This window comes from Monodon monoceros, unplaced genomic scaffold, assembly GCF_005190385.1.
Source record: "Monodon monoceros isolate NGI ecotype Baffin Bay Population unplaced genomic scaffold, NGI_Narwhal_1 Super_Scaffold_20, whole genome shotgun sequence".
Lineage (NCBI taxonomy): Eukaryota > Metazoa > Chordata > Mammalia > Artiodactyla > Monodontidae > Monodon > Monodon monoceros.
Genome location: NW_021703777.1, coordinates 20,350,206 through 20,494,384, shown reverse-complemented (window position 1 = coordinate 20,494,384; position 144,179 = coordinate 20,350,206). Strand labels below are relative to the sequence as shown.

The window sequence follows — 144,179 nt, the reverse complement described above, 5'->3', positions numbered from 1 at the left end:
GCTGACCCCTGCTTTAGACCATTGGACTAGAGGATCAGGACAGCAGCTTGTGGCCTGAGGGAGCAACTTCTCTGCCATGTAACCACAGGAGGGCTGCCCTCTAAGCCAGCTCTATGATGAGGGACCTACAGATTCAGTCCTCTTTAGAAACACAACTGCAATTAACCACGAAAAACCTGAAAAATACACAGAGCATTAGAAGAAAATCTAAATTTCCAAATCTATGTTTCCAAAATTCCAAGAAAGAAGGATCTTTTCTTGGCTATGTGGTACTTTTTTTTTTTTTGACTCTGACACCTATTTTTTCTCCCTGACTCCCATTCTTTCTTACCAATGGAACCTCAATTTTTAACCAGGAAGCAATGTACCCAGTTAAAAATATCCATCGCTCCAGCCTCCCGTGCAACTAGAGATTACCCTGTGACTCATTTTGATCAATGAGATAAAAGCAGAAATCTGCTGAATGGAGCTTCTTGGGAATACTACTGTTTTCACAACTAAAAAAGAAAAAAAAAAGAAAGAAAAAAGAAAAAGCACAGACTCACCTAGTTCATCCTTATAGCCCTTCACTATTTTCTTCTATGTCCAGCATAGAACATAGATGTGGTCATGGAGGTGGAACAGCCATTCAATGAAGAAGACGAACACCAGGTCTGATGATGGTAGAGTAGGAAGCTGGAAGGGTCCTGGGTCCTTGGCAACATCCATGAGCAGCTACATAAGCCCCGGACTGACCACCTCCAGACGGTTACATCAGAAAAATGAGCCACTCTTTGGCTTAGCCACTGTGGTCAGTATTCTTTTTTACATGCAAAGACAATCCTGGCAATTATAACATGATATGATGTATATCAAAGCTCCAGCAACATGATGCCTATCTGTGTGCTGTTCCGTCACTCTGCTCTAACGAGAGTGGATCTACTTCATATATGGGGTGGGGAAATGATGGATAGAACACAGGTCTTTTTCATGTAGTTAATTCTAACATCCCTTCGTGATAAAAAAAAAGAAAAAAAACCCCACAAAACCTCAAACTAAAAATAGAAGGGAACTTCCTCAAACTAATAAAAGGAATCTATGGAAAACCCACAGCTAACATTATACTTAGTGGTGAAAAGCTAAATGCTTTCCCTCTAAGATCAGGAACAAGGCAAGGATGTTTGTTCTTGCCACTCCTATTCAACATTGTACTGTGGGTTCTAGCCAGGGCAATTAGGCAAGAAAATGAGATAAAAGTTGGAAAAGAAGTAGAACTATCTCTCTTTGCAGATGACATAATCTTTTATATAGTAAATCCTAAATAATCCATTAAAAAACTATTAAGAGTTAATAAACAAATTCAGTAAGATGTCAGGATACAATATCAATATACAAAAATCAATTGTATTTCTATATACTAACAATGAACAATCCAAAAGTGAAATTAAGAAAACAATTCCATTTACAATAGCTTTAAAAAGAAGAAAATATTAAGGAATAAATTTAATAAAAGAAACGTAAGCACTGCAAGCTACAAAGCAGCACTGAAAGACATTTTAAAAGACCTAAATAAATGGAAAAACTTCCTGAGTTCATGGATTGGAAGATAACGTCATTAAGATGGAAACACTCCCCAAATTGATCTATGGACTAAATACAATTATTATCAAAATCTCAGCTGCCTTCTTGTACAGAAATGAATGGACAAGCTGGTCCTAAAATTCATATGGAAATGCAAGGGACCCAGAATAACCAAAGCAATCCTGAAAAATAAGAACAAAGTTGGATGAGTCAGAGTTCTCAATTTTAAAACTTATTACAAAGAAACAATAATCAAGACTGTGGTACTGGCATAAGGAAAGACATATAGATCAAGGAAACGGAATTGAGAGTCCAGATTTAAAATCAAAGTCTAAATAGCAACCACAGGGTTGGAAAATTCTGATGAGGACCAACCACTGGGATGAGATGGTGCAACTAAGAGTCAAGTTCCAAAGTGAGATGAACATGTGACTCTCGTAACTGGAGTCACCTGTCTGCTCCCAGGCTAAAGGAAGGCCGGGCTTCCAATTATAGTCCTCCCACCCAAGAAGAAAAGATGATAACAGATAAGGTCAGAATACTGTTAAGAAAATTTATTCTAGGCTGACCCTAGATTCTAGGCTGTGCCTATTGATTTCCACAGAGTAAAAGAGTGAAAAAGCATATTCTTGAAGGGGTGAGGGTTTCCCACACACCTCATTTTGGAGTTTCACCATTAAATATACACCTGTGCTTCTTTACATTTTTTCTCAGTTCTGGCGCTTCTCTGCTTCACTTGTTCCCAAACCTTTTGCCACGCTCTTTATTCTATATGCCTGTCCCTGTCCCTCCACCAACATCTTTACTACTGCCAAGCTCTCTCTCTCTCTCTTTCACACACACACACACATATACACACACACCAAACTCTCTCTCTCTCACACACACACACACACACACGCATGCACATTCATCCTGCATTCTTATCACAGCAGCAAACAGTACATTAACTGCATGGATTTTAGATTTAGACTGATCTGTTTTGAATTCAAGTTTTGCTATTTATTGACTTGTGCCCATCAGGCATATACCTAAACTCTAAGCCCGTTTCCTTGTCCATAAAATAGGGATAATACAAGGGGCTCATAGGGGCTTTGTGACATTAAAATGTGGTGTACTGGGAGTTCCCAGTGGTTAGGATTCCAGGCTTTCACTGCCATAGCCCAGGTTCAGTCCCTGGTCAGGGAACTTAAATCCCACAAGCCCCATGGGGCGGCCAAAAAAAAAAGAAAATTGGGGTGCATATAAGATATTTAGCCCAGAACCTGGCACACTGTAAATTCTCACTTAATGGCATACAATAGCTGTACCTATGGCAGCTTCCTAACCAGTAGAGATGTTTGTAAGAAGAAACTCCTCTGGGGCTGGTTTCATTCTGCTGAAGATCAGACAGAGACCCTGGCTTACCCACAGGATGGCAAAAATTATATCTGCAAAAAACTAATCCCTTCTTATGGTAGAAATTTTCCTAGACATAATTTCTCCAATGTCCATGTACTGACCTGTCTTCAGATGCTCTTAATAAAAATACATGGTTCTATCAAATCTGTTGCTTTTTAAAAGGGGGATTTTTAGGCTTACATATAAAATTATTAAGGGGTAGAGAAAGGTACACTGTGAAAGAGATAACAGATGCAGGATTTAACTTGGAATAAAGGAAGGCAGAGTGTGTGAAATTAATAGCTGTCTTCAGTAAGGATATTAAAAGCTATTATGATGAGTATAGTGGTCAGCTCCGTTCCATTGCCACTAAGACAGAAACGAATTATGAGGCTTAACTGTGGCTTTTAAAGTAGAGATTTACCCAACTCTGGATTAAACACACTTAGAAAAAGGAATCAAGGAATGGATAATGCAAACCAGTTTATAATGGAAAAAAAATGTCTATGAAGTGAAGTCATCGACACGTATTAAGGGAATGTCTTTATGAAGACAACCATTGACTGTTTTGAGGATTTTTTTTCCCCTGCTGCATTCATTTATTGCACAATTGACTGGACCAGTTGATAGATTATTTTTGGCATTTTTTTTCACTAAGGCATCTTAATTAGCTTTTATCACAGTTTGAAAAAAAAAAAACCAGGCCATCCTTGGACTGGTCTGTTGACCTTTGTCAGCCAGAGGAACACCGTTTCTAAAGTCCTGGCTCCAGGATTTCTCACCTTCAAAACCCTACTCCACTCAGGCTCCTGTCTTCCAGTGAAGATTCTGGCCCCTGATCTAAGCTCCTCTCTCCACTCTGAAACCTGTCAGCATCTTGGGTGACCTCAAGATCCACCATGATAACCAGCACTCTTCACTTCATGGTTATACTCTTGACCTTGGAACACCAGATCCACGCCTCCTAGGAAATCATACCTAAAACAGTAATTTCTTACTCTTCCAACTAGCTTCCTTAATTACTGCCCAGGTAACATCTATTTGATCTCTGCAGCCCCGCCGTGTTTCTTATCTTCTTTTTATCCCCCCATCCTTCTTGACTCAACTCTCCTGATCTCCAGGGTGACTGCTGCAAACCTCCACCTGCAATCCTGTCTCTTCCACTGCATCCTCGGCAGATCACCACACATTGCTTCCTCCAGAAAACAAAGTAGATGCTGTCAGAAAAGAGCACCCGTAACATGTGCCACCAAACTGTCACACCCGCCTTCTTCCACCTTCCCCCTTTCCTCTGGTGACAGTGGACGGGTTACCCTCATCCATCCTATCCTCCTGGACCCTGAATCCCTCCTCTACCACCTTCTCAGGAACAGATTGGCTCAGCTTTCAATATTCAGTCTCTCCTTTTGTACAGACTCTTCCCATCCGCATTTAAATACACTCATTATCTCTCATCTTAAAAAATAAAATCAGGGATTCCCTGGTGGCGCAGTGGTTGGGAGTCCGCCTGCCGATGCAGGGGACACGGGTTCTTGCCCCGGTCCAGGAAGATCCACGTGCCGCGGAGCGGCTGGGCCCGTGAGCCATGGCCGCTGAGCCTGCGCGTCCGGAGCCTGTGCTCCGCAACGGGAGAGGCCACAACAGTGAGAGGTCCGCGTACCGCAAAAATAAATAAATAAATAAATAAAATCAAAACTCTCCCTCAGTCGGCACTTCTAACCTGTCTCCTTAGTCTCCGTGAAAGACCTGTCTGCTTTCTGTATCCACACGCCTTGCTCATCTCACTCCAGTTGTTCTCAGGCTCCCATGGCACCAAAATAGCTTTCAACCCCACTGACCAGATCAAACTCTTTTGCAGTAAACTTTGGTTCTTTCTTGACCTCCAGGCAACGTCTGCCCCTGCAGACGACGCCCTGCTCTCTCACTTCCTGTGATACCTGTGCTCTGTTGGTCTCCTATCTTCCCTGTCTCTCTCCCCTCCTTTCCAGCCTCCTTTCGAGACCCCTCCACACATGATGTGTTTTGTTTTGTGTTTACTCCTAGGGTTCTTCTGTCCGAGGCCCTCTTCTCTTTTCATTCTTCAAGCTCTCCCTGCATAAGCTTGTTTACTCTCAAGACGTCACTTACTATCTAAAGTCTAGAGGCTTCCGGGAAGATGGCGGAAGAGAAAGACGCGGATCACCTTCCTCCCCACACATACACCAGAAATACATATACACTTGGAACAACCCCTACAGAACACCTACTGAACGCTGGCAGAAGACCTCAGACCTCCCAAAAGGCAATAAACTCCCCACGTACCTGGGTAGGGCAAAAGAATAAACAGAGACAAAAGGATAGGGACGGGACCGGCACCAACGGGAGGGAGCTGTGAAGGAGGAAACGTTTCCACACACTAAGAGCCCCTTCGCGGGCGGAGACTGCGGGTGGCGGAGGGGGAAAGCTTCGGAGCCACGGAGGAGAGCACAACAACAGGGCTGCGGAGGGCAAAGCGGGGAGATTCCCGCACAGAGGATCAGGGCCGACCGGCACTCACCAGCCCCCGGGGGGTGTCTGCTCCCCCCCCCCCCCCCCCCGGCGCGGGCGGGGCTGGGAGCTGAGGCTCGGGTTTCTGTCAGAGCGCAGGGAGAGGACTGGGGTTGGCGGCATGAACACAGCCTGCAGGGGGTTAGTGCGCCACGGCTAGCCGGGAGGGAGTCCGGGGAAAAGTCTGGACCTGCCGAAGAGGCAAGAAACTTTTTCTTACCTCTTTGTTTCCTGGTGCGCGAGGAGAGGGATTAAGAGCGCGGCTTAAAGGAGCTCCAGAGACGTGCGCGAGGTGCGGCTAAAAGCGCGGACCCCAGAGACGGGCCTGAGACGCTAAGGCTGCTGCTGCCGCCACCAAGAAGCCTGCGTGCGAGAACAGGTAACTATCCACACCCCCCTTCCGGGGAGCCTGTGCAGTCCGCCACTGCCAGGGTCCCGGGATCCAGGGTCAACTCCTCCGAGAGAACGCACGGCGCGCCTCAGGCCGGTGCAACGTCACGCCAGCCGCCGCCTCACGCTGGTGCAACGTCACGCCGGCCTCTGCCGACGCAGGCCCGCCCCGCACTCCGTGCCCCTCCCTACGACCGGCCTGAGTGAGCCAGAGTCCCCGAATCAGCGGCTCCTTTAACCCAGTCGTGTCTAAGCGAAGAACAGACGCCCTCCGGCGACCTATACACAGAGGCGGGGCCAAATCCAAAGCTGAACCCCGGGAGCTGTGAGAACAAAGAAGAGAAAGGGAAATCTCTCCCAGCAGCCTCAGAAGCAGCGGATTAAAGCTCCACAATCAACTTGATGTACCCTGCATCTGTGGAATACCTGAATAGACAACGAGTCATCCCAGATTAAGGAGGTAGACTTTGAGAGCAAGATTTATGATTTTTTTCCCCCTTTTCCTCTTTTTGTGAGTATGTATGTGTATGCTTCTGTGTGAGATTTTGTCTGTATAGCTTTGCTTCCACGATTTGTCCTAAGGTTCTATCCGTCCGTTTTTTAAATATTTTTTCTTTTTTTTCTCTTAATAATTATTTTTTTATTTTAATAAATTTATTATATTTTATCTTACTTTATTTTATTTTATCTCCTTTCTTTTTTTCCTTCCTTCCCGCCTTCCTTCCTTCCTCCCTCCCTCCCTCCTTTCTTTCTGTCTTTCTTTCTTTCTCTCTTTCTACTTCTACTAATTCTTTCTTTCTACTTTTTCTTCCTTTTATTCTGAGCCGTGTGGATGAAAGGCTCTTGGTGAAGCAGCCAGGAGTCAGTGTTGTGCCTCTGAGGAGGGAGAGCCAACTTCAGGACACTGGTCCACAAGAGACCTCCCAGCTCCACATAATATCAAACGGCGAAAATCTCCCAGAGATCTCCATCTCAACACCAGCACCCAGCTTCACTCAACGACCAGCAAGCTACAGTGCTGGACATCCTATGCCAAACAACTAGCAAGACAGGAACACAACCCCACCCAGTAGCAGAGAGGCTGCCTAAAATCATAATAAGTCCACAGACACCCCAAAACACACCACCAGATGTGGACCTGCCCACCAGAAAGACAAGATCCAGCCTCATCCACCAGAACACAGGCATTAGTCCCCTCCACCAGGAAGCCTACACAACCCACTGAACCAACCTTAGCTACTGGGGACAGACACCAAAAACAACAGGAACTACGAACCTGCAGCCTGCAAAAAGGAGACCCCAAACACAGTGAGATAAGCAAAATGAGAAGACAGAAAAACACACAGCAGATGAAGGAGCAAGATAAAAACCCACCAGACATAACAAATGAAGAGGAAATAGGCAATCTACCTGAAAAAGAATTCAGAATAATGATAGTAAAGATGATCCAAAATCTTGGAAATAGAATAGACAAAATGCAAGAAACATTTAACAAGGACCTAGAAGAACTAAAGAAGAAACAAACAACGATGAACAACACAATAAATGAAATTAAAAATACTCTAGATGGGATCAATAGCAGAATAACTGAGGCCGAAGAACGGATAAGTGACCTGGAAGATAAAATAGTGGAAATAACTACTGCAGAGCAGAATAAAGAAAAAAGAATGAAAAGAACTGAAGACAGTCTCAGAGACCTCTGGGACAACATCAAACGAACCAACATTCGAATTATAGGGATTCCAGAAGAAGAAGAGAAAAAGAAAGTGACTGAGAAAATATTTGAAGAGATTATAGTTGAAAACTTCCCTAATATGGGAAAGGAAATAGTGAATCAAGTCCAGGAAGCACAGAGAGTCCCATACAGGATAAATCCAAGGAGAAATACGCCAAGACACGTATTAATCAAACTGTCAAAAATTAAATACAAAGAAAACATATTAAAAGCAGCAAGGGAAAAACAACAAATAACACACAAGGGAATCCCCATAAGGTTAACAGCTGATCTTTCAGCAGAAACTCTGCAAGCCAGAAGGGACTGGCAGGACATATTTAAAGTGATGAAGGAGAAAAACCTGCAACCAAGATTACTCTACCCAGCAAGGACCTCATTCAGATTTGATGGAGAAATTAAAACCTTTACAAACAAGCAAAAGCTGAGAGAGTTCAGCACCACAAAACCAGCTTTACAACAACTGCTACAGGAACTTCTTTAGGCAAGAAACATAAGAGAAGGAAAAGACCTACAATAACGAACCCAAAACAATTAAGAAAATGGGAATAGGAACATACATATCGATAATTACCTTAAATGTAAATGGACTAAATGCTCCCACCAAAAGACACAGATTGGCTGAATGGATACAAAAACAGACCCATATATTTGCTGTCTCCAAGAGACCCACTTCAGACCTAGAGACACATACAGACTGAAAATGAGGGGTTGGAAAAAGATATTTCATGCAAATGGAAACCAAAAGAAAGCTGGAGTAGCAATTCTCATATCAGACAAAATAGACTTTAAAATAAAGACTATTAGAAGAGACAAAGAAGGACACTACATAATGATCAAGGGGTCGATCCAAGAAGAAGATATAACAATTGTAAATATTTATTCACCCAACATAGAAGCACCTCAATACATAAGGCAAATACTAACAGCCATAAAAGGGGAAATCCACAGTAACACATTCATAGTAGGGGACTTTAACACCCCACTTTCACCCATGGACAGATCATCCAAAATGAAAATAAATAAGGAAACACAAGCTTTAAATGATACATTAAACAAGATGGACTTAATTGATATTTATAGGACACTCCATCCAAAAACAACAGAATACACATTCTTCTCAAGTGCTCATGGAACATTCTCCAGGATAGATCATATCTTGGGTCACAAATCAAGCCTTGGTAAATTTAAGAAAATTGAAATTGTATCAAGTATCTTTTCCGACCGCAACGCTATGAGACTAGATATCAATTACCGGAAAAGATCTGTAAAAAATACAAACACATGGAGGCTAAACAATACACTACTTAATAACGAAGTGATCACTGAAGAAATCAAAGAGGAAATAAAAAAATACCTAGAAACAAATGACAATGGATACATGATGACCCAAAATCTATGGGCTGCAGCAAAAGCAGTTCTAAGAGGGACGTTTATAGCAATACAATCCTACCTTACAAAACAGGAAACATCTCGAATAAACAACCTAACCTTACACCTAAAGCAATTAGAGAAAGAAGAACAAAAAAAACCCAAAGTTAGCAGAAGGAAAGAAATCATAAAAATCAGATCAGAAATAAATGAAAAAGAAATGAAGGAAACAATAGCAAAGATCAATAAAACTAAAAGCTGGTTCTTTGAGAAGATAAACAAAATTGATAAACCATTAGCCAGACTCATCAAGAAAAAAAGGGAGAAGACTCAAATCAATAGAATTAGAAATGAAAAAGGAGAAGTAACAACAGACACTGCAGAAATACAAAAGATCATGAGAGATTACTACAAGCAACTCTATGCCAATAAAAATGGACAACCTGGAAGAAATGGACAAATTCTTAGAAATGCACAACCTGCCAAGACTGAATCAGGAAGAAATAGAAAATATGAACAGACCAATCACAAGCACTGAAATTGAAACTGTGATTAAAAATCTTCCAACAAACAAAAGCCCAGGACCAGATGGCTTCACAGGCGAATTCTATCAAACATTTAGAGAAGAGCTAACACCTATCCTTCTCAAACTCTTCCAAAATATAGCAGAGGGAGGAACACTCCCAAACTCATTCTACGAGGCCACCATCACCCTGATACCAAAACCAGACAAGGATGTCACAAAGAAAGAAAACTACAGGCCAATATCACTGATGAACATAGATGCAAAAATCTTCAACAACATACTAGCAAACAGAATCCAACAGCACATTAAACGGATCATACACCATGATCAAGTGGAGTTTATTCCAGGAATGCAAGGATTCTTCAATATACGCAAATCAATCAATGTGATACACCATATTAACAAATTGAAGGAGAAAAACCATATGATCATCTCAATAGATGCAGAGAAAGCTTTTGACAAAATTCAACACCCATTTATGATAAAAACACTGCAGAAAGTAGGCATAGAGGGAACTTTCCTCAACATAATAAAGGCCGTATATGACAAACCCACAGCCAACATTGTCCTCAATGGTGAAAAACTGAAAGCATTTCCACTAAGATCAGGAACAAGACAAGGTTGCCCACTCTCACCACTCTTATTCAACATAGTTTTGGAAGTTTTAGCCACAGCAATCAGAGAAGAAAAGGAAGTAAAAGGAATCCAAATCGGAAAAGAAGAAGTAAAGCTGTCACTGTTTGCAGATGACATGATACTATACATAGAGAATCCTGAAGATGCTACCAGAAAACTACTAGAGCTAATCAATGAATTTGGTAAAGTAGCAGGACACAAAATTAATGCACAGAAATCTCTGGCATTCCTATACACTAATGATGAAAAATCTGAAAGTTAAAACAAGAAAGCACTCCCCTACCTAAGGAGACAAAAGACCTGTATGCAGAAAATTATAAGACACTGATGAAAGAAATTAAAGATGATACAGATAGATGGAGAGATATACCGTGTTCTTGGATTGGAAGAATCAACATTGTGAAAATGACTCTACTACCCAAAGCAATCTATAGATTCAATGCAATCCCTATCAAACTACCACTGGCATTTTTCACAGAACTAGAACAAAAAATTTCACAATATGTATGGAAACACAAAAGACCCCGAATAGCCAAAGCAATCTTAAGAACGGAAAATGGAGCTGGAGGAATCAGGCTCCCTGACTTCAGACTATACTACAAAGCTACAGTAATCAAGACAGTATGGTACTGGCACAAAAAGAGAAAGATAGATCAATGGAACAGGATAGAAAGCCCAGAGATAAACCCACGCACATATGGTCACCTTATCTTTGATAAAGGAGGCAGGAATGTACACTGGAGAAAGGACAGCCTCTTCAATAAGTGGTGCTGGGAAAACTGGACAGGTACATGTAAAAGTATGAGATTAGATCACTCCCTAACACCATACACAAAAATAAGCTCAAAATGGATTAAAGACCTAAATGTAAGGCCAGAAACTATCAAACTCTTAGAGGAAAACATAGGCAGAACACTCTATGACATAAACCACAGCAAGATCCTTTTTGACCCACCTCCTAGTGAAATGGAAATAAAAACAAAAATAAACAAATGGGACCTAATGAAACTTAAAAGCTTTTGCACAGCAAAGGAAACCATAAACAAGATGAAAAGACAACCCTCAGAATGGGAGAAAATATTTGCAAATGAAGCAACTGACAAAGGATTAATTTCCAAAATTTACAAGCAGCTCATGCAGCTCAATAACAATAAAACAAACAACCCAATCCAAAAATGGGCAGAAGACCTAAATAGACATTTCTCCAAGGAAGATATACAGACTGCCAACAAACACATGAAAGAATGCTCAACATCATTAATCATTAGAGAAATGCAAATCAAAACTACAGTGAGATATCATCTCACACCAGTCAGAATGGCCATCATCAAAAAATCTAGAAACAATAAATGCTGGAGAGGGTGTGGAGAAAAGGGGACACTCTTGCACTGCTGGTGGGAATGTGAATTGGTTCAGCCACTATGGAGAACAGTATGGAGGTTCCTTAAAAAACTACAAATAGAACTACCATATGACTCAGCAATCCCACTACTGGGCATATACCCTGAGAAAACCATAATTCAAAAAGAGTCATGTACCACAGTGTTCATTGCAGCTCTATTTACAATAGCCAGGACATGGAAACAACCTAAGTGTCCATCATCGGATGAATGGATAAAGAAGATGTGGCACATATATACAATGGAATATTACTCAGCCATAAAAAGAAATGAAATTGAGCTATTTGTAATGAGGTGGACAGACCTAGAGTCTGTCATACAGAGTGAAGTAAGTCAGAAAGAGAAAGACAAATACCATATGCTAACACATATATATGGAATTTAAGGAAAAAAATGTCATGAAGAACCTAGGGGTAAGACAGGAATAGAGACACAGACCTACTAGAGAATGGACTTGAGGATATGGGGAGGGGGAAGGGTAAGCTGTGACAAAGCGAGAGAGAGGCATGGACATATATACACTACCAAACGTAAGGTAGATAGCTAGTGGGAAGCAGCCACATAGCACAGGGAGATCAGCTCGGTGCTTTGTGACCGCCTGGAGGGGTAGGATAGGGAGGGTGGGAGGGAGGGAGACGCAAGAGGGAAGAGATATGGGAACATATGTATATGTATAACTGATTCACTTTGTTATAAAGCAGAAACTAACACACCATTGTAAAGCAATTATACTCCAATAAAGATGTAAAAAAAAATTTTTTTTTAATTAGAAAAAATAAAGTCTAAAGATGCTCAAGATTTTTCATCTAGTCTAGATCTTTCTTCTGAGCTCCGGGTAGCCGACTGACCAGTGGACTCCTCCCCTCAGATCTATCTCTTACAAATCCCTCAAGCGCATCATGTCCCAAGCTGGACTCATTATTATCCCCCCTTCCTCCCAGCTCACGGCTCTGGCAGGTTCCCCTGCTCACAGTAATGCTCCCACTCTTTACCCTGGTGCTCTGCCAGGAACTCAGGTGTTATTCTTGAAGTCTCCCTCTCTTGACTCCTGACATCCAATCAGTAGTCAAGTCTTACAATTGTCCATTCCAAAAAGCTGTCCATCTGGCTCCGTCTCTCCATCCTCACTGCTATTTGTGGTCCAGGCACCAGCCCTTACTTGGGGTGGTATAGCAAAACCCTCCTGACTGGTCCCCCAGGTTCCTGTCTTCACTCTTGCAAACAGCTTTGACTGACCTACGATGTTCATCAGATTGTGTCCTGCACCTTCTCCCCTTCCTCTGAATTTCTCTAAGATTTCCCACGGCCCCTGAGATAAAAAGCAGACCCTCAGACACGGCTCCCAGGGCCCTCACTTCTCTTCCTGTTCCCTTGCTTCCCACAGCTCACCCCATAGACAGTCCTCCAGCACTCCTCTCCTTCCCCCAACGAGTCTAGCTCTTCCTGAGCCTCGAGTGTCAGCTTCAACGTCACTTTCTCAGGAGGTGATGAGACCTTCAGTGATGGGTTGAAGAGTGCCTTCCCTCCCCACTCCAAACATAAAAAAAGCTATTCCCCATCCTAATTCCTGGAACCTGTAACTCTTACCCTATATGGCAAAAGATGTGGTTAAGCTAAGGATCTCCAGATTTTCCTCGATCATTTGGGGTGGGGCGGGGCATTGGGCTACCATAACAGGATTCCACAGACTGGGGGGCTTAAACAACAGAAATTTATTTTCTCCTAGTCCTGGAGGCTAGAAGCCCAAGATCAAGATGCTGGCAGGGTTGGTTTCTGGTGAGACCTCTCTACCTGGCTTGCAGATGGCTGAATTCTCACTGTCATCACATGGTCTTTCCTCGGGGGGTTGGGGTTGGGGGAGAGAGAGAGATATCTGATGTCTCCTTCTCTTCTTTTAAGGCTGCCAGTCCTATTGAATTGGCCTCACCATTATGACCTCATTTAACCTTGTTCCCTTAAAGGCTCTATCTCCATATATGGAAATATGGTCACATTGGGGTTAGGGCTTCAACACATGGATTTGAGGGGCACACCATTCAGTCCACAACAGGCCCTAAATGCAATCACAGGGATCCTTATAATGTAGACACACAGAGGAGAAGATACACAGAGAAGAGGAGATGGCAATGTGCCCCAAGAGGCAGAGATTGGGGTGATGCAGCCACAAACCAAGGATGCCTGGAGCCCCAAGAAGAGGGACGGACAGAAGCAGATTCTCCCCAAGAGCCCTGGGAGGGAGTGCGGCCCTACCAGCCCCTAGTTTCTGCTTCTGGCTTCCTGAACTGCCAGAGAATAACTTCTTGTTGTTTTCAGCCACTCAGTTTGTGACAATCTGTTACAGAAGCAACAGGAAAGGAGTACACTTCCGTGACCTCAGAGACAAGGTGAGGCCACGTGTTCACTGCTCCCACAGCTCCTGTCTGCCCTTTTCATCACCCACATCACACTGAATTGTAAGAGTTTGTTTAGAGTCAGTCTTCTCTTCTAGGCTACGGGTTCAAGAGGGCAGAGATTGCCTATCTAGTCCACTACTGCTCCCCAGGGCATAGTACATAGTATGTGCTCAATAAATATCTATGAGATGGATGAGTCAATGAGCTGGTATTGAGAATTTCTTGGCTTGGAGAGTTGATAAATAACAGACTGAGCTATGAAAACAAGCTAGGGAAATGGCTCCTTATAGGAGATATTCTCAGTCCTCTGAAATAATTAGGTAACGTCTTGTCTAGAGACCCCAGAATGACCTTTCAGGAGTTTCTAGCCCCTCGACAGCTGTGACCCAGTGGTTTGCAAATTTCCTAGCAACTTGAGCTTTGGTGCCCTCTGGTGACAGAAGTGAATTGTCTCATTGTAAGTCTGTCAAGATTGACACAAATCTAGTTACCTGCTGCTGTATGCGATTTTCTCATGAAGGAATTGAATTTTCTCCTTACCGCTAAAAGAAATCAACTGGAATGATGTATTTAACCATGAAGTCGATAAAAGTTACATAAACCACATAACCTCCAAAGCCTTTACAGGTGTCACCTTGAGTTTGTTTTGAATATTAAGATTTCCTTGTGAAATACGAAATTTCAGATTGCGTTTACACTTTCTCCTCAAATAGCCATGTTGTTCATGGTAGCATTTAATATCATTTGGAAAACTAACACCGTATTGTAAGTGGCTGCTGATGATAACTAAGAGTTAAGTGCTTTCCAAAGCCCTTAAACCTTTATTGAGATTGAAAATCAAGTTGCTATATATATTTTTTAATGTATTTATTTGGCTGTGCCGGGTCTTAGTTGCGGCATGCGAACTCTTAGTTGCAGCATGTGGGATCTAGTTCCCTGACCAGGGATCGAACCCAGGCCCCCTGCATTGGGAGCACAGAGTCTTAGCCACTGGACCACCAGGGAAGTCCCAAGTTGCTAATTTTTTTACAAACCACATACATAAAAAGATGCCTGTGTGCTGTTTGTAAATGAGAAGTTATGGGTCTGGCTGCCTGTCTGTAAACAGACTTACTTTTCATCTCCTGATCTTGTAAAAATGCTGACAGCTACACAGTCTTCCAATTTTAAATTCTGTGTGAGTTGCAATGCCAGACAGTTCCACATAGCAACCGCGTGTATGACTATGCTTAGCTTCACGTCAAAGATGTGTTTTCCAAAGTGCCATTTGAAGATAATTTGGGAGGACAAAGTAAATACATTTTTTCTCACCGATTACATCATCATTTTAGCGATAACTTACCATCATTTCTGATGATTTTCCAAGGATCATGCTGACCTGTTAACATTTGAGTTTGAAGTGTTTCTGACCTCAACCATTTGGTCAAATAAACAAGCACTGATTTGCACAAGGGAGCTGCTATTTATAGGCACTCAACACTGGTTTCCTTTCTAAATTAAAGAGTCCTTTGGTAATGTAAACAACCACCCTCTGACTTTGTTTTGAATATTCCTAGTTTCACTTTCCTATTTGCTTAAAGCACTGTATATCTGTATAAACCCACCAGAGGAGAAACTGATGTCCCCAAGGTTCTTCTTAAAAAGAAGGAGAACCCAAGCATTATGATGCAAATGCTTTCTGGAAGATGCAACTGCTTGCAAGATGACTCTTCAAATGGTGAGATTTTACAGTTTGTTTTTTTTTCTAGAGAGAAATGGGGTATGTGTGTATATATATATATATATGTGTGTGAATATATAGGAGATATAGATAGATAGATAGATAGATATATGAATAGGGTAGAGAGGTGAAGATTGTTTTAAAGACTTGGGAGGCAATAGACTATAATAGTTGAGTATAAATCCTAGAATCAGACTGCCTGTATTTGAAAACAAGCATTGCCATTTATGAGTTCTGTGCCCTTGGAAAAGTCATTTTATCTCCTGTGCCTCATATTCCTTATTTATAAAATGGTGGTGAAGATAGTAACTCTCTAAGTTGTTATGAACCCCCAATAGCCAAAACAATCTTGAAAAAGAAGAATAAAGCTGGAGGCATTCTCGCTGAACTTGGCCTCTCTACACTGACACCGAAGTAAATCTCAGAGACAGAGCTGTTGGGTGAAGTAGAAAAGAATAGCTTTATTGCTTTGCCAGGCAAAGGGGGACACAGCAGGTTAGTGGCCCCAAAACTGTGTCCTCCCTTGGGGAGGGTAGCACGGAATCTTATAATAGTGGTCAAAGAAGCAGGGCTGTAGATAAGAAGCAGGGTACACCATCTGGCTGTGAGAGCTGTCTACGGTCTGTGGGCTGGCAGTGTGCTGATCTTTGAAAGTTTCTTTCTCTACCCAATCCCCTCTTTTTGGTGAGGTTTCAGTGAGGTCTGTTAGGTGGGCATCCTACAGCTTACTTGGCTTGAATATACTCTCCTTTGGTGTGGTCTCTTTAGGGGCCGATTGGGAGAAAGAAAAACCAATACTGTAACTGTTTTGATACTGAAAACTGATAATGTCTTTTTGAAATAAAGAACCAGTCCCTCCAAAAAAAAAACAAACAAAAAAGAATCAGGGTGCATGCAATGCTTGCATTCTTGTCATCCCTGGATCATCTCAGAACTTTCAAGGCTGGTTTCAGGCAGTCCCATGACGGGCTTCTGTGGTTCTCGAGGTTATGGAACTGTGACCTTCTCTCTGGAATGCAAGATGAAAAGAGTTCTGGAGACGGATGACGGAGATGGTTGTACAACAATGTGTATGTACTTAAAACCCCTCAACTGTATACTTAAAATGGTTAAGAGGGTAACTTGTGTATTTTCCCACAATTAAAATTTTTAAGTAAATATATTTCTTAAGAGTGCAGCTTTTGATGGCATAGAATTCCCTCCCTCTTCTTGGTCTCCAGAAGATGAGAGGGAGCATAAAATAGGGAGGATGTGCCATCTTGTGGCATTTATTCCTGTAGACCACTGCATCGAGGTGGTCTGATTTTCAATTATTCATTAAACAAATATCTACTGACCATTTACTATGTACTAGGCCTTGTTCTAGAGGCTGACAGCAAACAAAAAAGGTCCTCCAAATTTCCTATCCATAGGGATCTTACCTTCCAGCAGGTGGAGAAAAACCATAAGTAAAATAAACAAGTAAGATACATAGTATTTAACAACAAAGTAGTGAATAAAACAAAAAAGAAGCAGACTCACAGATATAGAGAACAAACGTGATTATCAGTGGGGAGAGGGAAGGGGCGGGGCAATTTAGGGGTAGGGGGAATGGTCATTATGGGATTATATGAAATCGTGTGTGAAAGTTTTGAAAATTGTAAAGCACTATAGAATTTAAAGAATCTTTCATTCAGTTTAAAAGAAGAAAAAACTAAATAAAAGAAAAAAGATATACAGTATTTAGATGGCAATATGAGTATGGAGAGGGTGGATAAAACACGTATATGGGGTGTTATTTTAAATAGAATTGTCAGAGGAGACTTCACTGAGGAAATATATGAGTAAGACTTGAATTAAGGAAGTTAGCCATGGAAGTATCTGGGGGAAGAACGTTCCAGACAAAAGGAAAAGTCAGTGCAAAGGCCCTGAGGCAGATGCATGACTGGTACATACAGGGAAGAGCAAAGGGGCCATAATGGCTGAAGCAGAGTAAGCAAGGGGGAAGTGGTCTAAGATGAGGTTAGAGACATCAAAGAGGTCATCCCAGCTCATGAAGGCCATGGTAGACCTCTGTTAGTAAGACTTTGGCTCTTACTCTGAGATGGCAGCTAGAGGAATGACATGATCTGACTTCTGTGTTAAAAGGATCTCGGGTTAGGGCAGAACCAGGGAGACTAGTAGGATTGCCATATTCCAGGTAAGAGATGTTAAGAGCTCAAACCAGGTAGACAGCAATGGAGGTGGTAAGAAGTGGTCAGATTCTGGGTGTATTTTGGGGAAAGGGCCGACAGGATTTTCTGGGAGGCTGGCTCAAGAGGAAGAAGGAAGTGAAAGGTTAAAGAACACTCCACTAGTTTCCTGTGCCTGCTGGAACACAACACCACAAACTTGGCAGCTTAAAACGACACACGTTTATTCTGTCACAATTCTAAAGGCCAGAAGGCTGAAACAAAGGAGTTGCCAGGGCTGCCCTGAGTCCAGAAGCTCTGGGGCTATTCTGCTCCTTGCCTCTCCCAGTTTCTGGGGATCCAGGCATTCCCTAGGTGGAGGCTGCAGGACTCCAGTCTCTGCTTCCACCCTCACACGGCCTTCTCCTCTGTCTATGTCATCTCTTTTGTCTCTCATAAGAACAATTGTCATTGGATTTAGGACCCACCCAGATAATTCAGCATGATCTCATCTCAAGATCCTTAACTACCTCTGCCAAGACCTCTCCCCCAGATAAGGTCACATTCACAGGTACTGGGAGTTAGAACGTGGCTGTATCTTTTTGGGAGACACCATTGAATTCACTGCAATGACCACGCTTTTAACCCGAGCAACCATGAGGATGTAATCGCCATTAAGTGAGATGGTGAAGATATGGGTTGAAGAGAGTTGGGAGAGGAGTCTAGGACCTCAGTGTTGGACACGTCAGGTCTGAGAGGCTTACTTGATATTCAGTGGAGATGTTGGGCGGGCAGCTGGATGAGCAAACCTGGAGCTGAGGGCAGTGCAGGGCTTGAGCCATAAGTACAGAGGTACCAGGATGTGGCAGCATGGCAAGCCATGGGGCCTGTGATGTAACCCCGGGAGGGATGGAGACAGAAGAGGGAAGCTATGGGACTTCCCTGGCGGTCCAGTGGTTAAGACTCTGCCCTTCCAAGGCAGGGTGTGTGGGTTCGATCCCTGGCTGGGGATGGGGAACTAAGATTCTGCATGCTGCATAGCACGGCCAAAGAAAAAGAAAGAAAAACGAGGGAAGCCATGCCAGTGTTCGGAGGATGCAGCTGAGAGCTGAGAAGAGAAGTCGGGCAGGTTGAGGAGAAACAGAAATGTGTAAGGTTCTAGAAGCTGAGTGGAGAAATTGCTGGAAGGAGGAAGGAGTGATCAACTCCATATTCTGACCATGGCATCATAGTTGCAAATTCTCAGACCTAGGGCTTCAGGTGAAAGGTGAAATTTCCTCTGCAGTTTCCTATAATAAAATTGTGCAATTTTCATGTAACTCCTCTTTTATGGTGTGGGAAAGCCAGTGGCATCTGACTGAAATCATAACAGATACCCTGAAGTTCCTCATAATGAAGTATGTTTTCAAAGCGTTGGCGTTATTAGTTTGATCAGCAAAGCCTTCTCACCGGGTCAGTGTTTACTGCATTTGACCCAGAAGGGAAAGAAAGGCGTCTGTCTCAACCCCACACAAGGTAGGAGAAACCGTCAAGAGCTATCACTGCCTGGAATCACAGCATTTTCCTCATTTGGAGCTCCTGAGGTGAAGGCCTTATTATATCCTTCATAGGACTGCAAGGGAAATCAGTCGGAGAAACTGTTTTAAAAGGTTCTAAACCAGTGCTAGAGAACAGTGTAGTCACCGGGAACCAAGACAGCAATTAGACGAGTGAAAAAATGCCACCATTTTGACTGAATTCTGTTACACGATGGCAAACATCTGGTCAAATCAATCAATGGAGTTAAGCAAGTTGTTTGTCATTCATGGGGGGTGGAAAGGGGAGAAGTACCATGAAGCGATGGGTTAGATTTTCCACCAAGTGGTCATCCCAAAGACGCAGCTTAAAACCTTAAGCAGTTTTTGGCTTTTTTGTGAATGATAATAAATGGTTTAATTAGAGAATCGAGTGCTAAATCCTGAAAAATACATCTTGTGGAAATTGTTTCTGTGTCCCTGTAGCCGGAATATCTCAGGCTTCACTGGTCTGTGACCGCAAATGGGATTTCATCAATATTAATATCAAAATCTCCATGACTCACAGCCTCCACCAGCTTGACATCCAAATTCCCCTCCCTTGAGTGTATTAGGAAATCCCCAGGGTGTGTATTTATAGTGTCCCTAAAGTTCTAAGCTTCTCTGAGAGGGGATCTCAGCCCTGACCCCAGAAGAGCCCCTCCATGCTAGAGGCTGTGCAGAGCCACTGCCCCACTGGGCGTCCTTGGGGCTGGAACAGCTCTGAAACTCCGAGCAGAAGACTAGCTCCTCTCGCTGGTGAAGTCAGAACATTCCCTGGTTACATTCAGTTACGGGGTTGACAACACAAGGGTCCTTGAGCCTCAGAATGTCATAAGCCTCAGTCACAAGCCCTTTCAATTCAGGCACAAAGCCCTTTTCTCCCCCAGGGGATGAAGTCGTGCTGCCTGGGTGGGAAGCAGTTCTGGAAAGGCAGTTCAGCCCTTTACAGTGAGTGGTCCTCAAGGTCAGTAAGGACGTGTGTTCCCCAGAAGGCTCCTCAGCCCTCAGGGAGTCAGAAATTGTGAACAGTCTGATGGGAGAAAAGGCTATTGCCTCACCGTCCTCACCAGGACCATCTGAGTCTCCACTCTGTCCCCAGCTGAGACACTTCTTTAGAAAGATTTTTTTTAAGGATTGGAAATGTTCTGTCCTCTAAAATGATTAGCCTGGTAGACTGTTTCCAATTCCAGCAAAAGACAGAAATTGTTGGGGAAGTAGGAACAGTTAGAGCCCTTTGGAAGAGAGATCTATCCCATGGCTACTCTGCAGACCTACGTACCCTTGTACCTGACAGAAAATCCTCAGTTTGCTCAGGGTGGGGCTGGGGACACCACGGAATTGTCCCAGCCTGGACCCAGTCTCCCAGAACCAAGGAAAGAGAGGGACTCCTTAAGAGGAGATCAGAAATACTTCTTTCAGACTACCCTGGTGGTGCAGTGGTTAAGAATCCGCCTGCCCATGCAGGGGACAGGGGTTTGAGCCCTGGTCTGGGAAGATCCCACATGCCACGGAGCAACTAAGTCCATGCGCCACAACTACTGAGCCCGTGTGCTGCAACTACTGAAGCCTGCACACCTAGAGCCCGTGCTCCGCAACCGCAACAAGAAACCCACGCACAGCAACGAAGAGTAGCCCCTGCTCGCAGAAACTAGAGAAAGCCCGCAGCGCAGCAATGGAGACCCAACACAGCCAAAAATAAATAATAAAAATAAATAAATTTATTGAAAAAAGAAAAGAAAAAAAAAGTACTTCTTTCTCTACCCCAGTTCGCTCAGAGTTTGTTGGGTTATCTTGCATAGAGAAAGGGATTCAGCATCTGGAACTTGTGAACAAAGGATCAGATTTATAATAGTAGTGGTAATAGGAAGAAATCGAATTACTTTGAGTGTTTACTATGTGCTAGGCATTGTGCTAAGCATTATATATTTGTACTATAAAATATTATTTATATGTATACACACACATATAATCTTATTTAATCCATACCCCAAGTTTCTGATGTAGATTTTGTATCCCCATTTTACAGAGAAGTAAATTGAGGCTCAAAAAGTTTCCATTAACAAGACCACAGAATCCAGGAGCCCAACCCAGTATAACTCCAAAGCCTGAGCTTTGAACACAATACTCTATTGGTTCTTAACATTCAGATGTAAAAAATCACCCCAAACACCCTCTGAAATCAGAAAAGCCCTTCACAAAACACAATTTTATTGAAGGTTTCCTTTGGACATCATTACAGTGAATTTGATTTGTGTTCCAGAAAGACTACTGTGAGAAAGGGGAAAAAAAAACAACAACAAAAAAGCACATCCTGGGTCAGATCCTCCTGAGTTGTGTGATGCTGAGAGGCTTCAGGAGATCTGGCTCCCCTGCAGCCTCCCTACTCTGGAACCATGAAGTTGCTGGGTGTGTAACTCTGGAAGAGCTATACGTATATGGGCAGGCTCTTCCCAGGAGTCCCCAGGCCTCAGTTTCACTTGATCAGGGACTGTGGATCCTCAGAAAAGGTATGGCACCTCCCAGGGTTTCCTCACCATCACGTCTGGAAGACCAGGAGAAATGTGGCTGGTGCAGTACTATTCTCCACCTCCAGCCCCTCCAGGCCCTCTAGCCCAGAGGGAATGATTGTGCCTGGGATGGGGCAAGCCTGTTTCGAGGGAGCTGTAAGTTCCTGAGAAAGAGTCTTAAGCCACCAGAGGATGCTACTTGTTATTATTTCAGAAACCAAGGAGTTTTGTCTCCCAGGCCATCACTCTGGTTCTATTCACCACCAATCAATTTCACTAAAGATGAGCACAGAAATGAAAAATAAAATGGCCATTAAAAGTTTTATTACAGTACATGTCCAGTGGCTATTTTTAAATAGAATCCCTTTGAAATTTTATTCTTGACATTTTTTTTTTCCTCAACTGGTTAGGACTGTGTGATAGATTAAGTGAAATTTCACTTTAGAATTATGTTGCTTTTTAACTGCCCCCCAAAATGAGGTATTCGTTTTAACTCTTCTCATCCAAAAGGAACATCAAATTCAGGTCTGGATAAAAGAAATTGTGACAATTTCCTCCTTTTCTTCAACATAATTATATGTGACTTTTAAAAAACTCGGTTCAATTGTTAATCTGCAAAAAATGAGACAGATAATGAAAACTGAGATGGCACCTGAAACTCATCAGCCCAGGGACAGCAATCCTTGTCGGAACTGCAGATCGAAGCTTTGGGATACAATGCACCGACAGATCCAATTCATTTACATCCCATTTTGTAAGACACTAAGTAGAAGAGCTAGTGTCACAATTTCATTATCCCCATCCCTCATGCATATTGCATTATGAATTAATGTAGCGATGCAAAGTCGAAAGCAACCTTAAAGGGGAAAACATGAGGCTCAGAGCAGCTTACTCTAAGGTGCATCACACTGTCAACTAAAATTTACCATCATTGTGTTATCTCACTCTCTTGCCATAACCTAATGACATCAGAGGCATTGAATCTGGAAACTGAAGTGACAGGACACGCATATAATACTTAGGAGAACTAAGCAACTGGAAAGAGAACCTGCCCCTTGGGGAATGGGCAGCCAATGAGAGAGTGCTTTGATGATGTAATATCTTTTCTCCCTGGTGAGTCCTTGGTTAAATGGAAACAAAGATAACAATAATGTACTCCAGGGGTTTGTAAATTCCTTCTGCCTGAACAACTCCTGGCACTCTGCACACATCTCACTGATCTCAGGAGGTGGGCTCCCGACTTAGGGAACGGCCAAGATTTCAAATGAGCCCAAAGCAACAGATGGGCATAGCTGCCTCAGAACAACATGACTCTCTCTGTCCCTAGGGTTTGCTAGTCTCGCTGGGTTGGGTGAACATTGTCCTGCGTTGGGTGGTCTGGAGTGTCTTCCAGCACCACCAAGCCACTCTCCAGTTCTCAGTGGACACTAATTGACTGTCCTACAAATTAACTCAGTGCTGACACTCTTTACCTGGAGGTGGCCTCATATCCCACGGGGCTCAGGGCTGAAGTCCCACAGTCCCCATTTCAGACACCAGTCACAAGTCCAGGTTGTCACCTGTGCTTCTGACCAACTCGCTGTAAACAGGAAGTTCCCACGACTCCCTCCTCAGGTTCGAGTAATTTGCTAGCGCTGCTGGCAGAACTCAGAAAACATTAACTTACATTTGTCAGTTTACTGTAGTGGATATTTATAAAGGATACAGATGAACAGCCACATGAAGAGGTACATAGGGTGAGGTCCAGAAGGGTTCTGAATATAGAAACTTCTGTCCCTGGGGACCAGGGTGCACCACCTTCCTGGCACATGGATGCATTCACCAATCCATAAACTCATCAAATTTCATTGTTTGAGAGTTTTAATAGGGCTTATCTGTGGCACCGCCCCCCCGTCCCCTTCCCAGCCTGTGAGTGGGGCTGAAAGTTCCAACCTTCTAATCACTTGGTCTTTCTGGTGACCAGCCCCATCTGAGGGGATCTAGGGGTCCCACCTTAAGACAGCTCATTAACGTAAACTCAGATGTGTTCAAAAGGGGGCTCCTTATGAAGAACAAAAGACACTCCTGTCACTCAGGAAATTCCAAGGGTTTGAGGAGTTCTGTGCCAGGAACCAGGGAGAAAGTCCAGATATACTTATTATACCCCAGTGGGCATCATCTACACTTTTCAGTGATGGCAGACAAGGACTGTTCCAGCTAAGAGAGGGTAGTGACCATCCTGGGGTGCGGACGGGCTCCAAGGTGGCGCCCTAGCATCTGATCTCACTGCCTCCAGTCTCTCCCACCTGATTTATGCAAGACTCATTCCATAAAAGCACATCTCTGACCGTATCTTTCTCCTGTTCAAAATAAAGTCCTGGCATCACTGCAATCTTGTCTTTCCAGGTTTATTTCCAACTGCTCTCTCCCCACACCCCATGCTCCAGCCTAGCCCAACTCTTCCCTCACCCACGCCTGTGCTCGACCACCTCTGAGCCTTTTCCATACCTCTGCCTGCCATGCTGTCCTTTCTTGTGCCTGTCCAAATCCTATCCAGTTTCTATGCGAAACCATCCTCAGTACTTGTCCAAGCCACTAATTCCTCTTCAGGAGAAAACTTTCTTTAGCTGAAAGATACAAGAGGTTCAGGGTCTGGTGTAGTAGTCCTCAAACATTTTTGCTTGGGTATGCGTCAAATAATTTTTTATAAGTCAGTGTGTCCCCTCACAGATTTTTTTTTTAATTTTTAAAAATATTTATTTATTTTGGCTGCTCTGGATTATATTTGTGGCACACAGGATCTTTTAGTTGCAGCATGCGGGCTCTTAGCTGTGGCATGCAGACTTCTTTTTTTTTTAATTAATTTTTATTGGAGTACAATGTTGTGTTAGCTTCTACTACACAGCAAAATGAATCAGCCACACATATACATATATCCCCTCCCTTTTGGATTTCTCTCCCATTTAGGATACCACAGTGCATTAGTTACGGCATGCAGACTCTTAGTTGTGGCACACTGACTTCTTAGTTGCAGCATGTGAACTCGTAGTTGCAGCAGGAATGTGGGATCTAGTTCCCCGACCAGGGATCGAACCCGGGACCCCTGCATTGGGAGTGTGGAGTCTTACCCACTGGACCACCAGGGAAGTACCTCACACAGTTTAAATTGACATTAAAATTTTTCTATTATAAGTTTAAGTAACTGCAAAGGCAGCAACTGATGGCACAGTGGTCCTCACACTTGTGTGGGCATCAGAATCACCTGGAGGGCAGGTGAAAACACAGATTGCTGGGGCCCGTCCTCAGAGTTCCTGATTCAATAAGTTTCAGGTGGGGCTTGGGAATTTGCATTTCTGTAAAGTTACCAGGTGATCCCAGTGCTAAGGCTCAGGAACCACACTTTGAGAACTGCTGTTCTGCTGTATTGTAAATATTGACATGTTAAAATAAAACCATCATATCACTCCTTTAAATACATCCAGTGGAATCTAAAAGTGGCACAATTTGAGAGCCAACATCATCCAGTTTTTAAAAATACAAGAATAAGCTCTTCTTGACAATTGGAAATTTCATGTTGCTCCTTTTTCTCCTTGAGCTTTTATTTCCATCCTATTTCCTCCATTGAATTTTATGCTAATGTAATATATTTTATTCTTAAAAGTATTTTATTGATCACTCTTTTGCATATCTGTCATAAATGTATGTACAGAAGTTGAAATTGAAATTTATTTAAATTTCCTGTAACTACTAGGCTCTGAGTTTTAAAAATTTTTATTTTGGATTAAGTTAGTATTACAATTATTAGTAATATACAATTGAACAAAACAACATATATATATTTATTAAAGGTGAAAAGTGAAATTTTATTGGAAATGTAGCTCTTAATAAGATGGGACTTTTCAAAATTAGTCCTTTTTTTAAAAATTAACATTACTTATTGCTAGAATGACACAGGCTTCTATATGAATTCTATTCCAATTTTTATTTTTTATAGACACAGCACCAAAGAATATTGTTGACATGAAAATGGAATGAATTATGTAACTGCAATTTTACTTAATTCTCTGAATGCCTTCCAAGTTATAGACCAACAATCTCATAGTGATCTAACATCTAGAATTATTTTTTATGACCTACCAGCTAAAAATGTGATTAGGTCTCCTTCAATACAGTTGAAAGCAAAAAATTAGAAACCACCTGGCTTGCAAAAGTGTTTGTTACCAAATATTTGAGACATTCTCTTTTTCAGTATTGACACCATTATTTCAAATTGTCCCTTTCTTTGCTGCACTGGAGGTTTTGTTTTATTTGTTTGTGATTTTTTTGCTTTTTTAATGATCTAGGACAGGGGTTGACAAACTAAGGCCAGCTGGTGCTGACCAGATTCTGCCCATCTTGTTTCTGTACAGCCCTCAAGCTAAGAATGGTTTTTACATTTTTAAAGGATTGTAAAACACACACACACACACACACACACACACACACACACACACAGAGACGAACATTCAAAGAGACAGTGTGTGGCCCACAAATTCTGAAATATCTGCTATATGACCCTTTACAGGTAAATCTAGGACAAAGCAGCCTGGTAAGAGTCAGGAGGGTGACTACACACCTTAATTGTACAGTGCAGACTGGCCTTTGTGGAAGGATATATTGTGATGCTGGATTCTTAAGATGATCAATTTTAGAAGAGGACAAATGGCGCATTCGAATCTGCAAAGGATTCCCTATCTATTGCTGCATAACAAACTACCCAAAACTTGGTAGCTTAAACCAAGAGCAGTCATTTACTTTGCTCACAGATCTGTAACTTGGGTAGGGCTGACAGGGGAAAGCTCGCCTCTGCTCCACGTGACTTAGCTAAGGGCTGGGGGATGGGTTTCCAAGACAACACATGGATGTCAAGTTGTCCATGGCTGTCAGCTGGGAGCTCAGGCGGGGCTGAGGCTGCAGGCTTCATATCCTGTGCAGTGGGCCTGACTGCTCTCCTTAGAAAGGCCTACTGGCAAGGCTGGTCCTTGACTAGTATTGGGGAATTTGGATTTGGGGAGGGTGCTCACCTCCCTAACTGATAAGAGTGGCTCTCTGTGCTTAAATTGTTTATACAAACAATGTGGTTTATGCTAAATACCAGCCTCCTTCTGGGGGTCTAGAATCTTGGGACATGCTAGGCAGAGGGTGCCTACATGACCAGCCAACCATAAAAACCTTGGGCACTTTGTCTCTTAGCCCTCCTGTGTAGATGCCATTTCACACGCGTGGTCACAGCTCATTGCTGGAGGAATTCAGCATGCCCTGTGTGACTCCACAGGGAGAGGACTCCAGAGACTTGTGCCTGTTTCTCCTGACTTTGCCCCGCACACCTTTTCCCTTTGCTGATTTGGCACTGTATCTGCTCATATAATAAATCTTAGTCGTGAGCACAACCATATGCTGAGTTCTGTGAGACCTCATAGTGAATCATCAAACCCGGGGGCGGCCTTGGGACCCCCGACACAGTTCCTCTTCATGTGGGCCCCTCCATGAGGTCTGGACCTCTCATAGCACGGTGGCTAGGTTCCAAAAACAAGTATCCCGAGAGAAGGGTCCAGGTGGACCTCACCTCAGAAGTCACGTGGCATCACTTCTGCCCATTCTATTAGTTGAGATGTTCATAAGGGCCCACCCAGGTTCAAGGGGAAGATACACAGACTCCTCCTTCTGATGAGGGTGTGGCAAGGTTCCAGAAAAGGATGTGGATGGAAATACTGTTTAAGCCATTTTTGGAAAATAAAATCAACCATACCCTTAAGAGCTCCTGCACCTACATTCCCTTTGATATGTCTCTGAATACCTTTGGGATAGGTTTCTCAGTTTAAGACCACTGGTACAGTGAATAAAAACATCGGCTTTTGAGTCAGAAAGACTGGATTCGAATCCTGGCTCTGTCACTTCCTGCCAAGAGAGCAATGCCCATTAGCCATTACCAAGCATGCATACTCCTTAAAGTTCTAAGGGTTTAGGAACGGTTGCTTGAGGCCCAGAGTCCAGCTGTGAAACTTTGAGAATTTACTAATTTACTCATTCAACAAATATTTACTGAGTGTCTTTTACGAGTTGGCACTGTGTGCGTGCTAGATGTTCAATGCTCAGCAAAATTGACCCAGTCCTCATGGACCTTACAGAAGAGGAAAAAAATGAATCAAATGATCACACAAATGAGTAACAACGCGCTGTGTGAAGCTCCATAAAAGGACAGCCCAAAGCACTAACTCCACCAGAATATAAGCTCCACGAGAGTTTTGAGTATTTTGTTCTCTGATGTATCCCTACCGCCTAGAAGGTGGCCTGGCATATATAAAGTGTTAAATAAATATTTGTCAAATGAGTGAGTGAATGAATGAATGGATGAATGAAAGCTATGAGATTACTTCTTGAAGGGTTAGTGTAAATTCTTTTAGGAAGTGCTATACTGGCTGATGTTAAAGATAAACTCCACTTTCTTAGCTCAAATTCTAGTGAATGAATTTGTATTACCCCAACTCTCAAGAGACTAATTTATGCAACAGGATATACTTTTTATTTTTGTAGTGGGAGACATACCTGATTTAGTATTTCTCTAGGAAGCACCCAAAAAAACTCCAAGGGAAACTATCTTTGGTGTTACTACAATTCTGCTGAGTTGAGCGGTAGTTAGAGACCTCTCGGAGAGCCAAAGTAGTTATCAGAAGGCTAATATAGAAGAACCTGGGATCAGTAAAAAGGAAACGACATAGGTTTAAAGGACATTGACACAAGTCACCCATACAACTTACATAAAACCACTTTCCTACTAGGCACACCCCTGTGTAGATCAGATTCTCCCCTCTCTTGGTGGTGCTGAAGAATCACAGCAAGTCACATTGTTAGAATTATTCCTTTTCCTAGATTCCAAGCTAGGAACTAGACCTACATGAAATTCCAGGGCCCTATTTTTTTGCTTTGAGCCGTCTGTGAACCTATTCTCATCAAGGCAGCTGTCTTCTTGAGTTTGTGCCAATTTTACCTGCCTCCCAGTTCCTAGCATCCTTTGAAATCAAAAGTCTATTGAAGGGGCTTCCCTGGTGGCGCAGTGGTTGAGAGTCCGCCTGCCGATGCAGGGGACACGGGTTCGTGCCCCGGTCCGGGAAGATCCCACATGCCGTGGAGCGGCTGGGCCCGTGAGCCATGGCCACTGAGCCTGCACGACCAGAGCCTGTGCTCCACAACGGGAGAGGCCACAGCAGTGAGAGGCCCGCGTAACGCCAAAAAAAAAAAAAAAAGTCTATTGAAGGTATTTGTTGGTGTAGGGGAGCAAAATTCACCACCCCAAAAATTTCTCTTTGGCATTATTTTGAGCTGAACACAATCAAGGCCCAAAAGACTCAGGAAGAACCTTTGATCTTCCCCCTAACTGCCTAAAGGATGGAGATAGAGGACCAGTTCCTGGAAGGGAGCCTTCACCATAGGTAACTATTGTATGAACTAGGTGTGCAGACAGGGAGGAACCTGGCAAGGTCTGTTTGTTAAAATTCCTCTCCATGTCTTGTTATCTCTGCATGGCCCAGCAAACATTTGTTCACCAAACATTTGCTTTTCCATCTCCATGTCAATTTCCTTCCTTCCCCCTTTGAGATCCCAAACCACCACTCCCAACATCCTCTTTTGTCTTTAACTGAGGATGGTCTTTAAGGTGAAGGTTTCGGTCGTTTTGGCAAGTTACTCACTTCTGGGTCTCTCCCTTGTATGCATGTTATTAAACTTTTGTTTGATTTTCTCCTGTTCATCCATCTCATGTCAAATTAATTCTTAGACCAGCCAAAAGAACCTAGAAGGGTAGAGGAAAATTTCTTCCTCCCTGACATATACCTCTTATAGGAAGTCCCCCGAGCCTCCATCTGCTGTCTCTGGGTAATGTATCTATTTCTGTATGGACGTGCATGTGTTTCTGTGTGGCTCTCCGTGCATCTGCGTTTAGGTATACCAGCAAAGTCTTGTGCTTTACTTCACAAGCCCAGTGAGGCCATTCACCTCACTGTTTTAGCACATCGCCCAGCGAGGATGCATACTTATACATATCTGGGTGTTGAGAGTATATACACATATTTGCTATCACAAGTCCTCCGGGGACACTTGGAGGACTGCTGGCTCCCCTGAAGTGAGAATCTACTTAAACCAGATGACAGGCGAGTCAAGGGGGAATCTAGAAGACTAGGCCCTGCTCGGACCCCGGAGAATCTGTTATTTGCTGAGCCAGGAGAAAAGAAAGGAATGAGTTAATGTGAGTGCTGGCAAGTCTCAGAAGAGTATTTTGCTCATAAAAACTGAAAATAGCATGTCAAAGTAGGACATTTGAGCCTTATGGAAAAGAATTAAAGAGTATTTTGTAACAAAATGCTGTTAGGAAGGTAGGGAATCTCTACAGACCCATGTGGGTCTGTAGCACTATGGATCCAAAGGGTCATTTTTAGCTCATGAAACATAATAAAGTTAATTTCCTAAAAATGAAGATTTCCCCCACCTGCCTTTGTAATACGGGTGTTCTTAGTCACAGTCTACCATGTCACCAGTAGGACAACAAATTATTTGCTTTAAGCAGCGGTGCTGTGGAACTCTCACAGACACTAGAGCTCCCAATAATTTTCCTGTGAGTTCTGGGAAATCGTGTCAACAGAGCAGCAGGGAAAGAATGAGAAGCTGCGGTTACCTTGAATGTTCTGGACTTAGGACTTCAGAGGTCAAGGTATTGGGCTTCCTGAAACACCACCGCCAGTCCTGCCCTTCCTTCCCTCCTCCCTCTGAGACTGGGCTTTGCATTCTCAAGAGTGCTGAATGCATCTTGAATTGAACCTTTCCTTAAAAAAAAAACAACCCTAAAAACATTTTCATCACCATGTATGAATTGCCTCTCACGACATAGTCATGTTATATCAGAGCTACTGCTTATCCACACGGTGCTTTCAGACACATTGGAAAAGGCATCCCTTACACTTTATCTTCATCTATTAAAAAAGTTGTCTTAACATACTGATTTTTTTTTAAAATAAGACCCTTTTGCGCCAGCTGCAGGAAAATTATCTGTGATGTCTAGGATGTGAATGGAGCCCTTTTAGAGTTAAAACCACAGGCCCGAAAACCAAACAATTTGATTCAAACTCTAGCTCTGCCTCTTCCAGCAAATTGCTGAACTTTTCTGAGCACTAGGTTTCTCCTGTTTGTAAAATGGGGATAATATACCTGACAGTCAAGCTCGTTATGGGGATTAAATGAAATGCTGTGTGTAAAGCACTTAGTATGATGCTCACCAAACAGTATGGGTTGGGTACTTCCCTGGTGGTGCAGTGGTTAAGAATCCGCCTGCCAGTGCAGGGGACACGGGTTCCGGCCCTGGTCCGGGAAGATCCCACATGCCGCAGATCAACTAACCCCGGGCGCCACAACTACTGAGCCTGAGCTCTAGAGCCCGTGAGCCACAACTACCGAGCCCACGCGCCTAGAGCCCCTGCTCCGCAACAAGAAAAGCCACCGCAATGAGAAGCCCGCACGCCGCAAGGAAGAGTAACCCTCGCTCACCGCAACTAGAGAAAGCCCACGCAGCAGCGAAGACCCAATGCAGCCAAAAATAAATAAATAAATAAATAAATTTATTTTAAAAATAACAAAACAGTATGGGTTGTACGAAAAGGACAGGAACACACATATTAACAGCACACATGGTGTTAATTAAAAATAGGTTATCAGGGGGAAACTTAAAAGCATAGAAGTAACGAGTGTTGGTGGGTCTCTGAGGTCCCATCGTGCCCCAGAGAGGTGTGTGGGACTCAGCATAGGAGGCAGACACATCATGGAAAGATCCCAGGAGAGGTGTTCCATGCCTTTAGTGCTCTACACACATTTAGAGAAAGAAGCACGGGAACATCTAGGTAATTCTGTAGTAATGGAGCTTCCTGAGCCATGAAACAGACAGCCATGTTAGAACGGGGAAGCTCCCAGGCTCAGCCTCCAGCATCAGGCTATTCCTCCCTTTTTAAAAAAAATTTATTTATTTTATTTATTTATTTTTGTCTGTGTTCGGTCTTCGTTGCTGCACGCGGGCTTTCTCTAGTTGCAGCGAGCAGGGGCTACTCTTCCTGGCAGTGTGCGGGCTTCTCACTGTGGTGGCTTCTCTTGTTATGGAGCATGGGCTCTAGGCATGCAGGCTTCAGTAGTTGTGGCACGCGGGCTCAGTAGTTGCAGCTCGCGGGCTCTAGAGCGCAGGCTCAGTAGTTGTGGCTCACAGGCTTAGTTGCTCCACGGCACGTGGGATCTTCCCGGACCAGGGCTCGAACCCATATCCCCTGCATTGGCAGGCAGATTGTTAACCACCGTGCCACCAGGGAAGTCCCAGGCTCTTTCTTCCTTAGTTAACTCTGACCAACTGAGCTGGCTTCTTGCTACAAAAAGGGGAGGAAATGAGCTGCCACGGCCATGTGATTTTCTTTCCTCTGAAAGCATCACACAAGAAAACATGTGAGGAATCAAGCATTTGCTGCCCATGGCAAGGGTTGAACTCAGTTTTTCCAGTTTCTAAGGCCAGAGAGCTTTCCACTTGGCCGTGTTGCTTCCACTAACAAGTCAGCCTAGAAATCATTCAGAGTGTAACTGAAACTAATTCCAAATCTCTTAGAGTCGTAAATTGAAAAGGACATGAGAGATAATATAATTCAATCCGACATTTGCAGACAAAAGTGAGACTCAAAATGGGCATTTATTAGGTTACCAGTATGAAGTGGCAGAGTCAGGCCTGAACCTTCATCTTCCAAATCCCATTTCCTCTTAAACTGCAATAAAGTGCAGTGTAAACTTGTTTAGCACACAAGTCACATAGATCCTATTAAAAAGGGCTTTGTGGCTTTAATCTACAAAGTTTGAGGAAAAGACAACAGCTTCCAGAGTAAACTGAGAGAGTAGCAGAGCCAAAGATGATTGATTCATTTTGTTCAAACCCTTGGAACCTCCTAAATAAGAAAGGAAAGCTAGATAATTTAGCAAATAATGATCAAGAGAATGCTACTTATTAACATCTATGAGATGTAGTCAAAGATTTATTCAGAGGAAAAGTCATAATCTTAAAACCTTTTTAGCTTAAGAATGAATATGAAGGAAGCGACTATTCAAGAAGACTAAAAAAAGAATAACTTTTAAAATCTAAGGAAAATAGAATTTAAAACGAAAGCAGAATATGACGATGTTGAAAACAAAGTCAGTGGAATTGATTGTTGGGAGACAGTGCTCCCATGGGTGGCTTGCATTTCTGCACATCTCAGGAGCAGACACACTGACTACTTTTGTCCTAGGCTTATCTTTTCAAGGAGGTTTGTGTAGCAAACAGCTTGGGAAGCTAGAGGGAATGCCCCTACCTGGAGCCAAGGGCAGGCGCTCTTACATTCCTTATGAAAGAGTTGAGTCTGCTAAGCTCAGGATTTGGATTCCTCTCCTCCGACCTACCACGTGAGAAAGCATCACGCGGCCTCCATGGCAAGGACCTGTGGGAAGTGGCAAAAATGCTGATACTCTAGCTGTCTTGGACCTGGGAGACTCGCATGCTCTACCAACAGACTAACTAACCTGATAGCTTGCAAATAGGATAAAATCTCAGACCCTTTGAAGGTCTTCATATTGATAAAGAAATCTAGAGCTGGTTCATCACAGAAAAGAGAAAACAGCTACAATAATAAATAATCCACTAAGTTAGACTAATCAAGGAAAAAGAGGAAAAATACAAATAAAGTTAGGAATTAGAAACTGGATTGACACACATATATAGGAAACTATAATCCTCTTTTTTTTAACTTTATTTATTGAGATGTATTTGACATAAAACATCATATTAGTTTCAGGTGTAAAATAATGATAATGACTTGATATTTGTATGTAAGAAATTAAAATTCTTGTAAAAGAATCATTTGTACAAATATGTATTCCTATTTCCAAAGTCTGAGTGAAATGGATCGTTTTTGAGGAAAATATAAAATATCAAAATTCATTCAAAAAGAAGCAGGAAACTTAAACAGGCCCATCTCATACCAGAAATTGAGAGGCCAAAGCCAAAGTCTTGGTCTACTTAACAGATTAGCCATGTTCTCCCAGGACTTGTCTGCTTGCTTTTTCCTGGCCATCGATCAAAGGTGGATACCTCAGCCGGCAAGGCCGGTGTGTGTCTCTGGCTGGAGTTGAAAGTGGAGGTGAAATCTGCCAGTCTTGACTCCAAACATTATGATGTGATAAAATGACCTAACAAGTCACACTTTTTTCACTGGAGAAAGGGGTGGGGGGGGGAGGGAATAATTTTTATTAAATAATATACACACATATTTCTTATGAACCCTATCCTTTCAATCTTATGCCATTTTCTTTGTTTATAAAATAATACCTTTGCCCTGGAAATGCCGGCTCAGAAGTGACTGATTTTGATTGGACAAGGACAGTAAGATCACCAGAAAGAGTCTTTTGGTGCATGTCAGTGCCTTTCTTGGGTTCAATCTGCTACCATGTACGATGGCCCTTGCCCGGACACTCCACCCACTACAATAAAGCAGTGGTTCTCCAACCCGCAGCATCAGCATTACCCAAAAGCTTGTTAGAAGTGCACTTTCTCAAGCCCCATCCTGGATCTACTGGTTCACAAACTCTGGGGGTGGTACCCAGGAGTCTGTGTTTCAGCAAGCCCCTCCCCTCTGGGTGATTCTGATGCACAGACAAGTTTGAGAAGTGCTGTAATAGACCGCATTCAAGTCATCAAATTTAGCATCTATCAGAGCCCACTTCCTGCTGGTTGCATCAAAACGACTCAGAAGGAGAAAATTCCACTCTTTTGCAGCCCCCCTCTCGCTATAAATAGTGAACACTTGCTTACCAGCAGCTGGAGTGCCGGCCCGTCCTTGTCGGAGCTCTCCATCTCCGTCAGACAGCTGCTGCAGAATACCAATAGCCAAAAGAACAAGGATATTCAGCTGTGCTGGGGGAAAATACGACCATCTTTTAGGTCTTGCCCAATAAAGTCACAAAGCAGATTTGCAGTAGAAGTTTAGGAAAGGAAGGGTTGCCCCACTTTTTTTTTTCAATGAACAAAGTTAAGATGGAACCAATACACGGCTACAGACCCTACTCCTAACTACATGTGAGATTTAAAGAGACAGCAAGATCTAATGCTGAGGCAACAAAACTGAAAGGACCAGAAACCTGAATCCTTTCCCTGTCTCGGTTACTAATTCACCACATGACCTTGGGAACATTACTTAAGCTTTTAATTCTTTACTATTCCTGTCTGTGAAATATGAGAGATAATAATCCCTCCTCCCCCCATCACAGATTGATGGGGAGATTCATTTCAACCTCCAGAAAAGAAGTTTTTAAGAGAAAAGAGCCACAGGCAGAGATGGCCCTAAGGTACCTCAGGCCAGTCTCACCCACTTCCTCCCAAACTCAGGGAGAAATTGGGGAAAAGCTAGGATTTTAAAGATTCCCTAGCTCATGCACATGAATAACCTGAGCTTCTAACCCAGCACTGACACCCGCAAGCAGGCAGCCGGGGCCACTTCAGCCCTTGGCTTGTCCCTCTGATTGGGAGGGTGGGGAGAGGTGTAGGGTGTCTTTTTTTTTTTTTTTTTTTTTTTTGGTTTTCAAAGCACCTTTATGGGAAAGGATCTGATTTGATTCTAACTACAACCTCATGTGGCAGGCAGAACAGGTAGTATTATTTGCATTTGGTTGATGAAGAAACATACTTGTTCAGAAGTAACTTCAAGATTACATGGATAGTGGATTGTAGAGTTGATATCAGAACCCAGGGCTCCTGACTCGAAGCTTCTCTGTTGGTAATAAGGTCCCAACTATCACTCCTACGTAGTCATTTTCTTCCATTCCTACCTCTTGGCTTTTTTAACTGGCTCCTGTACACTCTACCTAATTTTGCCTGTCATGCTTTTTTCTTCAGCAATTTCTATCTTAGGGCACTTTTCCTTAGTCTACTCCAGACCTTCCTACACCTTATCCCTCTTCTTCTAGGCCTTCATCCTGTCAAGTCATACTTGCTCATTTCGGAGAATCTCAACATACTAGGGTCTAAGCAGTGGTTCTCAACAGGGGGCTTTTTCTTTTTTTTTAATATTTATTTATTTATTTGGCTGCACCGGGTCTTAGTTGCGGCTCTCAGTATCTTAAATTGTGGCATGCAGGATCTAGTTCCCTGACCAGGGATCGAACGTGGGCCCCGTGCATTGGGAGCAAGGGGTCTTAGCCACTGGACCACCGGGGCAGTCCCTCAACAGGGGCTTTTGTCTCTCAGAGACATTTGGAGATATGTCTGGAGATATTTTTGATTGTCACCACTGGGGGACGCTACTGACATCTAGTAAGAAGCCAGGGATGGCGCATCGTACAAGGCATAGGACAGCGTCACAACAAAGAATTATCCAGCCCCAAATTTCATTAGTGCTGAGGGTGAAACCCTGCTCTAATCCAATGCCTGGGGAAGCCTTGTCTGACTCCTGGCTTGCTCTTTGTAGGTGGAACGGCTGCGCCAGGCCATAAAGGAACTATACTATTTTGAATTTGTGGTGGACAACTTGCCAATCTGTGGCTTTGTGGGCTACATGGAGGAGAGAGGCTTCCTGCCTCACAGCCACAAGTCAGGACTCTGGACCCATTTAGACTTCCACCTAGAATTCCACAGAGACTGGATTATATGTGCCAGAGTCTCAGTGCGGGACGTCAAGCCCCCCAGTTTAGATGGGTTACGACCTCATAAGTTCCTAGGCCTCACCCACACCTACAGCGTGCGCTGGTCTGAGACGTCAGGTGAGCATTGGAGTGACAGGTGCGTGGTGATGATGGCGGTTTCTTTCCCCAAACACTGGAAATCCATTGGTAGTCCATCATCAATTCCATGGTGCTTGTGCTTTTACTGGTGGGTTTTGTGGCTGTCATTCTCATGCATGTGCTTCGAAAGGACCTGGCTCGGTACAACTTGGATGAAGAGCCAACCTCTGGAGGTTCTGGTGATGACTTTGACCAAGGTGACAATGGCGAGGAAATTATCTATACAGATGTCTTCCACGTCCCTCCGTATCGTGGTCTGCTCTGTGCTGTGCTTGGTGTGGGTGCCCAGTTCCTGGCCCTTGGCACTGGTGAGGTGATAAAAAATTAATCAGGGATTTCTGTCAAGGGGTAGAACTAAGTAGGTGGCCTGTTCAGAAAAAGATTTGCAGATCTTCTCTCCTGTCCAAGGTGAGGGGCAGACCTAAGGGGTGGATGGCTCTAGCAAGGATGTGTATATTCTATTGTTATCCTATTGTGGGTTTTCTAGACAACAGAACTGGGGGATATTGTTTGGATGGAAGCCCTGGGTCTGGGAGAAAGCGGGCTAGCTGATTCCTCTGAAATTGCCAGAAGAGGGTTGGGTGAAACCTGACACAGGCTTTCCACTACCACCCTGCAGGCATTATTGTCATGGCACTGCTGGGCATGTTCAGTGTGCACCATCCTGGGGCCATTAACTCAGCAGCCATCTTGTATGCCCTGACTTGCTGCATCTCTAGCTACATGTCCAGCCACTTCTACTGGCAGATCAGAGGCCAGTGTTGGGTGTGGAAGATCATTCTCACCACCAGTCTCTTCTCCGGTGAGGATAGCCCTTTCCCTGGTGGGCCAATTTAGGAACTTAGAACACATCATGGAACCTGCTTCCTCATCCTGGATCTGCCAGTTTGAGGCTGTGCTGACCCGCAGACGACTGAGCACCGGTTGCGAAGGTGCCTTTTCTTAATTGAAGTATAGTTGATTTACAATGTTGTGTTTGTTTCAGGTGTACAGCAAAGGGATTCAGATCTATATATATATAATATTCTTTATAATATTTTTATAATATATATATTTATAATTTATATATATATTCTTTTTCAGATTCTTTTCCACTCCAAGATATTGAATACAGTTCCCTGTGCTATACAGTAGGTCCTTGTTGTTTATCGATTTTATGCATATAGTAGTTTGTATCTGCTAATACCAAACTCCTAACTTATCCCTCCCCACCCTTTCCCCTTTGGTAACCATAAGTTTGTTTTCTATGTCTGTGAGTCTATTTCTGTTTTGTAAGTTCATCTGTATCATTATTTTAGATTCCACATATAAGTGATATCAGATGGTGTTTGTGGAGGGTGATTTTCATGATTCTCTCTTATCCCATGGCCACCCTGATCAAATGTCTAGAGTCCAAAATAGGGTTAACTGCCTCACAAATGAAAGGTACCTATAGAGAAACTAGGTGGGTTTTTCTAAATCAGAGGGTAAAGATTACATCCCATGTCACCGCCTGGACAATCTCTCCCCCAGCACAAGCCCTTCTAAGAGGTCTGTGCTCCGCCCCACCTCCTTCCATCGGGAGCTTCCTCAGAACCTGTCTTTTCTGCACTCTTTCTTTATGCATTCTTTTTTTAAAAAATAAATAAATATTTATTTATTTATTGTTGTCTGTGTTGGGTCTTCGTTGCTGCACGCGGACGTCCTCTAGTTGCGGCGAGCAGGGGCTACTCTTCGTTGCGGTGCGCGGGTTTCTCATTGAGGTGGCTTCTCTTGTTGCGGCGCACGGGCTTCAGTAGTTCTGGCTCACGGGCTCTAGAGTGCAGGCTCAGTAGTTGTGGCGCCTGGGGTTAGTTACTCCACGACATGTGGGGTTTTCCTGGACCAGGGCTTGAACCCATGTCCCCTGCATTGGCAGGCGGATTCTTAACCACTGCACCACCAGGGAAGTCCCCCTTTATGCATTCTGACTGCTCAGTACATGTTTATTAAACGAAAGGTAAAAGAAGAGCGAATGGCTTAATTCTTCCCCTTTGAGAGAACGCTCGACACACATTTTATCCTACTTTCGCTTGCTTGGTACAGTCAACCACGTGCCCTGCCTTATCCCCACCGAGGACTGCCTGGGGCCATTGCTTCTCGAGATGTAGGACTTTATCACAATAAGGAGCCTTAGTTGTTGTTCAGACGACCTTCTTTTACGTATTAAACTGAGGCTCAGAGAGAAGATATGACCTGGATAGCTGTTTTGTCTAGAAACTTTGTTGTTAAGGTATTAAGTGATAATCACTATATCAAAGGGCTTAGAAACCTTCAGAAGCCAAGAATAGATCTGGGATAAAAATAACATCTGGGCATTGTCTTTGAGGCATGAAGAGCGGACTCACGCAGAATTCAGCATTTACCCCGTGTTAATACAACCCAACAAATTCAGCCACAGTCAAAGAGAGTGAAAGTTTAGAAATAGGGTTGATGCATTTTGGCTCCTACAGACCTGCCTGAGTCCTTTCAAGGGCTAGGGGCTGCCCCTTCCAAAGCCCTAGGGGAGAGGGAATGTGCCCTCAAGGATCTCTTTTTTTTAAATTGAAGTATAGTTGATGTACAGTGTTGTGTTAATTTTGGAGGTACAGCAAAGTGATTCAGATATATTATATATATATATATATTCTTTTTCATATTCTTTTCCATTATGGTTTATTATAAGATACTGAATATAATTCCCTGTGCTATACAGTAGGTCCTTGTTGTTTATCTATTTTATATATAGTAGTTTGTATCTGCTAACCCCAAACTCCTAATGTATCCTTCCTCCACCCCCTTTCCCCTTTGGTAACCATAAGTTTGTTCTCTATGTCTCTGAATCTGTTTCTGTTTTATAAATAAGTTAACTTGTGTCATATTTTAGATTCCACATATAAGTGATATGATATGGTGTTTGTCTCTGTCCGACTTAACTTCACTTAGTATGATAATCTCTAGGTCCATCCATGTTGTTGCGAATGGCATTTTTTCATTCTTTTTTATGGCTGAGTAGTATTCCATTATATATACACCATATCTTCTTTATCCATTCATCTGTCGATGGACACTTAGGTTGCTTCTGTGTCTTGGCTATTGTAAATAGTACTACTGTGAACATTGGGGTGCATGTTTCTTTTCACATTAGAGTTTTCTCTGGATATATGCCCAAGAGTGGGATTGCTGGATCATATGGCAATTCTATTTTTAGTTGTTTTTTTAAAATAAATTTATTTTATTTATTTTTGGCTACGTTGGGTCTTCATTGCTGTGTTCAGGTTTTCTCTAGTTGCAGCGAGCGGGGGGCTACTCTTCATTGCAGTGCACGGGCTTCTCATTGCAGTAGTTTCTCTTGCTGTGGAGCATGGGCTCTAGGTGCACGGGCTTCAGTCGTTGTGACACATGGGCTTCAGCAGCTGTGGCTCACGGGCTCTAGAACACAGGCTCAGTAGTTGTGGCACGTGGGCTTAGCTGCTCCGCGGCATGTGGGATCTTCCCGGACCAGGGATCGAACCCGTGTCCCCTGCATTGGCAGGTGGATTCTGAACCACTGTGACACCAGGGAAGCCCTATTTTTAGTTTTCTAAGGAACCTCCACACTGTTTTCCATAGTGGCTGCACCAACTTACATTTCCACCAACAGTGTAGGAGGGTCCCTTAATGTATCCCTCAAGGAATACAATCAAGAATTTGATAGCTGTTCTGATCTCTCCTCACTTGTTCTAATCAATGTATGAGGAAGGCCTTGGGTTTTGTCCATCTTAGAGATGAAAAACTTGGGTCTTGGGGAGAAGCATCCTGCTCAGGTGGACGAGTCATCATCCAGAAAGGAATTCAAAGCTTAAAATGGAGTCCAGGGCTTCCCTGGTGGCGCAGTGGCTGAGAGTCCGCCTGCCGATGCAGGGGACACGGGTTCGTGCCCCGGTCCGGGAAGATCCCACATGCCGCAGAGCGGCTGGGCCCGTGAGCCATGGCTGCTGAGCCTGCGCGTCCGGAGCCTGTGCTCCGCAATGGGAGAGGCCATGACAGTGAGAGGCCCGTGTACCGCAAAAAAAAAATGAAGTTCACCCAGCAAGGGAGGCCTAGGTGGAGTTCTAAGGTTCAGAAGCCTGTCCTTTGTCGTCCCCGCTTTCTCTGCTCCTACATTTTGTCTTACTTTCTTTGTAGATGTTGTGTCCTCAACCTCATGTCTGCCCAACACCCTAATGTCTGGGGCTTACCCTCTCTGGCCTCACCTCAGGTCCTCTCCAAAGCCAGCTACACTTTTCTACTCGAGACCTCCCCCTCGATCTCCCCTCCCAACATAACTTGCTTCTCCTGCATTGACACATTTTTGCAAAGTAAAATGTTGCTACTTCAGATACAGCAACAAGAGACCAGAAAGGGGAACAGATGGCCAGAGACAGGGCCTCCTCCCTCTGATAACAAAGTCGGGCCATGTTCAATTCATACCACATGATTTGCTAAAGTGGTATGCTCTCTCTTGGAAGTATATATACAGAAGGCCTCAAGCAAGACAGAAAAATGTCCCCACAAGTCCCCCAAACATAACTCTTCCATGATCATAGCACCGCCATTTGTATACTGTCTACCAGGTATCAGACACCCCAAGTCTCACCCCCATCCTATGAGGTGCTACTACCCCCATGTTACAGATGAGAAAACTGAGGCTCAGAGACATTAGTATGTGGCTAATTGGTGAGAGAGCTTGAATGTGAACCCAGGTCTGCTTGACTCCAACACCTGTGTTCCTAACTTTCCTCTACATTCAGCTTAACTCTGAGACGGCTGACTCATTCCAAGCTGCACCGAGAGCCAGACAGTGTCCTAACATGTGGAGCTGCATCATACTCCTCTCCCTCCTCTTCTATATCCCAAACTCTCACCTCTGTGGGAACCTGATTTCCTGCCGTTTTTCTTTCTGCCCTTCCCCCGCTCTCTTCGACCTCTCTACCTCTCATGGGTGGTTTCTGATGGAAAGGTGTTGACAGCTCTTTATAACTATCCTTTTAGTTCTCCTTTAAAAAAAAAAAACAAAACTACATTCATATTTTAAAACGTGGAAGCATGGCTCAGTGATGTAAAAAATTATGTCAGAACAAAGAACATAAAAGACAGAACCCTTAGAAGGCGACGTATCAACCTGCACAACCCACTGCAAAGCTACACGACAAATAAATAAATCACAAACGCCTCCAACACCTGCTGTGCCCTGGAAAGGCTCTCTGGAACAAGCAGCAGTGAGAGTCTTTGTGCTTACCTTGCAAACCTCACCAGGGTTAAAGCCCTGGCACCATCGGAGAAGAAAGTTGGAGCATGGAGCCAGCCCTTAACTAGGAGTCAGTCAACTACTAAATATTGAGCAAGCATGAAGCGTCAGTCAGCCTCTCTGGGCCTCATCTGGAGAGCTGTTTGTTTGTTTGTTTTTGTTTTTCTGGAGAGCGTTTTTAAGGTCCAGCTCTCCCCTGCCACTCTGAGTGAATATCTCTCAGATGAAGCCTAGGAATTGCCATATTTTAAAATTTCCCTGAGTGATCCCTACCCACGGCCAGATTTGGGAACCACTGAATGAGATGATATCTAAGATATCTTCCAACTCTAAGAACTTATGATAGTTTCCCTTACCCCACTAAGGGCAACTTGATAGCATCACCACATAGCTGGTATTGCCAAGTACATCCCAAATGTCACAGAAAGCAGGGACACTGGTTTCTGTTGCAGAACAGAGACCATGAGGATGGATTTGAATGACCATTTGAAATCAAGACCCAGGGAGGGGCTTGGCTGCCACCCAGAAGAGAATGGGGTTTGGCTCTCATCTGTCTGGATGGAAGGGAGTGGATAGGGCACTGGTAACAAGTACTTGACAGAATCCTGCTGGAAAGGGTGACTCCTTTAAACAAAGCAAATTCCTTGCTTTCAAGTTTATTGACAAACACAGCCAACTTAAGAGTTTATGTTTTGTATCTAAATATCCTTGATGAGCAAAATTTCAGTGATAATAACATCTGGTGGGGAAGAGATTTTAGACAGCAAAACGAGAGATGCTAGTTCTTACTTTAGAGAATTTTTTTTTTTTTTTAATATATTTGGCTACACAGAGTCTTATTTGTGGCATGCGGGAGCCTGTTCCTTGACCAGGAATCGAACCCAGGCCCCCTGCATTGGGAGCACGGAGACTTAACCGCTGGGCCACCACAGAAGTCCCTGGAGGCTTTTTTTTTAAACTTCTATTACTGTTATGAGTGGAATTGTGTCTCCAACCCCCCGCCCCACACACACACAAAAAAAAGATATGCTGGAGTCTGAATTCCAGGACCTTAGAATATGACATCATTTGGAAAGAGGATCTTTGCAGAAGTCAAGTTAAAATGAGGTCATGAGTGTGGGCCGTAATCCAGTGTGGCTGGGTCCTTATAAAAGGAGGAAAATAATACACAGAGATAGACATGCACTCCGGGAAGACCATGTAAAGACACACATGGAGAAAATGCCATGTGCCTGGAGTGATACCACTATAAGCCAAGGACTGCCGGCAAACACGAGAAGCTGGGAAAAGACAAAGGATTCCCCTACTGGTTTCAGAGGGAGCGTGGGCCCTGCTGGCACCCTGATTTTGGACTTAGCCTCTAGAATTGTGAGACAATACATTTCCGTCGTTTTAAGCCACTCAGCTTATGGTACTTTGTTACAGAAACCCTAGGAAACGAATACAGTTACCAACCTAGACTTTAAAATAATAATAATAATAACAACAACAATAATGGCCACCATCTATTGCTTGGTTTTACATGCATGGTCTCATTTAGTCCTCTCGATAACCATGAAATGGGTTTATTTATCACCCCTACTTTTATTTTATTGTCCTCTCCATTTTTTTAAAAAAGGCGGGTGTGACCAAGTAAGGTTAAGAAATTTGCTGAAGACTACACAGCTCTAAAAAGGAATGGGACGTGAACTTGATCTCGGGCTATCTGACCCCAAAGCCTTACTGCTGCTGACCCTAGAGTAGCCGCCGTGGAAGAACTAAACCTAAGCAATTCCTCAACTACCGATGCCAATATTTATGGCCTAGTGTCATTATTTTGTTTAAAATTGCAGGCCAGATACCTACGATTAGGTAAATACCAAAGCACATTAAGTAAAATGCAAAACGGTTTTAAGTTAAGTCATCTGAGATTTAAATCAAATAAGCGGGGAGAAGACCCTGCTTCTATTAATATAAGCTAATCAATGATTGAGTCTACGTATTTATAACAGAGGTGACAAAAACAGTGATATAAGAAGTGTGACTGTTTTTATTTTACAGTCGACGAAACTGAGCCACTTCAGAGAGTGAAGTTTTCATCTTAGAGGTGCTCTGTACAAACTTCCAGAATTAGGGTTGATTGGAGTTGTTTCAGGATAATGGGTCTTTCCCAAACGGAACACTTTCTTATGCAACATAATACAAGAAATTTTAGAAGCTCCCATCAAAGGAGCTCCCCTGCTTTCTGAAGCTTAACTTTTAAGCAATAAAAGCTTTGACCTCAAAGTGGCAGCACAAAGATCAGATACAGGGAAAACATGACTGAAATTACCTTGTGGTATTTTCAATGATGAAATGATGATTTTCAATGATGAAACCAAAACGGAACCTATTCTTTTTTAAGCTGTGTTGTCATGTTTATACGTAGGTAACTCAAGCAGAAATTTCCTGAGAAAGCTCATGGGTCACCAGTATGACATACTTGGAGCTTGATCTTATGGAAGAATTCTCACATGTTGATTCTAGCCTCTAGAATTAAGCGTGTGAAAAGTTGGTGTCAGCCCTGCCTGCCCTCTGTTGGCACACAGATCTGCAGGAATGCTCCCTCAGACAGGCTCAGACATGCCCGCGCCTAGGAGATGTGGCTTTTGTCAACGGCCTCGGTCCATCAGATAGATGCAGGAGTGAGGCATGGCCATGACAGCTGGGCATCCCTCTGAATCGTCCACACCCTTCACCCTACTGCCCCATCCTCCTTTGTTGGGGGCTGCTTTTCCTCAAGCACTAGTATTCAAGATAAACATTTCAATTGTATTTCTTATTCATTTTCCCAGTTTTGTTTCCTAGATTTCCAAGGTTTGTTTTTTTTTTTTTCCTACTGAGCGTGGTAGGTTAAATAGACTTTTGTGGGCTAGTCTGGGAACATTGTTTCCAGTAAAAAATGCATTCTGTGTTGGAAACAAACAACATACACAGAGAAATGTGGTGAACACCACCTCTTTGTAGAGTGGGGACTGCCTGTCCAGCCTCATGTATCTGAGTGAAAGCCTCCAAGGGTTCTCTTTTGAAACCTAGTCAGCCCTTTTTTTTTTTTTTTTAATGCCTCAATCTGGGTTGGAAAGCTATGAGTCTGGCCACATGTGGGAGATCCTAAGAAATAAACGGTTTTGATGTTTGTATCATCCGTTTTCTAACTGGCAGAGAGGGTTAGAAATAAAGCGATATGACTCCTTCTTCCTCTTTAGGAAAACACCAGCCCTCGGAGGAGAAGGTGGTGGGAAGTGATTGAACTGTTCATTCACTTGACAAAGATAATTTACATAATTAATTAAATCATCCAGCAACTATATACTGAGTGTTACAACCAGCTGGTCACTGTTCTAGGTATTCCAGCGGAAATTCTGACTGAACAAACAAGGTCTGTGGGGTGACTGACACTAGGTTACAGAATAATACAAATAAACAACAACATGTCGCAAATGCTATGATGAAAATGAAACAGAGGAAGAATTAAACCGGAGAGGTGTGCCCAGGTAGCTCCTTTTGATTGGGTGGCCAGGAAGGCCTCCCTGAGGAGGGACTTCTACACTAACACAAAAACCCAGCTATGAGGGAAGCCCCATACCACATTGTTGATAGAGGTTACTATTGCTTGCTAGGATTTCGAGTTTTACTTTCTTCTTTTCGATATTCTACTTTTCTAATATCTCTACAAGTAGTGTTTTTCTTCTAAAAGTAATAAAGTAAATGGTGATTTAAAATTATAGATTAAGAGTGGATTGTTGGGGGGCTTCCCTGGTGGCGCAGTGGTTGAGAATCTGCCTGCCAATGCAGGGGACAAGGGTTCGAGCCCTGGTCTGGGAAGAGCCCACATGCCGTGGAGCAACTGGGCCCGTGAGCCACAATTACTGAGCCTGCGCATGCAATGAAGAGTGGCCCCCGCTTGCCACAACTAGAGAAAGCCCTTGCACAGAAACGAAGACCCAACACAGCCATAAATAAATAAATTAATTAATTTTAAAAAAAAAAGAGTGGATTGTTGGGACTTCCCTGGTGGCGCAGTGGTTAAGAATCTGCCTGCCAATGCAGGGGACGTGGGTTCAAGCCCTGGTCCGGGAAGATCCCACATGCCACCGAGCAACTAAGCCCATGTGCCACAACTACTGAGCCTGTACTCTAGAGCCCGTGAGCCACAACTGCTGAGCAACCTCCGCTTGCCATAACTAGAGAAAGCCTGCACACAGCAATGAAGACCCAATGCAGCCAAAAATAAATAAAGTAAAATAAATTTTTAAAAAATGACTGGATTCTTTTGGGGCATTCCCTGGCAGTCCAGTGGTTAGGACTCGGTGCTTTCACTTCCAGGGCCCCAGGTTCCATCCCTGGTCAGGGAATTAAGGTCCCGCAAGCCATGCGGCACTGCCCTCCCCCCCCCCCCCCCAAAAAAAAGACTGGATTGTTTTTAATTTAATGAAGTTCTTCATAAAACATTTTTCTGTCCTATTCTATGTCCATAGCTCAAAAATCATCTGTCAGACATAAATTGCTCCCAAGATGGCTATTCTCAGCAACCTGTTCCTGATGGGCTTGTTTGGATTGGTCCTTCAATGACAGAGAACACCTCCTGGCAACAAGCTCCCACACATCTCCTAGACACCTACGTGTCCAGACTGCACTAGGCACCCCGAGTGCCTAGTGCAGCAGCAAACGTAACTTCTGCCCTCTACCTCAGCCACCATCACCAGAAAAACAAACCAAACAATGTGCGCCAAGTAGTATGTCATCTCAAACATGAGAAGGTCACCCGGGACGCCCCCATAAAAGCGTACCTTCAAAGGTGGTCAAAAGGTACAAACTTCTGGGCTTCCCTGGTGGCGCAGTGGTTGAGGGTCCGCCTGCCGATGCAGGGGACACGGGTTCGTGCCCCGGTCCGGGGGGATCCCACATGCCGCGGAGCAGCTGGGCCCGTGAGCCATGGCCGCTGAGCCTGCGCGTCCGGAGCCTGTGCTCCGCAACGGGAGAGGCCACAACAGTGAGAGGCCCGCGTACCGCAAAAAAAAAAAAAAAAAAAAAAAGGTACAAACTTCCAATTACCATGTAAATAAGTACTAAGGATGTCATGTACACCGTGGTGACTACAGTTAACACTGCTGTATGATCTATAGGAATATAGATAAGAGAGTAAATCCTAAGGGTTCTCATCACAAGAACAAAAAATTGGTTTTGCTTTTTCTTTTTATTGTATCTATATGAGATGATGGATGCCAACTAACCATATTGTGGTAATCATTTCACAGTATATCTAAGTCAAACCACTATCCTGTACACCTTAAACTTATAGAGTGATGTATGTCAATTATATCTCAATAAAACTGGGAGGGGGAGGGGGTGAGCATACCTTCAGAGATAAAGTCAAAGTTTCCTCTGCAGTCTGAGGCCAGCCATGTATATATATGCTCTTGTGGTTTCATCCCCCATAATTCCATTTTGCCTGACACCATGGAAATTGATGTAGGGCTTCCTCAAGTACTTTTCCTTTACCCAGCCAGCTTCTAGAATTGTTTCTCCACCACTGTCCTGTCATTCCCCTTTCCTCTGTATGTGGCTTTTCATGGTCTGGACAGCTATGGCTCCAATCCCAATACCACTACTGATACGACCACAGATGGGTTATTTAAATTTATTGTCTCAGGTTTCCTCATCTGTAAGTGGAGATAATACTCTATAAGGTCATTTTCAGGATTAAATGAAATCACATAGATCAAAGTCCTGGGATACAGTAGACTGTCTCTGAGCACCATTTTCTTCTCACTTGTCTCCTGCCTGCCTATGCCCACCATCTAAAGGATCTCATCACTCTGCATGAGATGTGTGGTATGTGAAGGCCCAAATGGCCTTGATTTGAGCTCCATTCAGCCATGTTTTTGATGTGGGATCCTGGGCAAGTCTTTAAATCATCATGGTCTTGAGGATTACTTTGAGATACTAATGAGATAATAGACACCAAGTTGCTTTCCACTCAAGATAGAGCTCTCCAAATACTAGAAGAGTATGGTAACAAGAGAAATAGGCCCTTGGAAAAAAATGAATCTATAAATGAGATACATCCACTGCATAACCCCAAATTTTTCAGTAAGCATTTTGAAATAGGAAAGTTAATTGCAAAATACCCAAATCTTATACAGGATTGGTGGGGGTAAGAGAAAATTGACTTGCCCCTCTTTCTTATATACAACTTAGAATGAACCTAGCCTGCTTCAAATCACAATCTTTTGTCACACCTGAATGGGTAGGGAATCCCAGGGGAGGCCAGTCCAGAGAGGGGGAGCATAGTCAGCATGGAGAACGTGCCCTGTCTTCCCAGCTGAGCAATAACTAGGCTGCCCACACCCATAGAAAACCCATGCTCAGCCCATGCTTGAGGAACTGCCCAGATGCCAGGTTGGGAAAGGATGCTCAGGGCTTGTAGAAGACCTGCCCGCATAACACGGCTGCTCAACTAGCATTGTTCTCCAAGGCCCTGCACTGTCCTGCCACGGGGCTTCTTCTTTGTGTTCCTCTATCTTGAGCACAGGAGCATCTGAGCTGGGTTCTTTAAATTGGGCTGAAAGATATTCCAAAGTTGGCCACAGCACTTTTTCCTGGGAACTGATCTATGGACTCAGCAAGGAGGATCGATAGGACTTTAAATGACCTGAAAGGACACTCTACATTTAAAAAGGCTGCAGGTCCCCAACAAAGTCCATCTGGGGAAGGGGTGGCTTAGCAACAAGCCCCTCTGGGTGGGGGCTACCTATGTGTCAAGGATGTCATTTCAATGTCAGGGGTTCCAGAAACGCTCTGTCAATCTGTCCTTGTTGGTAACTTGAGTTAACAAGGCCATGTGAATATTTTCATTTCTGGATTGAGTTCAAAATCAGAGTCCTGTTTGCTCTCCATCTATGTTGGAGTAGAGAGTACCTGCATCCTCAAGGTGAAATTTCACAACTTAAGTCATCATAGCGAAAGGCCAGCCTCTCTTCTCACGCAGAGAAGAGGAAAGATATCTTTGAGCTGGGTGCCCAGGAAAAGATGGACAACTCTATCACATCACAGGACCTATGGACCTTAATAAGCCTGATCTCTTTATTCAAAGTGCATGGTGGCCAAAGGAAGGTTAGGTCACTGTTGGTAGCCCACGAAGCAAAATGAGCTGCTTCTCCAAGAATTTGGGAACCAGGTCACCCTCAGAAAGTTAGACTAAAATCTGCGCGTATCATGGATCGGACTAGAATTCAGCGGGAGTAGACCAAGACAGTGACAGAATTTGTGACCGAAGAATTTGGAAATACCCCAAATTCCCATCAAAGTGACTTGACTGCAATATCAGGAAGGTAGGTATGGAATGTGATTATGACTTTAAAAGTGTAAGTCTGCCTAGTTAGGTGTATAGGATGCTGTGTGGAGAAACTGGTTTGAAGAGACTAGTGCATACGGAAAGGAAGCCCAAACTCTCAGAAGGTGGCAGGGCCATCTAAGCAAGGATGGATGGGGGTGGGGTGGGTGCCTCATTCTTTCAGGGCATTGTGTCAGGGGCATTTCTCTGTGGACCATACAACAAATTTCATTTATTCTAACTCCAGGCTAAGCAAACATCTGGATGGAACTTGTCTTCTCAAGTACATTTATCTATAGAGACTGATCTTGCATGGCAACGTGAGTATTCTGGTCTGCTGGTCATAATTTGGGTATGTCCATCAGTCTCTGGGGTCTGGTTAATGCGAGTTTATTTGAGGAAGGTCAGGATCTCGGCCGTGATGAATGTTGTGACATTTGTGATAAATAAGACAGCTGCAAATGCCCTTCCATTCACTCTGTGGACAGTAATGTTAAAAGATACACAATGTACCCACCCCTGCAATGTGAGCATTTGCACACGACTGATTACAGGGCCCAAGAACTTTAATTATAGCCCAGTAAAATAATTTTTTTAAAAAGCAATAAAATAAACTGATACTTAAGAAAACACATTTGGTTTTGATGGTAATTGTAGTTTTCAAATTCCTGCATCCTATTGATTTTTCTGAAGTACTTTCTAAAGCAATCACCTCTTTGAAATCGTTTCCAATTTTTCTTTCTTCTTTTTTTATTTCAAATCGTGTCATTCAGCAGCTTCACCAGACCCAAGCCTGACAAGGGTTTTCATATCCCATAGTGGAAAGACCAAAAGAAGCAGGCACACTGCGGAGGAAGAATATTTGTCCAGAGTGGACCCAAATAGGGAGACCTGGGCTGTGTCTTCCTTTCCTCCATGCCCCCAAAGGGCTAAATTTAGTTTACAGGATATACTGCAATGACATTAACATGTTGCAAGAACAAGAATCAAGCCAAAGAGAGAAAAATAAGCTTAATGTGGTGCAAGATATTTAAATGCCATGGCAACTAGGATGTCTTCTCTCTTATTTAATTCACTTCCTCAGGTCAGGTCATCCTGCCCTCTCTCCCCTGCACTTCCTGTTGCTGTAATCAAATCAGGTCACCCTGAATTTGTGAGTCCTCTTCATGACTGCAGTCGTGTCTATTTCCAGCAGAATGAATTTTCTCCATCTCTTCCTTTGCTCCCGGACCTTTATTTGGTGCCCTTGATGTTGCCAGTTGCTCTTTGCTCCACATGCTGTAAATGCTTCCCTTTCATCCACATCTCTTCCCCCACACCCTTCTCCTCAGTGCTGCTCTCCCCGCCCCTCCCTCCAGCTTCGGCAGTTGTCACTAACACAGTTAGCCACTTGATTAGTAACTCAGTGATTCAGAAGCCAAGAACCTTGGTTCTTCTGAAAGGTCCATGCTTCTCTTCCTAGAGCAAGATAAAGTTCCTCCCTCACTCTCAGATCTCAGCGCCCTTACGCTGAGATGACACGGGGGCTTGAATATTCCATTTGCCAGGGTTGCCCCTGCTTCTTCCCTTTTCTTTTTCTGTGCATGTCCCCGGAGCTCTTCATGCTCTATTTAGCTTTTCCCCAGGAAAGGTGGACAGAGAAGGTTTGAGCTTAGCATTTTGGTAGCCCAACCTCCTCATTTACAGATGGGAAAACTAAGGTCCAGAGGGCTTAATTGACCAGTTGCATGGCTAGCCCTTGGAGGAACCAAAACAAACAGGGTGAAAACTCAATCACATTGGCAGATTTGGTGGGAAAAAGTCTTGTTAAGGGGTGAGCAGTGCCAATAAGAGTATTGATGATTATTTAAGAGTTCCTTCACTCATTCTGCCCTCATCTCCCTGCCATCAGTGTAAGCAAAAGATCAAAGCAGAGCGGGCACGCCAGTCATAGATCCACCAGGACACCTGACGAGGCTCTGCCTCGTAGGAGCATGAAGACCCTGAAGACCGCCTGGGCCCCTCCAGCCCCTACCAGCAGGACAGGATGAGGGCTCAGTGACAGCCAGACTAATGAATTCCACACAAGTCCCACATCCACTAGGCTTTTCGCTATTTGCCAGCACACACAGTGGTGAATTGACAGAATTTTTCCCCCTCAGTGTAAAAAGATGCATAAAATACATGATGCCTATGAAAATACATTTATTGCAAAAGTTATATCAGTCTTGTAAGTAAGCACCAGCCTTCTCTGTGGAAAGACATGGGTGGTAAAATGAATAAAATAACTCAGTATTTTGACTGCTTCCTGCAGTGGAAGAGGGACTTCTGTTTCCCAAGCTGAGTGGGAAGAGAGGGATTTATCCTTGGATGCAGAGGAAGAAAGGCAGGGCAGCTTAGAAGAGCCACTCCTTGGTGTGAGCGTGGAAGCAAGTCCCACCCCAGAGCCTGGCTGTTGGGTGTCCTGAGCCACCCCTTTCGTCCCTGGTAGGGCTTGTTCTGGTGCATTGGGATCTGCTGAGTTAGGAGCTGAGCTCTGCTGCCGCCGCCCCACACTGTGATTAAGAGCTCAATGATTGATTTTCTAGCCCATGACCACACTGGTGGGGACAGAGTATGACAGAGGAGACTGGCGGGAAGCCAAGTGGAAAGAGGGTTTATGAAATGAGCTCTCAATGAAGAAAACTGTGGGAAAGAATGCAATGGAAGCAGATTTGGGGCCAGTAGATGTGGGAAAATAGAACTCAAAAACGCTCTTCAGACTCGAACTGAAACAAAGCATTTTGTCAAACACAGGAAGAGGATGCAGTGTGTGAGAAAGACTCAGCGCTGCTTATATAAAGCAGAATATTCCTCTCTGCACAATCATCACTGACAAAGCTTCACCTTCCTTCTGTACCAGGCACTGTGCTGGGTTCTGGGGCTATAAAGAAGAATCAGTCAGTCAGTCTAGAGAAGGGGATTGAACACACACAAAATGATGTATCAAAATGCAAATGGCTCTTAAGGGAGTCATCAAAACATTTTGCCTAAACTTTGGGCCCAGAGCCAGCAGGCACGAGTGGTGGGGGGAGGGGGCTGGGACTGTGTCCCAGGTGTTGCCTGCCTCGTGTGCAAACCTTTTTTTTTAAAATTTTACTTTATTTATTTATTTATTTTTGGCTGCGTTGGGTCTTCGTTACTGCGCGCGGGCTTTCTCTAGTTGCGGCGAGCGGGAGCTACTCTTTGTTGCGGTGCGCGGGCTTCTCATTGCGGTGGCTTCTCTGTTGCGGAGAACGGGCTCCAGGCGCGGGGGCTTCAGTAGTTGTGGCATGTGGGTTCAGTAGTTGTGGTTCACAGGCTCTAGAGCACAGTTGTGATGCACGGGCTCAGTTGCTCTGCGGCATGTGGGATCTTCCCGGACCAGGGCTCGAACCTGTGTCCCCTGCATTGGCAGGCGGACTCTTAACCACTGCGTCACCAGGGAAGTCCCTTGGCATCTTTTTCTTGCCCTGGAAACTGGAGAAGATGATTATCTGGCGGGTTTTTGTGCATCAGTGTAACATGTAAGACAGGAGATGATATGTTTAAAAGGCGAAAATGACAAAAAATATCATATAACTCAAAACCAGTGAGTGACCAAGCTCAGTACATGATGGCTGGTTTTTGTTTGTTTTTCTTTTTAATCATAAATAAAATCCTGTTTCTGTGGGTCATGTTTGAAAATGATGTAATCCAAAGTGGGGCTTTCATCTTCCACTGCAGGAACCTCTTCTCTTTGCAGATCTGGAGCCCAGGTATCTGCTCTGGAGGACTTTAAGGAGGTTCAATTTAAGCCAGAAGACTTCAGAAAGGTATCGACTAAGCCGGAAGGACCTCTGATCAATTTAGCCTAAGCTGGGGGGACCTCAGAGCCTCTAGTCTAAGCTGGAGGGCCTGATACCAGTGTAGCCGAAGCCTGTGATCTCCTAGGGGAGGAATTCAGGCTGGGAGGAGTGTCTTCCCAGGGCCCTTAGGCAGGTGAGCAGCACGAGGACCCAAGTTTCCTAACGCCTGGTCCAGGGCCCTTCCCTCTCTTTCTGAAAGAGTCAAAAGGGGTTGAAATTTCTGGCAGTGTATGGGACAAATGTCCCTAGCATTGTTCTCTTTTTTCGCAGAGGAAAAACTGAATTTAATAAGCAACTCACAATACTCGATAAAAATACCTGGCATTTAAGCACAAAGCCAAAAGCAAGGCGTGGTCTCCCGGGTACTGGAAGTACTTTGAAATCCACAAAGTCTCATTCGCGGTTCGGAAAACAAAATGGAACAACTTTCTCGGCTCCCTCCTATCCTCCCCCCGCCCCCTCCGTGCAGTAGCTGTTCTTGGCAGACACCCAAAGCGGCACCCGGTAATTCCACGGCACATTGTGTACATTTGCATCCATTTAACCAGCTATTTACAGCCGCCCTTTGCCGCCACCTGTAAGAGGCAACGCCATAATGACGCTAAGTGGCGGGGCTGCGAAGCGGGTGCCCCGTGATGTTCTCCGCTTAAAGAGCCCGAATCTGTGAAAGGTTGGCACTTGGAGAAACAGGGAGACGGCTGGGGACATCACACGTACAGGGGGGGAGGCGTGCCAGACGGAGGGTCCCTCCTCAGTAGCTCCGCTCGGTGGCTCCTTTTCTTTCACCACAAGCGCGAGGAGGGAACTGCCAGGCCTTCCGCGCCGCTTGTTTCCTGCCTGATAAAGAGCCCGCTGCCATTTGGATCTGAATTTCTGAATCACCCGAGACGCCTGACGGTCCCGAGGAGGGTGGGGACGCAGCGCGCACGGGTGGGAGCCGCAGACCCGCATCTGGGCTGGATGTCACCCCCTTGAGTTTGGGAAACCTGCTCGCGGATGTGATGCGGCAACGCGGAGACACCTGCTCTCCAGTGCGTGCCGCACTCGTGCAGCTCCGGGTGGCAAACGGGGTGAAGTGGGGGCGAGGGCGAGAGGAAGTTGAGGCGCTGGAGCTTTAGGAACGCTGCCTTAGCTTGCCTTGCTCTTTGGAGGCTGTCCCGAGGGGGGACTGGCGGGCACTGCACGCGGACTTCCAAGTGGTCCCCGGCACAGTTGGAGGTCGGAGTTCTGCGCCCCAGAGGGCGGATACCCGGAGGTCCCAAGTGCCCGCGAGGAGCCCGCGGCGCCCAGGACCAGGCTTGGCGCTCGGAGCGCACCAAGCCTCGCAGAAGCAGAAGATAAACCCTGATGGGCCCGGGGGCTGGTGGGCTGGGGCGTAGCGTCAGCGCGGACCCCGAGCGTCTTTCGTTTTAAGGAGCCTCACTTCTGGGAAGGGACGGGGAACTGTCAATCAGCGAGGGAGGGAGCGCACCGGCGCTGGGTGATGTCAGCGGATCAGCTGCTCGATAACAAAGAGGGGGTATTACAGGAGAAAGTTGCAGCGGCGGCGGCGGCCACGGCGGCACCCCGGAGCCTCGGAAGCGAGGGGCAAGTGGGCGAAGGAGGAGGGACGGCTGCTGCGGGAGCGGCTTAAGGCCAAGGAATTGAAAGGGCTGTAGGGGGAGGCAGTGCGAGCCAGCCCCGACTGCTCCTCCTCTTCCTCCTCCTCCAAACTCGCAGGGTTCAGCCCCAGCGCTCGCTCAGCCGCCGGGAGCACCCGGAGGGACGGGAGGCAGCCGCGCGGCCCCGAGCTGGGCAGGGTCCCCAGCCGCCATGGATAGCGACGACGAGATGGTGGAGGAGGCTGTGGAAGGTACAAGCATTTCTCTGGGGCCCGGGGAGGAGGCGCCGAGGGCACGGAACGCGGAAGGAGTGGCGGGCTGCGACCTGCGCGGCGCCGGGCCCCGCGGCCGCCACTGTCCCCTACGCGGGTGGCCCGCTGCTTGGGCAGGGGCCGGACCGCCACGGCCACGCCACTGGGAGCGCGCACTGCGCGGCGGGGCGCAGGCCGGGAACGGGTCTCGGCTGGGCCGGGGTCTCCGGGAGAGCGCTGCTGCTCCATCCCGCCCGGTCACCGCCTGCATCCGCCTTCGGAGTTGCGAAACCTGCCGGGCACTCCGGCCTTCCCCCTTTCGGGTATGGGAGGTGGCGGTGCGCAGGAGTTCAGCCCCCCGCGGCCGGCCGTCTCCGTGGAGCAATCCCCCCGCCCGTTTTTGGCAAGCCCGAGCCCCTCTCCGGGCGGCAGCCCTTTCCTTCCGCTCGCCGCTGCGACCCGCGGTGACCGCGGCCGCGTCCGGGTCCGTCCCCCGGCGCAGCGCACGGGGCCGGACCAGGCACGTGGCAGCCGCGGTCCGGGTGGTCGCTTCTCCGAAACGATGAAATCATTGCAGAGCCATGGACAACGCTCCCGACCCGGGGCTTGAACGCACGCCGGCGGGGAGGCGGGTGGCCCTGGCCTCTGCTGCCCCCGAACGAACTCAGTCAAACCGCCCTTCCCCCTTCCTGCTTCCCAGGCGGGTGCCGCCGCCGCCACGCTGTGCAGGCGCGCCGCAAGCCCGGACTGAAATTGCTGGGTGACACTTAACTTTCTGAATTCCATGCAGTTGGCTGTGGGTGATATCACCGCCTTGGTGTCGTGTTTCTCCGCCCCTTCGCTTCCAGCGCCCCTCCCCCGACTTTTCTCGCCACTTTGTTTTGCTGAGTTTCTCCACCTTTTTTTTTTTTTGCTGGTTCTAAAAAGCGAGGTGGGGACGTTATACAATCTAGTTGTTTGTATCAGGAGATGTTATGATTTTGTAACAGTGAATACTGGAAAATACTCTTTAGCGTATTTATTTATTTGATTCTGCCGTACACAGTACGTCGTCATGTTTTGCAGTGTTGCGTGATATTATTCCGGAATATTTTAACCAGATATCTAGGTAAATATTTTTTAAGCTTTTGGTTGAATATGGTTTCTATCTAATTTGTATAAGCAAGCTCTCAGAAACGGTAAAGGAAGACAAAGTGGCGACCCTTACAGATGCATGAGGATGCATACTTATTGCTACTTTGGGAGAAAAAATAATTAGTTTTTATGTCAACATAATTGACTCCTTTTGTAGTCCCAAGGTCTTAAGGAGAGACTAAGTAGAATAATATTTCTGAATTCTATAAAAGCTAACTGTCTTAATGTAACTATTGAAACTTCTTATTTCTTTAACCAGCTTCAAGGAGTGTTGATGGTGGTGTTTTAATTTCATAGTGTCCTGAACTGTTTATCTCCATTGAGTAAAGCCAATGCTGGGACTTACTGGGGCCCAAAGATGTTAGTTGGAAGCCTTCTTTAAATGTAAATTATTGACTACGTGTGCCTTCATATTACGAAAGATAATTGAAAAGTGCTCATCTCAAATTGTTAGGACTGGCTCTCATTCTTCAAAGTTTACTTTTACTCATAAAAATTTAATGCAAACCCTTGATCACAGGCAGTGCTCCCGAGGTTAACCCATCTTCCCCTTTGAAGCTGTTTGGAAACACAAGGCCCAGTTGTCCACGGTCCCAGGCTCCTTGCAGAATGTGAACAAGCAGCTTTAGAAATGCACCGATGTTGTTTTTGAGATTGCTCAATGGGTGAAAGCAGAGAAATTTCTTCATGTAAGCAAGGAAGTTTCTGTTATATAGGGTGACCATATGCATTATTGTCCAAAATCAGAACATACTTGAGAAAGGTCACTGTTTAATACTTATGCTGGGACAACTGGCTTAAACCTTGAATGTCTGGGGCAATCCGGGACACATGGTGACTCAGTTGTACCTAACAGTAAACAGAGTAACACAGAAATTTTAAAAATCCTTAGATGCACCCAAGGCTCAAACTCACACAGTGTCTAGAGCATGCTTGTGTAAAAGTAGGCTTTTCTTTAGCCATTCTTGGACTCTTAAGTGCTGTCTGTAATAGTCTTTACTAACATCTAACACATGCATGGTGGACTGGTAAAAGGCCAGTCTGAATATCTTGGTGTTGAAGTACCAACTAACCTACCTCTCTCCACTTACAGAGCCTGTGCTCTCGGTAGTTTATTTGTCTTAGCTGAAATTATCATTGCTGTAATTGTTTAGTCCTTACATGTGCAGGCTCCATGCTAAGTGTTTCACACACATATTATCCATTCAGTCTTATCACGTGCCTAGTAATATCCTAATTTTACAAAGGAGGGAACTGAGGCTTAGAGAAGTTAAGAACTAATCTGAGGACATTCAGCCAGGTGGGAGACAGGCTTGGACCTCCAGAACCCCACTGTGCCATACCAAACTGTCTCTCTACATCTTTCCTTTTTTTTAATGAGTCAGTCAAGTATATGAAGTAGTTGGTAACTGAGTTTGGAAGCCACAGTTAAATGTTGCATCAGTGTCGTTCTTTATTAATGTCACTCCTTAGAGGTTGGTTCTGAAAGAGTTTGGTGACTTTCAGAAAAATGTATTTGGGGAAAGAGAATTTAACTTACAGCCTCTGCAACAGATACCCTTTTTCTTCTTTTTCTTCCTCCTTAGAAACATACTCTGGGGAAGAAATTGGTCTCTTCAGGACTTGAGTCTTTTGTCACCTCACGTACATTTTGATTCTCTGTCGGGTGGAACTGTGGCTTGGGTGGAGTTCTAAGCTCAGGGTGGATGAATCCGTGAGGGCAGGTGGGTGGAGGGAGTGTCTGTGTACAGTGCTGGCTGTGCTCCCTTGGGAAGGTAGCCCTGGGCCTCAGCAGGCCTGCAGACATCACCTGAGCTCCTGCTGTGGTTTTTAAAAAACTCTTTGAGGCTCATTGGTTCTTCAGGGAGTGATGTTTAGCTTTGGGAATAGAAATTGTCATTACGTCTATTTCTTCGTCTACCCGTAGACACAGAGATGAATACAACGTGGTCCCTAATATAATTTGAAATAAATATATCACATCTAAACCGATGAATGATGGTGGTTGAGAGGAAGTAAAAATTGCATCTAGCTTGGGGAAATAGATGGGGGAGGATTTCCTGGAAGAGGTGGAGTGGACATGAGTCCAGTCCAGAGGGGAACTTTGGGAGTAAAGAGAGGTGTGGAATGAAACTATAATTCACAAGAAAAACGCAGGTGACCAATAAGCATTTGAAAAGACACAATTTCATTAAATAAATACAAATGAAAATGTTGAGATAAAAGTTTTCTCTAATTAGATTGACAAAATTCAATGAGACGGATATCATCCTACAAGGAAAGGGACACCCTTAACGTGTGATTCATTAATATCATCAAGGAATTTCAGCTAATTGAATACTAACCCAGGAGCACAAAGACATTAAAAAGAAAGGGAAAAAAAAAAAGAGAGAGAGGAGTGGAATTATGCAGGCACATTCAGAGACGAATCCTGTGTTCGGCTGTAACAGAGGGCCCAGGAGGAGAAAAGTGGAAGGTGAGACAGGGAAAGGCGGCTCGTCACGGGCCGAGATTGTGGACTCTGTCCTGGAGGCCATGGGCCATGTGAGGGGCTCTTTAGAGCTGGGAATGGAGGATGAAGGCTCTGCTCTGGGAGGGCGGGAGCATGGGATGAACAGGCAGTGGGGAGCGGGTGAGGCGATCACCTAAAAGGCTCTTTGCGGTAGCAGTGACGAGGGTAGGAAAAAACAGAAAGGCCTCGAAACATAAAGGAGACATCGAGGAAGAATCCTCAAAAATGGGAAATAGCAGAGTCTCCAGAACTAAGGAGCCAGAATGAAAACAAGCATCTCCATGTTTCACTGTCCCAACCCCTCAAATATTAAGAGCATTTCTAACAGTCCCCCTAGTATCTCATCCTGCCTGTTTCTAATAAGACTGCTCATGCAATGTACTTAGGAAAAATACAGGCTAGGTGTCCTGGTAGCACCTCTACGTGTAGGCCTCATATTAAAATTAAGACCCTCACAACCAATAATTGAGTTCTTGTAAGGGATTACTCTCAAAACTCAAATCATGTTGTTTTTGTTTTTTTTTTTTGCGGTACGCGGGCCTCTCACTGCTGTGGCCTCTCCCGTTGCGGAGCACAGGCTCCAGACGCGCAGGCTCAGCGGCCATGGCTCACGGGCCCAGCCGCTCCACGGCATGCGGGATCCTCCCGGACCGGGGCACGAACCTGTGTCCCCTGTATCGGCAGGTGGACTCTCAACCACTGCGCCACCAGGGAAGCCCTCAAATTATGTTTTTAACCACCAGCGTAAGTGTATCATCATGAGGGCACATTCTTTGCACTAAACAGAATAAGTTTGCCTTTTTATTATTATTACTTTTTTTTAAAAGTAGTTCTATTATACAAAACCAACAATGCATGTAAGGGCCTCTGGTTCTGAGGGAAACACACACATATATACACACACACTCAGATGTCCTGTGAATAAGTCTGAGGCAGTAAGCAGCCAGATGTCCGATCCAGAGGGAATTTCCTGTGCTGAGAGGTACCGTCACTGCATAGAATACAGGCCTGGCTCTCGTCAGGTTCAGGAAAAAGCTCCGGGGGAACCCGTGGGGAAAAAAATTGAACTTTCTCTCTGTTCAGTAGATAATGATCTTTAGAACAGAGTGAAAAACTAGACTTGTGAGACGATTATGTTTTATTCCCTCTTCCTCTAACTTCAGTCAATATTTAAAACCGTGCTGCAGACAGATATATGGCACACGAACTGGGACCGCATTCCCAACACAGAGCAGTCATTCAAGTGGGTTTTCCCTGTTGTTTGGGTTGGCATTCAATCTCTGTTGAGTGGGAATTGGCCCGGAAGGCTGTTGGCTGACTTGGCGCATCGCACAGATTGATCTCAATCAGAGCAAGCTGGACTAGCGTTTCTCTTTGCATTGGGTAACACTTGGAAGAGACAGGCGTTTGCCACCAGGATGTGCTGGTGAAGATCCTGGTGGTTCTGTGAGAACTATCTTAACTACAAAGGCGTCTTCCACTTCTCTGCCTGGGACCTGAGAACACCTCCCTCTTTAGAGGTCGCTTCTTCCACCACGGGCAGGGAAGAAAGGGTGTTCGGCCAGTTTGCCCTTGACCAGAGAGAAGAGGGATTGGAGGATTGGGGGAAGGGGCCTTCAGCATCCATGAGCGCGTTCAGGGTAGCAGTTAATGTGTTTCTTGGGCACATAGCAGTGGCTTCCTCATCTATAAGACTGGAATTTGAGGGATGGTTGTAAGGTTTAATTTAGACGACAGGAAATTGCGTAACCCAGTGCCTGATGCATAGTAGGTATACAGAGTTTTTTCTTCTCTGTACATCAGTCTCCCTCTCCATTAAATTGACTGTTGCTGGCAAGACAGATATTACATGATCTTATTGTCCAAATGGCAGCGGAACAAGAGTTGTACCAGAAGCTCCTCTCGCACTAACATTGATAGGAGATATGAAGTCTCAGCAACCTAATCGCTTCTCTTTTTTTTTTCTTTATTTTCTTTTTAAAATTAATTAATTTATTTTTGGCTGCATTGGTTCTTCGTTGCTGCGCGGGGGCTTTCTCTAGCTGCAGCGAGCAGGGGCTACTTTTCGTTGCGGTGCGCGGGCTTCTCATTGTGGTGGCTTCTCTTGTTGCGGAGCACGGGTTCTAGGCGCGCAGGCTTCAGTAGTTGTGGCCCACGGGCTCAGTAGTTGTGGCTCGCAGGCTCTAGAGCACAGGTTCAGTAGTTGTGGCCCACGGGCTTAGTCGCTCCGCGGCATGTGGGATCTTCCCGGACCAGGGCTCAAACCCGTATCCCCTTTATTGGCAGGCAGATTCTTAACCACTGCTCCACCAGGGAAGTCCCAGCCTAATGTCTTTTCTTCCTGACATTTCTTTCCTTGGAAGGTCCCTTAGTTGTTGTTATTGTTTTGGTTGTGGCTGTTGTTTTAAACATAAAGTTCTACTGCTAGGAACACCACCCCCGGCTGTTACATATTCAGGGTGGAAGTCTTGAATTATCACAAGCCTTAACTTTTAGCTCCTTTTCATTGATCACATCCTGGTCATTGATCACATCATCCTCCTTTTGGAAGGATGAGAAGAAAACAAAACAAATGAGCCAACCAGAGGATTCTGCTGTGATCTGATAGAGGGAGATTTCTCACAACAAGCAGCCTAAACACCTTTAGAAAGGCAGGGAACCGTCACAAGTCTGAGCCTTCTTTCTAAACACACAGTGTCACCAGAGAAACAGCCATCATTCAGCAGCTTCTCTGTTCTCCCTCCCTAGAGCCAAACAAGGTGATGGGACTTCTGTTCACTGGCCTGTGGAAGGAGGCATGGGCATAAGCACCCTTCATGGAGCAGGGTTGATTTTTTTTGCTTTCGTCTCAGTGGGGTTCAGTACTGTCCTTCAGGTGCTTTTAGTATGTTCTGTGATGCTTCCAAGTTTCTCTAACATCTAAATGCCATCGCTGAGGGTACGTGCACCTGCAGTGTTCGGTTCAGAAATAGGATCGGACTATTGCAACTGAGCAAAGGTGGAAATGAATTAACATTGGATTTTTTTTTCCCCTTAGTGTTCATGTTTATCATAATATTTCTCTTGATCTAAAGTAGAATAACTAATTTTATCAAACATTAACTTTATAAAGTCTGAACTATGTGAACTGTTTTCTATGGGGAAAGCGTTTTCAGTAAATTAGTAAGTACCTCAATATAAGGTTAAAATGATTATTCTGACAGTTATACCTAAATCAGAAGTGGAATACTAAATTTGTAGGAAAGCAAATAGCTAAATTTAATTTGATCTGAGCAACATTTCATAAAAGAAAGCTTTTAACTATACACTGAGTGGTCTTTTTTTAATGAAAGGAGAAAAGTAGATATAATTTATTTCAATGAGAGAAACGCCATCAGTAGATATTTAGAAAATAATTGTCCAAATCACTTCATATGACTCAAGTGTCATTGAATTATGTCAGGTACAGTTTTTGGTTTTTAAGCAAGAAGGAAGCAATTGTGGCCTACTTCCCTCCTAACCATTAATTTCCTGGCCCTTGTTAGAAAAAAATTTGGGTTAAGAGGAAAGGAACCTTATTGATTGTGACTTATTTAAGTAGCCATGTTTTTATGTAATATATTCCAGGTAGTTCATTCTATGCAGAATCAGATGTAGCAAGAAAACAGTGCATTTGTTCATTTTTATTTTATGTTTGTGTAATCAATAATACAAATAAAGAGCTTTTTCGTTCTTTGTAAGAGAGCTTACTTCCTCTCTCTTCTAAGGGATGACATTCGTTTATCACTTTAGAAGAAGTTCTTTTAGGAGAGTAAAGCATTCGTTGTGGTGAAATGGTTTGTGTTTTCTTTTATGTCTGTGAGCCATCTGGAAGCCACATTTAAGTGTTTAATGTCCCTGCATTGCACACAGTATTTAATGCTTTTATACCTTTTTCATCCATGACTCAGGTCATTAACCCGGGAGAAAGCCAGTAGATTTAACTGCTGCCTTCATTTTCACCCGCCTCTGCAAAATTAGTTCACCAGAATGACTGGGGAGGCACCAGTGAGGTGACTCTTGGGTTTTGTGAAATATGTAGATAATAATAAAAAACCTAAGCATTGACTGTAAACGTAAATATAAGAGTACACCAATCGGTGACCCAAGAAGAACCAGCAGTTTAAAGATCACAGTGTAATCATTGCTGTTGATGTTCAAAATCACGACTTAAATGGTCATGTGGATACTTCTAACTACATTTAAAGCACAAACCCTCTGAACACAGTGGGTAGAGGGTGTATGACAGGGTGATTACCGAACATTCAAAGCTGAACGATTTTGTAAAGTAAAGCAGTAAGTTCAATGTTAAGCTTAAGTTTAAGCTTAGAGGGACTCTGAGTTCGTGTGTTCGTACCGTGAGGTGTAGATACTCGGGCAGTCTTCAAGACGTGGCTCTATCCTTTTCAGAGGGCGCCTGGCTAGCAGTGCTCCACATACTATATAATGATGTATGAAGTCGTATTGTATACTTAGTTCTAGAACCAGATAACTTATTGCCAAGACAGTGTGCCATCTCAGCTATGTTTCCGTTAAGCATGAGAGTTCGGGGGCGTTAATTCCACAGGTGAGCAGTACCCTGTGGGGAAGTACTGGGTCAACTGAAACTCACACTGCAGGTGTTATTATTGAGAATAACTCTCAGTCCCCGGTGAAATATGAGCGTGGTTCTGGCTCATAACCGTACACGTGTCTAAGGCCCTCTACTGTGGACCCGTCCTTTCTAAAGTGTACCTAAGAGCGGAGTTGACGGTGCTGATGCGGGCAGGGAAACCTTGGTGTTCGCTCTCCCCTCAGGCAGGGAAGGGACCCTTGAGCTGCACGGGGCACTTGCTGGCAGCATGTGAGCACAGATGATGGTGGGTGAGCGTGGAAGATGTTAAGGTTTGCCTTGTGGTTCCCTTTCTCCAGGGCACCTGGACGATGATGGATTACCGCACGGCTTCTGCACAGTCACCTACTCCTCCACAGACAGATTTGAGGGCAACTTCATTCACGGAGAAAAGAACGGACGGGGGAAGTTCTTCTTCTTTGATGGCAGGTAGCACTCACGGTTTTGTTTTATTTTGTTTTTTGCGGGGGTGGGGAGTAGGTACCAAATTACTTTATTTGGAGGAATGATATGAATGAAAGAATTTAAGTGAATATTTTAGTATAATTTATAGAAAAAGTCAAAGTAACCCCAACATGCATGTACTGCTTTGGGGACCAGGGATGTCAGCCACCCCCCGTTACTGAACCAAACTTGGGTCTGCTCAGCCGTGTGCAGTAAAGCCAGTCTGACATCTGGCTGTGGTGAAGGCAAGTGCAGTGTTTAGTGCAGGCGCCAAGCAATGAACCCAGGGTAATTAGTGCTCAAAACACCCGAACTCCCAGATGGGTTTCGGGAAAGCATTTTTAAACACCAGGTGAGGGAGGGGAGTCCCAGAGTATGTGATCAACTTGCACACATGTCTCTGCTTGGTTGATGGTGAGGGAACAGGGCGGTGTCACAGGGGTTAACATAAGCAGTAGGTCTGTGGGCTACATAGTCATGACCAAGTAGTTAATTTCTTCCATTTGGTGGTGTCTGGAAAACAGCTCCGGAAATGTGCGTCAGCTCCTGTTATCTGAGTACTTCCGAGAGGAGCTCCAGCAGAGGATGTGGGCGAGGGGTCCGTCCCGGGAAGGTCCCATAGCATCCTGCTTAGTTACACCCCCGTGGCTATGGCCTAAGACTCAGCTCTGCCATCATTGCCTCTAAGGGTGTGCTTGTCAAAGAGAGCCTCTGCTGTGCCAGATTCAGGGACCCCCATCTTGCACAGGTTGGTTAGGTGGTCACGCGGGTCTTTGATGGATTTCACCTCCTCATTCAGATAATGAGTCTCCATAAAGTCACACAGGTGGGGATCGTTTTTGTCAGGGACCACTGTGTGTAGTTCCAGTAGTGGCTGATTGACGCTCTTTTCCAAGCGTAATGCACGCTCGCTCTGTGTTCAGCACACTCCCAGACATCATGGTCCAGTTTCTTGATCTCCTTTTGAAAGAAGGTTCAGCCACCTCATTGGTTCTGCAGCTTCATAATTTTCTCGGCATATTCTCTTTCCTCCTGAGATTAGTCAAGAGACTATTTAGCAAAGTTCTTCAAAGCCACGTCATCACGGTCCAAGCAGTAAGATGGGTAGATATAGGAGGGGTACAGCTGCAGACTCACAGTGTTCTAAATGCTTGTCTTTGGGATGACTGGACATTGTGTGTGATACCTTAACGCTGATGTCGTAACTAGCATTTCCTGTGTTCTACCACTAGTTAAAATACTTTTCACAGCAGGGTTCTTTTACCTTGCTTTTACCCCCCCCCCCCCATGAGAACGCTGTGAGGCAGAAGCTTCTCACCCTCTTGAGACAGGTGGAAATAACTAGGACTTTTCTCTTTCAAGAAGAGATGGGGTTGCATGGGCCAACAGTGACTTTTAAGCCGTGTCCGCTTCAGAAATGAAAAGTGGTCGTGTGAATTTCTCCAGCATTTAGAGGAATTCAGAGCCATGGAAGGACTAGCTCTTTTCATACCACTTGACTGGGTAATTCAGAAATGGATTTAGCTAAAGCAGGTTATAGGATTCTGTGGGCCACAGCACCGCTTACTGTAAACTCTTGACATTGGTGATAAGCTGAAGCTTCCTTATTCCTTGGAATTCCTTCAGGAAAGAAAACGTCCAAGCTGATAGTTGAAGGGTGATCGCAGGGACTGGCTTGTAACACACAATCCCTTTTCTGTAGGTGGAATGAGTCGCTTTTAAAAAATATTAACAGGTCCTCAGGCTCTCAATTATCTGATATAAGGAGGGGTAAGGAAAACAATAAAAACCTATCAGAGAACTTTTGTAAATTTTTATTTTAATTCCAGCCTTCTCTTTCCCACTGTCCTCAACCCCACACCCCACCTCTTTTTAGCAGAAATTGGTTTCCAAACTATTCATGTTAAATGGTCGAATATTCTGCTTCCTTTCTTCTGCCCTGGTGGATAACTGAGTCCCATAGCAGCCTCTTACTCGATGTGGTATCAGTGCTTTCTTCTCTCACGATTCCTTTAACCTGTCCAGAAGGAAACTTTTCCTGCGTCACTTCCATAGAAGTTTATTTATAACTCTTTTCTGGAAAGTGTCACTGTTTACCTCATGCAATTATTCTTTTATTCATTCAGCAAATATATATTTATATAAATGTCTTCTTTACCCTACAGGAGAGAGGTTTCCTTGAGGGCACAGTCTATATCTGTTCCATCTTCTATGCTTCATAGCACTTTCTGTTAATTTGGTATTAAAAAAAAAAATTCTTGCTGAATGAGGATGGGAGACGAAAAAGAGGGTAGAATTCACACACACACACACACACATACACACACGCACACGCTGCTGTTTTAAATCTCATAGTTTGAAGGTCATACCCAGTAACTGACTGACTCTGGGAAAACAGTCCAGCAGGCTTCGTTGAGTTTAGTATTGGTTACTGGCTCACTTCACAGACCTGAGACTCAGCGAGCTGAAGGGCTAGGCTGAGCTTCCCAACCAGTGTGTCAGGAATGAGCCCTGCGGGGCTGAGTGGGGCCTGAGACTTCCCAAGCGCCTCCCTCCCTCCCTGTGTCAAGCCAGTCACGTCTGGCTCTGACCAGCTTCATCCAGTTCCCCCAGTGTGCTGTACAAATGCAGTGATCTGCATGGGAGTCATGACCAGGGAAAGCTGGAGCAGTGGCTGAGGCTGAAGCACTAGGCCAGTAACTATCTATGGAATAGAAAGAAATTCATTGCCTTTCTTTTTTCTTTTAGAGGCACGAATTCACTGGTTTTTATACCTACCACTCAAACACCTGGAGAGACTTGGGTCCAGTGGTAGACTCAAAGAGTGGTGGTATTAGCAAGGACCTGAAAAGTTTACCCTTGTTAATACCTTGAGGGGAGAAGGTCAGTATCACTGCTTTTATGACATGGGATGAAGCAGTGTGGTGACAGTTTCTCAAAAGGTCCTCGTCACCTTCATTCGTAAGCCCAATGATGATCATGTCATGAGACATCTGCTAAAAGGGTTAGCAGAAAAGTTAGTGAGTCTTATGACTGAAATAAAGGCTGTGGAATCTATTAGATCTTTCTAAGGGGGATGCAGGAAGTGGTCATGGAGCAGTCAGTCACCTCTAATGAAGCAGCAGCTTAGTTTACACTGCTCTATTAATTTTTCTCCCTATTACTGCTCCCCATTTTTAGGGTCTGATGTATCGGGTAAAACAAAGTGGGGGCTTCCCTGGTGGCGCAGTGGTTGGGAGTCCGCCTGCCGATGCAGGGGACACGGGTTCGTGCCCCGGTCCGGGAAGATCCCACATGCCGCAGAGCGGCTGGGCCTGTGAGCCATGGCCACTGAGCCTGCGCGTCCGGAGCCTGTGCTCCGCAACGGGAGAGGCCACAACAGTGAGAGGCCCATGTACCGCAAAAAAAAACAAAAACAAAAACAAAGTGGGCACTCAGTGCTTTTACTGCCAGTCAGGAGGCTTTAGTCTGGAAAAATTCCTCCCAAAAGGGTGACATCAAGCTTTTGAAATAACAGTTGAGGAAACAAAAGGCTTACGGTAGAGTTTTTAAAAGTTGTTCAAACCTGTAGTACTCGCTTATGTTCCCATCAGAGGCTTTATTTGCAGTTACAGGAAGCTGTGTTTGGAAAATTCTAGTGTAGTGACAGAAGATTTGGCCTGATGCATTCTAATCTTATATAAAACCTGATTGCGATTTTTTTTTTAAACTAGAGACATGATTCATATACAAAAGGCTGTACATATTTAACATATACAACTTCATCAATTTGGAGTTAAGTATACGTTCATGAAACTGTCACCACAATCTATGCCATAGACTGGGTGTGTGGTTTGTGAGAACGTTTCAAACAAATAAAAATTTATATCAAGAAAGTTCTGGAATCAGTTTTCCCCTTTACATAGAATATGATAAACCTGAATAAGAATTTTAAATATTCAGATCACCAGGAAAGATGGCCTGGAAAAACAGAAGCAGAATATTTTATTTTTTTTTAATTACATAGGTAGCAAATACTTGGTAGAAAAAAGAACTTCAAGAAATACAGAAATGTATAAAGTGAACATGCTCCCCCCTTTTTTCTTTACCTCCGTCCTCAGGTCACAGAGGTAAACCACTGTTGGCAGAGAATTTAAGCATCTTATTCTCTGCCACCACTGTTGGCAGAGAATACTCGAGGTAAAATAAGGAACTAGCTATCTATTTCTAAACCAGTTTAAATAGCCAAAATGTACATTTTTACCTTTTTACTACTGTGTCAGCTTCAGAAGCTTCAGAATGTTCGCTAGTTTTGAGATTTTTTTTGTTTGTCTTTTATAAATTTACTTATTTATCTATTTGTGGCTGTGTTGGGTCTTCGTTGCTGCACGCGGGCTTTCTCTAGTTGCGGCGAGCGGGGGCTGCTCTTGGTTGCGGTGCGTGGGCTTCTCATGGCGGTGGCTTCTCTTGCTGCGGAGCACGGGCTTCAGTAGTTGTGGCTCACGGGCTTAGTTGCTCCGCGGCACGTGGGATCTTCCTGGACAACGGCTCAAACCCATGTCCCATGCATTGACAGGTGGATTCTTAACCACTGCGCCACCAGGGAAGCCCTACACGTCTCTACTTTTTATACTAATCCCAGATTCTGGATGTTCATGTTAACGTATTTTTTTTCCTGAATTGTTCTCATCTCAAACAAGATTGGTGGATGTAAAGACAATTTAGCAGGACTTCTCGAAATCTCAGAATGGTAACAAGGAAGAGCTATTTCAATGCAGATTGGCTTTGGGCTGTGAGATATTAGGGCATCATGTGGTTTTTAGCCTGATTATGAGATAGAGATAAGTGAATTCATTCAGGTTTTTTTTTTTTTTTTTACATTATTGATGCTTCCTCCGGACATGCCAATTAGATTTCAAGATATTATTTGCTACTCCATGACTTGTCCTCCTCTGCCCAAGTCATCTTCTGATGTTGATTTGCTCCACTAACAAATCCAGCTAAGCGGGCTCCTTGTAGTTGATCATTGACCAGGTAACCTAAGAGAAGCTGCCCATCCGATGAGCCACTGAGAAGGCTGATGTTTTCCAGGTGACAGGTCCATGCAGGAGTTCTTTTGTCTGGTTTTTAGAAAGTGCTTGGTCACATTTTAGAGAAATTGGAGCTGGAACTCATGTATCCCAACCTCCCACACAAGGCAAAAGTCCCTTCTGTATCGCTTTTGTTGGAACCAGGCTCAACAAATACATTCATCTGTATTCTGAGGAACAGTTCTGGTCAAGGCAAAGATTTTTGTGATGTATAAGAAAGGGAGAGGGAATGAGGTGGATAACTTTGAATACCTACCATCTGCTCAAACGCTGGACATGTAGCCTTCACAACAGTCTGTGAAGTAGATTTTATAATCCTTTTTTGTTGTACTTATGAAGAAACTAAGGCATAGAGAGATGAATTAACTTGCCCCAGGTGACCTCGTTGGTAAGAGCTGGAGCTGAGATTCAAGCCAAGTTGAACTGGAAGTTTGTACCCTTTGACCAGCATCTCCCCATTTCCCCATCCTCCAGCCCCTGGCAGCCACTGCTCTACTCTCTTTCTATGAGTTAGGCTTTTTTAGATTCCACATATTAGTGGGGACATACAGTATTTGTCTTTGCCTGACATTTCACTTAGCATAAGGTCCTCAAGATCAAGGATGGATTATTATTGTTATCATTATTACTATTATATTTTATTACTGCTGTTACTATTATTATCCGTTGATAACAATGGCCAGCAGGGTTTTCTCAGGGTTTATTTTTAGAGAACAAAACTAAATTTCACTAATTGCCCTTCAAATATTTTACTGTTATCTTGAGGCTTTATAACAAGAAGAACCTACGGACTCATAGATCTTCTATTAAAGGATAAGAAACTTTGAAGGTAGTGCACTGGATTACATGGAAGCATTACAGAGCTCCATTCAGTTTGCTCGTCACATCTTGGAAGAAGCTGAAGTTTCTCGTTGCATATAGCCCCAGCAGATGACTTGGGTTTGTTATTGATGTTCTTCTTTGCTTAGTTTTCAAGATTTTAAGAGATAATGTGTAGTATAATGTTATATGTCAGTACTATCTCAATTAAAAAAAAAGAGATAATATATATTGTCATATAACTGGTTCTTAAGACAATGTTTTAATACTAAGAGTCACAATTTAATTTGGTTAGAGACAGGAATTTAAAGTAAAATTATCATTCATTTAAAATTTCCCTCTTGATTCTATACCAGACAAAAGAAAGGCGACACAGTGGGGGAGGGAACAGAGTTTATGCCTCAGGAGCTGGAAAGCCCCAAACCTTCTAGAGGCCAAAATATGAAGGAAAAGCCAAAGCTGTTTAGTCTCCTAAGAACACTTTTGTGTATTCAGATATTAAAGAGAATTTTAAAATGAAAATAGTTGAATAGATTGCAGCTGTATCAGTCTAGGTAAACAATTATAAAAATTTTTCATTTCTTCGTAAGTTAGATTTTCTCATTTAATTTAATACTGGAAATTTAAGTACAAGAGCTTTGATAAAACAGATGGAAATGGTCTGTGTATATGGAAAGAAAGAAATCTAATTAAAATTGATTTTTAAATTTTCTCCATGTTTTCGAGTTATTTGATTCAGATGCTGGTACCAGAAAAATCAAACCAGTTTTGCAGCTTCTTAACATACTAAAAAATCTGCCAACATGTTGAAAGAAATTTTAAGAAAATACAAGTCAAGAACATTGTGTATGATATGATCCCCTTTTTTGTTAAAAAAAAAAAAACCACACAGGTGGGAAAATGCTTAATATATAAATGGAAAAAAGTCTTAAATGGTAAATTGCCAAATTGGGTAAGAGTACTGGGAGTTTCTACATCTTTGTAGTATTTGATTTATTTGTTCACTTTACAATGAATACATATTACTTTTTTCACTTAAAGAAGCATTTATTCCATCCTTCCCTCAGACAGAGAGGGATCTTTCTTACTTGTGTGTTTTTTTTTTAAAGTAATATATATAATTTATTTATTTTTGGCTACGTTGGGTCTTTGTTGCTGTGCGCAGGCTTTCTCTGGTTGCAGCAAGCAGGGACTACTCTTCATTGCGGTGCGTGGCCTTCTCATTGGGGTGGCTTCTCTTGTTGCGGAGCATGGGCTCTACGCGCATGGGCTTCAGTAGTTTGTGGCACAAGGGCTCGGTAGTTGTGGCTCACGGGCTGTAGAGCGCAGGCTCAGTAGTTGTGGCGCACGGGCTTAGTTGCTCTGCGGCATGTGGGATCTTCCCGGGCCAGGGCTCGAACCCGTGTCCCCTGCATTGGCAGGTGGATTCTTAACCACTGCGCCACTACGGAAGGCCTTACTTGTTTTTTTTTTTTAAAGTAGATTTAGAGCAGTGTTGTCAGTTTCTTTGACTATCTATTCCAGTGTCTCATAACTATTTCCCTGCTGCTGCTGTTTTAGGCCAAGTTTCTCAGTAGAAAGCTCACCATCATGTACATGAAAGTGCATGCTTAATAACAATAGCTGTTATTTATTCGAGCAATCATTATGTCCCAGATCATCTTCTAAGCATTTAATATGTATTAACCCATGTAATTTTTAATAACCCTATTAGCATCTGCAGTTTACAAATGGAGAAATAAAGCAGAGCGTTTAAGAAACTTTCCTAACTTGCAGACTGTATGCACATACTCTTCATATAAAGAATCCTCCCTGCACTTGAGAAATACTCTTAACATCCTTATGTTCCCTCTCAATTTTCTCTTCTCAAAGCAAGATTATCCCAGTTCCACTCTTTCATTTAGGAAGTATCACCTGAAGATACGCTGTGTTTATATGTTAGGGAGGAATACATAATGCCTAATTTGTTCCTGTAAAGGGCTTACAATCTATTTAGAGAAATAGGACCCGTAAGCTGATCATGGATAAAGACGTGGCACATCCTGTACTAGTCCATGACTAGGCTTCAGTGACTGTGGTTGCAGAGGTCAAGGTAGACTCTGTGGGAAGCAGGGCTCCATATGGAGGATGGGGAGGCTCTGGGGAGGCCAGTGATGAGAGCACCTTCCTCCACAACACAGCTCCCAGTCCGGTTTCAGCAAGGAAGATGAGAAAGTTATTCCTCCATAGCTACTTCTCAGATATAACCAGATATTAATGATTGAGTTGCTACAAAATAGTGCCATTTTCTCATAGTCGATTTCTTTCTGAAATAGAAAAAGACCAGAGGTTGGAGAATATTCATTCTTTTCCCAAAGTCATTTTTGTTTTGAATTTAAAAAAAGGAAAATGTGACCCGTAACTTTTTTTTCCTGAATGTGTCCTCAGGGATTTTAAAAGTTTGGTTACATATGTTTTAAGGGAAGAGGCAGGGAAAACATAGTATAGGAGCTAAGATACATAGATGTGTGCTTGGGGCCAGTGAATAAACTAATGTGAGCAGAGGATTCTAGAGCGGGAATCGGCAAACTTTTTCTGCCTGGGGTGAGATAGTAAATATTTTAGGCTTCTTGGGCCACATTCGGCCTCTGTTGCAACTATTCAACTCTGCTGTTGTCATATGAAAGCAGCCACAGAGGATACGGAAAGGAATGTTCATGGCTGTGTTCCAGTAAAACTGTATTTACAAAAACAGGCAGCCGGCCATGGTTTGCCAGCCTCCTCTGGAGGAAAAAGTTAGAAAGAAAGGTGGTGCCTTTAACGCCAGACTAAGAAGCTTTTATTTCCTTTGAAATAAAAGGATTTCAGAGCCTTATCACTTTTTATTGCCCTGGAGACCCCAGTTCATGTGATAACATGCCCCCTTTTTGTTATCAGATTCCATCCAAGCTACCAAAAAAATGTACCAAGGAAGCTAAGCTGTTTCCTCAGGCAGGGGCTGGAAAACAATGCAGTAAGTTTTGCTCTCCAATACCTAAGAATTTGCATTTGGGAATCTTAACGTTCGTTGAGCTACGGGAAAGAGCAGCTTGTTCTCAGGATTATGTTACTAATAAGGGAAGGTTCTGCTCTGAGGGAGGGTGGGACAAACTACGGGACATGACCTGGGGGAAATATGTGCAAACCCACACGACTGGTTAACTGATTCGTGAGACCCATGCCTTGCGGATCTCATCACAAACCTAAGAAACATTGGCAGACTAGTCTGTCAGGGGATAATTCTGCCCAAACATACACAGCAACGTTTTGAATGCTGCTGAGAATTCAAAGTCAATAGGGTCACCAGGTTTAGCAAATAAAAATCCAGGGCACCCAGTTAAAATGGTTCAGATAAGCAACGAGAAATATTCTAGTAAAACTATATCCAGTTCAATATCTGGGACATACTTATGCTAAAAAATTATTTGTTGTTTATCTGAAATTCAAACCTAACTGAGCATATTCTGTTTTATCTGGCAATCCCCAAACTGAAGATAGATGATTAAGTAGTTTTTTGCCCTGTCTATTGCATCATTATGTCAGTTAATTAGTAATCCTTCACCAAGGTTCTTTTTTTTCATGGCAGGAGTCTAATGACAGCCGAATCTCCTTAATTCCGACCTCACTGACATAGAATTTTGATTATTGATGCAAGGGCTGTGCTAAAGTGCACTTTTTCTCTTCATGAATTTACTAGGCCTGTTTATCATTGATAGTACAAACAAAACTGAAAGAGAACGATTTATCTCCTTGGGAGACTACAAATAGTATAATTACAACGTAATCAGAGGCTATCGTTATTTAGACTGTGCTTTTCATTTAATAATTACAGATCATTCTGTCATTCATTAGAGCAAGACAGCACTTTTCCAGGCAGACTCAGGTGCAGCCACCTCGGTCCCCATGGCCCCCTTTGGGTCCCACCTGTCCCCAGTACCTGTCTCCTGGTTCTGTGTTTGTCTTGTTCATCATGCTTTCTAGATCCTCACACGACGCTCACTACTTGAAGGCACCCTGTAAATGTCTGTTAGTTGAATTAATGAATGAGTGTTATCTGCACATGTTAAAATAATCAAACTTTGTTGCTAAACATCTTACTTTTTAATTGTAAAAAATAATTTGAGCTGGTCTTTCCCCTCATTCCAGATTCCGGTTCATGAAGGGAATTTTTGGATAAAGTTAGTTTCATTGCATAATGGCCTTTGCGAGGCTGACACTGAAAACATGTATTGAAATTCCAAAAGTGTTTTATGAGGAGAGAAAAAGGTTCTTGTAAAATCACCATGAGCACCCTTGTGAGCTTTCTTCTGTTCTAGGACGACGGGTCTCAAACTTTATCAGGCTGCTAATGATATTAGCAAGGTTGAGCGGGCCGTCTTCCTTACTTGCCCCTATTTCCCATGATCGCACGCACACACAAGTAAAACCCCATATATCTTCCAAAGAGATGGATGGGGATACTTTTGATTGGATACCACTTATGGTTGTCACCGATAAATAATGCATTAATGGCTTAAGACAGATAAGCAGACATCTACACGTTCTAAACCACATTTGTATTACTAGAGACCACTATATACAAGCCATCTGAAAGACCCTTGAGAACTCCCAGTGAATTCTGGAACTCTTGAGGGAAATTAAGCATGAGTGGTTTATGTGTGGAAAGGGTGGTTTATGTGTGGAAAGGGTAACACCAGAATTTCTATTGCCCGGTATTGGTTGGCATCTAGCCTTGGAAACATACTTAGATGAGGCTTGTTCTTTTCCACCTGTGGCTTCTTTCTTCTGTATTTCCTCCAGTAGAGAAATTGGATTAATAGGAACCAGGAGATTAGGAATTAAATCTCCCTCTCAGTATCTAATCCTACCCATATCTTGGGAGTATTTTTCCTAGCAATCTCGGAGAATTCAGGAGGATGTACTGAATACAGGCCAGCGTTGGAACAGAGCTGGGCGTGGTGTGATCCTTTCTTTTAAGAGAGTTGAGTCACTGTCTGACTGTTCCCTTTTGTTCTCCTTTCTCTCACAGCACCCTGGAGGGATATTATGTGGATGATGCCCTGCAGGGCCAGGGAGTTTACACTTATGAGGATGGAGGAGTTCTCCAGGGCACATATGTAGACGGAGAGCTGAATGGACCCGCCCAGGAGTACGACACAGATGGAAGACTGATCTTCAAGGGACAATATAAAGATAACATTCGGCATGGAGTGTGCTGGATATATTACCCAGTAAGCCTCACGACTGTTCATTTTGCTGGAAAGTAACGAGTTTTAAGACAATGCTTCGAGTCTTCCCAATGAATAACAAAAAGTATTCTCTATCTTAGGAAATGTGAGGCTGTGAAACTTGAGAGTCAGTAGCTGAAGCCAACAGCTTAGGGGGATATCCTCTCACTGTTTCACTATTGACTTTGATTGTTGTGCTCCGATCTACTATGAATTCCTCCTCAGGGTGGCTTTGGAAAGGAATGATTAGTCATGATGAAAACAAACTGGGACAAACTGGTTTGATTGTACCACTAATAAAGACAAAAATATATTGCTTTTTAAAAATATTCCTTTGGGATATAGAAAGATGGTGGAATGTCTCGTTGTTGCAATTAATGTTATGCTTTCTCATATGTAAGAACTAATCCAGCAATTTCCCATCTTTTTGGACTTACTACACTATTGTTACTTGATTTTACAATCCTACTCCCTGCTTTCTGGTTTATCTTGCTTAAATCAAGGTGATTAAAATTAACTTGCCTTTGAGTATTTGATAACATTTTATGATCTTTCTGGAGCTGACTAGAGCAAAAAAATGTGGCAAAACCCATGGCTGGGAATTAATGCTGTAATTTTTGTTTGCATTTCAAATACCCCATCTGTTTGTAGTGAATTTCCAGAAAATGTTTCAGAAAATAAACCTGAGGAAATATTTTATTTTGTCCAGAGCTTAAGTCAAAATACGTTTTTTCCTTATTCTTAACCGTATCCTCTTATGATTTAAAAGTATTAATAAAAACATGTATAACAAGAAGAGTAGTCCCAGCTAAATCTATTTACACGTTATTGTTCCTAAAAAGTAAGTTATACTCTAGGCATAAGAAAAAATATTGTAAAACATTTTTTAAAATAATTACGAAAGCATTTACACATTCTCCTGGTAGGATCTGCAATAGCTCACAAGTCCTTTCAGTTACAGAGGGAGAAGAGATGGAGGTACTTGCCAGTTAGGAAGCCTGAAACTTTCGTTGCTTCATCAGTAGGCAGGATAAGCTTCCTGCTGCCCAGTGCTGGGGGGCTGCCGATATGACAGTGAATCTTGAAGCCTGGGAACGTGGAATTCCTCATGAGGGTGGGTCTAGGAAAGAGGTAATGGATTACCAGATTCTCCCACTACCTGTCATTTTACTTGTGACTATGATCAATTTAAGTCCCTAGAGGAGATCAACGATGAACTGAGGTGAATGGATCCGATTGGCTCAATGTAGTTGCCTTTTGAAACCTAGAATGCGCAGCTGCATTTTAGCCTTCCGCCTTAATCACTGTCTTTTAAAGCACCGAGAGAAGACTCTGCCTTAGGAAGGAAGAAGCACTAGGGAGAGTTACAAGCTTTAAAAATCAACTTGGTTGATAACACTTTGTATATAGTATCTGTTGGCGTTTGGGGTCGGGGCTGGGGGAGGCTGGTAATCACACCCCACTGCTCTGCTCTCTGGACTGGGAATCAAGAAATAGACGTCGGGATCAGGGATCAGGATGTTGGTTTCATTATGGCGGAGTTGGACTGGAGATGTGGCCTGGGCTTCTACTCCTGCCCCTCTGAACTAAACGGATGGGCCAGCTGCCCACAGAGCAGCTAGAAAGCTGCAGGTTTCCCTTGAGGAGTAGGGCTGCCTGGGGGAGCTTCCCCAGGGAGAGGAGAGGACTGAGAGGGGAGCAGGTGCAGCCTGTGGGCACTGTCAGTTCCCAGGACAGGTGAGCGAAAGTGCAGAGCACATGAGAGCAGCAGCTTTATGCTGTTAACCCCTACCCAGTAGATTTGGGTGTCAGTGGGTGTCAGATCCTGCCTTCTTGAACGATTTCTCCTCCCATGAGGGGGAGCCACTGAGCAGAGGAGAAAAAGGAGCAGTTTCTTCCCCAGCACCCCTGACACAGCCAACAAAGAAGTGTTTGTGACATGAAGTCAAAGCAGGAGCAAGGGGAGGCAAAAATAATGATCCTCCCTACAGGATTTGTAATCTCACTCTAAGGACAGTTTATTTCTTTCAAAATTTGACCTTGAAACAGTGATGGAAAGTTTTTAATTAAAAACTCGTAACTCCGGGCTTCCCTGGTGGCGCAGTGGTTGGGAGTCCGCCTGCCGACGCAGGGGACACGGGTTCGTGCCCCGGTCTGGGAAGATCCCACATGCCGTGGAGCGGCTGGGCCCGTGAGCCATGGCCGCTGAGCCTGCGCGTCTGGAGCCTGTGCTCCGCAACGGGAGAGGCCACAACAGTGAGAGGCCCGCGTACCGCAAACAAAACAAAACAAAACAAACTCATAACTCCTTTTGGGAAAAAAAGAAGAATCTCTGCTTTATCATTGTAGACAAATAAAATCATTTGCCCCCCAAACAGGAAGTTTAAAGCACATAAGGGGGAAGAAAAACGTGAGACCCTAGAAAGACAGAATCCTGTTCTGAAGAAATAATCATGTTGATGGCTTATATTAGTTACGGCATATAAGAAGCATAAATACACCATTCAGCTCAGTCACTGAAAGCCTGAAGGCAGATCTTGCAAAAAGTATCATCCCCGTTCGGGCTGGGTTATTAAGAATTAACTCGGGAAGGAGAAAGAGCAATAATACTTCGCTAATGCACTTTCTATCCATGAAAAATGCTTCCAAGTATTTTTGTTTCTATGGAAGTGCTGTGATTCATTTTTTAATTGATAACCTTTTTTCTCCAAAGAGGAATTGGACTACGATGAACTGTAGAAATCCTGTACCTGGTGGTATTTCTTCCTGCTGTCTCTCTGTAAACAGCATTTGGAATCACTTAAAAGTCGTCCCACGTCACTGACTTTGAGTAGCTGCTTCTAGAACCTTTCAGTTGGGGGAATATCCAAGCTTTTAGAAGATGTCATGGGCTTACTAGTCTTGTGTCAGACCCACGAAGGTCTTAGATTTTCAGTTATACCATAAGGACCTTCTGGATGGGAAAAAAAAAAGGGGGGAAACATCTCTTGCACCCTAGATTAGATTTTTAAAAAATTATTTATTGGTTTTAGTATCCCAATTCAGTTTTAAAAATATTTATATCATCTACTATATCCCTAGCACTGGTACCAGGATACAGAATTCTCTGATAGCCTCTGCCCTAAAGCATTTAATGACCCTTTGGAATGAAGCAAATGACAGTTAAAGAGGAAGCACAGCTGACTCCTCTCCTGGAAGGAGGGAGAAGGGAGAAGTAAATAAAGACGAGTGGGAAGAAAGAAGTGATGAGGAAGGGCGTAGAATTTAGTTGATCTTTTTTCACTTTTCCTTCTAACTCCAAAAAAAGTGATGGAATAGAATTCTCAGAAAGGCAGTGTCCACAAGTCCTTTTGTTTATCCCTTAGAAAGTGCGGATGACTCTCATTACTCATGTATACTGAACTAATTCTTAAGTACCTTTGAACTAAAGATTTTCTTACTAGACCAGAAATCCAGAATTCAATATTTGAGAAGTGAAATCATAGGAATAGTAAGACTGTCCTGCTACCTCATCACATTTGATATTGCCCCAAAGTAACCCTTAGTTACATTTCCTTTCGATGATTGTAACTTACATCACAAATACAACATGTTTGTTTCTTAGATAACAAACCAAGTTAGAGTATCAGTAGCTTGTCCAAGGATTATAAAGCACAACTCCGTCTTTGACTCTCTAAATCAGGCTATATGCCCCCTGTGCATATAACTTATAGGGGACTGGATGGGGAGGGGAGAGATGCATCATGCTTTTCACGCTCATGTGAAAAACTCTGCGTTCTGAAACTGTTATGATCCATATTAGTGCTGTTAACAATGGCAGTGCACAAGAGAAATGTCTTGAACTCATGTCATATAGATAAATACTATATATAATATTTTCTGGTTTTGGGTTTCTCCCATCAGGATGGAGGCAGCCTTGTAGGAGAAGTAAATGAAGATGGGGAGATGACTGGAGAGAAGATAGCATACGTGTACCCTGATGAGAGGACTGCCCTGTATGGAAAATTCATTGATGGAGAGATGATAGAAGGGAAACTGGCTACTCTTCTGTCCACTGAAGAAGGAAGGCCTCACTTTGAACTGATGCCTGGAAGTAAGTTGAACCTGCTTCAGATGGGTTGCTCTAATTCCAAAACGGGTTGTTGCGGCTTAAGAGAAGTTAATTTCTTTGTCTAGTCTGGTGTATTAGCTTGGCTCCATAACAGATACCTCAGCATCTCAGTGGTTTACAACAGCAAACACAGGTCTGCTAAGCAACTGTACTCGACTGGTCCAGGTGGGGCATGGCCAGGCCAGGCTGGACCTTAGGCTTCTAGTCAGCTCTGAGTCTGTTCTATGTCTTAATTCTGGGCCCAATCTAAAGGGACAATGGTGGCCTGGGTCAGTTTTCTCGGGTGGTCACAGGAAGCCAGAGCATGAGCAGACACCTATGATGCCTCCTAAAGCCTCAGCTTGGAACTGACACAAAGTCCCTTTCACCCACTTTTCATTGGTCAAAGCAAGTCACATGGCCAAGGCGGACATCAGTGAGACAGGGTAATATACACCGTGCACTTTAGTGGCACATGCTAAAAAGTCATCTGACAAGGGCATAGCTGTATAATTCTAACACACAGAAGGAGTGAAGAAATGACAGCAGTAATTTAATCAGTTTTAAATATTATATCTCAGGGAAAAAAACTTAACAGTTTAATGACTTAACTGATAAAGAATCAAATTAGGTAGATCTCCAAGTTGGTACAGATTGTAATGCTGATTCAGCCTGAGCTCTGACTGGGAAGGATAAATGCACATTGGCACCCGGGCCCTCTTCAAAGTCTAGCATCTTCTTGGAGGACATATTCCATACATGAATGATCCTATTGGAATCAATGATAGAAAAAATCCTATTTCCTTTTAGAAGTACAGGATGGCACACCAAACTTTATTTCTGAGTATAAAATTATTTCTTGTAGAAAATCTGGAAAATATACAAAGAAAAACATCAAGATTTTGTATTTTCAGTGGCACAATATTAAGAAAGCTAAATCGGTCTGATTCCTTGAAGTATGCATACATGTATTTCCAATCCAAGTTAAGGTATAAGGAGAATAAAGTAGAAAAGGTAATATAGGGACTTCCCTGGTGGTCTAGTGGTTAAGACTCCACACTGTCAATGCAGGGGGCCTGGTCAGTCCCTGGTCCGGGAACTAGATCCCACATGCCGCAACTAGAGATCCCGAGCGCCGCAACTAAAGATCCTGAGTGCCTCAACTAAAGATCCTGCATGCCGCAACTAAGACCTGGCGCAGCCAAATAAATAAATAAATATTTTTTTAAAAAAAGAAAAGATAATACATCTAGGCATTGATAGGCCTAAATAATATTTAGCTGTTTGGATTGGAAGGAGATTCTCCAAAGGGTGGTAGTCCAAAAATAGGAAGCCTAGCACTTTACATTTAGGTCCAACTTGGGTTGTTATAAATGTCTCTGGTTTTGTTTTTTTAAGTTAAAAATTGAGGCATTTTAAATGCAATATGGGATTCTGGATTGGATCCTGGAACAGAAAAAGGACATTCGTGGAAAAACTGGTGAAATCTGAATAAAGTCTGGAGTTCAGTCAATACTAACGCAGCTATGTTGGTTTCTTAATTTGGACAAATGTACCATGTAACACAAGAAATTAACATTAGGAGAAGCAGTGAGGGGCATTGGGAACTCTCTGTACTATGTTTGCAACTTTTCTGTAAATTTAAAATCATTCCAAAATGAAGGGTTTTTTAAGTTGTAACAGTAATCTTTGAACTTCAGACTCTAATATCTGCACTCTTCACATCCATTCCAAAAGGAGACAGTGTTAAAAGGTTTAGGAATGAGGAGACTCCAGCTAGGGGAGGATCCCACTTGGTGATGCAGATTTTAAAAGTGGCAGCATTTGGAAGTGGCAGCATTTTTAGTGGCAAGAGTCTTGGACTTAAGAGTCACCTCATTTGAGTCTCAGTGCCAACATTTACTGTATTACGGTTTGGGGCAGGTTAGTTATCCTTTCAGAACCCGTTTTTTCATTATAAAATACAGATGGTGGCACCTACCATAAAGCCCCCATCAGGAAAGTTACTGTGGTTATTACATTCTTCTTAGTATAAGTACGAAACACATTTTGGGAAGTGAGAGGGGAATGATGATTTTTCTTAGAACTCCTGGTTGCAAATAACAAACACCCTCTTCAAACTAGCTTAAGGCCAAAAAAAGGACGGGGGGTGGATTTATTGGCAAGATTCTAGCAGGCCCCAGTTCTTTTAAGGATAGGTTGAACAATTTGGGTCTCAAAAGGGTCAGGAACCATAGCTGCTCTGGGTGACTGGGAGGCACCGGGCGCAGTCTTTACTCTGTGTTCTGCTCCTTTTGTTTCTCTCTCCTTCCTCTTCCAGTTACAGTGATTGAACCACTGACTGGCTGACAGATGAGGGCTTTTGGGTCATGTGGCCTCTGGTCCAGTGGTTGAGGGAGGGGAAGAGGGAAACAGAAATCGAGTATCTCACCTAAAATCCTCCTACAACCGCCTTCTCCTTTTTCTCTGTGCTTTTGGATCCACAAACTGCTTCTCTGTCTCCACTTACTTCTTGCTGAGTTTCTCCTTGTGCCTCTGCCTGGAATTTCTTTTCTCCTCATCTCTTTGTCTCTTTCCATAGGAATTCCATTCCCTGGCTAATGTCTTTTCCATCTTTTTTTTTTTTCTTTTCTTTTTAAACACAGTTATCAGCATCACCTGGATGTTTCTTAGAAATGCAGGCTGTCAGGCCCACTTTGGGACTATTAAATCAGAATTCCCATTTTTTAAAATTTTATTTAAAAAAATTTTTTATTGGAGGATAGTTGATTTACAACGTTGTGTTAGTTTCAGGTGTACAGCAAAGTGAATCAGTTATACATATACATATATCTACTCTTTTTTAGATTCTTTTCCCATATAGGCCATTACAGAGGACTGAGTAGAGTTCCCTGTGCTATACAGTAGGCCCTTATTAGTTTTTATTTTTTTGGCTGCGTAGCTTGTGGGATCTTAGTTCCCCGACCAGGGATTGAACCTGGGCCCTAGCAGTGAAAGTGAGGAGTCCCAACCACTGGACCACCAGGGAAGTCCCTGCCTATTCCATCTTTACAGCTTGGCTCACCTCTTAGAAGTAATGTTTGTCAAGTGAATGGATGAATTCTAGTCACAGGTCATAGTACCAACGACAGGGGAAAGGAGGAAAAGGAAAGGGTTCCTTCCGTTTGCCTGGAGCACAGGCCTGTCTAAGGGAGTAGAGGGAGGGATGGTATGCATTGAAGAAGGTGCATCAGCTCCTTGAGGGCAGGAAGAGATGTGACTCCCACTGGTATCTGCACAGCCCCTAACACAGTGCTTTACGTGTGGTTGGCACTTAGTACATTCGTGAGGAAAGTATTAGTCTAAGGAAGGGAGATGGGAATTCACAGGAGAATTTCTGCACAATAGAATGTGTATTCCACAGAAATGTTTGGTTTGAAAGTGGTTTTTTCTTCTTTTTTGAACTAACGTCCTTTAATGGGCTGTGTGCTGGTCCGGATGCATTCCTCAGCCTTTCCCTGCCCTGCTTTACTGCATGGGGCTTCTGCCCCTTGCAGGCTGCATTCCCCAGGCTCTTGTGCCTGGGGCTTCTGTCTGGCTTTGGCCACAGGCTGGGGACACGGAGAGGGACAGGAGCAGGGAGAAGCCCTCTCTGTGTCCAGCAGAGTCCCCAGCAGTGGCCTGTCTCCTGATTCCATCTCCCAGCAGGACGGTCCCCCACGGGTCCAGCTTCCCTGGACTCCCCCAGCTCTAGAGCTCCAGGAATGCCTCTGCCTCTGTCCCTGTGGCTCAGGGTTTTGGCTTCCTGCTCTTGCCAGTTTCTGGGCTCTTCACTGCCCTGTTTGGCTTCCCAGCTCTTCCAGCCTCTGTGTAACCAGTTCCCTGTATTAAATTCTCTCTCTCTGAAATACTCAAATGGTCTGTTTCCTGGTTAGACACCGACTGATCTGGATTGTTTTCTGACTTTTACTTTGAGACATTAATTTGGGTTTTATTTTATTTATTTATTTAATTTTTGGCTGTGTTGGGTCTTCGTTGCTGTGCATGGGCTTTCTCTAGTTGCAGTGAGCGGGGTCCACTCTTCGTTGCGGTGCGCGGGCTTCTCATTGCGGTGGCTTCTCTGTTGCGGAGAACAGGCTCCAGGAGCGTGGGCTTCAGTAGTTGTGGCATGCAGGCTCAGTAGTTGTGGCTCGTGGGCCCTAGAGCGCAGGCTCAGTAGTTGGGGCGCACGGGCTTAGTGGCTCCGCGGCATGTGGTATCTTCCCGGACCAGGGCTTGAACCCGTGTCCCCTGCATTGGCAGGCGGATTCTTAACCACTGTGCCACCAGGGAAGCCCATTAATTTGGGTTTTGATTGTATAAAAAAAGGAAACAGAAAGAGGACCTGGTAGCCATTAGTAACCACTTAGGAATTGCTTAATGGAATAATTTGTGATGCCTTAGTACCTAAAGTAATTGACTTTGCTGGAGTAAGCCCTCCAGTTCCAAAACTTGTTTCTTTACTTATTAGCCTTTGGAACACCGTATGTCTTCCTTGTGCTCTGGGAGGATGCTCTGAAGCTAATTCTTTGCAGAGAACGAACATTAATTCTAGGACGGTTGTGTACCTTCGTTTCTGGAATAAATTACTAATTGGCTTCCGAACCACTTTAATAGAAATAAGATGCCTTTGTTAATGCTTTATCAAAAGCAGTCTGTTCTCCTTGATTCTGCTGAAGCTGAATTTATTTTTAGTGAAGGAGACAATTGCCAGGGGTGGGTGGTTGGATTCTATAGACTGTGTCTAGTATAAAGAAAACCACAAGAAAAATTTAAAACTATTATCCAATCTGATCTGACCAGAGAGATCTCAAATTTTCATGACAAAGCTTTTTCTTGATTAAAAATTGTAATTACACAAGCAGCTTTTAAACCATATGAATAAAGAAAATTCAAAAGCAAAAATGGGATTTTTAAAAGATACTTCTGATGGCTGTTTATTAAGACCTGAGAACAAAACTCCAGAACAAACCTAAAAACTATCCATTTATATCTTGCACAGCAATTTGTAGTGACTGGTGTAAACCTGCCTATAGGAAGCATGTTATCTAGCCAGTCAGCTACTATTTCATTCTATCACATATTTTTTTTTTACACAATATTCCCTTGGCATTGAACTTTTTAAAATTTTATTTTATTTTATTTTTTAATTTTTGTCTGCTTTGGGTCTTTGTTGCTGTGCGTGAGCTTTCTCTAGTTGCAGCGAGCGGGGGCTACTCTTCGTTGCAGTGCTCAGGCTTCACTAGTTGCAGCACGCAGTCTCAGCAGTTGTGGTGCATGGGCTTCGTTGCTCCACATCATGTGGGATCTTCCCGGACCAGGGATCGAACCCATGTCCCCTGCATTGGCAGGCGGGTTCTTAACCACTGCGCCACCAAGGAAGTCCCGCTATCACATATTTTAATTAGAACTAATATTACCACATGTTACCGTTCCCATCTACTAAGCATCCAATTGCTGTATTCAGTAATAACCTAAAAATATCTTTTAGCAACTCAATTCAACATCACAAGGTTCAACAAGCAAAACAGCAGATTTTAATCCCCTCGTATAAGAATATTTGATGTTATGGCAATATTTGTTATATTTATGATTCTCCAATCGTAAATGATCTTAGAGGTATAACATCAGTTGTACCAAATGGTGTGGATGATGCTTAGATGTAGAGCACCCAGGTAATTCCAGATACTTGTAGAATGAAAGAGAGAAAGTAAATTATGCTGTATAACATGGTATCCGTCTTCATTATTATATTCTTGAATAAAGTGAAAGCATTTCAGGAGTAATATAAAAAAAGTATTTCTTTAGATTAACTTTTTCCTGATTATCTGTATGTATTGTTTCCACTTAGATATTCAGGAAAAGAAATAAAACCCATATGTGTGTCTTTTACTACGTACCAAAATGAGGAGTTGGGGTTTATCTATTCACAGTCGTAAATCCTCTTAAATGTAATGGATGTTATTTTAATCACCAAGAGATTCATGTGAATATGATGGAGAACGAAGCTAAGACATTTATGACGTTTGCACACTCAGCATTAAGTAAACTTTTTTTCCCCTAACCCGCTCCAGTAGACTTTCTTCTCATAAAAACCTATTATCATTTTAAAAAACTACCCATTTATATTGAAGAATTTCATTCTAGTTGGCCTAACTTGAATAACACTTTTCATTATTTAACTCTTTCTGGTCCTGTGGATAGAGAGAACGCTCTTCCCTAACTCTGGGCCTTGTACTGAGATTTCTGTTTGCTTTTTAGGTTCGGTGTACCACTTTGATAAGTCAACTTCATCTTGCATTTCTACCAATGCCCTTCTTCCAGATCCATATGAATCAGAGAGGTAATTTTTTCCATGTGGTTTAAACGGCACCATTTATGTGAGATTAAATAACCCTTGTGGTAGGAATGATTGGCCCTCTGCTAAGGCCGAGTTCTTGAGCAGAAAAAAAATATTCATACATTCCGAGGAAGAGTGTTTTTATTGTCATATAGAATCTGTCCCTGTAGGGAAGTTTTTCCACCCATAAAGCACAGAGCAGCTTGTGTGTCAGTCCCAGAATGAAGCTTCTACAAAGACAGCAGTTGGGCCAGGCAGCCAGCTATGCCCTGCTCAAGTGTCCCCTTTCTTGGGGCTCTGGTGCCACAGTTTGTGCCTTAGCCCCTGCTGGCCCCTAGGGAGCATTTCACACTCTTGAAAGCTCTAGCCGAGGCAGGGACCAAATGCCTCCTTTTCTACTTAGCCCAGCTGAGGGGGTCTGGAATGTGAGATAATTTCTTTATTCACTAAGGGAAGACAGGAGTGAAACAAAGAAAATACAAGAAGCATAAAAAATTCCAGCTTATAAATTACAAGTTTCTGATTCTATAAGATCCCTCCCAGAGTGTCAAGCCCTGTTCCATTTCATACCCTAGCTAAACTCTAAGCTCCTGGTATGGTTTTCTCTGGTCTCCTGCCTGGGGTTCTTATTCCCCAGCGACTGGCCTGTTTGTGGGTAAGAGTGCCACCTGCAGTTGGCTTTCTCTTGGCCTCACTCTGTAAGCGTGGCTTCTATTCAGTTTCTGTCCCGTCCCCATCGGAGAAAAGGCCTCTTCCCTGGTTTAACTGACAGGACTGACACCACAATGTCACAATGGATGAATGGCCTCTTTCTTGACACGAGGCTCTGGCCTGTTTGCAGGGAGAAAGGTTTGGTCTCTTGTTAGCCCCCAAAACACAACAGTACCATAACCGTATGCATCAATCATTTTTTGTTACTGTCATTGTGATGATGCCACGTAAGAATACCCTCAGACTATCAGTGATTTATGAAAGCAAACATTTTCTTTTACGCTCATGCTTCTGTAGATTGGCTGACGTTCAGCCACTTTTGACTGGGCTCAACTCGGCTCAGCTGGACTAGGCTACACTCCAGGTTTCAAGTTGGGTTCCAGTCTGTCTCACATGCCTTCATTCCAAGACTCAGGCTAAGGGAGCAGCAGCCCCCCGGAGCATCTTCTTCTTGCGGAGATGACTGGAAACTCAAGGAAGCTGGCAGAAACTTGCCATGCTTCTTAATATCCAAGACCTAGCTTTGCAGTCACTTCTGCCTAGTTGCGAAGCAGATCACGTGGCCAAGACCAAAGTCACTCAGGCAGGGATGTGTCCTCAGCCCAAGCTGAAGGGCAGTCATGCGGCCAAGCAGCAGGACGTATAATTCTGTCCCAGGGAGAGAGTCAAGAGGTAAAAGCAATAATTCAGGCTTCCAGCCCATCAAATAAGCAGAAGATCTACATAACAAAAATCCCAGATGACCAGTTCCACCAGAGTCATTACATCACAGGGGCCAGAAGAACTGAAATCCTGTGGATGGGGCATGTACTTACTTACTAAATCCAGTTCCGTAATCACGAGTGCTGTTTTCTTATAAACCAGTGGTTGGCAAACTTGTCCTATAAAGGGCCATGTGGTCGGTATTTTAGGCTTTGTGGGTCTCTACTGCAACTACTTAAGTCTACCTTTGTAATGCTAAAGCAGTCATAGATAATATTGAACAGATAGGTGTGGCTGTGTCCCAATAAAACTTTATTTACAAAAATGGACACAGCCAGATTTGGTCCTTGAGCTGATCTGCTATAAACTCCTTTGTTGGGAAGTGCTTATTGGATATATTTTATTAACTGTTTATCACTCTTTCATGTAAAAGATTCATCTTGGGGCTCCATTAAAACAGTCTTTCCCTCCTATTTGGCACTGAGAAACTTAGGTATAGCTTTAATTAGCTTTGGGAAATATTTGCCTTGTCTAGGAAGACAGTGGAAATTGTCATTAATTAAAACAGACAAATTTTTAAAAGCCTTCTATCAAGCACTGAGTTACCTTGTGAATATATACTAATAATCCCTTTATTAGAGAGCAGTGAGAGAAATAAGTAACAGTTCTCCAGTTTCTAATGCCAAAATATGTGGTTTCACTGTTTCTTACTTCCTCATTGGATTATTATGACCTGACATTTTGTATCCCATAGCTATAAGAATATTTTGGTGGTTGAGGGTAAGGGATGACTTATCAAACTAAAAAAAAAATCGTTATTTGCCCCTTTTTTCTGTTTAGGGTTTATGTTGCGGAATCTCTCATTTCCAGTGCTGGAGAAGGACTGTTTTCAAAGGTAGCAGTGGGACCCAATACTGTTATGTCTTTTTATAATGGAGTCCGAATTACACACCAAGAGGTGAGCGGGGTAGAAGTGGAAAATCAACATGATTGGTTAAAGGGTTTTGTTTCAAGCACCCTTATTAATTTTCTCATTAGTCCTTTTACTTTAATATTCACTAGGAATATAAAGGAGCAAAAAGCTAGGGATTTTGTAAAATGCTTGGATATTGTCTTAGAGCCAGCCTCAGACTGCTTTAGCAAAGACACCATAGATTATGTAGCTTATGAACAACAGAAATTGATTCCTCACAGTTCTGGAGGCTGGGAAGTCCAAGATCAAGGTGCCAACAGATTCAGTGTCTGGTGAGAGCCTGCTTCCTGGTTCATAGATGTCCCTCTTTTTGCTGTAACTTCATACGGCAGGAGGGATGAGGGAGCTCTCTGGGGCCTCTTTCATAAGACACTAATCCCATTCATGAGGGCTCTGCCTGCTGTCATGACCTAAACACCTCCCAAAGACGCCACCTCCGGATACCCTGACATTGGGGATGAGATTTCAACATATGTTTGGAGGGGGGACGTCAACATTCAGTCTATAGCAGATATTTTCCTCTTATTTTTTTTTAATTGTTGTGAAATCAAGTCTATTCATCTTTTTTTTTTAATTTATTTTTATTTATTTATTTGGCCACACTGCACGGCATGTGGGATCTTAGTTCCCCGACCAGGGATTGAATCCACACCCCCTGCAGTGGAAATGCAGAGTCTTAACCACTGGACCGCCAGGGATGTCCCAGTTTTCCTCTTTATTTTGAGCCTTAGTATGATTTTTTTTTTTTTTTTTTTACATTCCACAGCTATTTTATAGAGAGTGGGCTGGTGCCATCAGGGAGACAGTAATTGCTTTGTATTGGACTACACCCAGTATCTGAAAAATTGAGATCCAACTGGACTCTGTCAATAATTAATTTATGACCTTGGGTGGGGTGCTTTTACAGGAAGGGCCCCTACTTCTGTCTGTGCAAAAGCCATACAATAGCCTCCATCTTACCTGGAAGGGTTCTATTTCCAAAAAAAATTAAAATTAAAAGTTGAAGGGTTGAATCACCTCTTGCCTTTAAGACACAATCTTTGATACACTTCTCAGATTTCATATATGTTTTTTTGTTTTTGTTTCTTTACTTCACAACTAGCTTCCTTAAGTGTCTGCTTAAGGGTGAAAGCTTGATGCTTTGAACACAGCTAGGGCTCTGTCCATCCTGGTCTCACTTGTGTGAAGTTGGGTGGGACTTAAGCCGATCACTCACATCCCACCTTCACGTCTTCATTTTTCGTTTGTTCCTATGGAATGATAAAAAGCAAAAGGCCGAGAAATAATCAAGTCACTGTACATTCAAAGCAGCCGCCCAGACAAAGATGTCAGTGCAGAAACCGAGCTGTGATCTGCCTCGCAGTGTCCCCTTGTGATGGTCAATCCAGAAAGTCCAAGAAATTCAGCCTGTGGACGGTGGCTCGGGATACTGATACATAATTTATTCAAACGTCTTACATCTAAGGAAACTGAAGCCAAGAGGGGTTAAACAATTTGCCTAAGGTCACAAATATAGTAACTGGCAGAATTCAAGCAAGGTTTCTAACAGCAGAATCTGGCTCTGTGCTGAAACTCACTATATAAATGAATGAGGGTGCCTCCTTGCCTTCATGAAGTTTAGATGAGAAAAATACACAACTAGTGGCAACATAAGATGGTACTGAGTGTCATATATCAAATCACATAACAGGTCTGGAATATTAAGATCCGTGAAGATTTTTTCACTTTCATCACTGCTGTATCCCCTGCACCTAGAACAGTGCCTAGCATATGGTAGGTGCTCAGTCAGTATGTGTTGAATGAATATCAGATACAAATAAAAGCGTAATTGTAGCTTACAGACAGGAGAGATGGTATACCTCTGAGTGTCAAAAGTTTTTGAATGAAAGTGTGATCCTTTTGGTTCCAAGACGCTGTCCTTGCTGGCATGCACAGATGCTGGGGCCTGTTGGTCAGGACTGGTTGGGAGAAGGGATGCCTGCTGCTTGCACAGCGGATGGTGAGTCCTGCTGTGGGGAGAAAGCACACTGCTTGTCCGTGACTCTGCTGGTCACACCGATTGCCCACCTGCAGCAAAGGTGTAGGACTTTTCTGGCACTCAGTTTTGCATTCCTTAGGTTTCTGGTTCTGTTTGATGTTCTTACTTTCATTTTTCTTTGGCTTCATCCTTCTCTCTGTAGAGGTTCAAGGGATTTGAGGGCTGATTAAAGAAAAAGACCACAAGAGGCAGCAGCACACAACAAGCTTTATAGATATTGGGTGGTGATTGGGCGGGGCTGCATGAGAGGGGGTGTCCTCCCAGCATGAGGCCATTCAGAGGCTTATGGCACAGGGGCCAAGGTCCAGAGGGGAGCAAGGCAAGGGAACTCCTGGGAAAGAGAGGGACGGGAGAGGGGGTTGACATGTCCAGGTGATGTGTAGCCTGGGAGGGGTCTCTGGGCCAAAGAACTCCAAAGGACAGCTACAGTCTGGCGTCTTTATGGTCCTGGGTTTACCTATCTGCTCCTAGCGGATGTGGGGTGAGGTTTTGTGGATGAAGCAAACTCTGAATGGCTAAAACTCTGCTCTGTTTGGGCTATTTAAAATAACAGTGGGGTATGTAAAAATTTAAGGTTGGTGGTGATGGGCTTTTAAGGTAACAGGTCTCAGCCAGCAGTGAAGAAATAAACAACCTAGGGGCCCATACACAGACGCCATCTTTGACTCGTTGACATAACACTCACCTGCTTTTAATTCAAGACATCTGGTTATAAATGTAAGGCCCGACACTGTGAAACTCTTAGAGGAAAACATAGGCAGAACACCTTATGACATCAATCACAGCAAGATCCTTTTTGACCCACCTCCTAGAGAAATGGAAATAAAAACAAAAATAAACGAATGGGACCTAATGAAACTTAAAAGCTTTTGCACAGCAAAGGAAACCATAAACAAGATGAAAAGACAACCCTCAGAATGGGAGAAAATATTTGCAAATGAAGCAACTGACAAAGGATTAATCTCCAAAGTTTACAAGCAGCTCATGCAACTCAATATCAAAAAAAACAAACAACCCGGGACTTACCTGGTGGCAAAGTGGTTAAGAATCTGCCTGCCAATGCAGGGGACATGGATTTGAGTCCTGGTCCGGGAGGGTCCCACATGCCGCAGAGCAACTAAGCCCATGTGCCACAGCTACTGAAGCCTCCGGGCCTAGAGCCCGTGCTCTGCAACAAGAGAAGCCACTGCAATGAAAAGCCCGCCCATCGTAATGAGGAGTAGCCCCCACTCACGCCGCAACTAGAGAAAGCCCGTGCACAGCAACGAAGACCCAACACAGACAAAAATAAATAAATGAATAAATAAATAAATTTATTGAAAACAAAGCAAACAACCCAATCCAAAAATGGGCAGAAGACCTAAATAGACATTTCTCCAAAGAAGATATACAGACTGCCAACAAACACATGAAAGGATGCTCAACATCAGTAATCATTAGAGAAATGCAAATCAAAACTACAGTGAGGTATCACTTCACACCGGTCAGAATGGCCATCATCAAAAAATCTACAAACAGTAAATGCTGGAGAGGGTGTGGAGAAAAGGGAACCCTCTTGTACTCTTGGTGCGAATGTAAATTGATACAGCCACTATGGAGAACAGTATGGAGGTTCCTTAAAAAACTAAAAATAGAACTACCATATGACCCAGCAATCCCACTACTGGGCCACTATATACCACTGTATACCCTGAGAAAACCATAATTCAAAAAGAGTCATGTACCACAACATTCATTGCAGCTCTATTTACAATAGCCAGGACATGGAGGCAGCCTAAGTGTCCATCGACAGATGAATGGATAAAGAAGATGTGGCACATATATACAATGGGATATTACTCATCCATGAAAAGAAACGAAATTGAGTTATTTGTAGTAAGGTGGATGGACCTAGAGTCTGTCATACAGAGTGAAGTAAGTCAGAAAGAGAAAAACAAATACCATATGCTAACACATATATATGGAATCCAAAAAAAAAAAAAGTTCTGAACAACCTAGGGGCAGGACAGGAGTAAAGATGCAGATGTAGAGAATGGACTTGAGGACACGGGGAGGGGGAAGGGTAAGCTGGGACGAAGTGAGAGAGTGGCATGGACATATATACACTACCAAATGTAAAAAAGATAGCTTGTGGAAGCAGCCTCATAGCACAGGGAGATCAGCTCGGTGCTTTGTGACCACCTAGAGCGGTGGGATAGGGAGGGTGGGATAGGGAGGGTGGGAGGGAGATGCAAGAGGGAGGAGATATGGGGATATATGTATATGTATAGCTGATTCACTTTGTTATGAAGCAGAAACTAACACGCCATTGTAAAGCAATTATACTCCAATAAAGATGTTAAAAAAGAAGACATCTGGTTATTTTTTTGTGTCTTTGTAAAGGGACTTTAATTCCTTTTTTTCATATAAGATAAGGGAAAATCAATAAATGCTAAGCTGAGCTGCCCGGTGCTGCCCACATACGCCTTTTGCACCATCAGTGTGCAGGGTTTGCACCATCGAGGTGCAAGGGATGCCTTAGGCTCTTTCCATGTACATGGCACTCAAACCGTGAAGTTTAAGGATAAATGAGTTAATATCTCCGGTGTCCTTTGAGCTCCTGGGAGGAAGGGCCTTTCTAATGTTCGCTTTCGTGTTTTCTGCAGGTTGATAGCAGGGACTGGACTCTTAATGGGAACACCCTCTCCCTCGATGAAGAAACGGTCATTGATGTGCCTGAGCCCTACAACCGTGTATCCAAGTACTGTGCCTCCTTAGGACACAAGGCAAATCACTCCTTCACTCCGAACTGCATCTATGACATGTGAGTAGGATACCAAGCGGCCAGTGGCTGGGGCCCCGAGAATGAGGAGGGCACCTCAAAGGTGTCATCCTGCCTCGAGGAAAGTGGCTTCCTCAGACTATTCGAGGGTCCTCTGGCCAGGGGCCTCATGGTTATAACTTGAAACTCAGAAATGGAAAAGTGCTTCAAAGAGTAGAAATGCTGTGGAAATGCTGTACTTAGTGGTTACTGTTTTATTGTGGCTTTTTTGTCCTTTAGTTGTCTCATTCTGGAGAATTAAGGGTAGTGTCCTTTGAAGTAACAGTACAAATTGAAATGACTCTGCACAGTGGAGATTAGGGAATCCTTTTATTATGTGCAAGGAAGGAGAACCAAAAGATCCTAAGCCTAGGGCGTGAGCTCTCAGTAGTGGAAAAAAACGTGTAAAATCAGAGTCCCTATCATTTAACAATCAAGAGGAATGAAATACTGAACACATGCTACAACATGGATGAGCCTTGAAGACATGCTAAGTGCAAGAAGCCAGTCATGAGGACTTCCCTGGTGGTCCAGTGGTTAAGACTCCACGCTCCCAATGCAGGGGGCCTGGGTTCGATCCCTGGTGGGGGAACTGGATCCCGCATGCATGCCGCAACTAAGAGCCTGCATGCCACAACTAAAGATCCCGCATGCCGCAACTAAAGATCCCACGTGCCACAACTAAAGATCCCACATGCCGCCACGAAGATCCCACATGCCGCCACGAAGATCCCACATGCCGCCACGAAGATCCCACATGCTTGCAATGAAGACCCAGTGTAGCCAGAATAAATAAATAAATATTAAAAAAGGAGCCAGTCACAAGAGCATGTAGTGTATGATTTCCATGTATATGAACAGTCCACTATAGCCGCAGAGACAGAATGCAGATCAGTGGTTGCCTAGAGCTGGGGGCGGGGGTGGGCGGAGTAGAAGTTGATGGCTAATGAGCGTGGAGGTTCCTTTTGAGGCTGATGAAAGCTTCCAAAATTAGTGGCGATGGTTGCACAACTGAAAACCACTGAATTGTACACTTTAAATGGATGAATTTTATGAGACATGAATTACATCTCAACAAAATCATTATTTTAAAAAATCAAATAGTCCTACTTCCCCTTCCAACGGTGCATTGAACCTCTTGGAAACCTCCATTGATGAGAACCTTACCATTATCCACAAAGGCGGCTGTCTGGACAAACAAATACATATCATGGAATTAGCTGTTGGGCTCTGATGATTAGAAAGTTCCTTCTGTTGAGCCCTTATGGGTTTCCCTGTAATATCCAGCCCTTGGCCCTAATTACCTCCCTTTTTTTCTTGTGTACAGTGTCAGTCTCTCTTCCACACAGTAGTCCTACAAATATCTTAGTAGTTTTCATGTGCAAAGCATGAAAAGGCAAGCATCTCCGACTATGCCTTAAAGGATACAGCTGAGATTCCATGTTGTTGCTGTCCTTAACTCAGCCTGAGGACAGGCTAGGAGTCTAGGAGTTACGCAGCTGTGTGCAACCTTTTCTGCTCAGCTGTAGTTTGCTGTCACTTAGTCCTCTAGCTTGTTAACATAAGCAGGATCTGATCATGTGCATTTAATCTGTAGGAAAATTGCCAGGATTTGAATGTCCCTTCTTGCATCCCTGAGATGGCTTTAAAATTGTTCTGGCACTGACTTGCTCTCCTTGGCAGCCAGTACCAAGTACTGAAGCTACAACTTCTGTTTAAAGGGCGGGTAGAAATGGCAAAGGACATGTGTCATGTGGAATGAAACTGACACTGTTATTAACTCCAAGGCTTTCACGGCCAGTGTGAATTAGGCCAAAGCATCGTTGCAGGCTGCACACAGCTGAACAACAACCCTTTAAAGCAGTGGTAAGTAAGGATAACAAATGCTACTTAGGCTGCCCCTTAAAGCAAATGAGTCCTGTGATTTCATGGCAAGAACATGATTTTTCTCATCAAAAAGAAGAGAGCACAGGAGACAAGAGAAGGAACCATTTGTGCAAAATCAAGTCCCTCCTCAGAGGTTTTTTTTTTCTAAGCCCAGTGTGAACGATTAGTTATTTGGGGTCATGGGGAGACTAGCTGAATAATAATCAAATATAACATTCAGATGCCAATCCATGGCATTCATTTGTTTCTAAAATCATTGGTACTGTTATGCACACTGTAACTTAAACAGAACAGCACTTCTATAAGCTGTTTTAACTGTAGTCTGGTACAGCGTGCCAAATGGACAGATAGGCAGGAACTACTTTTCTCGCTGTAAATATAGGTTACTTGTCGACAAGGGACCGAAGAGTGTGGCCCAGAGGTTTGGTCTGAGTGCTAATCGTGCAGCCAGTGTTTCCTGAGCACTTCCTCTAGGTCGGTGCTGTGCTAAAGCCTTCTGTGCACATTGTCATTCAGTCCTCCTCCCAGTAACTTCATGGGGCTTCTGGTATTACCGCTGGTCCCAGATCAGCGACAAGAAACGCAGAGCTCGGGCTTCCCTGGTGGCGCAGTGGTTGAGAGTCCGCCTGCCGATGCAGGGGACGCGGGTCCGTGCCCCGCTCCGGGAAGATTCCACGTGCGGCGGAGCGGCTGGGGCCGTGAGCCATGGCCGCTGAGCCTGCGCGTCCGGAGCCTGTCCTCCGCAACGGAAGAGGCCACAACAGTGAGAGGCCCGCGTACCGCAAAAAAAAAAAAAGAAAAGAAGCACAGGGCTCTTGTCAAAGTGAAGAAGTGCTCTTAACCATTGTGCCTTAGGGCTGCTTTGAAGAATCAGCGCCTGAGATTGAGTTCTGTCTTTTCAGTCTGTCCATTTTCTACTCCCTGAGGATAACGATAATGAGCAAGAAAATTAAAGTACAAGAGGATGCTAAGAGAAATCTTAGGCTTCTTATGTGATTTTTTTCCAGTGAACCAGAAGGTTACCTAGAGCTCCATTTCAGGAGTATTTTTTTAATTGAAGTATCACTGATTTACAATACTGTGTTAGTTTTAGGTATACAGCAAAGTGATTTGGATATACATATATTCATTTTCAGATGCTTTTCCATTATAGGTTATTACAAGATATTGAATATAGTTCCCTGTGCTATACAGTAGGTCCTTGTTGTTTATCTATTTTATATATAGTAGTGTGTATCTGTTAATCCCATACTCCTACTTTATCCCTCCCCCTCTCCCCGCCTTTCCCCTTTGGTAACCATAAGTTTGTTTTCTATGTCTGCGAGTCTGTTTCTGTTTTGTAAATAAATTCATTTGTATCATTTTTTTTAAGATTCCACATATAAGTGATATCATAAAATATTTGTCTTCTTCTGTGTGACTTACTTCACTGAGTATGATCATCTCTAGGTCCATCCATGTTGCTGCAAATGGCATTATTTCATTCTTTTTTATGGCCGAGTAATATTCCATTGTAAGGAGTATTATTTTTTAATGAAGTATTTTAATTTAGAGACTAAGAGTTGTGATTTTAATAAGGAATTCCCAAATCCCTGATCCAGGGATGTCCTATGCGCTGGAGCACGGTCTGAGACTTCTGTGCACGTGCGTGCTCTCATATGCCCACGTGCTTGCTTACACATGTCACAACTGATACGAGTCTTCAGTTGTGCCAGGCACTGCGTGTGGTGCTTTATTTATGTGACCCTATCTTGTCACCACAATGACTCCTGGAGGATAAGGATTACTGGTGTTATCATGATTTGGCAGGTGAGGAAAGTGAGATTCAGAGGCACAGAGGTGAGCTTTCCAGAAGGAGGCAGTAATAATGTGTGGCACCAGGACTCACACCAAAGTCTTCGGGCCCAAATCAAGTGTGCTTTCCAAGAAACAGGACAGCCAAAGGGGGTGGACATAGAGGCCCCCTTGGAGTGAGGGTGTGGTTGTTCCTTTTTATTCCCCATAAAATATGTCCATACACTGCAGACACACTCCTCTCCCACCAAGCGCTTGCCATCAAGCCCCATGTACCTCTGACTTCCGGGCCTGGAACCTCCTCCTTTGGTGTTTCAATGCCCTTTGTTCAAAATGTAACTATAAATGAATGGATTTGACCAGATGCATAGGAAAACAAAGCTAATTTCTTTCTGGCCTGCCTTCCAGGTATCCGTGTTGGGTTTCAGCAGCTGTTAGAGGAGATGAGTCTCTTAATACTTATTTAGCTCCCGTTCCCCTGCAGGGAGCTGTGCAGGTGAGCCAGGCTGGGAGCCTCTGGCAGAGGAGCATAATCCTAGCTTTAGCCTGGCCTCTCCCATCACAGGGTGCATCGGAGGGAAATCTGAAAGAAGCAGGATGGCAGAGCGGTCTGGGCTTCCCTCTTGGGAAAAAAAAAAATCTTCATTTACTTTTTTTTTTTTTTTTTTTTTTTGGGGCGTGGGGGCCTCTCACTGTTGTGGCCTCTCCCGCTGCGGAGCACAGGCTCCGGACGCGCAGGCTCAGTGGCCATGGCTCACGGGCCTAACCGCTCCGCGGCATGTGGGATCTTCCCGGACCGGGGCACGAACCCGTGTCCCCTGCATCGGCAAGCGGACTCTCAACCACTGCGCCACCAGGGAAGCCCTTCATTTACTTTTACGCTAGAAAATAACTCTTCCTCTATAGGTACAGGATGGAAAACAGGTTTTTGCTTTTGAAAATCCACAGGGCTCTTTCTTACAACTCCAGAAGTGCCCTGGCAAAGCCTTTCCCCGAGGTACAGCTGAAATGCTGACAGGCCGCACTGGATCTGATTTCTCATTAAAGACAGATTTTTGTTGAAGATCCTGATTGTTGATTTACAAATACAGAGTGGCAAATAGGCTCAGAAAGGAAGATAGGGCCGTGCTTTTTAAACCTTAATGTACATAGGAATCACGGGGGAGAGGGAGGGGGGAGGGGTGTTAGAATGCGGATTCCACTACCAGGTCTGGGTGGGGAAGCCCGGAGTATCCCCGTGAGCACCAGGCTCCCAGGGGAAGCTGATGCCGGCTCCTCTGTGGCCCGCACACTGAGGACCTGCCGGTGGTGTCCAGGGCGCAGCAAGCACACGGGTGATTCCTGCCTCAGCCCTTCTAGCCTTTGCATCTGACCTCCCGGTCCGGCCCAGGAATGACCATGTGCATCTTGATGTCTAGGTTTGTCCACCCCCGTTTTGGACCCATCAAATGCATTCGCACGCTCCGAGCCGTGGAGGCCGACGAGGAACTCACTGTTGCCTATGGCTACGACCACAGCCCCCCGGGAAAGAGTGGGCCTGAAGCCCCCGAGTGGTACCAGGTGGAGCTGAAGGCCTTCCAGGCCACCCAGCAGAAGTGAAAGGCCTGGCTCTGGGCTTCAGAGACCTGGAATAGAAACTTGGATCTATGCACTACGTTTATCCGACAACGGGACAACCAGGGACTGCTCATGCTGTGACATCACATCCTCTCACTCTGCGTTCGCTACAACTTTCTCGAATACTAACTAGGTCTGACTGTATTACTCATACCAGATTTAAAATTAGCTAGCAACAACGCCCTCCTGAGAGGTACTGTTGAGCACTTGACAGAAGACAGCGTGATGTTCTTGGGTGGTTCAAGACTAAATCTGTACCACATTCAGAGATGCCAAACGATTAGACTGAAAAAAGGGAAAAAGGGGGTTTTTCAGTCATTTTTAGTCAGTGGCTTTTCCATGAGGTTTATTTCTGTGGCCAGTGCAAATTGCGTTATCACACTTGCATATGCGCCATATGGAAGACAGAGAATTACTACATTTTTATTCTCTAAATGTAGTATCATTTGCCTTTTAACCTTTGATCTGTTCTTGCAATAGAATGGCTTTGTTTTTTCCCTAGCGAACAGAACCCCACTTTTTGAGTCACTTCACCCCTTAGTCCTCTTCTCTATCTTAGGTATCTTTCACAAGAGAAAACTTCCAAATGGATTTCGTTTCAGTGCCAGTGTGTAGGTCTCTCTGGCTCTCTCTATATCACTGTTTCATTATTATGTCCTAATATAAAGACCTGGCTCCTAGGGCCGGGCTACTATTATAGAATTATTATTCTCGCATGGAAACAAAGGTATCTTTGCTTTAAGATGTGAGAGGAAATGAATTTACTTTGTTTGCATTAAGTTATGGAAGAGTTGTAACATATACTTAAGAAAGAAGAGAGGGAAATTAGTATTTCTAAGCAGTAGACGTGGCAATTTTGCAATATCTTCAATAGTGCTAGTAATTTTTTTTCTCCTTGGGTACACATTAAATGTACATAACAGAGCAGTCTGGCTTGTGGCAACAGTGCATTGAATTCAAAAGTCAAATAGCAAACTTGAATTATAACACAGAATTCAAAAGGTTTTTTTCGTTTTTCGTTTTTGTTTTTTTTTTTTAAATCGCTACTGTTAAGAGAGACGTACTGATCACTAGGTACAAATCAAACCTTAATGGTAAAACTCTTCATCATTATAATTTCAAAGCACTTATCTGCTTCACAGCCTTGTGAATTAAGACTAACACCTGTATAGTTTAGAAGCAACGGTATCAATAGCATTTCAGCCATTTTTGCTAGCCGTGTGTAATCACAACTGCAGAAATAAGGAGAAAAGCCCCTGTTTTTTAGTTTAGCTAATTAGGTATGTAACCCGACTGGGATTACTCTGGGGGAATTCTGGGAGTTTGGGGTTTTTGTAAGTGCCCTCACCACACGCCATAGCTGTGTCCTCTTCAGATGCCCAGCTGAGGAGCTGGGAGGTCTGGAAAGCAGCAGTTGCTACGAGTTGCAACTGTCAGCTGGGGCACCTGTCACCGAGTCAGTTTGGTCTTGAAAGCTGAAGCCTTCCACACTGTAGCTCTGGCTAGTAGGGAAGGCTTGCTGGGAGCAGGAAAAGAGAAAAACAGGCAGGAGGAAGTTTGCTATTTCACGTCAGTTACACATTGCTCTTGGGAAGAATTTAACAAAAGTGCTTCATTCCAGGGCTGCTCACAACTTTCAGTTCTGGCAGCTCCTGGGCACAGGATGCAGCCTTCAAGACAGTGACAGAAGTGGCTCTTTCCCTTGGTAAATCCAGGCTTCCCAGAGCTCCCCTGTCCCCAGCATTGCAGCTGGGTGGCCATGGTTTCAGGGAGCTAAGCTGCTGGTTCACTCGTGAGAAATTCTGAGGCTGCCAGGAAGATCTTCCACGAAGTGAACTGAATAGAGTTTTTAGATTAAAAGGCACCAGGATAGGATCGCTTCTATTCTGTAGAAAGAGACCGTTCCATAAACTGGCAGATGGGCAGAGTCTTGGGACTTGTATTCTGATAGGTGCTTTCATTCAAACGCGTCCCAAAGTAAGTGACTGTCTTCAGGAGAAAGATGGCTTTAATCAGCCCCAGTGAGTTGGGTTGTGGAGCCAGATCAGGGAGTGCGGTCGGTCGGGGGAGGATGGCACAGGACTCCAAAGCAAGGACTTCAGGCTGCCGGCTGCCATGGGGTGTAATTTCTGTCCCACTGGGCTTCCCCATTCAAGTGGAATTTTTCTTTTCTTTTGACAAAAGTGGCTGAAGAGTTGGAAATAGTGATTAACCAGCGAATCCATTTTTCAAATAAGATAGTGAATAACTCTCTGAGTTTAAAGCCCGGCAGTGTGTCTGTCTGTGACGTTCAGACAAATCAGAGGAAGCAGTACATCCAAGCTGAGCCTCTCCACGTCCTCTCTCCTGTCTCGTTCTCTGGCTCTTCTTTCTCCTGCCCTACCCTCTCCTCTCTCTCTCTCTGTTGTCTGTGAGAATGGCTGGTGTTTGTACATAACAGCGTGCCAGCTGATCCCTCCGGACCGCTCCCTCTCTCCCTCCTCTCCTCCCAGTCTCTCTGGCCCATTGGACCCTCTCTGTCTGTCTGTCCCTCTGCGAGTACCTCTCTCCATCACTCTGTGTCCACGTCTGGTTCTGCTGCTTCTGTTGTCCCCCTGACACCCCCCCCCCCACACCAAATGTAAGGCTTTGTCACAGGGTGGGGTCGTAGGGGGCCTTGAGATTCACTGTAGGTAGATAAAACAGTCAAGGGGGTTGGGGTCCCATGAGGAATTAACTGGTGAGGGAATAGGGTTTGTTCCCTGTTTGAGCCAAAGCTGAGGGGGAAGCCTTGGGATGTATTTTTCTGCTGAATCTTGATGTCCGCTGTGGAAGGAAATATGTCAGGAAGCAGGTAGTTTCATCAGCCTTGTAAGAGAAATGTGGAAGAGTCCAGGTGGTGGGGATAAAGGCGTGACTTTCTGCTCTCCTGCAAAAGGGCCGGTGCCGAGGAGGGTGCCTGATGCCATGGTCCCCAGCAGATTCACTCAGAGCCGTCTCAGTCCAACTCCTGCATGACTAGATCTTTCCTTAGCAGCTTTTCTATGACAAAATATTATCTTGTGTTAGAGTTAGGAATAGGAACCAATCTGTAGGAGTATGTCCCCAAATGGGCATTTGAAAGGACTCACAAAAAACAACCGTAAGGACTGAATTTCTGACACAGAGGAATGATGAGATTTAAAAGCTACAGGCAAGGAAGACTTGAGTTTTGCATTACCTATTCTTATTTTAACCTGCTTCATCCCTGGTCTGCCTGAGAAACTGAGAAGGAAATTCGTTGTTCAAGACCCCTTAGAACCTGTCTGGGGCTGTCATTAAACTTATTTGCCTTCTGGGGGTTCTTCACATTGAAAAACAATTTCCTTATCACCAACAACCTGAAAAGGCCCAAGTGAAGGCCAGGTGTAACCATTGACAACATTTAATTGTAAGGGTAAAATTGCAGTAACTGTGAACAGTGAGTTCGAGGGTTGTCTTCTCAGTGAGTGGTATGTGGCACTTTAGTAAATTTCCTTTACTATATGAAATTTTAAATCACTCACTGCAAAATGCATTTAAGATCTTCCAGGAAGGTTATTGTTTTCTGTTGTGCTTTGTTTTAAAACAGTTGCCTCAAGTTTCTGTCTTAAGAGTAGTGATTTAGAATCCAGACTTCTTTCATTTTAGAAAAACAAGCAAAACCATGTTGCAAGACTGATAGTCGTAATGTTTATTTGCCGCAGATCAAAGGTTCACAAAATATATTGAATTTACATCTACTTGAGGTACCTTGATAGACTGTTGTTTTTTTTTTTTTGTCTTTGATCTTTCCCTTCAGGAATGTGGAGCCTCAGTATCCATTTTGATTTTTAAAATACTAAATTGTAATCGTTTTATTTTGCCAAATGGGTGCAGACATACTCAAAGCAATGAAAACTATTTCAAGCCATACAACCACAGGGATGGAAACCCTTTTCACAAATTTTAACGTGTTTGTATGTAAATAGATGTTTGTATGAACTATTTTCATGGTAGAATGAATATATTTAAGTGAAGTTGAATTATTCCAGTGCTATTTAAACAAATTGCAAACATTTTTGGTGAGAATTCTCTGAGTCTATTGAGATATAATGCAGATCAGTTTTGATTTTTACAAAATCAAAAAGCCTACAGAAAACTCTGACTCATGGCAACTTCCCCGCGTTGTTGCACCTGATGTGGAGAGAGCTCGTAGGCTTCCCCAGTGCCTCAGCCGCTTCCTGGTGGAAGTTAGGTGCTCGTGGAGGTATGTCCACCCTTAGTGACATCACTCCGGGCCTTTGGGGGCCCGTGAGTGACTCAGAGGCATTAGAGACACCGGTGCAGTTATCCGGAGCACAATTTCTTTGCAGGGCAGCAGAATCAGAAGCCAGACGTGGCCACGGGAACCTCGGAACCGGGTTTTCTGGCCGCCATCCACCGCTTTCCTTACTGCCTAGTCACAAACGTCAGGGAGGCTGCCCTCAGTGGAGCTGGGGTTCAGACCCCCGGGTGGGACCTCACGGTTTTGCCAGCAGTCCCTGCCTCTGGGCCTCCACCTCGAGAGAGGACGGAGGAGGGTCCTGCTGGCAAGGGGCCCATTTCTCAGCACAGCACACTTCCGGTCTCAGCTCTGGGAAACGATGCACCCAAGCACCAAACTTCCAACCAGAGAGAGACATCCTCGGATAACGCAGATCCTTGCTTCCTCTGTCTGTGACTTTACACACCGTTGTTAGAAGTCGTTTTAACATCAAGACCAATCACCTCCCTATAGGACATACCTCCCAACTCCCCTGACTCTTACTAGAACACTCCTTTATAATGATATTCAACTTGAGTGGTTTGTTTTTATTTTTTCCTCTTTAGTCCTGGATATAACGAAATGATAAATAGGATGACAAATTTTCACTGTGTATACTAGCAATATGTACACACATACCAATGTATCTTAACATACAACTTGGTTACATTTTGGGTGACTGTCATTCATCTCAAGTCATGTACTGGGAAACTACAGGGACTACATGATGTCTGCTTATCATAGAGGAAAGTTGGGTTCATGGTTCTGAGCTCCCTACTTCAAAAGTTTTTCCTCCTGGGTTTTCTGTGTTCTCTTTTTATCCTGAAATGCATTGATTAGGTTGTGAGGTATGTTTAAGGATTGGAAGCCAGGGGAATGCTTTCGGCATTTATTGCAACCAAAAGTTAACCTCATCACAGTTAACGAGCATCTTTGATTGGTCTTTTGTGGAATTTGAACTAAATCTATGAGCCTTATTCAATATCTATAATTCTATGATTTTTTTAAATTATGGGAAATTAATGAAAGATGTTTACATGAATAATGTTTGCCCTTACTGTGTTACGAATGAGTTTTTTGTAGTGTGTCTGGGTGCATGTGCAAGAGTAGGAAAAATGTTTCTGAAACAAAACTTGACAAATATTTGTAATGAAAAGTAAATTTAAAGATTGCTATAATTGCGCTATAGAAACAATGCAAGTATTAAAATATACAATCACCTGTCGTTGTCTTCCTTTGGTTGCCTGGGGCAGGAAGGCAGTAACCTATTTCTCTGCCATGTCTTCCTGTATATTTAAATTACTAAGCAAACTTTACATTTGAAGTTGTTTAAAAATGTTACAGTAAGTCCCCTACATACGAACCAGTTCCATTCTGAGTGTGCGTTCGTAAGTCCGCTTTGTTTGTACGTCCAACAAAGTTAGCCTAGGTACCCAGCTAACACAATCGGCTACATAGTACTGTACTGTAATAGGTTTATAATACTTTCACACAAATAATACATAAAAAACAAACGCAAACAACAAAGAAAACATTTTTACTCTTACAGTACCTTGAAAAGTACAGCAGTACAGTACCACAGCTGGCATCCAGGGGCTGGCATCACGTGAACAGGCAACAAGAGTTAGGGACTGGAGAAGGGAGGGGAGGTGGGAGATGGTAGAGCTGAAGGATCGTCAGCAACAGGAGATGCAAGGCAAGCTGCAGTTTCACTCATGCCTGACTGATGAAACGCACGTTCGCATCTTTGAAAGTTCACAACTTGAAGGTTCGTATCTGGGGGACTTAACTGTATTAACCTTTTACCTTTTTCAAAGCATCATAGTAAGACCTGAGGGAGGGGTATGAAAGGTGAGGAGCCTGCTGTGTATTTGGCATGGCACCCCATACACCCATGAATCTAGAAAAATTAGCCACATCAGCCAGACGTATCTGATGGGCTCCATAAATGTTAAGGATATTGAACGTAAATCAGAAGATCAGCGAAGATATCTGAAGAATGGGAAACTTCCACTTGTGATTGAAGATACAGGAACGTTGTTAGATGTTGTGGTAGATCTTGGTGATCTTAGGACAGCTTTGAGCCAAGGAAGCCAGAAACCCCTTATTTCTGCTCAATCACTGTCAACGTTCCCAAACTCTCCCCTACAACATTCCCAAAGCAGAAAGGCCAGTGACAAAGGAGGTAAAAATAGTACTTTGCTATCAGCTGGGCCATCTACCCATGGTCCCAAAGAAGTGAATTCCAGTAAGCTGGGTGGCAAACTGAAGCAGCCCATGAGCCCGCCTGCTTTATCTTACCTCCCCCGGTTGCCCATTCTTTGATCTTATCACACTTCCTTCCATTGAAGCAAGTGAGATGACTCAGTCCAAACCGGGCTAGATCAGTTTCCCCACTTGGATGAAGACACGTCCATACACTGGAACTTTAAGGCAGAGTTTCACCCACTAACACACAATATTAATATTCTTCCTCCTTTTGTGGGAGAGGGGTATGAGATTAAAAGCTGAATAAAACTGGGGCAAGTCTAAGAAGCTCAACTCTCAAAAGTGAACGATCAGGCAACATTTTTGGTTTGTTTTTACTGGAGTACAGTTGCTTTACAATGTTGTGTTAGTTTCTGCTGTACAGAGAAGTGAATCAGCTGTATGTATACATATATCCCCTCTTTTTTGGGTTTCCTTCCCATTTAGGTCACCACAGAGCATTAAGTAGAGTTCCGTGTGCCATACAGCAGGTTCTCATTAGTTGTCGATTTTATACGTATTAGCGTATATATGTCAATCCCAGTCTCCCAGTTCATCCTACCCCGCCTTCCCCCTCTTGGTGTCCATACGTTTGTTCTCGAACAGGCAACTTTTTGTGGATTAAGATGGATGTAGGCTCAAGTGTTGTAGCATAAGGGATTGTGAGGAAGATTGAAACCAAATTGTTTTAGTCTCAATAGTCGTCCCACATCTACTTCTTACTAAATACCTGCTTTTGGGTTTTAACGTTCCAGACCATTTAGCCTGCTAATTCACACTAGACTTAAAATTATTTCAGAAATTATTCATTTCTAGAATTAGAATTAGATAACAATCATTCAGAAGGATTTTATGCATCTGACTGGTTTGGGGTTGTTCAACTAGAAAGTTTTGCCCCAAAAGTATTTTAGAAAACAGCTGTTGCCTTTTATATAAAAAGATGATGCAAACTCCCCTGCAACACACTGGTATGTGTTTCTCTTAAAGTTTTGTTTCTTTGTGAAAACCAAAAGCCATGGTTTTGAATTTAGAGCTTCACTTCTTATAATGTGCATAGAAAAAGATGAATGGCTCCATCTCGATTGCTACCAAATTTTTATTGGCAAGTATCAGATTTTGCAGGTATCAGTATCATTCTGATATTGCAAGTATCAGAATGCTTCCAGCTTCAGGAAGCCTAAAAACCTGCCTCAATATAGCTGAAGCAATAAAGATTTACTGTCTCACATAACAAGAAGTGTTGAGTGACCCTGGAGTTGGTTAATTCTAACCAACTTTCTGTCTTTCTGCTTTGCAATTCTTAGCAGGTCCGGTTTGCCCTGAGGGCCCAGTTCACCCTGCAGTCACAGCATGGGTGTCACAGTTGCAGACATCACAGCCAGATTTGGCAACATCTAGTGGGTGAAAAGGAAAATCTCTTGTATGGTCCCTACCATGGAGGAAACCTAGACCAATCCCTTGCAGGGCCATGGGGGCACCATGATTACCTGAGGGAAGCTTACTGCTGTGTGGAGAAGGGCGGAGGGCCTGAACGAAGCTGGGATTCTCCCAGCAAGGAAGAAAGGAGAAAAGACAGTTGGGTTGACCGCTCACAGTGTCTGCCTCTTCTTCGTCACAGGTTTTGTCTTATTTTCTTCAGAGAAGAAAGGAAATAGTTTCTTCAGATACATAAATGGATTTTCTAATTAATCAAATCAACTCCGAGAATTCTCCAGTGGCTGGTGTGGGAGAGAGTTCTACAAAGATACATTTAGGTCAAGTTTAAAGGCAGTTTTAAATGTTTAGTTTATTCATTTATCTCACAAACAGTCATGTGATACAGGTACTGCTATCACCCCATTTTAGAGAGGGAAGAACTGAGGCATACCGATGTTAAGTAACTTGACTTGCAGTTAGGTAACCCGGTCGCAGAACTCACAAGGAAGTGGCAGAGGCAAAGCGTGAAGCCGGGCAGCTGGGCTCCAGGCTGCTCTCCTAACCACACTTATGGGAGCTCCTCTCTCCTCCTGCCCTTCACTTCTTCATGCTCTCCACAGGGTAAAACCAACTATTAGTATCCTTAGTCTAAGTCTTCTTTCCCTTGATCATTTGCTTAGCCAGCTAATCGACTGATCTCCCAGGCCCCATCCCTCCTCGGTCCAATCCATGCGATACTGAAACCGAGCGGGGCCCTGTGGGGCTCCCGGGCCTGGAGGCCTTTTTGTCCCCCGTTTCTTGTAGGCAAGACTCCAGCCTCCGTGACCTTCCCTGAGTTCCAAAGGGCAGATTCGAACAGTTGCTAATCAAGGGAGGAGCAGCCAAGAAACCACCTGAGGCCAGATTACAGGGACCAGAGAAGCCCATCAAGATTAGGAGACGGACCACCTGAGACCCTGCACACACCCTCATCTTGTCAGCAACCCCGCCCCTGAACTACCACCATAAAACTCATCACATCCTCCCAGGTTGGGACATACGGTTTTCTGAGGCAGTAGCCTGCTGTGTCCCCCTTTGCCTGGCAAAGCAATAAAGCTATCCTTTTCTGCTTCACCCCAAACTCTGTTTCTGAGGTTTGATTCAGCACCGGTATACAGAGAAGCTGAGCTTTCGGCGTATCCAGACCACCTTCCTACAGTTTTGCTCTCATCACCTTCTGCCCTGATCCGGAACTTTCACCCCCTCTGTCTTGATTCCAGTTGTAGCTTCTCCATCCCATCTTATTTCTCATTCCTCACCCCCACCACGTGCAGCTCCCTCAGTGATGAGGTTTCACTGCCTCTCTGTGGTGGCACCGGCGAGGGTCATGTGATGGACGGGACCTGGGCTCTGCCACTGTCCAAAGGACAGCGGGCTTTAGACTGCTCTCTAGCAAACGTGGATAACACCTGCTGCACAGGGTTGCTTGGGGATTGTAAAGATTGAGCTTTTGCAACCCCTCCTCCCTCCCTGAGCTTCTTCCTTCCCCTCCAGTCACTCTCACTGCCTTCTTGTCTTTAGAAATGCCAGGCTTGCTCCAGCTCCCCTCTCACCTGTGCGTGTCTTTCTCCCAGATCCACGTGGCTCCCCCCCCCTCGCCTCCTACAAGTCTTTGCTGAAATGCCTTCCTTGACCATCCACTTAAATTACAGCACCCTCCTCTCCGCAGCATCTCCGAACCCCTTTACCCTCCTTTCTTTTTCTCCAGACCACTTTCACCTTCTAACTTACTATATAATTTCATTATCCATTATGTTTGTTCACTGTCTTTCTCCTCTCTCTAGACTATCAGCTCCAGGTGGGCATGGATTTAGTCTGTTTCATTCACTGATGGATCCTTAACATGAGGCACATAGTAAGCACTCAATAAACTGAACGGGAGTCCACAGATTGTAATGTTTAAGAGAGCTTTCGTAATCATCTTAGATTGAAATCCCAGCGCTGCCATTTCCCAACTGTATGATAAAACTTCTTTATGTTTCAGTTTCCTTACTTGTAAATTTACATTAATAATGATACCTAAAAAAAAAAAAGATTGAGTGCTTGACCCATGGAGCAGACTCACTAACTGTGTCCTTTCTGCCTTGGAATGCCACCTTTGGGGGGTGGGGTGTGGAGGGGGCAGGGGAAGCTGACCTCACTCTTCATGACCTGCCCTCACTGCCCCCCGCCCTTTTCTGCACCCATGGACATCACGGGCCACACTGTATTCTCGATTGTTTAATGAGTGAAACATCTTGCTGGCCTCCCCCTTAGATGACAGGCTTCAGGGCCAGCAAGTGTGTCTTTCTGGATGCATACAAAGCATTCTCCAAATACTTGATGTAAGAATGACTGAGCTGGAGTGTCGTTTTAAAAAAAATCATTTTCTTGGCTTGCTCATTCAATCAACACATATTTCTTACCATGTAGCAGTCACTATTCTAAGCCATTAACAAATTGGCAGTGAACAAAAACAAAGTCCCTGCCTCGTGGAGCTTACGTTTTCATGGCGGCCCTGATCATGAGCCAGCAATGGCTGTAAGTGCTATGGAACAAGGCAAGGGGTGTGGCGGTTAGATGGGGGACCGCACTGAGGGAGGGAGTGCAAATCGGGGGGTCTGGTAGGGTGGAGGCCAGGGCTGTAAGGAGAAAGGGCCGGCCAGGTGCTGTGCTCAGAGGGCAAGCAGGAACCCAATTCTATAGGGGCCCCCAAAGCCATTTTAAGGACTGGGTTTTTAACTCAGAGTGGATGGAAAGTCAACCGATGACATGAACCACTTTTGTGTGTTTTTAAAAACAAACCAGCTTTATCCAACTTAGTTTCCTGAAGGTTCCAAAAACGCTGTTGAAACCGTAATTGCTGTTAGGGCTTCAATTGGAGGGCTCTGAAGGGAAGAGTGATAAGACTTGCGTTACTTGTGTGACAGGCTCACCTTGACTGTTCACAGGGTGCAGAATAGCCTGGAATGAGGGGGCAGGGAGTGGGGTGGTGGGCAGGTGGAAACAGGAAAAACAAGATGATGGTGGGTGGGACACAGGGGCGATGGCGATGAGTGCTTGAACTGGGGCTACACCATAAAGGCAGAGATAGTAGGATTTGCTGAGATGTGGGGTAGCGATTTTAAGGTGTTGGTCTTATTATTTCTCAGGTACAGGGAGGCCAACAGATCAGTGCCGTGGAAGGAAAAGACAGCTCATTACTCACAGTTCCCAAGGGGAGGGGACACCAAGCCACAGGGGCCACGCAGGGAAGCGCCAGGGTCGGTCCGGAGGCAGAGGGAACAGGCGAAAACAGGGACAAGAGGCTTGATTATGCTTTCTGGGGGAAGAAACAGGCAGGAAGGTTTAGAATTAGCTTGAATAATTTCAATGGGCTCTGCGGTATAGGGGCTGCTTTTAGTCACCTGGTACCTGGCCTTGGGGTGATAGAGGCCTGGGCTCTTCTTTTAAGAGCCCTGAAAGAAGCCGGTTGCAAGATGGGCTCTGGATTGGTTGGTTTGCGTATGAAAGGACGAGTTGTTTGCTGTCTCAAGGAATTGGTGGCCCAGGGTCAGCAAGGCCCCAGATGGCAAAGCATCAGAAGAGAAAGACAGGCTTAATTCATTGGGAAGTAAGGAATCAAGCACGACTCTGATCTTTGGTCTGAACAACTAAAAGAATGGAATAATCACTTGTGAATATCACTCCTGCCAATCCTGATGGTTTTACCCTGAATCACCTGCACTCTCCCAGTTTTTATTTCTATTTCCAAAACAACCCATTAATTTCTTCGTGGTCCAGCTCCCCCTTGTGGTGAGCATTTATTCTCATACTGTTTCTGACAGGAATCCGAAAGAACTTTAGCATAAAGGATGATTTGATACATTTTGAAAACAAACATGAAAACTGGGCTGATGTCTATTTATTCCCATTATCAGGTTGAACTTTGTATAGACAAATGAAGACACAATTTCCAGGGCTTTTTTTAGTTTTTAAATAAGCCCAAATTTCCAAAGGTCTAATAGCACTTTTGGAGCTTGCAATAAAACTAAGTTGAACAAAGCTTGGTTTTCTTTTAAAACAAACTGGAAAAAAAAGCATTTTTAGGTCATGTAGCTCTTTAAAAGCACAGTTTTCTGCAAAACATGGGTTATGAGTTCACTAGTCCTAAATCAATCTTATCTTGTACTTCCCTGACCTATCATTTTATTTATTAATTTTTTTTTAAATGAGTCACCCGTGGGGTGGTGAAAGGGTCATGGATCACCAGGGGAAGTTATCTCCTAGTTAACCACATGCATGAACTATACAGAGTAAATGGAAGCGTGTAGATACCTTCACTGACAACCAGCTTCCTGAACTTATTCTAAACTCTAGAATCTACTCCTGACTGGGGCAGAAGAATATAGTTTCTCCAAAATAAGGAAATCTTAAGTAGCTTGAAATAAAAAGAGTCGTATTCAAGCTTACCATGTGAGTGGAATGCACACTGGGGGGAGAGAGTATGAATGTTTATCTCATAACTACTGAAATTGGTCCCTAAAAGGAAAATATTGGGCTGGCCAAAAAGTTGGTTCGGGTTTTTCCCATAACATTGAATGGAAAAACCTGAATGCACTTTTTGGCCAAACCTATAATTTATCCCAGTAGAATTGAGATATTAGAGAAATTTCTCAAAATTTTGTTATATAGTAGAACCATTCAAAATATAGCACTCTAGAAGCATATGATCCAGCAATCCCACTCCTGGGCATATATCCAGAGAAAACTGTAATTTGAAAAGATACATGCACCCCAATGTTCATAGCAGTACTATTAACAATAGCCAAGACGTGGAAACAACCTAAATGTCCATCGACAGATGCATGGGTAAAGAAGATGTGGTATAAATATATATATATATATATATATATATACACACAATGGAATATTACTCGACCATAAAAGAGAATGAAATAATGCCATTTGCAGCAACATGGATGGACCTAGAGATGATCATACTAAGTGAAGTAAGTCAGACAGAAGAAGACAAATATTTTATGATATCACTTATATGTGGAATCTTATAAAAAAATGATATATATGAACTTATTTCCAAAACAGAAACAGACTCACAGACATAGAAAACAAACTTATGGTTACCAAAGGGGAAAGGCAGGGGGCTGGGGGGAGAGATAAGTTAGGAGTATGGGATTAGCAGGTACACAATACTGTATATAAAATAGATAAACAACAAGGACCTACTGTATAGCACAGGGAACTATATTCAATATCTTATAGTAAGCTATAATGGAAAATAATCTGAAAAAGAAAATATATATGTGTGTGTATAAATATGTGTGTACACACACACACACACACACACACACACATATAATGCTTGAATCGCTTTGCTGGACACCTGAAACTAACACAACATTTTAAATCAACTATACTTCAATTTTAAAAAAAAGCAAATCTAGCACTCTGCTTGTGTGTGTGTGTGTGTGTGTGTGTGTGTACAGGAGCACCACTTACCTAGGTAAGACTTATAGCACCCACAGTTATGTGGGACACAGGCAGAAACTTGAAAGTAAGGGACTTCTGAGCCGCCAGTAGCTATTTCAAAGTTCATGCACTCTGCCCTGCAGAACTGCCTTGACACAGCCAGTGAGGAGCACGAGATTCCAGCCTCAGGTCCTCTGAACCATGAGGTGTGACAGCCAGCGACACAGGGAAGTGGGAAGTATCAGAGAAATGCAGCTGGTTTTCTAAAAATCTCTTCCAGGTTTTTAGCACCATGGCTTGAAAGCTCCGTACCTTAGCAACCTCTGACAGTGTTCTCAGCCAGTCCTCCTCCAACCTCAGGGACACAATCACCTGGGAAATTGTTACCTATGCAGATTCTTGGACCCCACTCCCAGAGACCCTGCATATGGATCACGTCGCCTGGGCAGAGCACAGAAGCCTGGCATTTCGGCTTTGCAGTGTAGCCCAGTAAGTGATGCTCAGAGTGATATTCCTGAGTAATTAAGAAAAGGTAAAAGTAAGTGGAATGTACCCTGCCTAATGATAATGGTAACTGTTTTCAGAACCATAGGCTTCCCTCAAGAACTTAAAAATCACTCTCTGGGAGCCGTTTTTTTAATTTATTTTTGACTGCGTTGGGTCTTCGTTGCTGCACGCGGGCTTTCCCTAGTTGCCTGAGCGGGGGCTGCTCTTCATTGCGATGTGCGGGCTTCTCATTAAGGTGGCTTCTCTTGTTGCGGAGCACGGGCCCTAGGTGTGCAGGCTTCAGTAGTTGTAGCATGAGGGCTCTAGAGCATGGGCTCTAGAGCATGGGCTCTAGAACACAGGCTCAGTAGTTGTGGCGCATGGGCTTAGTTGCTCCACTGCATGTAGGATCTTCCCGGACCAGGGCTTGAACCTGTGTCCCCTGCATTGGCAGGCAGATTTGTAAACACTGTGCCACCAGGGAAGCCCCCTGAGAGCTGTTTTAAGATCAGAGCAGAGCTACCTAAAGTCACCAGAAAAAGAAGAAAAATGGCGCTCAAACCAGCAGGACTTGATTCAATAAAATATCTTTAATAGCGATCAGGATGGACAGGCCAGTGTACATAGTTTGGATTTTATTCTAACTGCAATGGAAAGAGATTCCATAGAGCAATGGCATGATCTGAGTCACTATTTTTTTAAATAAATTTATTTATTTATTATTTTTGGCCATGTTTGGCTGGGATTAGCACATACACCCTAACATATATATAAAGTAGATAATCAATAAGGATCTACTGTCTAGCACAGGGAACTCTACTCAAAACTCATAATAACATATATGGGAAAAGAATCCAAAAAAGAACAGATATACGTCTATGTAGAACTGAATCAAGTTGCTGAACACCTAAAACAACACAACGTTGTAAATCAACTATACTCCAATATAAAATAACAATTAATTAAATTAAAAAAAAAAAGAAATGCCTACTATGTTCCCGACAGACCTCGGTGACCTGGGCTGGAGTCACATCCCTGGAGCCTGAGCAGGCTTGGGTTCCAAGGCTGGATTGTCCTGGGACTGAGGGTACGGGGAGAGATGTGCCAGCAAATGAGCCCTCCTTGGACCTGTAGTGCCTGGTGCCCTCTTCATGGGACCACAATCTCCAGATCCAGGCAGACTCTCTGGGCTGGAAGAGCTTTGAAAAGTCAGCTGGTCTCCAGGTCTCCTGCTGGTGAGTTTCCCACCTCTAGCCTCCTCCCTTACAGTCTCCTCACCTCCAGAGGACAGCTCCCTCAGCAGAGTGGTTTTCCAGAGGTTGGGATTTGCCCCAGGGGTAAAGAGTAAAGGGGAAGAAGTAATGAGAATCAACCCTTGGGTTGTTTGTTTGTTTTTGGCCACACAGCACATGGGATCCTAGTTCCCCGACCAGGGATCTAACCAGCGCCCCTTGCATTGGCAGTGCAGAGTCTTAACCACTGGACCGCCAGGGAAGTCCCCTTGGGTGTTTGTTCTGGCACATAACACTCGAATTTACAACCCATGAGCACAACTTTCTCTAAGGCTCTTGTTGCCAGAATAACCAGAGATGAGTATGAAGAAATCCTGTTAACTTGGGGCCTCTCATAACATGCTTACGGGCACTTCATATTCACAAGGCCTGGGGGGCTGTAATTGACACCTACCCTCTAGAAATGTCCTGCCATAGGGAATGGAAAAAGAATTCAAAACAGGGCAGACTGTCAAGAAGCCAATTTCAAGAGGTCATTTTTACTCACACTGTTTTAAAAAAAAGCACATGACAAGATGCTCAACATTCCTAATTATCAGAGAAACGCAAATCAAAACAACAACAAGGTATCACCTCATACCAGTCACAACGGCCATCATCAGAGATGGAGAAAAGGGAACCCACTTATGCTGCTGGTGGGAATAGAAACTGGTAAGAGCTATTATAAAGAACAGCATGGAGGTTCCTTAGAAAATTAAAATAAAGCTATCAGATGATCCGGCAATCCCACTCCTGGGGGTATATCCAGAGAAAACCAGTATTCGAAAAGACCCACGCACCCCAACGTCCATTGCAGCAGTATTTACAACAGTCAAGATGTGGAAGCAACCAAAATGTTCACAGACAGATGAAAAGATACAGAAGATGTGGTACGTATAGACAATGGAATATTGCTCAGCCATAAAAAAGAATGAAATAATGCCACTTAACGGCAACACAGTTGAACCCAGAGGTGATCAGACTCAGTGAAGTCAGGAAGGGAAAGACAAATATCATATAATATCACTTATAGGTGGAATCCAAAAATTGGTACAAATGAACTAATTTACACGGGGCTCCCGAGCATCCCCCATGGGGAACAGCACCCCTCCCTGGCTGTCCCCCAGGGGGAACTCCCATTGATTCAATCACTGCACTCCCATTGATTCAATATGCCTTCTTAAATTGGTGACCCTAATTAAATCAATCATCCTTCTTAATGAGTGTAGGGAGAGTTAAGAAGGAGGGTTGATTTAATGGGAGTCAGGAAATCTAAGGCATTTGATTGGTTTAATGAACCTTAAGAGATTTTCGGAGGACGATTGATTTAACAGGGGTCCCAATAGTTAAAGGAATTGACTTAATCAATGGGAGTGAGGCTATTTAAGGATCTGATTCAATCGATGGGAGTTGTGTATTTTGGGCGGCTGATTGAATCAACGGGAGCCTCTTGATACAAGAGTCCTGACTGAATCATCGGTAGTCCCATGATTTAAGAAGACTGTTTGAATCAAAGGCATCCCTTACAGGTCTGGCTCTGACTGCTTTGGAGGTGGGAGAAGGTGGAGTAGTGAAGCTGGTAATAAAGAGGCTTGGGTCTGGTCACCTGTTTGAGTTCCCTAGGTCTGCCATGACAAATTGACAGAAACCGGGTGGCTTAACACAACAGAACCTTATTCTCTAACAATTCTGGATACTATAAGTCCAAAATCAAGGTGTTGGCAAGGCTCAGGCCTCCAGAGGACAAACTGTTCCATGCCTGTCTTACCTTGTGGTGTTGCAGGCAACCCTTGGTGTTCCTTGGCTTGTAGATGCATCGCTCCAATCTCTGTGGTCACATGGCATTCTCCCCTGGGTCTCTGTCTCTTCTAAGGACACTAATCACATTAGGGCCCACCCTAATGACCTCATCTTAATTTGATTACATCTGCAATCGACCCCATTTCCAAATAAGTTCACATTCACAGGTGCCGGGGATTAAGACTTCTATCATCTATCTATCTATCTATTTATCTATCTATCTATCTACTGGCCTTGCTGCACAGCTTGTGTGATCCTAGTTCCTGGACCAGGGATTGAACCCACACCCCTGGCAGTGAAAGTGCGGAGTCCTAACCACTGGACTACCAGGGACTTCCCAATATATCTTTTGAGAGGGCACAATTCATCCCATAACATCACTCATAGCGAGGAAAAGGAGATAAAGCCTTAAGCCAGTTCAGGACAGGGAGTTAGAACTGAATGTTTTGCAAAACCCCAGAACCCAAGGAGTGCAGGGATCTTAGTCATCCTGGCAACTCCGCTGCCTGGAACAGGCCTGGCCCAGGGTACCTGTGTGCTCATTTGTTTAATTGGGCAGAGAAATAAATGGACACAGTGAAAAGAGAAGAGAGAGAGGAAAAGATTGAGGTAAGTTTGGAGAGGAGGCTTAAGAGAGAGAGAAGACATTCACTCCCTAGGTTGTCACAGGCCACACCCATCCCTCCTGTCTCACACGGGGGTGGGGCTGTGTGGTTCTCATATTTAGATTCCCTCCTTAGTCCTTAAGGCCTCTTAAATGTGTGACTTTAGCCCCTAAAGCTGAGGGAGAACTTGGTCCCTAAGGCCTCTTAAATGTGTGACTTTAGCCCCTAAAGCTGAGGGAGAGTTTGAATGGGTCTCCCAGAACTCAACAGGTCATCTTTTGTCCATAAGCCATCTTTGAGGTTTGTTTTCATTACTTTTTAAATAAATGTGGGATGAGGTATTCCCTCCCCTCCATACTCCCAGTTCAGGGTGCTCCAGTTTGCACCATGATGCTGAAATGAATCAGGACCCTATAGTCCTTTCCCCCCATGTCTTCAGCCTGCCTTTTGTCTGTGGAAAAGTTTTAGCCAAAGAATAAGTTTAATCAGAGAAGTGAGAAAATGCAGAAACAAAGGAAAACAGTCAAAGGAGACCAAATAATAATAGTTTAGTCATTAAGCATAGTCAAGGACCTTTAGTTCCTTCTCAAGGGCTACAGATAACATTCTGAGCCGCATCCTTTGAGCTGTCTTAGAGATACTGAAACCCCCATCAGGTGGAAGAAGTTAACTACATGACAACCAGAAGGTAAGCATGACATAAGCTGCCACAATTTGAGAATTGGCCTCAAAGAAATGGAACAAATCGACCCTGGAGCTGAAGATTAACCGTACTTAAAACAATCAAGATGACGCTGGTCAGACCACCGCATGACCAATTTCAAGACGACTGTCAGAGCTGACGGTGCTGTTTCTGCACGTAGCCCCCTCCCTCCGCCTATAAAAGCTCTTGCCCACTGGTTGGGGTGGGGGTGAGTCAGCCTTTGGGGAGGAGTCCGCCCCCAACCCACTGTTGCCAGCATCTGCAATAAAGCAAACTTTCCTTTCCGCCAATCTTGCCGGTTTATTGGCTTTTGAGTGGCAAGCAGCCGGACCCCACTTTCGGTTACAATGCTGTTAGTAAGTTTTAAATTTTATTTATCTTTTATAAACAAACCATAGTCTGTTCACTCAAACACTTGTAGCAAGGACAGGAGCTGGTCACAGTATTGGGCACTGTGGCAGAAACAAAGAGAAAACATGCATGGCATCTGCCTGATGGAGCCCGGTTAGAGAGGCAAGTATGCAGCAAGTTGTGTGAGTATGCTGAGGGCAACGGTCAATTACAGTCTTGCTAATCAGCGTGGTCTCGCCACCCCACCACGCCTGCATAGCACCATCTGGGAGCCTGGTAGAAATGCAGAACCTCAATCCACCTCCAGACCTAAATCAGAATCTTCATTTTAACAAGATTGCTAGCAGGTGATATGTATGCACACAGGAGCTTTTGTCCAGAAGACAGAAATCACTTCCCAGCAGGGTGTCCAAAAATGGTATCAACTCAACCATCATCACCAGAACAAGGCCCTGTGCTGGGCACTGGGGACCTAGAGAAGAAATAAATGTGTCCTTGCCCTCAAGGAGCTTGCAGGCTAACAGGGAAACAGACACATAACCACACAACCTCGTCCTACAGAGGAGGTAGCTCTGAGATGCTCTCGTGCTAGGTGGAGGCATAATTTAAGAAAACTCCTTATAAAGCATGAAGAGTTTATCCAGTGCACCACTCAATTTCCTGTAGGTTCCAAGTAACATAAGAGCTTTCCAAGGGGATCATCTCACACAGCTCTTTGTTCAGTGGCACCGTGCCTCTCTGAGCCTCCATTTTCTCAGCTGCAAAATGAGACAATTTGTAACTTTTTTTTTTTTTTGGCCACACTGCACTGCAAGCATGTGCGATCTTAGTTCCCCAACTAGGGATTGAACCAGTGCCCCCTGTACTGGAAGCATGGAGTCTTAACCACTGGACTGGCCAGGGAAGTCCCTAACCTTCCTGGCTTTTATTAGAGCCACAAAGCCACCTTGTGAGAGAGAAGGGCAAGTAAGGACTAACATGAAAATTTACTGAATGGAAAAAAAGAATGCTGCTGGACAGTATGCACACTGTGAAATCATGTTTAGAAAAAAAGTCCCACACACATACTATTTTTTAACGTGTGCTATATATAAAGCTATACATAGAGAAAAAGTTCTGTAATAACAATGACTTTCCTGGAGGGCGGAAGTAGGCCTTTATACACCTCAATAGCAGTTTATTTTCAAAGAAATGTACTACTTCTTAAACGAAAACATTTTAAAAGTATTCAAGTGCATTGGAAATTGGAAGTAATGTTAATCCTGATTATCTGAGTGGCGTGATTACGGATGACATTTTCTCCTAATTATGCTTTCTAAATTTCCTACAATGAACTTGTATCCATCTGGGCCATTTGATTTGTGAGACGCCCTAACCTCCACCGCCCCGCCCCCGCCCCCCGCCCCCCCAGCCCGCTTTCTTGCTGAGTCTGCAGGTCTCTAGCGCCCTCTGCCGAAGCATCTCTACGTTTTGTCCTTTCCGGAACGAGAAGGTGTAGGTCAGTCTCCTGGAAGTCGTGTTAAAAGGCAGATTCTGATTCAATGGGTGTGGGGCAGGACCGGGGTTCGGCGTTTTAAGAAATCCCTGGGGAAGCTGATGCTTGACCTCCCCCAGTGGCAAGGACTGAAACTGGTAGACCACGAAGAGTTATTCTACAACAGCTAGCACAGTACCACTGTCAGCCTCGGACAACGGTCCGGGAGGGCTCCCCGGAAAGCCTAAACCTAACCCTGCGGCGGCTCACCTTGGGGACAAGGGCAACAGGACCGCAGCCGGCGGCCCCGCCCCTCGAGGCCCTCGCGGAGCCTCCATTGGCCAACCCGCTGACGTAAACCTCGCGTCACGTGAGGCCACCGTCCAATGGCGGAGCGCACTCCGCCGGGCCGGTGGCTGGCGCAGGGGACCCACGGAGGTGTGGCGGAGCGCACCGTGGCGGCGAGGTCGCAGGCTGCTGGCGGCTGTATGTGTGCGCTACCCTCCCCGACACCTCCCCCCGATTCCCCCTGCGCCTGCAGGCCGGCGCGATGCGGCGCCGCTTCTGGGGCACGTTCAGCTGCCTGTGCGCCGGCGCCGGTGCGTTTGGGGCCTTGGCTGCCCCCTCCGCCAAGCTGGCCTTGGGCAGTGACGTGGAGTTGGAGCACGGCTGTGGCGGCCGGCCGGTGGGGCTGGGTGGAGGAGCGGCGCTGCGGGGCTGCTGGGCTCCAGGGTGGAGCAGGGCTGGGGGCGCCAGGGCCGCCTCACACCCTGTGGTCCTTCTGGTCCCCTCGGCTGCCGGCCACTACAGACAGCGGGGTTAGGAGAGCATCTCTGCCCTGGAAGTCACACCTGTCGACTCAAAAATATTTTTACAGCCTCAAAGTTGAAAGTTTTATTTGGCAGGAATTTTTAGGACTTCAAGCTGGGAGGCAGCACGTCAAGTAACCCTGAGAGAACTGCTCCGTGAGCCAGCATATACAGGAGTTTTGCGACAAAGGGCAGGTAGTCTGGATGTCAAAAGATTGTTGTTAGTTAAAGAAAGACAGATATGTCAAGTTAAGGAATTTAGCGCTTTTGTGTGTATGGGAAGGTGCAAGAGTCTGGGCGGCTCACTGAAATCATTCCTTTGATGTGCACCTCAGCTATCTGGGCCAGTATCCTGTGTTTTCACATCCTGAGATTCCTCAGGGCTCACCTTTGTGAGTGGCTGCAGTCTGATGGCTGCTAGATGTCAGGTATTCTTTTCCTTCCTGAGTTCCCTCAGGGTTCACCAGCTCACCATGAGGTGGCTGATGCCTGTGACATCTTTTGTTTATTGATATGGCAGGCAATATTCCATTTATCAGTTCCTCCTCTTGGTCTGAAATTCGACCAATATTTGGAAGACATTTCATGACCAATTTTTGTCCCTTGGCGCTAGGAGGCTCATCCCAGATCTGGCGAAAATTCGTTTTGATACGCCACTCCAGGTGCTAATTTCTGGGTTAGGCCCTGTTGATAAAGATTCTCTGGATCCTCTGTCTTACTAGTCTATTATGATCCAGGAGATATTTTCCCTTGTTGCTTGTTCCCATACCTCGGATCACACTATTACAATTATTCTATGTAGAGTTACAAATGTGATTTATTTCCTCAAGATGTTTAGCCATCAATTTTGTTGGAGGCCTGGTTACACATTGAGTACTGTAAGAGACAGCAAAATAGGCAGGGTATAAGTAATGTAGGTAGTAACACTGACAAGGTTATAGTGCAGCAGGGAGACAAATCATAAACAATTTGGAAACAAAGACCAAATTAAAACAATGATTAGTATAACTAGTTGTAATCCAGTTGTATTGGGCTGGCCAAAAAGTTCGTTCGTTTTAAGTTAAAACACTTTTTTCCTTTTTTTTTTTTTTAACATTGAGCACTTACTTTGTGCCAGGCTCTTTTTTTTTAAATTTATTAATTAATTTATTTATTTTGGCTGCACCATGTCTTAGTTGCGGCACATGCCTTCGTTGAGGCATGTGGGATCTTTAGTTGCAGCATGTGGATCTTTTAGTTGCAGCATGTGGACTTCTTAGTTGCGGCATGCAGACTCTTAGTTGCAGCATGCATGCGAGATCTAGTTCCCCGACCGGGGATCAAACCCCAGGCCCCCTGCTTTGGGAGCTCGGAGTCTTACCCACTGGACAACCAGGGAAGTCCCAAGACACGTTTTTCATTTTCACAAAGAACTTTAGTGAACGACGTATTCACTAGCCGAACGAACTTTTTGGCCAACCCAATAATAAACCATCAAGTCCACAAGAGAGCCAGCTGGAGAAGCCAAATTCTGGAAGGATCAAGTAGAGAGAAAAAGATAAATGTTTCATCTTTGTTTACAAAGGTATGCTTTATCAACTTGTTGTAGGTCATAGCATAAGAGAAAAGGTTTTTCTGGAAAACAAAAGTTCATTCAGTCCCATGTAATTAATTCCTGTTGATCTGGATGAAGTAATCAGGTTTTCCATTAGAGTTTTGTCATTTGTTACCCAGTTCAGTGGTATTATCTAAAGGCTATCAGAAACTTACATCTGTTTAAAAGTTCTTTTTATGAGTCTTCTTGAAAATCTTCATTTTATAAAAGCATCAGTGTAAAATAATGATTGTCTGTAAAGGACAAAACTTAAAAGAGCATGGTTAAAGATTTGAGTACAGTGCAATTATCAGGAAACTGGATATTTCTGTGACATATAACATTTTAGAATAACTAGGATTATGGCTGATGACATTAGATGTTAGGAATTTCATATAAATTTTGGAATAGCTATATTAGTAACATCTATCCATACACTATAACCTAAGGTTCATCTCCCATCACTTGACAATGTTTTGAAGTAAGTTAACATACCAAATAAACTTAGTTAGTGTAACGTTCATCTCTGAGCTGTCTCAGGATGCTCCTTAAAGCACCCCAGAGTCAGTTGGAGGCTAAAAGAGACTTAGTTAGATTTTGATATTTGGGAAGTTTGTTAAAAATATCAAAAAGGTTTTAAAACACAACAGGATCATAGGTCTCTATGAAACAATACTTATTTAACCAAAGTCACAAAAAGATTAAAAAAAAAAATACAGATCACTTAAGGCCACAGAACCTCACGCAATCTGTTATCAAAAAGGAAAACTGTAAGAAATTTTGTTCAGCTTGCAGTCTTGTACTAGCTTACTAGTACAAATCCATGTACTTAATTAACTCCAATCTAAATTTAGTTAATCCCGACCATGCACAGAATTTTTTTTCCTCAATAAAATGTAATTCCATTCCTTATAACTAAAAACACACATCCTAGTTTCCTACTGTGTACTGAAATGTTTCTCTTTTATTCCTATTAGCTTTAATTACGTGTTTAAATTAGAATCCTCAATTCTTTTTTTTTAAATTTAAATTCCCTTCATGAGTAATAACATCTTATGACTCTTAAATAAGCATATTATACACTTATTGACCATTTTGATACCCTCTTTTGTGAAAGAGGATCTTTCAAATCTATTGTCCTTTTTTCTTTTTTTTTTTTTTTTGGCTGCCGTGGGTCTTTGTTGCTGCGTGTGGGCTTTCTCTAGTTGCGGCGAGCAGGGGCTACTCTTCGTTGCAGTGCGTGGGCCTCTCATTGCGGTGACTTCTCTTGTTGCGTAGTATGGGCTCTAGGTGTGTAGGCTCAGTAGTTGTGGCACGCGGGTCCTAGAGTGCGTGGGCTTCAGTAGTTGTGGCTCATGGGCTCTAGAGCGCAGGCTCAGTAGTTGTGGTGCACGGGCTTAGTTGCTCTGTGGCATGTGGGATCTTCTCAGACCAGGGCTCGAATCTGTGTCTCCTGCACTGACAGGCGGATTTTTAACCACTGCACCACCAGGGAAGCCCTCTATTGATTTTTACTCTCTATTTTACTTATTTCTTTTCTAATCTTTATGATTTTTAAGAAAATTTTTACTAACTGAGCTTTGTTCTTCTTTTTCCAGCTCCTCCGGGTGGAAGGTTAAGTTGTACAGTTCAGATTTTTCTTGTTTCCTATGATAAGTTTGTATCACTGTAAACTTCTCCTTTAGAACTGCTTTTTTTGCATCCTGTAGATTTGAATTGTTGTGTTTTCACTTTCATTTGTCTCTAGGTATTTTTTTTTTTCCTCTTTGATTTCTTCAGTGATCCATTGGTTGTTTAGTACCATATTGTTTAGCCTCCATGTGTTTTGGGGTTTTTTTCAGTTATTTTCTTATAGTCAGTTTGTAGTTTCATAGCACTGTGTTTGGAAAATATACTTGATGTGATTTCAATTTTCTTAAATTTACTGAGGGTTGTTTTGAGGCCTAGCATGTGATCTATCCTGGAGAAAGTTCCATGTACACTTGAAAAGGAACTGTATTCTACTGCTTTTGGAGGGAATGTGCCATATATGTATATATCCGTCCATCTGGTATAATGTGTCATTTAAGGCCAGAGTTTCCATATTGATTTTCTGTCTGGATGACCTGTTCATTGTTATAAGTGGGGTTTTAAAGTTCCCTATTTTTATTTTGTTACTGTCAATTTCTCTCTTTATGTCAGTTAATATTTGCTTTATGTGTTCATGTGCTCCTATATTGGGTGCATAAATACTTAGTTTTTATATCTTCTTCTTGGATTGATCACTTGATCATTATGTAGTGTCCTTCTTTATCTCTTGTAACAGTCCTTATTTTAAATCTAATTTGTCTGGGAGTTCCCTGGTGGTCCAGTGGTTAGGACTTGGCTTTCACTGCCGAAGACTGGGTTCAATCCCTGGTCGGGGAACTAAGATCCCAGAAGCTTTGCAACCAAAAAAAAAAAAAAAAAAGGCTCTTTTAAAAATCACTAAAATCTTGAAGACATTGGTATGTGGAGCCTAAAACACTTATTGGGGTATACCAAAAGATTTGAAAAACGAAAACTGGAACTACCATATTACCCAGTGATTCCACTCCTGGGTGTATATCCAAAAATACCCGCAAAACACTGTTTCAAAAAGATGTACCCCAATGTTCATAGCAGCACTATTTACAATTGCCATGATATAAGAGCAACCTCAGTGTCCATGAACAGATGAATGGATAAAGAAGATGTGGTGTGTGTATGTATGTGTGTGTGTGTGTGTATATATATATATATATATATAAGTCCCCTACATACAAACCATCAAGTTTCAAAGATGCAAACGTGCATCTGGTTTCAGAAAGGAACCAGAACCTGTGCCATCAACGTCAGGAGCAAGTGAAATTGCAACTTGCCCTCCTCCATCTCCTATTGCTGACGATCCTTCAGCTCTACCATCTCCCACCTCCTCTCCCTCCTCCAGTCAGTAACTCTTCTTGCCTGTTCACTCGATGCCGGCCCCTGTAGGCCAGCTGTGGTACTGCACTACTGTACTTTCTAAGATACTGTACTGTGAGATTAACAATGTTTTATTTTTTGTGTTTGTTTTTTATGTGTTTGTGTGAAAAGTATTATAAACCTATTACAGTACAGTACTATATAGCTATTGTGTTAGTTGTGTACCTAGGCTAACTTTGCTGGACTTACAAATTGGACTTACGAACGTGCTCTTGGAACAGAATTTGTTTGTATGTAGGGGCTTACTATATATACAACACCATGCTACTCAGCTATGAAAAAATAAAATTTTGCCATGTGCAGCAACATGGATGGACTTGGAGGACATTATGCTAAGTGAAATAAGTCAGAGAAAGGAAAATACTGTATGATATCATTTATATGTGGAATCTAAAAAATACAACAAACTAGTGAATATAACAAAAAAGAAGTAAGCTCACAGATGCAGAGAACAAACTGACCAGTGGGGAGGTGGGAGGGGCACTGTAGAGGTTGGGGGGAGGGAGGTAGAAACTCTTGGGTGCAGGACAGGCTCAAGGATATATTGTACAGCATGGGGGAAATAGCCAATATTTTATAATGAATGTAAATGGAAACTAACCTTTAAAAATTGAAAAAAATTTTTTAATAAAATTTTCAAAAGATTCAATATTCTCAAAGAATATTCGAAAAGTAGATATGCATTTCTCTAATTTTTACCTTAATGAATGCACTTTAAAGATGTGAGAAAGTATAAATATGTGACAAGGGTGGGGGGAGAACAAACTGTGGCACCACAATTTATAACACATACACATAGACACACACGCAATCAACAAAAAATTCTGATCTGTTGATTCAGTTATAATATGCTTTATTAACATAGATCATGACTTCCTTTGTGAATCATCAAATATGCATTCATGGCATCATTTTCAAAGGCTTCTGTCCATTCCCAACACAAAGTGTTAATCCACCCTCCACTGCTGCCTTTGATTTACTTTCAGACAAATCTGTGATGCAAACGACTCCGTGCTCTGAATCTTTTGGGGTATGGGGTCTCAGCTCCCCTGAGGACAGGTGGTCATGCCCTCCTCCCGAGTACTCCTGCTGGTCAAGTGGGCCCTGAGAGGAGAGGGGGCTAAAGGACCTGAGGACTAAGGGTATCTTTGGGTAGATTTCTAAGGGCCACCCTCACACAACCCTAAACCCAGCATGTGATCCCCACCAACCCAGCAGCGTGTCCCCTAGGCAACAGCAAGCCCATACCTATTCCGGAAGGAGCTCAGCCCCTACGAATCAGGCCCAGGGAACGTGCACTTCTGGAAGTTCTTACCCCAGACCTTCACGCTACTCAGTGGTCTCAGGTGCCCTCTGCCATATAGCTCTAGCTCAGTGCTACTGAATACGGGTCTGACAGAGTAACATCGGCACCAACAAAAAGCTTGTTAAAGATGTCATTTCATGAGCCTCACAGGAGAATCATAATTAAGAGTGGGGCCTGGGCTCCCCCCAAATTTGTAAGCACTTTAAAGCTTTGGAAGAAATGTTTGCTACGTGGCTCCCATGCAGTTTCTCATTAGTATTACATGATGAGTATTTAGCAATAACATCACCTGTACCCTCCCCACAGAGTCTATTGATCTGGGTGGGAGCATCTGCGTTGTTTTAACTCCAGGTGATTCAAAGGTTAGGCCCGGTTTAAGCACGAGGGCTGCTTGGGTACCTTGATGAGAGTTGCTTCCAGTCTTTGGTCCTTTTGCCTCTGGGGAGGTATCGGTGTCTGCTCTACGTGGGATTGGAAGGGGCAGGGCGGTGCAGCCCACTTGCTCTATGCTGTAGCAGAGTTTCTGGGCATCTGTGTGAGGGGAGAGCACGTGCAGACAGGAAAGAAAAAGCTCACAGTTTGGTCTCCACGCGGGAGCTCATTGTTCCTGAATCTCTCTTTTTCTGAAGGTTGGCATTTCAGCGTTTCAAGGTCTTTTGCCTGTGGGTATGGTGGGAACAGGTGAAGGAGCTGTGCTGTTGCCGTTGAAGGCATATTCTCAAGATGCTGATGGGATTCCTCAACATGATATCAATGAGAAAATGATCAAGAGCAGGAGGTAGAAGAGGATGAAATGGCAGCTTCTCAGGTAAATGTCCTGTCCTGGGTCAGAGGCTGTCTTCTTTTCCTCCTGAAATGTCATGGATTGAGAACCTGCAAACCTTTCACTTTCTAATTCTGACGTTCCTCCCTAGCAAGGTTGTTTTCAACTACTTGTTTTTTTCCTTCTTATGATAGTCATAGTCAGCTCTTCAGAATATTTCTCCCCTGTTTTCCAGAGCCTTTTCCCCATTGTCTGCATCCAGGCTCCCTATAGAGCACGGAGAATTCTCACCATGAATTAATGACCTTCAACTATCGAAATTCCTATTCCTTTTGTGAAAGATCAACATGGGAAAGCATTAGTATCCAAACTTCCCTATGGGATAATTTCAGGTGTTGAGATATTAGTGAAGAAGGGGAAATGGAATGATTAATGTACATCTGAATGCAACATCAACTTATCACAACAGGATTAAGAAAATGCACTTTTAAATGGGATGGCATTAGTGCTCCAGATAACTCAAAGTTCTGAAAAAAAAAGTAATTAGGAGAGACTTGCTCTGTATATTGATAAGAAAAACTATTTAAATACAGCATTAGAGTCAGAGAACATGGGAGGTATATGTGGACTGAAATTTGCATAAAATTGACATTTTTTCATGTTAGTTTCAGATTATGTTTTTCTTATGTATTTCACCTAGAATACCACAGCAGTGATAATGTGTCTTGTGTGCTTCAGTCACCTGATAATCATTTGTCCCATTACTCCTGCTGTTCACTGGTTCAGGTGCTTTCTGCAAGATTCCTTTGCTATGAAGCTCATATATTTCTTGTATCTTTAGTAAGGATTTGGTGTGATTCGCTGAGAAATGTGCATAAGCCATCATGGTAGATCTGGAAACTCGAATTTCTTCTTAGTTTTCCTTTGCTTGTAGTTTGCTTTGAAAAATAAACATTATCACCTTTGTTTATTAAAGACATTGGCTTTTCAAGTGGAGTCTGTAGTCAGTCAAGCCTTGCTCTTGTAAGTTTCCATTATACTCCACACTCATGCAACAGACATATGGTTCTTTTTCACTTCTTTGTATTTTGAAGAAAGTTTACAAGAATCATTTTATTAATGTATGCTCAATTGTGTTAAATTTCTGAAATATAGCCCAACTCAAATGATAAGTATTTTCAGACATCAAAGATTCAGAACCAATAGCTCTAACTTATTGTATATCGTTGAGTGTATGTCTCCCCAAGTAAATTTATAAAATGCAAAGTGTATCATCCACAAATAGCTTCGTAAGATTTATCCAGTTAAAAATAATTAGTATTAATTCTTCTTTAAAAGTCTGGTAGGATTCACCAGTGAAGCCATCTAGTCCTGGTATTTTTTTGTTGGGAGGTTTTTGAGAACTGATTCAATGTCCTTAATAGTAATTTTGTCAGTTTGCGATTGTTTTATTTCTTCATGATTCAGTCTTTTTATTTTATTTATTTATTTATTTTTGCGGTACGCGGGCCTCTCACTGTTGTGGCCTCTCCCGTTGCGGAGCACAGGCTCCGGACGCACAGGCTCAGCGGCCATGGCTCACGGGCCCAGCTGCTGCGCGGCATGCGGGATCTTCCCAGACCGGGGCACGAACCCGTGTCCCCTGCATCGGCAGGCGGACTCTCAACCACTGCGCCACCAGGGAAGCCCTATTTTGTATTTTTTAACTCTTTCTTTGGCCCATTGATTCCTTAGGATTGTGTTGTTTAATTTCCACATATTTGTATATTTTCCAGACTCTGTCCTGTTGTTCATTTATGGTTTCTTACCATTGTGGTTGAAAAAATACTTAGTAAATGAAGTAAATCAGAAAGAGAAAGACATATCATATGTTATCTCTTATGTGGAATCTAAAATATGACACAAATGAACCTACCTATGAAACAGAAACAGAAGCACGGGCATGGAGAACTGACTGGTGGTTGCCAAGGGGGAGGGGTTTGTGGGACAGTGGAGTGGGAGTTGGATTTAGCAGATGTAAGATTTTATATATAGAATAGATAAAACAACAAGGTCCAACTGTATAGCACAGAGAACTATATTCAATATTATATGGTAAACCATAATGGAAAAGAATATTAAAAATATTAAGAATGTGTATGTGTGTGTATATATATATATATATATATATATGTAACTGAATCACTAAAAAAATACTTAGTATGATATCAGTCTTCTTAAATTTGCTAAGACTTGTTTAGTGACCCATCACATGATCTGTCCTAGAGAACGTTCAATGTGCAGTAGAGAAGAGCATGTATTCTGCTGCTGTTGGATGGACTGTTCTGTTTTTGTCTGTTAAGTCCATTTGGTCTAATGTATTATTCAAGTTCAATACTTCCGTATTGATTTTCTTTCTGGATGATCTATTCATTGTTGAATGGTGGGTATTAAGGACCCCTACACTTTTTTTGTATTGTCTAGTTCTCTCTTCAATCTGTTAGTATTTGTTTAATACATTAAGGTCCTCCACTGTTGGGTGCATATTTATTTGAGTGTTGTCTTCTTGATGAATTGACAACATAATCATTATATAATGACCTTAAATTTTTTCTTGTTGCAGCTTTTGCCTTAAAGTCTATTTTGTCTGGTATTTTGTCTGGTGTAACTCTAGCTACCACTGCTTTCTTTTGGTTTCCACATGTATGGAATATCTTCTTCTAAACTTCACTTTGAGCCAATTTGTGTTTTTAACCCTGAAGTGAATCTCTGGTAGGCAGCACACAGTTTGATCTTGTATTTTTATCTATCTAGCCACTCTGTGGCTTTTGACTAGAGAATTTAATATATCTCTGTTTATAGTAATTATTGATAGGTAAGGACTTACCACGGCCATCTTATTGTTTCCTGGATGTTTTGTTGTTTCTTGTTCCTTTTTTCCTCTTTTGCTGCATTTCTTTGTGAATTAGTGATACCCTGTAGTGGTACGTGATGATTTCCTTCTCTTTATATTTTCTGAATCTACTGTAGGTTTTTGCTTTGTGGTTCCATGAGGCTCATGGAAAATGTCTTGTAGATACAACAGTCTATTTTATGTTGATAACAATTTAACTTCCATCAGATACAAAAAATCTACTCTTTTACTCCCATCCGCGAATTTTTGTATATGGTGTTACAATTTACCTCTTTGTATACTGTCTACACGTTAAAATTATTATAGCTGCAGTTATTTTTAATAATCTAATTCTTTAACCTTTATATACTAAATTTAACTGTTTAACATGCCACCATATCACACTATTAAAGTATTCTTACCTAACTATATACTTACAAGTCTATTGTGTATCCTCATATGTTTTCATGGTCCTATTTAGTGTCCTTCTATTTTAGCTTGAGGAACTCTTAGAATTTCTTCTAAGACAGATCTAGTGATGATGAACTCCCTCAGCTTTTGTTTTTTGAAAAGAGTTTTTAATCTCTTCATTTAAGAAGGATAGTTATGATGGATAGAATATTCTTGGTTGGTAGGGGGTTTTTTGTTGTTTGTTTTTTTAATTGAGCAATTTGAAAATATCATCCCACTCTCTCCTGGTCTGTGAGGTTTCTGCTGAGAAATCAAATTTTAATCTTATGAAGGTTCTCTTGTAAGTTATAAGCCTCTCTCCTCCTGATGCTTTTAAGATTCTTTGTTTTTGATAGTTGACAATTTTACTATAATGTGTTTTGGAGAAGAATTTTTTTTATTTTGAGTTAAGTTTGTCTGGTACCCTATGAACTTCGTGAACTTGGATATCCAAATCTATTCCCTGACATGGAAAGTTCTCAGCCACTATTTATTTAAATAAGCCTTCTGTCTATATCTTTTCCTTCTAAAACTCCATAATTTATAGGACGTTTCTTTTGATGGTATCTATAGGTCACATAGTCATTCTTCACTCTTTATCTTTGCTCTCCTCTGAGTGTATACTTTCAACTTACTGTCTGCTAACTCATGGAAAATTTCTTCTGCTTGATCTGTTTTGATATTGATGATGCTTATTGCATTTTTTTCTTGTAATATATTGAACACATAATATTATTTGAATTTAAGGCGTACAGCATGGTGATTTGATACATTTACATATTATACTATGATTGCCATTGTAGCAATATTTATCACCTCTATCATGTCACATAATCATTATTTCTTTTTTTAAAATTTTTATTGGAGTATAGTTGCTTTACAATGTTGTGTTAGTTTCTGCTGTACAGCAAAATGAATCAGCTATACGTATACGTATATCCCCTCCTTTTTGGGTTTCTTTCCCATTTAGGTCACCACAGAGCATTGAGTAGAGTTCCCTGTGCTATACAGTAGGTTCTCATTAGTTATCTATTTTATACATAGTACTGTAGATATGTCAATCCCAATCTCCCAATTCATCCCACCCCCCCTTTTTCCCCCGTAGTGTCCATACATTTGTTCTCCAAGTCTGTGTCTCCATTTCTGCTTTGCAAATTCGTTCATCTGTACCATTTTTCTAGGTTCCACATATATGTGTTAATATACCATATTTGTTTTTCTCTTTCTGACTTACTTCACTCTGTATGACTGTCTCTGGGTCCATTCACGTCTCTGCAAATGGCACAATTTCATTCCGTCTTATGGCTGAGTAATATTCCATTGTATATATGTACCAGGCCTTCTTTATCTATTCCTCTGTTGATGGACATTTAGGTTGCTTCCATGTCCTGGCTACTTTAAATAGTGCTACAGTGAACATTGGAGTGCATGTATCTTTTTTAATTATAGTTTTCTCTGGGTATATGCCAAGGAGTGGGATTACTATGTCATACGGTAGCTCTATTTTTAGTTTTTTAAGGAACCTCCATACTCTTCTCCATAGTGGCTGTATCAATTTACATTCCCACCAACAGTGTGAGAGGGTTCTCTTTTCTCCACACCCTCTCCAGCGTTTATTGTTTGTAGATTTTGTTTGTTTGTTTTGGCTGTGCTGGGTCTTCCTTGCGGCATGTGGGCTCTTCTTTGCGGGGAGTGGGCTCTCTAGTTGTAGCATGCGGGCTCTAGAGCAGGGGTCCCCAACCCCCAGGCTGCACTGATCTGCAGCCTATTAGGAACCAGGCTGCACAGCAGGAGGTGAGCAGTGGGCAAGCAAGCAAAGCTTCATCTGCCACTCCCCATTGTTCCCCATCACTCGCATTCCCACCGGAACCATTCCCCCCTCCCCCATCCATGAAAAAATTGTCTTCCACAAAACCACTCCCTTGTGCCAAAAAGGTTGGGGACTGCTGCTCTAGAGCACGAGCGCTCAGTAGTTGTGCTGTGTGGGCTTAGCTGTGGTATGTGGGATCTTAGTTCCTCGACCAGGGATTGAAGCCGGCCCCCTGCATTGGGAGCATGGAGTCTTAACCACCGAACCACCAGGGAAGTCCGTTTGTACATTTTTTGATGATGGCCATTCTGACCGGTGTGAGGTAATACCTCATTGTAGTTTTGATTTGCATTTCTCTAATAATTAGTGATGTTGAGCATGTTTTCATGTGCCTCTTGGCCATCTGTATGTCTTTGGAGAAATGTCTATTTAGGTCTTCCGTCCATTTTTTATTTTTTAATTGAATTGTTAGTTTTTTTGCTGTTGAGCTGCATGAGCTGTTTGTATATTTTGGAGATTAATCCCTTGTCAGTTGCTTCGTTTGCAAATATTTTCTCCCATTCTGAGGGTTGTCTTTTCATCTTGTTTATGGTTTCCTTTGCTGTACAAAAGCTTTTAAGTTTCATTAGGTCCCATTTTTTAAATTTTTGTTTTTATTTTCATTACTCTATGAGGTGGGGCAAAAAAGATCTTGCTGCAATTTATGTCAAAGAGTTCTGCCAATGTTTTCCTCTGAGAGTTTTATAGTGTCTGACCTTACATTTAGGTCTTTACTTTTTTTTTTTTTTTTTTTTAATTTGGCTGCACTGGGTCTTAGTTGCTGCATGAGGGATCTTCATTGCGGCATATGGGATCTTTAGTTGCGACATGCAGGATATTTAGTTGCAGCATGTGGGATCTTTAGTTGCGACATTCGGTCTCTTAGTTGCGGCATGCAGGATCTAGTTCCTTGACCAGTAATCGAACCCAGGGCCCCTGTATTGGAAATGCAGGGTCTTAACCACTGGACCACCAGGGAAGTCCCCTACATTTAGGTCTTTAATCCATTTTGAGTTTATTTTTGTGTATGGTGTTAGGGAGCATTCTAATTTCATTATTTTACATGTAGCTGTCCAGTTTTCCCAGCACTCCTTATTGAAGAGGCTATCATCTCCATTGTATATTCTTGCCTGCTTTATCATAGATTAGGTGACCATAGGTGTGTGGGTTTACCTCTGGGCTTTCTATCCTGTTCCACTGATCTATATTTCTGTTTTTGTGCCTGTACCATACTGTCTTGAGTACTGTAGCTTTGTAGTATAATCTGAAGTCAGGGAGCCTGATTCCTTCAGCTCCATTTTTCTTTCTCAAGATTGCTTCAGTGGGGACTTCCCTGGTGGCACAGTGGTTAAGAATCCACCTGCCAGGGCTTCCCTGGTGGCGCAGTGGTTGAGAGTCCGCCTGCTGATGCAGGGGACACGGGTTCATGCCCCAGTCCGGGAAGATCCCACATGCCATGGAGCGGCTAGGTCCGTGAGCTATGGCCTCTGAGCCTGCATGTCCGGAGCCTGTGCTCCGCAACAGGAGAGGCCACAACAGTGAGAGGCCCACGTACCGCAAAAAAAACAAAAAACAAAAAAAGAATCCACCTGCCAGTGCAGGGGATACGGGTTCGAGCCCTGGTCTGGGAAGATCCCACATGCTGAGGAGCAACGAAGCCCATGTGCCACAACTACTGAGCCTGCTTTCTAGAGCCCCTGAGCCGCAACTGCTGAAGCCTGGGTGCATAGAACCTGTGCTCCACAACAGGAGAAGCCACCGCAATGAGAAGCCTGCCCACCACAATGAAGAGTAGCCCCCGCTTGCCACAACTAGAAAAAGCCCACACGCAGCAATGAAGACCCAACACAGCCAAAAATAAATAAATTAATTAATTAGTAGTGTTCCTCCCTCTGCAATTTTTTGTATGAGTTTGAGAAAGATGCGTGTTAGCTCTTCTCTAAGTGTTTGATAGAATTCGCCTGTGAAGCCATCTGGTCCTGGACTTTTGTTTGCTGGAAGATTTTAAATTACAGTTTGAATTTCATTACTTGTGATTGGTCTGTTCATATTTTCTATTCTTCCTGGTTCAGTCTTGGAAGGTTGTACCTTTCTAAGAATTTGTTCATTTCTTCTAGGTTGTCCATTTTATTGGCATATAGTTGCTTATAGTAGTCTCTTGTGATCCTTTGTATTTCTGCAGTGTCAGTTGTAACTTCTTTTTCATTTCTAATTTTATTGATTTGAGTCCTCTCCCATTTTTTCTTGATGAGTCTGGCTAAAGGTTTATCAATTTTATTTATCTTCTCAAGAACCAGCTTTTAGTTTCATTGATCTTTGCTACTGCTTTCTTTGTTTCTGTTTCATTTATTTCTGCTCTGATTTTTATGATTTCTTTCCTTCTACTAGCTTTGGGTTTTTGTTTGTTCTTCTTTCTCTAGTTGCTTTTGGTGTAAGGTTAGGCTGTTTATTTGAGATTTATCTTGTTTCTTGAGGTAGGATTGTATTGCTATACACTTCCTTCTTAGAACTGTTTTTGCTGCATCCCATAGATTTTGGGTCATCATGTTTTCGTTGTCATTTGTTTCTAGGTATTTTCTGATTTCCTCTTTGATTTCTTCAGTGATCTCTTGGTTATTTAGTAGCATATTGTTTAGCCTCCACCTGTTTTGCTTATTATAGGTTTTTTTTTTCCTGAAATAGATTTCTAATCTCATAGTGTTGTGGGCACAAAAGATGCTTGATACTATTTCAATTTTCTAATCATTGTTTCATTATTGTGGTTGGAAAAATTAAGATCTAGTCTATTAGTAAGTTTGATTATAATACAATACCATTGTTTATATTCACTATATTGTGCATCGATCTTTAGGAATTATTTACTATTAGTTAAAAGTTTGTACCCTTAAACATCTCTCTTATTCCCCACATCTCAGCCCCCTGATAACCAACATTCTTGTGAGTTTGGCTTTTTTTTTTTTGGATTTTACATATAAGTGATATCAGGTAGTATTTGTCTTTCTCTTTTTGATTTATCTCAGCATTATGTACCCAAGGCCATCAATGGTAGAAAATGGTAGAATTTTCTTCTTTCTAATGGCTTAATAATATTCATTGTGTGTATGTATATGTAGATAAATATATAGATATAAATATCACATCTTTCTTATCCATTCATCTGTTGATAAGAACCTAGGTTGATTCCATATCTTGGCTATTGTGGGTAATGTTGCTGTAAATATGGGAGTGCATATATCTTTTCAAGTTAGTGCTTTTATTTTCTTTGAATAAATACCAGAAATTGGAATTGCTGAATCATATAATAGATCTATTTTTACTTTTTTGAGAAACCTTCATATTGTTTTTCATAGTGGCCGCAAAAATTATATCCCCACTAACAGTTCCTGTGTTCCCTTTTGTCCACATCCTCACCAATGCTTATCTCTTGTCTTTTTGATGATAGCCGTTCTAACGGGTGTGAGATAATGTCTTATTGTGGTTTTGATTTGCATTGTACTGATGATTACTCATGTTGAGCACATTTTCATATGTCTATTGGCCATTTGTATGTCTTTTTTGGAAAAACAAAAACCATTTCCTTTACCCATCTGTACATTGGATTAGTTGGTATCTTGTGGCATTTTATGAGGTTTTTTTAATGTACTTTGATTGTATGCCCCTTTATTGAATATATAGTTTGAATTTTTTCCCATTTGGTAGGTTAACTTTTCATTTTGTTGATTGTTTATTTTGTTGCACAGAAGCTTTTAAGTTTGATTTATTCTCAGTTGTTGATTTCTGCTTTTGTTGTTTGTGCTTTTAGTGTCATATCCAAAAAAAAAAAAAAAGTCACATCATCAAAACCAATGTGGAGGAGTTTCTTACATTTTCTTTTAGGACTTTTATGGTATCAAGTCTTAGGTTCAAGTCTTTGATCCATCCTGAGTTAATTATTGTGAGTTGTTTTATATAGGGGTCCAATTTTATTTTTGCTTACATTTATCCAGGTTTTCCAACACCATCTATGGAAGACACTATTATTTCCCCATGGTTGTTCTTGGTTACCTTGTCAAAAATTAGTTAGTAGTGTTCAATGTAGAGACTTTTCACCAACTTTACTAAATTTATTCCTAAGTATCATATTATTTTTGATGCTATTGTAAATTAGATAGTTTACTTTTTCAGATGTTTTACTACTTGTGTGTAGAAATACAACTGATGATGTATGTTGTTTTTATATACTGCAATTTTACCTACTTTGTTGATTAGTTACAACATTTTGGGACTCCTTTGGATTTTTTGTATACAAGATCATACCATCTTCAATGAGAATTTTCTTCCTTTCTGATTTGGGTGCCTTTCTTTGTCTTTCCTGATTTCCCCAGCTAATACTTCCAGTACTATATTGAATAAGAGTGATTCAGTGGACATCACTGTCTTGTTCTTGTTCTTGGCAGAATAGCTTTTACCTTATTACCATCAAGTATGATGTTAGCTGTGGGCTTGTTATGTATGGCCTTAATTATGTGGAGGTATGTTCCCCCTATACTCAATCTGTTCAGAGTTTTTAATCATAAAAGAATTGCATTTTGTCCAGTGCTTTTTCAGCATCTACTGAAATGATCATGTGGTTTTTATTTTTACTCTATTAATATGGTGTATCCCACATATTTGTTTGTGTACCATTGAACTATTCTTATATCCCAGTGACAAATCCCATTTGGTCCCAGTGGATAATCCCTTTCAGGTATTGTTGAATTTGATTTGCTCATATTTTGTTCAGAATTTTTGCATCTATATTAATCAGTTTTATTGGCCTCCAGTTTTCATTTCTTGTAGAGTCTTTATCTGGCTTTGGTGTCCCGGAAATCCTCCTCTCATAGAACAAGTTTGGAAGTATTCCTTAGTCTTTCATTTTTTGGAAGAGTTTGAGAATTACTGGTGTTAATTCTTCACAGGTTTGGTAGAATTCACCAATAAATTCATCTGGTCCTTGAGTTTTCTGTGTTGGGAGCTTTTTTGATTACTGATTCAATCCCTTATCATTGGTCTGTTCAGATTTTCTTTTTTTTTTTTTTAACATCTTTACTGGAGTATAATAGCTTTACATTGTTATTCAGATTTTCTATTTCTTCCTGATTCAGTCTTTGTATGTAGTGAGTTTCTAGGAAGTACCAGTTTCTTCCTGAGTATCTAATTTGTTGGCATACAGTTGTTCATAGTAGTCTCTTATCATCCTATGTATTTCTGTAGTATGAGTTGTAATGTCTCCTCTCTCATTTCTAATTTTGAGTCTTCTATTTTCCTAGTCTAGCTAAAAGTTTGAAAATTTTATATTTTTGAAAATCCAGCCTTTAGTTTATTGATCCTTTCTTGTATATGTTTTATTTATTTATTTCCACTCTAGTGTTTATGATATCCTAACCTCTGCCAACTTTGGAATAAATTTCTTTTTCTACTTCCTTGAGGTGTAGAGTTAGATTGAGAGCTTTCTAATTTCTTGTCGTATGCACTCATCACTATAAACTTTCCTCTTTGAACTTCTTTTGCAGCATCCAATAGGTTTTGGCATGTTGTGTTTCCATTTTCATCGGTTTTGAGACTTTTTTTTTAAAAATTCTCTTTGGCTTTCCTTTTTGACCCACTGAAGTGTACTGTTTAGTTTCCACATATTTTTAGATTTTCCATTTATGCTCTTGTTGATTTCTAGTTTTATATAATTGTGTTCAGATATTTGGTATAATTTTGATCTTCTTAAATTTGCTAAGACATGTTTGTGTCCTATCATATGATCTTTCCTGGAGTATGTTTCATGTGCACCTGAGAACAAGTTGTTGGATAGAATGTTCTATATATGCCTGTTAAGTCCATTTGATGTAAGGTATAGACCAGTGTTTTCCTGTTGGATCTATCCATTGCTGAGAAGGGAGTATTGAAGTCCCCTACTATTACTGTATTGTCTATTTCTTTCTTCAGATCTGTGTTTGCTTAATATATTTAGGTGCTTTGATGTTGGGTGTGTATATATTTACAATTGTTAATATCTTCTTGATGTATCGACCCTTGTGTCATTATATAATGACCTGCCTTGTGTCTTATTATGGTTTTTGGCTTAAAGTCTGTTTTGTCTGATATAAGTATGGCTACCTCCACATTATTTGGCTTCCACTTGCATGGAATATAGTCATCCATCTCTTTACCTTGACCCTAAGCGTGTCTTTAAAGCTTAGGGGACTTCCCCTGGAAATGAGGGGATTTCCCTGGTGGTGAAGTGGTTAAGAATCCGTCTGTCAATGCAGGGGACATGGGTTTGAGCCCTGGTCCAGGAAGATTCCACATGCTGCAGAGCAACTAAGCCCGTACGCCACAACTATTGAAGCCCTAGAGCCCATGCTCCGCACCAAGAGAAGCCACTGCAATGAGAAGCCCGCACACTGCAATGGAGAGTAGCCCCCACTCACCACAACTAGAGAAAGCCACGCAGCAACAATGACCCAACGCAGCCAAAAAATAAACAAATAATTTTTTTTTAAAAAGTTGAAATGAGTGTCTTATATGCAAAATATAATTGGGCCTTATATTTTTTTATCCAGCCAGCCACTCAATGGCTTTGATTTGTGAATTCAATCCATTTACATTTAAAGTGATTTTTGATATGTAAGGACTTATTACTGCCATCTTATTAATTACTTTCTGATTGTTTTGTAACTCCATTGTTTCTTTTTCCCCTCTGTGTCTATCTACCTTTGTGAGTTGGTGGTTTACCGTGTCAGTATGCTGTGTTTAATTTTTTAATGTTTGTGATTCTACTAAAGATCTTTGCTCTGTAGTTACCATGAGGCATACATAAAACATCTCATAGTTAAAACAGTACATTTTATGCTAATAGCAACTTATCTTTGTATGCCTATAAGTGTTTCATTCTTTTATTCTTCTCCTTTCATATTTTTATGTCATGAGGTACTTCATTTTATCTGCATATTTGTTAAAACACTATCATAGCTATAAATTTTTCTGTTAATTTTTTCATTTCATTCATTTCAGCTCCAGATTTTTTTTTTTGGTTCTTTTTTACAATTTTTGTCTGTTGTATTTTTCTTTCCTTCATGTTTTTTCTGATTCCATTGAATTGTCTTTCTGTCTTTCCTTGTAGCTCACTGAGCTTTCTTATAAACAGTGTTTTTTCATTATTTATTAGGTAGATTGTAGATTTCTAAGTCTTTGGGATTGATAAATGAAAGACTGGCAATCCTTTAATGTCATTAGATTACTTTGATTTTTTAAAAATATTCTTGGGGTTTTCTGCTGCTGTTTTCACTTCTGAAGTAGTAGCCACCTCCTCCAGCATTTACTAATTGTCTTCAGGAGAGAAACACCTTCTGTCAGCCCTCTAGAGATTCTGAAGCTTTCTCGGACCTTTATGGATAAACCTGTTTCACGGTTCCTATCACATCTTTGGCAGAATTCTCGAGCTTATGTGCTGTCTTTTGATCTTGCAACACAATAGGCTGGCTACTGACAGCCCCTCTTTTCTTCTCCTAAGGGTGGTGCTAATGCAGAAATTTATGGTCTGTCTCTGGCCTGCAGATGTGAGCCATCTACCTGTGTGTGTTCTCAGGCGGTGTGCCAAATCTTTCCCTCAGTGCCTTGGTTGGGAGCACACATGCTGAACTGACCACAGTGTGAGGATTTGTGTTGGTACAATTTACAGAGGACCGAGGGTGCCCATTGGCCAGTTGGGAGGATCTATGGGTGAGGCCTCCCTATTGGCTCAGGGATGGGCTTCTTGATGGAGTCTGTGATACAGCTAGTAGAGTCTGCAGCACATTAATGCCTTACCAAAATCCTATCTGCTACGTCTTCCCCACCCCCAGTCGTGCGGTTCATGATTCAGCACTCTGGAAGGGGCCAGAAAATAACAGGCCTTTTTGGCTGCATCCCACACAGTTGGAGAAGCTTCATGCTCACTCACATGCTTTCACTTGCCCCTGCAGGGGAAATCATGGGCCAGGAAGATCTCTCTTGGCCCTAAATTGTGCAATCTTGGTGGGGGTGTGATGTTGGTAAAGTGAAACTATTCCCTTTACTTTGTCCAATGTATCCAAACTCACATATATATATATATATATATATATTTTTTTTCCCCCTCCAACATTGTGCTAGCACTTCTCTACTAGAAACCTGGATATCCTCAAAGCCTCTTTTATTCATGAGTGATGGATTAAAATAGTATTTTCCAGGTGCCCCTGGGCTTTATCCAAGAGAAGCCAGTTAACAGATGACTGCCAAGTCCAGAGCTGGGACTGAGGTCTCTATGCCTATTACCCTGTGCACAGATGGGTGAGATTCCTCCTGGTCCCCTTGATGTATGGTGCTGTATACTACACCTCCCACAAAGACACTTGTCTGTGAATGAAGCCAAGTTGTTGTTGAAGGGGGACATGAAGCACATGTTATTCAAACTTAATGCTGATGGAACTCCTCCCTGAAATATAGTCAAGTCAAATTGAGTAACTCAACCTGAGCTTCCTTTACTTTGCTTTTATCTTTTCTTTGGTCTTGAGACCTCAACCAGGAGGCCGTCTGGAGTCTTCCTCACTAAGGGAAGAAATCCTAGAGAGAGAGAGAGAGAGAGAGAGAGAGAAGCTTCCCTGAGACAGATTCTCACATGGAAAAATGATTAGGCTCTTTGCCCTTCCTAATACAATCCCATTCTCTAAAAAAAACACCCACACTTTCTTGACCCAGGTCAAAGTTTCTTCCCATGTTGGATAAAGACCAGAACAAGTCAGGGAACTGTTTCCCTTGCTCTTCACCTATAGGAATTCTCAGACTTTGCCTCACATCATTATTACTTGGAAAACATTAAAAAATTCCCATGCCCAGGACTGAAAACGATTCCGTAAAATAGTATTTCTGGGCATCAGTATTTTTAAAAGATCACCATGTTATTCAAATTTGCTGGCAAAGTGAGAATAAGTATACTTCCCCTACTTAGTAAAAATTGTGCATGTGAGTCACCTGAAAATATTGTTAAAATGCAGTTTTTGTTCCAGGAGGCCTGAGTTGTGCCTAAGAGTTTGAATCTGACACAATTTAGGGACATAGACTACACTGAGACTACTAACATCCTCTTTTACACTCAAGTCAATAAAACTTGGTGACAAAACAAAACCAAAAAACCATACAAGACATGACTGGAAGTGAAAGTATCTGTACAATATGGAACATTGAGAGGATCTCATTATCATGAAGAAACTAACCAAATACAATTTCTAGTGAATTTTAATAACCAAAATTTATAAGATGAAGACAATATCCTCTATTATGGTTTTCAGTAGAACTCTCTTTCAGAGACAAAAATTCTAGGTTCAGGAAAGGCTCAGCTTAAAAAACACAGAAATTTTCATCCCCATAGGTGTCTATTTTATCCTGTTTCCCAAATTCCAGTCACTTGCACACTGAATACAAGTAAATGTTAATTAATTAATAGCTTCATACTGACATTATAACTTAATATTTTCCTATGTGTTGACTCAGTTTCTTATTAATTTACTAATATTTTCCTTTATTTTTCTTTCAGTTCTATTGAGATATTATTGACATACAGTACTGTAGAAATGGTGGGTGTACAGCATAATGACATATGTCGTAAAAGGATCAGCAAACAATTTAAATTTTTAAAAAATTTACTAAATCATATGACAGTTTGGTGACCTCCATTTAAAACAAATTAAATTTACACAATTCATAACATTACATGAAATGGGCTGTGCAATTCTCAATATTATCTGGTGTTCTGAAATTTGTACATAAACCACAGCTGGGGAAGTGCTAATTCATGAGACAAATTCTGCTCCTTTCTTCTTTCTTTTACTCCAGTAGTCGCCTCTGAGCCCTGTTAGCCTGGAGGCTGAATCTTCCATGCCTTGGGGCAGAGCGGGTCACTCCCCTCAGAGGAGACCAGAAGGTCCTCCTGGAGAATGTGGACTGGGACATGGGTCAGTATCACCCAGGTTCCTCTAAGAGGTGAAACATCTGACTTGTAGGAGAAGGCTTCTTAGGAGGATGAAATGAAAGGTGTTCTGAACCTGGAGCCCTCCCCGCATCCCTTGTCCCATCATGAAGACAATTCTGAGGGGTTGGTCTGGAACATGTGTAGATGGTAGAGGTTGGGGGACAATGCAGGCCTGGATTGGGCTCAGGTGAGGTAAGTTGGGTAGAGGCTGGGAGTCAATGCTTAGCATTGGGGCAGGTGTCCTTATGGTCATTTGGTGTGCCTGTGTGAATCCAAGTCCAGTTGTACTGGGAAGAGGATAAAGGCTGTGGATAATTCCACAGATCAGGTCTCTGAGTATCCTCAGAGGATAAAAGGGTCCTGAGTCTTACTTTTTTGTGAGAAGGGGGTAGGTAGGAGGGGAAGATCTAGCAAAACAGGATGGAGACCGAGGCAGATCTCTTGCCTGCTGCCTGAGTTTGGAGTCCTGATCACATTTATGTTTGAGATTCTCTGGTCTGCACATTGAGTCTACACTTCAGTGCTCTGTGGTTGGTGACATGGTCCAGACCAGATGTCTTGGTGACAAGCTGGGGAACATCATAGGAGAAGCTCCCAGGCCTGTTGGCAAGGATGTTTGAGCCTTGACCAATGTGCTTCGCTGTAGGTTGTGAGGTTTAACGATATCCTCATCCTGTCCTTTAACTGGTCCACAAGTTGAGAGCAAAGAGCTCAGTACAGAGCTCTTGATGTAAGGCTGTGTATGGCAGATGGCCCTCATATCAAGTGTCTTGAGTGATGGATGACCTGTGAAAACAAGTTCCTTGACAAATTTTTTAGTGACTGTGTGCACAGTAATTGGCTTGGAAGGATGTGGGAGAAGACACCACAACTATAAAGTATATTTGAAGTCCCTCTCAATCAAGAGAAAAAAATAGAAGCAAACAAATAAAAATATTTGGAACCTATGGAATTAAATTTCACAGTAAAAGAAATAAAAACGATCATTTTACATATGAAGAGGACACAACCTCAGTGATGGTCAGGGGAAAATACATTACAATGCCAATGTGGTAATAGTTTTTTCCTACCCATTATATTGGAAACTTAAAGTGCCTTTGTAGCATCTCTTGTCAACATCAGTGGAAACAAGCCCCTTGATATACTCTTGCAGGTGGTATACATGACTAACGTCCTTTTTAAGTCAGTTTGTCCCCTCTTTTGCTTCCTCAGGTTCTTGGTTTTAGGGGTGCTCTGGGGCTGAAGTTTGTGTGATGACTTTGATATTTCTTGTGTCCTTGGGCCTCTGGTCAATCTCCTTCAGGCATTGATAACCTGATTTCCTGAAGTAGAAGAAAAAAGGCAAAAAAGTCATATAGAGATTGAATCAAGATGGCGGAATAGAAGGACACGGTGTTCATCTCCTCCCATGAATATGTCAGAAAAAGTCTACATGTGGAACAGTCCTCACAGAATACCTACCGAACGCTAGCAGAAGATCTCAGACACCCAGAAGTGCAAGAAAGGTCTCCATGTAATGAGATAGGATGAAAGAAAAAAAAGAAGAAAACCTGCACCCCTGGGAGGAAGCTGTGAAAGAGGAAAGGTTACCTCACCCTGGGAAGCCCCTTCACCAGTGAGAAGATCAGCTGGGGCAGAAAAGGAGCTTCAGAGGGTTGGAGGAGAGCACAGCAGCGTTTGCAGCAGACAAAACAGAGACCTGCACAGAGGATCTGTGCTACCTTGTGCAGTCCCCAGCCCAAGAAGTGTGCCTACTGGTATGTGGGGTGGGGCTGGGTGTTAAAACTGGGGCTTCAGAGGAAAAACCAGGGGAGAGGACTGGGGTTGGCTGCATGAAGACAGCCTGAAGGGGCTGGAGTGTGGTACCGGCCCAACTTGGGTGTATGCAGAAGAAGCACAGGCCAGCCATAGAAGCAAAACACCATTGTTGGGGGGCGGGTGAAGGGAGGGGCAGAGCTGCCATAGCAGCCTCCTTCTTGGTGCCACTTCTATGAGCTCTGGGAGCTCACAAGCAACTCTTAACGAAAGTGGCTATTGAGGGAACATATCTCAACATACTAAAAGCTGTTTCTGACAAACCTACAGCCTATATGATACATAATGGTGAAAAACACTTAGCCTCTGGAACACAGACAAGGATGCCCACTCTCACCACTTTAAGTCAACATAATATTGGAAGTCTATCCATACCAATCAGATAAGAAAGAGAAAGAAAAGGTACGCAAATTGGGAGGGAAGAGGTAAAATTGTCATTATATGCAGATGACATGATACTATATATAGAAAACCCTAAAGACTCCACACAAGCTACTAGAACTGATAAACAGATTCAGCAAGGTAGCAGGATACATGATTAATGTACAGAAATCAGTTGCATGTGTTTACATTAAAAATGAAATATCAGAAAGGAAATGGAAAAAAAAATCCCTTTTAAAATTGCATCCAAAAAACTAAAATACTTAGGAATAAACCTGACCAAGATAGTGAAAGACTTGTATGCTGAGAACTATAAAACATTAATAAAGGAAAGTGAAGATGACTCAAAGAAATGGAAAGATATCCCATTGGACTGGAATTATTGATAAAATGGCCATAGTGCCCAAAGCAATCTACAGATTTAATGCCAACCCTATCAAATCACCCATGACATTTTCCACAGAACTAGAATAATTCTAAAATTTATATGGAACTACAAATGACCCAGAATTGCAAAAGCAATCCTGAGGAAAAAGAACAAAGCAGGAGGCATAACCCTTCCAGACTTCAGACAATACTACAAAAGCTACAGTAATCAAAACAGCATGGTATTGGCACAGAAACAGACATATGAATCAATGAAACAGAGCCCAGAAATAAACCCACACACCAATGGTCAATTAATCTTGAACAAAGGAGGCAAGAATATACAATGGAGAAAAGACAGTCTCTTCAGTAAGTGGTGTTGGGAATGTTGAACAGCTGCATGTAAATCATTGAAGTTAGAACACATCCTCATACCATGCACAAAAATAAACTCAAAATGGCTTAAAGACTTAAATATAACACATAACACCATAAAACTTGTAGAAGAGAACATAGGCAAAACATTCTCTGACATAAATCGTACCAACATTTTCTTATGTCAGTCTCCCAAGGCAATAGAAATAAAAGCAAAAGTAAACAAATGGGGCCTATTCAAACTTACCAATTTTTACACAGCAAAGGAAACTGTAAAAAAAAAATGAAAAGACAACCTACTGAATGAGAGAAACTATTTGCAGAGGATGCAACCAACAAGGGCTTAATTTCCAAAATATACAAACAGTTCATACAACTCAATCACACACACACAAAAAAAAATCAAAAAAATGGGCAGAAGACCTAAATAAATATTTCTCCAAAGAAGACATACAGATGGCCAAAAGGCACATGGAAAGATGCTCACCATCACTAATTATTAGATAAATGCAAATCAAAACTGCAATGAGGTATCACCTTAAACTGGTCAGAATGGCCATCATTAAAAAAGTCTACAAATAATAAATGCTGGAGAGGGTGTGGAGAAAAGGGAACCCTTCTACAGTTGGTGGGAATGTAAACTGGTGCAGCCACTATGGAAAACAGTATAGAGGTTCCTCAAAAAACTAAAAG

At 43.1% G+C, this 144,179-nt stretch overlaps 1 protein-coding gene and 1 pseudogene across 2 annotated transcripts; both read left to right on the top strand.

Annotated features, from left to right (window-relative positions):
* The first annotated feature begins 33,943 nt into the window (after nt 1-33,943).
* Nucleotides 33,944-37,600, top strand: LOC114903081 (annotated as a pseudogene).
* Nucleotides 37,601-53,769: 16,169 nt separating this feature from the next.
* On the top strand, nt 53,770-103,327 carry SETD7 (SET domain containing 7, histone lysine methyltransferase). 2 transcript variants are annotated; one of them, XM_029235319.1, is made up of 9 exons: nt 53,770-53,820; nt 54,870-55,002; nt 63,578-63,707; nt 74,658-74,859; nt 78,760-78,949; nt 85,226-85,307; nt 87,558-87,675; nt 92,374-92,531; nt 97,628-103,327. In XM_029235319.1, the coding sequence occupies exons 2-9, from the start codon at nt 54,963-54,965 to the stop codon at nt 97,806-97,808; spliced, it is 1,101 nt and encodes a 366-aa protein (XP_029091152.1). In that variant the 5' UTR covers nt 53,770-53,820; nt 54,870-54,962; the 3' UTR covers nt 97,809-103,327. The 2 variants fall into 2 exon arrangements, with proteins under 2 accessions (XP_029091152.1, XP_029091153.1); XM_029235320.1 differs by lacking the exon at nt 53,770-53,820 and adding an exon at nt 54,020-54,080.
* Nucleotides 103,328-144,179: the final 40,852 nt, after the last annotated feature.

Excerpts from the sequence above, each read along its gene's own strand:
- SETD7 (XM_029235319.1), top strand. The coding sequence starts at position 54,963 with ATGGATAGCGACGACGAGATGGTGGAGGAGGCTGTGGAAG. Across the intron at positions 78,950-85,225 it reads CTTTGAACTGATGCCTGGAA|GTTCGGTGTACCACTTTGAT; the intron begins GTAAGTTGAACC and ends TTTGCTTTTTAG. Across the intron at positions 85,308-87,557 it reads GATCCATATGAATCAGAGAG|GGTTTATGTTGCGGAATCTC; the intron begins GTAATTTTTTCC and ends TTTTCTGTTTAG.